Source organism: Amphiprion ocellaris, chromosome 7, assembly GCF_022539595.1.
Source record: "Amphiprion ocellaris isolate individual 3 ecotype Okinawa chromosome 7, ASM2253959v1, whole genome shotgun sequence".
In the NCBI taxonomy this organism is placed as follows: domain Eukaryota; kingdom Metazoa; phylum Chordata; class Actinopteri; family Pomacentridae; genus Amphiprion; species Amphiprion ocellaris.
In genome coordinates, this window is record NC_072772.1 from 2,662,121 (window position 1) to 2,795,683 (window position 133,563).

Consider the following 133,563-nt stretch of genomic DNA (forward strand, 5'->3'; position numbering starts at 1 on the left):
AAGTGTGCCTGTCTTGGTAAATTAACCGCTCACACATCTGGTGCTTTTCAGATCAGATCACAACCTTCACCATACACCAGGACAGTGTCAGCACCTTTTGAGACCATGATACTGTGCTGTAAAACTGTTGATTACTTCCACTGAGTCAGTAGTGAGTTTCTACCCCAAGTGAAGCAGTATCTCGTGGTTTTGGTTCTCTAGTAACTGTAAAATGGAGCGTGAGATTGGCAGGTGGATTGGCGCAGTGCCGGTAGTAATGTGAGCATTGTACAAGAACATGGTGAGGAAGCTTAGCCAGAAGGCAAACCTTTCAGTTTACAAGCCAGTATTTGTTCCAAGTCTCACCTACAGACACGAGATTTAGGTGCTGAAGTCATAACTGGGATCCTCCAAGAGAAGCTGGAAATGTTGCTGGAATACGGACGTCTAAACTACTGTGCTTACGGAGAAGTCATGGTGTTTATGTTTTGTGTGTGCAGACCAGTGTGGACACATAGCCACACATAGTTCCTATAACGCTACAAATAAGTATGCATTGGTCTGCTATGTAATCATGTTGCATTGCTTCTCATATTGAACAGAGAAAAACACAAAGGCCTCCTGTGATGTTTCTGAAAGGCTGGCTGTGTACCTTTTACAGCATATGGCAGCAAAGTATAGCAGCTTGTTACAGACTGGGCTGTAACTCTGTGTCAGTGATTATTCCTGGGGTGTGCCAAACACTATGGAATAGCCTGCAGCTCCAGTGTGTTGCCTTTGCCATCCAAAACACAGTGGGCGGATATAGTACAGAATTTGTGAAGAATTTTGAACTTCCCACTGAGTTTGGGCACCACTGACGGAAAGCATGCACTAATCAAAGCACCTCCAAAGTCCAGCAGTGCCTGCTTCAATTACAGCTCTTTAAATGAAGAAATGTAAAGGTGTGGAGAGTGGCAAACTTCCTCGCATAGCCTCTCCATTCATTTCATTTTCCTGGTACATGCACAGTCCTCGCATTCACAAATTTTGGGGCTGTTGTGTGCACAGACCTTTGTGGATGATGGAATTTATGTCAGATGGACCTTTGCGAACACAAAAAGCATGGATTGGCTTTTAGTTTGCTGCCACCGCGACCCGACCTCTCATAAGTGGCGGAAAATGGACGGATGGATGTGCGATAGGTGCTTTCAGACAATAAGCAGAAGCCATTGCATCAATGTTTTGTGTTTGGGTTTGGTGGCAGCAGGGCACAATGTGACTCTTGGCTACCTCCAGTAATGCTTCAATCCCACTGGTGTATGCTCATCACACTGCCAAAAAACAGAGGGTTGTAGCTTAAAAGAAACGAAACAGACAATGGTTTACATATTCCATCGGGTTTCACCAGCTACTATTGTTGCTTATTTTTAGTTGTTGCGTCTGTTTTACCCATGAACAATCTAGAAACTGGTCTTAGCACATAACATGCTTTGCAGTGTCAGTGTAACCTAAATATTCTCTTACCTGTTTCCTTATTCCCACTCTCACATATTTGCCCTGAGAAAGGTACCCAGTAAAATGATCCCAACAGGCTATAATCTAGTGTCACTGGAAACCACAGGCCACAAAGTGTTGAAAAAATGCGAGGGAGCCGGGGGTTAACTGTTTTTTCTCAAGTGGAAAAACTAGTTTTCTCGCTATTGATTTCACTGCAAATGTCCCGATTGGTACTGCTCTGAATTTACAAATACTGCTGTGTGCAACAAGTCCTGGCGAGAATATAGGAAATACGACTCGTAAATGTCGGAAAGGAGAGAAGACGAAGGACGGTGAAAACGGCAAATGCAAATTATACCTTTGGATCTGAAAATACCTCCTACAAAGCACTGCAGATCACAGACTAATGATATATGAGAGCAGTACTTTTGCTTTAAAGACTGTTGGTTCATGTTCACCTGAGTGGGCTGTTTTCTATCGAGGTTGTCAGTCTTTCTGTGCCCTGCAGCCTTGGACAACACTGGTGGCTTTTAATTGGTCTCTGTCACTGAATCAAAATGCAAAGCCTGCTCTCAGCCCTTTAATTCTCCACTGGTTTGCAGGAGTAAAATATTTAAGAGGTTCCACTTTTTAAAATTTTTTATGAAGTCATAAGATTTAAATGAGCGAGGACACAGTGAATGTGTCGCGTCGAACATTTATTTATTAGACTAACTGTTTTCTGAATGCTCCGTTTTCAGAAATGCTTCCTTATAAACCAACATGGATGCCAGTGAATCATCTCAACAAAGTGAGATATAAAAAATATGAGAATAAATATTAAGTACTGGAGTTTTGCTGAAGGCTGAGGGTTAGTCTGAGGATGATTTCTTAAAGGATGTGTTGTTTGCAGTCGGTGCATCTCATAGTGAATGTGGAACCAGTGGACGGTGATTCATTACTCAGGAAATTTGATGGACTTGCTCACAAGCACATCATTGTTGCTCTGATGCCTCTGGAAATAGAGGTCTTCTCTTTGAATTGGAGAGAGCACCGGCTGTAAGGATTCGGGGAACGCAAGGGAGCCAACCTTTAACCCCTGGTAAGAGGAATGGGGTCAGTGTCGGCAAGGATGCCTTGTTTGGAGGAAGGAAAAGTGCCCGAAGGCCATGCGGGGGCCTCAGTAGTTAAAGCGACTCAGGAACCAGAGATACCACCCTGGAGATCAGTTACGAGACGTAAAACAACATGACATTGGTGGAAATTTCGGTTTCAGCTTGTCTTATTTTTATAGTACTCACTATGATTTTAAAAGAGGTTATAATAACGTTTTATTCTCTAACAAACTTGTAGCAAGTCAAGACAGAGTTAAAACAGAATAGAGTGCAGTAGAACAAGAAACAAGAGTCACAGGCTTATCAGACAGACTGCAAACAAAACAAGGTTTCACGCAATTATCGGACACAAAAATCCATGGAAGAGAAAATGAAGGTGAAGACTCCCAGAGTGTCCTTTACACCTGCCTGTTACATTAACAAGTTATTTTTATTGGTTCAAAGGTGGTTTCAAAAGAAGGTTTACAGAATCTGGAAGATATTAAGATTTACAAAAGTGTCTGAGTTGTCATTTTTGTACATTATAAACATACTGATATTGTATTTCTGCAAATAGGGCCAGAAAATGGGCTGAAAAATCCTCAGTCTATGAATATGGAAACATTTCTGTTCAAAAATCAATACATAATGTTTCATTCTGTGCTGAAGAGTCAGTTATGCACACTCAAGGTTTCACATTTCCACATCACACTTGTGTATTTTGCCTGCTGGACTAGAACTGACTTCAGAACCAGATGGGATGTCACAGAGTCCTGTTTGTACACATCTTAAACTCAGACTGAAGCTGAGCCTCTGAGAAAGGTTCCCCTCTTCAGTGGATAAATGTGAACACAGCCTTCAAGTTTCAAACACATCATGATGCACAGTTGAAGGTCAGTCATTCAACTGTAGCAATAAGCAAAACACATTTTTGAAAGGAATGCAGGGGGACTTTTAAGTTCACCTTTTTTCACATCCAGACTACTGGGTCTCAAAAATAAAATCATATGCCACTTGATTACATTCACATACCACACAATGAACAGAAGCAGTGAAGGAATGGTTAGGATGGCAAACCAATATGTTTTATTCATTCCAAAACTTCCATAAAGCAAGTCCTTTGAGCTGCCTAATCAGAACCATAAAATCATACTTCAGCTGCTGCAAGTGGGCATTGTTGGGGAAACAAAGGAAGTGGAACCTGATGGGAACATTCATTGAAATGTTACCTCATTATGTTGATTTCAAGAGTTAATGTGGGCATGATTGGTTTGCAAATTGCAAACTGGTGGAATGTAAATGCAATTTCTTGGAGACAGAATTGTGTTTAAAGGGGAACTTCAGTGATTTAATCTGGCTCTTCCTTAAAGTTAGAGTTAATTTGCTGCAGCAGAGACCAAGACAACCAAACCTTTCCTGCCTGTTTCGGATTCCAAAAACACTGGTTCTTACTCTCCCAATAATGAAGCTCTGTATTATAAGACTTGTTCTTAAATTCCCTACCAAGTCACAGAAGACTTCATATAATTCTAAGAGTAAAAGGGAGTGATTTGGAGTTTAAAATAGAAATTAAATTCTCCTCCATCATTGGAAGATACTGAAATTTGAAAATTTCCATCTCATGACTTAGCAGTTTAGAAGCAGAATCCATTCCTATTTCACACCAGAAAGACAAAACAAATATCCTAGGAAGCTCTATGAGGCTTTCAGACACAACGGCACCACTGCACTCTAAAATGACCAGTAAAAACAATGAGCTATAGAAATGTAGCATCCAGCCAGGAAAGGAAGGCAAAATGGCCAAAAAGCTGAACACAAGTTTGTGTATCAAGTTAATTGCTAAAGCAGTCAGGTAGTTTGCTGTTTAGGCAAAACCTACAAATGTGGTCTGTTCCCCATCAGTAGATCTGCAGACATGCTAAAATTTCTTATTCAAGGCTTAGAGGTAAAGGAGTATAGTTTCCATGCAGGAAATTTTATTGACATAGCAATGTAGTCATTCTAGGTTTTGCATAACTCGACCCAAACAGTGCCGAACAGAGCGGAGACCAAAGTTCATGCTGCTTTATGTCTCAAAGCACAATTACCATAAGCCAGTCACTGCACAGATCTTTAAATTGATAAAATACCCCTTTTAAAGTTAAAATAAAATTCAAGAAGGTGCAATGAAATGTTTCCAACATCAGAAAAACTGAAAAAATGTCATAAATATAGTTAGTTTCTTTCATGCGTTAAAGGGTTCAAGTTCTTATGTTGTCCTTTACTGAAAGACATGACTTGAAATCTTTCAACTGAGACAACTCTGTGCAAGAAAACAAACATCCTAACTATCTGAAGATTTAACAGTAATACATTTTTAATCCACTCATGTCAGACTTTGGGTGAAAAGTTCAAGGAAGAAACACTGTGAGGATTTTTAAAAAACCTCTATCAGGACATATATACATATCTAACACCGCACACTAGTCCCACTGGATTTCCTGAGTGAAAGAACAAATACAGATCAAGGACTCCTGTCAGTATTCTGGTTAATATCTCACATTAGGAATTTCAGGGAGTAGAGGTGCTCACAGGTGTCTCCAGGAATGTGAACAGGTCTGTATGCTGTCCACGCATTAGAGACAGATTAATGTTTTGCTGTCCTTGTGACAGTTGCCAAGGCTGCTGGAAGATGAATGAAATGTGACTTGTTTCAGTAGGAAAGGAACACAAAGAAGAGAGATTTAAAGGGGTTGTCTAATTAGAGATAGAGATAGGCAGTCTTCTCATTATCAATCCATACAGACGCCAGACTTGAAACAGGGTTGACGTGGGTGAGTAATTGCATTACCCCTCACCTCTATCTCCCCTATGCACTGCAACAATGTGCAATGGGAGAGTCGATTCCCCATCTGAGAGGGGAAGAAAGACAAACACCTCCAATGTGACAAAAGGAAGATACACATACTTTCTATGTTATTGTCCATTTATTGTAACATACAGCTTAGATTACTGCTGACAATTTTCCAAAGCAGTGTTCTTGATATTTGAACGTGTTTTGTATTCTTTTTCAGACAATGTTTTCATGTATTACCAAATGGGCACCGGTAGTCTCAGACGGAGAGTTGATGACAGAGAGCTGATGGGGAAAAAAATTGCAATGATGAGCTGTGGGAAAGTCAGTCTGCTGGGAAATCAAATCATAATATGGCTAGATGATGTGAATTTGTTTTCTGAATTATGTTGCAACACAGAGCTACAGTAAACACTTCTTTTTTATATTGATTAATCTTGTGAAGGTGACATCCTTGAATTGTCTGCTTTGCTCAGTCCAAAAAGTAAGAAATATTCAACTCATACTCACAAAACCATAAATATTTAGCTAAAGTGGTGGTTTGAGCTACATGCTATTGCTAAAATGCTCTTACTAGCAGGGTGCTTAACAGGTGCACTATTTGCCATGTTCAGTTTAGAACATTTGCACTAAACATGGCTAAAGCTGAGACAGATTTTTTTGCAGCTATTTGGCTGTAAACCAAGTAAAAACACAATTCATTCAGGCTATTATGATTAATCCTGAAGTTGGATGTGAACATCTGCACATCACCAAAACCAGTCGGGTTCACTGTGGATGTACAAAATTTCAAGGCAATCCATCTAGTCATTGTCAGGATGTTTTTGTCTAGACCCAACTTGTGCCATATGGCTAAAAAAAAACCCATCAAATCCTCAGAGAATGTTTAGTCATAGCGCTTTAAAAAATGACCTCAGCAATTAATCAATTATCAGAATACTGGCTGATTGATTCTCATTCAATCTCCTAATCCATTAATGCCAGCTGCAGTTTAGCAACTAACATGTCAAATTTCAGATATCGGAGTGTCCTTGAATGCACCAATGGCCAGTTTTCAAAACAGCCTTTAGTACCACATGATGTAAATGTATCACTGGCAAAATCAAAGGCAGCAAAGTTGTTTACCGTGATGGATTACCTGTCTGGGGTAAGTTTCAAACCTCTGCAAGCTAATTTTAATGGTGCAATAAAATGAATGGAAAACAAGGGCCAGCTAGACGATGGGAAATCAATCTACAATCATATGGTTTGCTCTGGAAAACAGCCAGCGATGCAAAGTATATGCGTTTTGTAGCTAATGGTTTGGAAGATGTAGAAGTGCCATTATGATGATATGGCATCTGCGATGACATGGTGTGAGCAGAAGAAAGTCTTTCAGCCCCACTAACGCTAGCCCTGATGTGAAAGAGTTTGCAGTGTGCATGCTCGGAGGCGTGGCAGGTTCACAGGAGGTGTAAGCAGCCCATTAACCATGAGAGCAGCCCAGCCTTGCTCGAGGCCAGCTAATCTTGTTTTAGTTTGCAAATGCATTTGCTTGCTCCTAATTGCAGCAGCAAGCAGTCTCTGAGTGGATCAAAATACACATTTGACTGATTGTTTGGGCTGCTCGTGACCTCTCATGAATGTTGGGGTTAATCTGATTAAATTACTGGGCAATACATTGAATTACGAAGATTTGGTTATCACAGAAAATACCACTGATGTAAGCAAGCAGGGAACAGTTTAACATTTAACAGTTCCATCGCAAAGAAATGCAGAGGCTTTGATGGATATCTTGGAATATTAGAGCGCAATCCTTTTTGGCTGAAGACTTTTAAAAATAGGACTGTCGAGTCTTTTCTGGGTCTGAACGCTTTGCATATGATGATTGTGATATTTACATGGTTGACTCAGACACTGCAGAAACTTTCTCTGCAGTGCATGATAAGCTGCACCTCCTGATTCAGCCTGACAGCAGCCAGACAAGCCAGTAATGGTTCACAGAGACACTTAGGGCTCCCTGAATGTTTTCCATTTTAGTGATATGAGGCTTGTTTTTAAGGCAAGAGCAAATCTCTGATTGAAATGTTAGATGCTTCAACGGCATGGACGTCACAGCCAATATATGGAAAAAAAGTCACTTAAAGCTGCACTAATCAGTGTTTTTATATTAACCACGGATCAGGAAATGATGTTTAATGTGATAAAAAACATCACCTCAGTCTACAATTCCTGTCAGCTCTGTTTGTGTCTATTAACCAACGACCAAAGCAGGTTTTTGCTTTGTTTCAGTGGAAAAGCTTTTTAAAAAAAAAAAAAAAAAAAAAACTACTGAAAATTACCTACCCATGCAGATATTGAAAATTGCCAACTAGTTGTTGATCATAGTGGAGCATTTAGAAGCAGTAAAAAGAGAGTAATCATTCACTTACATTAGTCAAGTGGCCAGAAACACAACTCCAAATAAATACTAATGTTGCTATCTGGTGCAGCTTGATAGGCCAAACAGCTTTACAAAGTGAAATGCTGGCAAAATATTTTAACGTGCTTTAAACACAAAAATGGAAAGCTACTCTGGATATTGGATGCTACATTTTTTCCACTTTGAGGTGAACTTTTTGGCTGTGGAAAAAAAAGGACATTTGTCCTCCATAGCACTGAAATGGCTAACATTCCGTTTAGAGGAAGAACACTGAGCATTTCAAGTAAAGTCAAGGCTAAGAGGTCAGTTTTAGCCGGTGACAGGGCATTGATAAAAAGTGCTCGCTTTGATATTCTGACTTCATGCTACTAATGCAAGTTTCTCCACTCGACAGCTGCTCCTTAAATATAATGTTGCGTAATTTTAAATTTTAAACCGCTGAGTAAATTAATAGCCCAGAAATTACAAGCATGCATCACAGCCTTGGAAAGTATTTTCTAATAAACCTTCTGAATTATCAGGCTCAGCTGCCACTTGCTTTACTTTTTAAAAAGGTTATTTAGTGGCAGTCAGCCCGAGTAATAAGAAGTCATGAAATTCACAGAAGTCTCAGCAGAGCAGGTTGGGGCTGAATGGAACAGCTAGCTAATCTCCATATGAAATGCATACAACAAAGGGGAAAATTAGCTGGAAAGAGTAATTGTTTAGAATGAAGTAAGGAGAAAGTAAGCACGAGACGGTGAAGGCAGCAGAGCAGGGACACGTCAGCTTTAATATAATGAACTGCTCTGTAAATGTCCCACGAGTTCAAGGAAGTTGTTTTTTTGCCCAAAGTAATATTAAAAAAAATCTACAGCCGGTGCTTTGCTGAATTAATTCCATGTTGATTTTCTAAATAGCATCAGATTGAGGAGTTGCAGAAAAATACTGACTCTAAGCCGGAGCCTGGAGTATTTCAATCAAAAAGCTGATTCATGTCTATAAAAGGCTTTAATATTTAATTCCTTGTCGTGGGAATTATTTTATCTGAACATTTTTATCACATGAGAATAAATAAATCAGATAGAAATTCTTACAGAGAATAACTTAAACAATACAGTCTCAATAAAAGTGCACTGGAAAGTCAACACAAGTGGAACAAGTGTGTTACCTAAGGCACATCGCAGTTGCTCAAAACATGAACAACAGAGCAAAATATGTAAACACAAAACAAAGGGAAGGTGCACAAGGTCAGACTTTAGATACGGGGTGACTTTGGAATCCGTGACATGGCCTCAGGCTGGTTTCGGAGTAATTTGCATTCTTTCAAACAGTCCCGGAACAAAACAATGGCAAACAGCACTGGCCTGCTCCACTCGGAGCTGCAGCAGCAACAGCAGCTCTGCAAACCCAGCAGTGGCCCTCTGCTGCTGAAGCTGCATTGTCATGGACACGGTATGAGGCTGGTTGGAAACAGAGCTGATTGTTATGGTAACATCTGTTTGTTTGGAGATGAGGCGTAAATGTAGGTGTGGCTAATTGCACTGTGTTTCTCGTAGGTCACCACCAGTGCGCATAAACCCAATGGCTTGTTATCCAGAGCCCAAGGGTGCTGAGGAGATAATGTCAGCTTGGCGTGGGCCAACAAACAGGCCACACTGCTCATGCCCCAAACTGGTATGAAAGCTTCAGGGCAAAAAAGATGCTCCAATCCCCCCACATTCCAGAGTCAGGGGGCTTTACTCGTCCTTCCAGCCGACTGTGTTTAAATAGTCTTAATCAGATCTATGTGTCGGACTGTTGAGGGCAGGGCCGGATCTGCATTGTTGCCTTAAACAATGAGCGGCTTTATGGCTGCAGTGAGAGGTGACACCTGTAAGGTGCTTTTTTCACACCCTGCAAACAAGGTATTAGGAAGTCAGTTAGTGAGCAAACTTTATTTAAGTGGCACTTTCAAAACAGGACCTGCAGAATGTTTTCTAGACAAAAAAATGGCTGTGAAAAAGACAATATGTAAAAGCTTGGATGCACTCAAACCAAAAGATTCCTTTTTTCAAAAGTATCATCTCGGTATAAAGCTAAAGTGATTACAGCAAAATGCAGTTCTATCTGGAAGCGATTTACCTCAATATTATCTCTCATTAGGTTTAATTTGTTGCCATTCTTTCAGTTTAAAATCTTCTGGTTATTGCAAAAATGTCTAATTCAGCAAGCTATCAGCAAAATGAGGTTCGTTATTTGGTTTCTGTCTCTGGCATTTCAAACAGACTGATTGGATCATTGCAGGATATGAAAGATGCTTCATCTCTAATTGTTTTCGCAAGATAGTCGCTTAAGACATCATGCAAACATTAAGCAATCAGAAAGGTTTGAGAAGAAATCAAGCAGCGTCTGACAGCTGATTTTTTAAAAAAATGTGCTTAAGAAGCCAACTGCAAGTTGAAGCCAAGAAACGATGAAGCTGCTTTGCCACTGAGCGACTCAATACGATCAATAAATTCAGCAAATGAATCCAAGAGTATCGTCAGTGGATGCTGTGTGTCTGTGTTTGTGAGTGTCTGTCACCAATTGGGACCTGAACAAGGACTGTGAGCAGTAGTGCATTCAGCAATCTGACACCCCCTCAGAATAAAAAAACAACAAACCCTATTTTCTGTTGGAGACGAGCAGAAATTCATAGAAGGTTCCCGATCTACAGATGTTTTTTTCCCTTTACTGCAAACTAGCTTCACTGGAGACAACAGCATCTTATTTTGGTTACTCATATTTATTTCACGCTAAGCTGGAAAATATTGAAAGAGGGCTCCATCACCAGAGGTTTCTGATTCAGGGCAGATAATAAAACTAATGAAATATGCTAACAAGAAAAGGTGTTAAGATAGCAGTACTGAGTTTGAAATTAATCTGTCAAGAAATATTACCTTTGATCAATGCTGCGCCCCATAACAGGTGTAGTTTATCTGAATAGAGCAACACTAAAGTTAACAATTTTGGTCTCAAAACCAACACACGTGTTAACGACTTTTATGCTGCAGGTATTTTGGTACATTAATATTTCTCCCACATTCAAAGCTGCAATTTTCAATATTTTGATATTAACTGTGCCTCAAATGACTTTGAATACTGTGACAAATTGCTTGTAGCAAACAACTCACTGATAATTATCTCCCAAAAGCTACAGTTCCCTTCTGCTCTTAAGTGTCTTTCAGCTTTTTGTGATTTGATGATGCATGACTTTGCTGTTTTGTTCCAGTCATGTAGCTCTCATAAACTTGTTTTCAGCAAGAAGTTGTTTTTATTTACAAAAACTGTTCTATTAAACCCACAGAACATTACTTACCCAGCATTTAACAGCAGATAGACAAAGTTAGTGATAAGCGAGTGAATGAAATGGAGCATTTAACAGTTAAAAAGCCAGATTCTTCACTTAGAAGGTGGAGGAGCCCCAAAATGGAGCTAAAAGCAGAAGAAAATATCACAAACAATGACTCCAAATGCAATAATTACTGCATATTTCCTTATATAAATGTGTGTGAAAGTTGTGTCCCTTCTATAAAGCAATTAATTTAGTTAGCTGTACATGAAGCTTGTTTAGATTATATTTAAATGTGTTTTTGGATATCGGGTACAGAATCGGTTGGATCTCACATCATCATTTCAGCTAATATTAAACACATCTATAAATGCCAAGATAACCGAGCACCTCAGGCGTTCGGTGACATGTGGAAACCTCCTGAGATCTCCTCCACACTTACTGACATCTAAGGGTAATTTTAAGCCGTCATTATGTAAAATGTTTTTTCTCTATTCGTGGGATCTGTATGTAAAACTCCTTGTCTTCTCATGAATGCTGCAACTTTAATTTATCATGATCAGATCTGTAGTTACAGGTGATATCTGTCTTTGAAATATTTGTGTGAAGTTCTACTAGGAGTTTGCTCAGGCTACAGATGCTGGGGTTTTTATCAGAGCTGCATCAACAAACGAAGCTATTTCGGTTACGTTTCAATGAAGAACCTGTCAAACCCTACAACCCTTGTTTAGTGACATGGTTTTTTTTTTTCAAACAGCGGAATGCATTATTGTAATGTATGTAAAGCTCAGACAAAACAACATACAGGCCTCAGTGGATAAATGCAGGACTTCTTCTCCATTGTACAAATTTCTATGAAATCCCAGCATTCTCTTGGACCACAAATGGCACCAGCTGATTCTGTTGTTGCGAATGAACAAAAGAAATGTTCATCTTTTTATATTTGATTACGTTGCTGCTCTTTGATATTCTCGACATGCCCTTTTCACTCCAATATATCAGGAGATTGTATCTCACTTTGTCTGGTATCTACCCCTTCTGCTTTAAAGATTAACTGGCGAACAGAATGTCAACCTGCTTCCACCACTGTTAAAAAAAAGGAAAAAAAAGAATAAAAAGTCAGCAGCACATGATAGCATGCAGACAAATTATTTCAATAAGTGTGCCTTTGAAATCCCTACATGATGATGAGTGGGAACTTGTTTTAATTCTAATAACAGAATTGCCATAACATGACTTATCTTTTGTTTCAGAGTTAATTTCATGGAACATTTGGGTGTTGCGCGTCATTATGAGAAAGTGACGGAAGATGTTCACCCAAAAATATTTGCTGCCATATTAAGGAGGGATAACAAGACTGTGCCATTTGTGTTTATTCTGGGTTGTTGTTCAAAGCGTCAGCCTGCAGCGAGCAGCATTTAAGAAGTGCCGGTTCCAGCGGCAACCAACCACCATTAACTGACAAACCAACAAATAGTTTCAGGCTTAGGTGAGAAATAAACAATACTGACAGCTGACAGATGCCTGAGTTGTAGCAGAAAGGTCTACATCTTCATGAATAATTTCTCTGCCTTTCATGTTGCCAATGAATTACATTTATGCATTCACAGCCAAGTAATTTGGGAAAACAGACACAACCAGCAGCCAGGCCTGCCAGACTGGGTCGAATATATCACACAGCAAACAGCTGCATCCACTGCAGAATGCAGGCAGAGACAGACTGTGAACATTTCACCTGTAATACATCTGAACTCTATTTTTTCCCCTCAGCCCTCGCTATGTAATTGACTCTCCCTCACATGATTCATCCACAGTCAGGTGGATTGCTTTCCCTACGTTTTTATCAGAACTTCTCTAACAAACTTGATTCAGTGTTCTCCGTTAATACTTGGTGTGCTCATAATAATAACATGACAAATATAGACATGTTTTCCTCTGAATAATCTCTTTTGATTAAGACTTTATCAACTTTGAAGTCGTGATATGAATATTCGCCTTCATCTAAATGTTTAGCTGAAGCAAACAGAAAAGTCTGTGTAATTTCCTCTCTAGATAACCTGCTGTATGATCTTTCAATATTTTTTCCTGCAGAAAATCCTGACAGATTTTATTAAAAACACTGAGGAATCAACTGTTCTGCTAATACTTATAAAAACTGCATTGGTTTCTCTGTAGCATCTTTCCATCAGGCTGCAGGCCGGCGGGAATCGCTCTCTTTCACCGACCACAATGGCTTCACAAGGAATTTGTCTCGGTGAATTTGCGCCGACATGCAAGACAGTTCCACAATACAGGATTAACCGACTAAAGGCAGAGATAAAAACCTCACACATGATGACGGGACATACAGTATGATAGTCAGCTATAGAAAATGCAATTATACGTTCAAAACTGCATGCTGCGAGAGGTTAACGGCTAAATGTGTACCAACGATGTCGAACAAAATAAGACGTTTTTTGACTGTTGCATTATTGGCCACAATCATGCAGATTCTCTTGTGCTTTTAACCATTCAAATCTTTCATCTTGGGTGCGTTAAAAGTACATTTCAGCAAATAAGAAAGCATTCAGAACCTCTTTTTGGGTAATTACTGGAAGAAGAAAAAAACAGCTTTTCCTATAATGGTGTTTTTATGCAGAAGGTAGAACTGTGTATTTCAGCCTTGACTCCCTGCAACTATAAATAGATTTGACAATGCAATCTTAAAGAATATGCAAAACCATAAAAGACAAGGAAAGAATGCATTATCAAGCAGCAGCAGTCATAACATCGGTGTATTTACATGCCTTGGACTTGTTAGGTCATCCAGAAGCAAAAGCTCAGTGAATTAAAGATGCCATTAATATTTTATACTAGCAATGAACCAAATGAGTCCGTGTAGAGTAAAAGAGGTTGCTTATAGTCACAGAGAGTTATCCCCTGACTCTGCACTTCTCTCTCAGTGTTCCAGCTACTCCATTCTCTCTGAAAGCAGGCAGCATTTAATGCAGCATTTGGCAGCTGGGAGGTTGGGCTCAAAGGAGAGTCAGTACTGGACTCCAAGCAAATGCTAATGTTGAACCGTAACTGCTGCAAGTGTAAATATGCAACAGGTGCTAACAAGTTTAACCACATCAAGTTACCAGGTGATAATCATGCTTTTTCAGGGCTGTGTTTGCAGGCTGGTTGCACTGATTTTTCCACGTTTAACAATAATACATGCTTTTTCCTACCAGTTTGTTACACTCAAGGTCAGGAGAGAGGAAAATGTAACGTGTCTTTATCAACTGTCACTCCCTGTGAAGCTGTGCACAGCTGTTAGATACATGCAAAACACTGCAACTATGCTGAAAAAAACAGCCCACCAGTGAGCACAACTGGATGGCAACATTAGATACATGATTTGTCCCCGTCATTTGTTTCACTTGAGCTGCTACCAAGAAGCAGTTTGCATCGATCAGCTTTAATATAAAGCATAGGTGGCATGAGGAGCTCAAACAAAGAGATCCATTCTCCTTTTCTTTCGTGTAAATGTGAAGATTAGTTGGGGGAAAAGTTAGGCTCTACTGAGAACAATGAAATCGATAAAACACAGACTCCTCACAGAAAGAGAGGTAACTCTGCATCGACTACAGGCTGCTCACACACTCAATCAGATTAACTAATGAAGCAATTATCGATCCGGAGTCGGGATGCTGGCTGGCGCAGGACTAGCCATTAAGTGGATCTTCTCCTCCCTTGGCCATACTGAAAATGTCAGGGTCACTGTGTTCGCTTCTTGACACAGTTTACTGAAGCCCAATCTGTAGGAGACTAATCACTCGTCTGCCTCCCACGAGTGGTTCTGGAGGGAACATCACCTCCACGGAAAGGAGGAGAAATTTGATTTTCACATAACTTGGAGAGGAGCCAAATTAACCTGTGCCATGTTTGCTACTTTCAGCTGGGAAAGAAGAAAAAAAAACCCAATGGAATGCAAAAGGAAGCTGTTTCTGCAGGGCTGCAAATGAGTAGCATCCTGTTCAGTCTATAAACCCAACTGCACCGCCAGTTCTGCTTACTGCCACTGTTGCAATCATTCTGACAAAGCTGAATTTAATTATTTTTATACATGAAACACACCTATGATAATTAGTGTAGATCTACAACATGAGCCAGAGGGGGAAAGAGAGAGAGAGAGAGAGAGAGAGAGAGAGAGAGAGAGAGAGAGAGAGAGAGAGAGAGAGAGAGAGAGAGAGAGGAGGGGCAAAAAAATAGACTCGCTATCTGCAGCATCCCTGAATGTCAGAAATGTGTACTTTCATTGCCCGAGTCCATGGCAACACAGGGTTGTTTGTTTCCATGCTCGTAGCAGGAGCAGTGTCACAAGATGTCTCACAAGATGTCAAAATAGGAACACTCATTCTTTCATCAAATAAAAGACAGCAGGAGCTGGTACAGTTCCTCCGCTAAGACATGATATATTGTAATTCATTATTCTGTGTGTAATCTCTTTCTCCAGTCATGGGGACTGACTGGAAATGCTCTCCTGTGAATTCAAAATCAACCTGAGCTTCAGCTGCATTTATTCCAGTGAAAAGAAAAAAGCATGACATGAAGTTTTAGCACAGTCTTCTCACACTTTTTTCCTTCGCTCTCTACAATATTTAGTCCTTGAGCAGCCTCACCTGAAATCCCTATTATGACTGTGATGTTATTGTTTGGTAATTGAACACAGCACTCCAGGCTTGGTCATCAGTCAGTCTCATTCACTTTCACCCACACAGAAGAAAAAAAAAAAGCAAATAGTTCTCCTTTTTTTCTCTCGGCGCACTGAGGCGGGAAAAATATTGCTTTGCGGTTAACTTCTAATCAAATTGCATTAGGTTTTCACAGCCTGTGCCCTCACTCCATTTGCACAAACCATCACAGACCTACATGAATTTCACACCCAGGGTGAGGAATACTTACTTCTTCACCCCAATAGATTTCTCCCCCTTTTTCCCAACACACACTGGAGCACACGCTCAGACGCACACACACATTTTGTGATCAGACAAGCATGATCACGCAGTTACAGCACAGTGGTAAATCATTTTACTGGCAGCAAGTGTGGTTTTAATGACATTTTACATGCTCTGATGTTATTTTTACCTACTTCTGAAATGGACTTGCTGAAAACTGTCACCGTTACACCGGTTTTAGAGCGCCGTGCTTGTACAGAGAAAAGCCACCAACTATAGTCACGACCTATTTGTCATCACACAGAAAGCCTGACTTGAAACCACAACATGCAAGTAAATATAGACATGTGCAGACAATACACGGAGTTAAAAATGACTGCAAGTGAAGTAAACGCTCTCTCAATGCCAAAGCACTCACATTAATTCTAATTATTAGATACCCATTGTATGGATATTAATTATGGTGGTTTTGCTCTTGAATGTGCCCTGTGAAATAATTGAAAAGTAAGTAATGAGCAAAGATTTTAATAATTAATTGTGCCTTAATTATTTATGTGAACATTTCTTTATTATAATTAACCTTGGACGTACATCCTATATCCTGCTTTACCGTGAACCTTATGTTCTCTGCCTGCAAGGCACAAAAGAAATGTGATACTCTGTGGCAATTTCTGCATGAAACAAGTCTAAGGCAGAGGCTGATTGAAAATATACCTCAGCGTGTGAGTGTGCACATGCATCTGTATGTGAGAGTGCATGCTGGATGTGGCAAAAGGCAGAAAGTAACAAGTACTCAAGCGCAGTTCTAAAATACAATTTTTGAGGTTCTGGCACTTTCCAGCTTGGAAGACATCCACTTTTGGTACATTTCACATGGATAATTTACTTCACTGCATTTATATAATGGCTGTACTTTCGGGTTACTTTGGAAATTGTGATTCCTCACAGTGATGAGTTTGTTAAATGTCACCATCGCAGTCAAAAACACATAAACATACTAAAAAAAATCACCTTTTCAGGACGTTTTAATAAATCATCATGAATTTCATTAATTTAACACATTGACAAACAGACCATGTTTTATACTCGAAAGCTGAAACTAATAGTTGTTGAAAACAAATTTGCAGCATTTTTGATGATAAAATAGTCATTTACCACCTTCTCAGATCCCTTTTGAATCACCGTAAACTGAATATCTTTATGTTTAGAGCTGCTGGATGGACAAAACTAATAGATGGATACTTATGTCAGTTTTCATATGTGTAAGATACCCTGAAAACAATTGATTTACCGTGAAAACCACCAGATTCTTTCAGCACATACGACTGCCACACTCTAAAAAGTTATGTTTTTAATAACACAGTTTGCATGCATCTTTTTGAGAAATTGTGTTCAACCAACATACTATGTAGAGTTGGTAAATTAGTAAATAATTATTGGTAAGTTAGACTGTATATCTTTCAGCTATCACAGCAAAGTCCAGCTGCTTTATACTGAAGCCTCTATGATGACTGAAAATCTACACAGACATTTGCAACAATGGATTTAATTACGCCATATGAATTATGTCCCTTGGATTACTTTTTAAAGTGTGCTGTTGAATAATATATACTTTTATGTGGTTTGAATGCAGGTCATTCAACCAAACCCATCCAATTAAAAGGTTTGTCTGAATCAGTAAATTAGAATTCAGATCTTACAGCCATCCGAGGTCATAGGATGATTACCATGACCTTGATGACTGTCAGTCTCCACAAACACCTTGCAACCATGTATTTATGAAAGTGACATAAGTAGGTTCTTTGGATTATTTTTGTGTGCTATCAAATACCACACACATTAATACTGGTTAAATGCACCCATCAAAGTAAGGTTTGCAACTTAAAAGTTTAATCTAAACCAGTAAATTAGAGTTCAGATCCATAATCCAGCTTCTTGGAAATTATTACTGTGACCTGGATGACTGAGAATCTACACAGACATCTTGCAACCATGCATTTGTGAAAGTGATATGAACAGGTCCCTTGGATTGAACAGTGTGTTACTCAGTAACAACCCCAACCAACCAACCAACCAACCAATCCATCGACATGAGGTTTACAACTTCAAAGATTTGCCTAAATCAGAAAATTTGAATTTAGATCCTACAACCATCCAAGAAGCTTCAGTAAAAAGCAAACAGACTTCTCTAGAGAAGTCCAGTTGACTGAAAATCTACACAGACATCTTGCAACCTATTAAGTGCTGCGAATGAGTGTCTTGGATTACATTTTAGAGCGTTCTACTAACGTTTGTGCCGGTTAAATATAGGTGACCAACCCATCAAAGAAAGGTTTGTCTTTATCAGTAAATTAGTATGTAGATCTTGCAACCACCCTAGAAGCTTTTGTAAAAAGCAACTGGACTACTGAAGCTCCTTGGATTTTATTACCGTGACCTGGACGATTGAGAACCTACACAGACATCTCGCAACCATGCATTTAATTAAATGTTGTGAATAGCTCTCTGGGATTACTTTTTAATGTGTGTTACTAATTAAGATGTACTGTTATGGCGTTTAAATGCAGGCAAAGGGGGGCTCTGTGTATTTCTTCCACAAGTGTGACGTGCTGCTGCTGGAGTGAAGACTTCCCTTTTGTATCTGTGTGTGTGCAGATGGAAGATGAGGGTGAAGAAAGAGTGGAGGGGGGAGAAAAAAGGGGGGAGTTGGAGATGAGATGAAGAAAGGGGGGAGGAGGAGGAGGAGGAGGAGGAGGAGGAGGAGGAGGAGGAGGAGGAGGAGGAGGGGGGGGTCTTCAGGAAAGAGGTGGAGGAGGTGGAAGGAGGAATGGGAGGGAGGAGGGAGGGTGAGGCTGGTGCTGGAGGGGAGGTGGGGGAGTGAGGGGGCGGAGCTGCAGACAGGATCCTCCGCCCCTCTCTTCTCGCCTCTGAGCCTCTTCTCTTTTTTTTTCTTTTTTTTTTTCTTGCAATTACCTGTTCCACCAGAACTGATGCGAGCGCGACTTGGCGAGCACATGCCACGTTGGGAGAAGAGCCAGAAAAACTGAAGTACAACTGAATCCACAGCCGCGGGAAAGCAGCAGCCAGATTCGCGGGAACAATTTAATTTAATCCACCTTCACACACACACACAAGAAAACCCAACTCATCCAAGTGGGGTTTTTTTTTGCTTATTTTTTCTTTCCCCCCCAACAAATAATAAACCACTGCCGACAGAGGATCTGCGAGACGGCCAAGGATGCACTTGTTGTCCGCCAGCTGCGTGTGCGCCCTCCTCACCATCACCATCACCACCACCGCGCTGCTCCGCCAAGGTAAGCTTTTGTTTCCTTCACCGGGCAGCGGTGTTGGCGGAAAGCCGCAGGTAGGAAGCAGGAAACTCCCAGCTGTCACACGCAGGTGCCTCCAAAACTTCAGTCCGCGTTATCGACCACAATCCCCGGGAGAGGTGGCGCACTGCTGTCGGTGTTTTCAAGTTTTGGAGTCGGAGATGCTCCTCTTGTGTGGCTGAGTTAGATATGATTTCCACTTGAAATTGCCTTTTGTTTCTTGCTTAAAAGCCACCTACAATCCCATGATCACCTCCTTCCGTCTCATTTGTGTTAAATGATAAGAAAACTTCCCCCTAACTCCACTTTGTTCTAGACGTAGGTCCAAATCCAGATTTATATCATTCAAAACTGACTTTTTCTGTGTGGAAACTGCTTATTATGCCACACTGAGATAATCATCACCCCTCAGTATTCACATGTGGTCATCCCATGATGTAGTCCATGACTCATATTTTTTTGCTGTGTCTGTGTGTGTTCTTTCTTTTCCTTAAGGCAGCCTGTTGTGTTGAATGATGCTGCTCTCACATCCTGTACGATTTCTTGTAATTATGGGCTGCCTGTTAGGTGGAGGAAAGCTCTCCTGACAGGCTCCTTCTAGTAATTACACTAGGATGTGGACAGTTTGTAATAGCTCGCACAAGTGAATGCACCCAAGTTTCAGGAAAAAAGAAATTATTTTGGGTGCATGATGTGATTGGAGCAACCATGCATTAAGTGGTGATTTGAAATTATGGCTTTAGAAATAGATGATTTGTTTCCCACTGTGGTGGCTCTCAGACATGCTTTCCCCCCCAAACAAGCTCTTATTTTTGTGCATTTTTTTTGAAGGGGGGATGTTTTTGTGTTTGTTTTTTTTTCCTCTGCTCTGTGAGGCCAACAGGTAGCATGTGTTCCCATCACTCAGCCGGGCCATAAGCAAAGCCATAAGCTCAGAGTGCCTCCTCAGGGTTTGGAGGGGGGAGGAAAAGGGGGGAGGCGGAGGAGAAGTTGATCTCACTGTGCTCTCTTTCACCTCGTCACACTGCGGTGGCGCCTGTTGTTGTAAATTAACACCATGCAGCACCTATCAGTCAAGCTCAGGTGGTTTCTTTGAGAGGAAACGAATGGCCCCTTTCAGGGTGTTTTTTTGCACTGCTGTGCCGCTGCAGTGCCGTGTGCTTGAGACTGGAGAAGGAAGACTGCTCTGAGTTAGTAATGAGGTTTGACTTTACGGTCGTCCAGCCGCTGCTGTGTGTTCAGCAGACACATTGCCCTCAAGTGATGGTCAAAGCATGTGTGTTTGCTTACACTACTGATGGCTGGAAGAAGTGGTGCAAAAGGTGAACCAAACCTGAGGAGGTTTCTTTTTGCCTGTTTGCTTGGAAATCTGCCCTGAAGCTGGTTGTGTGGAGTTTCTGGATTTGCAGTAAGAGCCAGAAACTGGGTTTATTATATTTGAGTGAAAAGAAACAGATCCACGTGCTCGAGGCGAGGATATAACAAGATAACACAGTCTGGAATTAGTCTTGGAACAAATTGCCTAGAAAGATGTTTTTTTTTGTTCACTCCCCCCCGTCTCCACCCTTCCCCCACCCTCCTCACCCTCCTTCCTGAATAGACAGACAAGCGCTGGGTGCCACAGCTGGTATTACTTGTCAGGCGAGTGGGGCTCTCCCTTCTGCTAATGGACTAATCTGTTGTGGGGGGGTCACCCAACTTCACCTGAGATAGATCTGCTCTCGGTCCCTTCATCTTCACTACCTAACAGGGTTGTGTCAGGACTTGTCTTGTGCGTGTTGTGATGTTAATGCACAGGAAAAGGAAGCAAAAAAAGTCGCTTTAATTGTATGTTTGGGCTACATGTGAGATTTTGTTCAACTGTTCATTTGTGTGCTTGTGCACGTCTCGTCTTGTTTATAAGCGGTTTCCTCTTGATGTCTGCAGACTGCTTGTGGTTGTTTCTTCTTTCAAAAAGAGATTTCTTTGTGACTTGCCAAGTATCGTATCCCTTCATGCAAAATTCAGATGCATTCATGAGAAGTATGGCAACTCAACCGAATCATGGCTTTGAATAGAAATCCCGTGTCTGTACTTCGTTTTCGAAGCTATCACTTTAAAACTTCATCTCCTCAAGTGGATGAATTGTTTGTGGATCAAAATTTTTTTGCAAATGAGTCGCTGGATGTGATGAGAATACAATCAGCTTCTGAAATCAGGACTGAGTAAATATATATAACAAAACTGGATTGATTGGGCAACAAAACGTGTAATCCGAGGAAACATCTCAAACTAACAAAGGGAACAAACCTCCTATTAATCAATAGTTCCTCACATTTACTGTAATAGAAAAGCTTGAACTGCTCCCATATGTGATATCTGTAAAAGTTATTATCCTGCAGGATGCTCAACCCAAATTGGCGGCTCATAATGCCTCTCAAAAGACTTTGTAGGACTCTGAGTTCAGTGTGTGCAGCGAAAGTGTGAAGTGGAATCTTTTTCCTGCGTCGCACAGTCAGTACACTTGTGTTCTGGATGATAAAAGGCCGTAATATTAAGTGTAAAATGAGACAGATGCTATTAGTCAGGCAAGGAAGTAAGTGAGATATAGGAAGGAGACAGATGTTCACTAAGGAGAATTGTTTGTTTATGTGCGTCGAGTGCTCCATTGGTCTCGATCAGAATAAGGAATAAGTGGAAATCTGAGCAGCTCCTCAAACAAGAGAGGCTCCGTTGAAGACAGGCAAGGTCGTACTGTAAATTAAAGCAGCGTCGGGGTGGAGGGCCCAGTGTCACTTCCCATCAGGGGGTGCAGAATTCCTCCCAGTGCCCCTGGCAGTGGCGCTTTATAGCCGAGCATCAAGCCTGAACAACTACTGACATGGTTGCTTCAGTTTCGGCAGTACAAACGACTAATAATAAAACCGGGAAGCTTTTGGGGGTGACATCAAACTAAAAATAACGCAGGGTTATGATGGGATTGAAACATGATCGTTACATAGCCTTTGATGCGGCGCTTTAAGAGCAAAGAGCAGGTTTTTCTGCAAAATCTAGATTAAAGTTGATGCTAACCTGCTCTACTTCTAAAAGAGGAGGTGGGGGGGCATGGGGGGGCTTTGGATATTACAGTTTCTAAGAAATCAGGCCGGTGCATCAGTGTTTCCCCTGAGAAATGATGCTCATAACATGTGCATCTTTTACCATGTGGTGCCTGGAGTCTGCTCAAGTGCACCTAAAATTATACGTAGACTAATTTATGGATAGTGCAAGTAAAAGCAGAGTTATCTGTAATATACTTCAATGCATTGCTGATTTCGTGTGGTCTTTGTCTGCCCCACAACCCCCCCACACCCCCTTCTGTTCCCCTCCACCCACAGCAGGACACTGAACAGGTGGAGGAGTGTTGGTTTTTTGGTTCGTGCAGGGGGCGCGTGTCTCTTTATGATTCCTCTTTGTGTGTGTACAGTTGCTGAAAGAACAGCTTGCTGCCGTCACTCACGTTAAGCCAAATGACAACTTCTAGCCTCATTATTTGCTAGCCGTTTATGAGAACAGCTCTAAAAACTGTTTTTTTTTTTTTTATAATGTATTGAGACGAGCCTGAAGTAATATGAGCTCCCACATGAACATGCTGAGTTTCCTACACATCAGAACAGAGCAATTCCCTTTTCTGCTGGTCTCAACAAGCTGGGAGATGTATGAGTGGCTTTGCCTTGAGAAAATGAAAGGACCTGGGTGGCAAAAGTAATCACTCTCAGGCAATGACTCAATGAGAAAAAGGTCCTTTGTTCGCCTGTGACAGTTTTACACACAGGATTATCAGTAAAACAGCACCAAGTGAATCTTAATTACACTTTGGTGATTGGCTCGCCCCACTTTTACAGCCGGAGTGGGAGATATATTTAATTGTTATAATCTCAGCTAAACTTGCCACTTCAGCTGTCCATTTTCTTACTTTAATTTGCCGGTCAGGTTGAGGGAAAAATTGTTTGAATGTAGCACTTTTTATTGAGTTTTTGTATATGCTGCTTTACGATTCACACAAGGTGAGATCGTTTTCAAGCCGAGAGAGAGAGAGCTTTCATAATGTTCCACCAGACAGACTAACATCTCAGTTTCTGTCTTTGCCGTTTCTTCATTTTCCTCATTGCACACAGGTTTGTCACTCTGCCATGCAAAATAATGGTTTATTTGTGATCCGAGGGGGAGGGACCAGAGTTCCATTGTTTCTGCTGTAAAGAAAGACTTAACAACAGGAGTGAGATGACTGTGCTATGCAGTAGTGCTTCTTTCTTTATGCAAGAATACCCCCATTGAAATGCATGAAGCTATCCTTGGTTTTGGTGAAAGCAGAACGGCACTCTGAAATTGGGCAGCCCTTGTTTCAGGGACACACACACACAAAAAAGTGAGGTTGTCTCTGTCTTTTGTCATTGACGCATCCCCCAGCTTTCTCTGGATGCCTGTGGACTCCTGCCGACTGTATTGTGAGGCTGGCTCTTTTTAAACAAATGAGTGTATGATAGCGACTTCTTGCTCCCACTCCTCTCTTTGTCATTAATATGGAACAGCACACACCCCTGCTGCCAGTCCCTGCACTTCACATGTGCAACCTGACTGAAGGAAGGGGGGGAAGCATCTCTCCTCCATATGAAAAGCCTGTGGCCACACCCATCTTTAACAGGGCCAGGATCTTTGTTCAAATTCTCCATTAGAGTCATTGCTCTGGTTTAATGAATTCTCTGAGTGGCCTCCATTAACTGTGATGGTAATGATTCGACCTGTGAGAATATCTAAAGAGCGCCACAAAGAGGCCCACATGTATTTGGGAAGCTACAGGGGTGGGTGCTCATGTGGCTTTTGTTTTATGTGAATTACATTTAATTAACTGCTTTTTCTCATTAAATGTTTCTTATATATTAAACAAAGACAAAGCAGCAGCAGCAGCAGCACAGTGTCACCACATGGGAGCACCAGCAGCAGGAGGCTCAAACTGACCCACAAAAGGGGGTCATCTGTGATTCTCTTGATATTTATGCCCGCACTCCCATAAAGTCGGCATTTCTGCCCATTTACGAAGGCCACTCGGCAAGGCAGGAGGTTGCTATTGTACCAAACCTTCATTTTGACTCTGTCTGAGGTTCAGGCAGGTTGACACAGCTTTTGTCCAACAGTTGAAACATTCCTGTCAAGCCTCGGGCCAGCTAATAAAATGACATGCAGTTTTGTCTTCCCATTCGTTTCTGAATCACCCTCTGTTGTGTCAGAGGCTCTTTTGCAATACAGAGAAGTCGCTCTATTCATTCCCGACACTGTTTAGCAATTTTTCATTCATGAAACATTGCACCACTCCACGTTATGTCCCACCCTTGGGACTCAACAGAACAGTTTTCTGTCTGCGTTTGACCTCTGTATTCACATTCTTGCCATTTTAAAAGCTGTTTCTTTGTGTTGTGCTGATGTCCACCATCCTTCCCTCGAAGACTGCAGCAGCAGCCTGCAGCGCCTGGAGCTGTCTTTGATTATATGCTGCTACGGTTGAACTTGTAGGAGACAGGAGTTCTCATTCAGGGAGATTCTCTTTCACAGGGGATGGCAGGAGTGAATCTCCGATTGAAATTAAAAGCCCATCAGTCTGGCAGCGTCTGAGTAACAAGATGAAAGATTAAATGGTTGGCCCATCTCTCAGGGTCATCAATGTATCAGTGCACTCCTGACTACCATTAGCTTTTATTATGGTCTAAAACATGCTTTCAGAAACAAAAACAAGTACCTTAGATGCTGTTTTTGTAGTTCATCCTTCTGTGTCATTCTAAAAATGGCAGTAATCTTACTATAAAATTTTCAGATTTCAAGCTTCTCAACCAGGAATATTTCCACAGTTGACATTCACATATCTGTTAATATGTAATGTAGTAAATTTATGATCACAACAAGCAACAAACACAACAAGCTACAGCTGTAATACCTGAAAAGTGCATTTTGTTAGTTACTTTTAATATTTACCTAAAATTAATGAATGGTTCATATAGCTAGAAGTAATTTATACAGTTGAAACAATCAGCCAGAAGTAAAAGACAACCTACAAGCAACAGATAAACGTTTGAAGGAGCATAAAGTAAACTACAAAAAATAGCAGAAAAATATGTATTTCTATATATATGTATATTGGATAAACGGTTGAAGCGCCCTGCTACATAAATCATAACCCCACATTCCCTTCTTAAAGTGAGACCTTTTTACATTTCTGTCTGTGGCCAGTTAAGACTTTCATTCTAGCCTCGGGGCATGTACTTCCTAATGTGCAACTGCTTGGAAAAACCATGATTAAGTGAAAAGAAATGTAATCCTCACAACAGATTACAGTATGTTTCTCAAAGAAGCGCCTTGTTGTGAGCGAAACACATCAGTAGTATCAGAGTGCTGTTCCCCTCACATTCAACTTTTATTCAAAGAAGTCAAGTGGCAGCTTTTTTTTTTTTTTGTCCAAGGCAATTACCCCACAAGTGATGCTTTTGGCTGTTGCACGACTTGTGGATGTGTTAGATGTTTCCTGATAAAACACTCGGCCGTGTTGTTAAGTATTCAGCTGTTCCACTGGCAGGCCTTACGAGGAAGGTGAAGAGATGCTTGTCTGGTAATTGGATGCAATACTTAATTTTATAATGGGGCGTCTTAAGAGGTCAAGTGGCCTTGTGTTCCTGGAGAGAATTTCTAAGCATTAACACATCCCGCTGGTGTAATTTAAACACACATGCTGACTTATCCTCTTGATGAAAAGAGAAAAAAAACACAGTATGAGCGTGTTATTCGACTGCAGGGTGGTCACAAAGGAAAACAGCAGGAAGGTTTAATAGTAAACTCACAAGCAGCGCGTTACCGCAGGCCCTTGTCACATAAAACTTGCATTACTGCTGTGCCAGGCTCATGTATAGAATGAGGATGCTGGTAAATGAACTCTGAAGTGTTTAATTTTGAGTAATGATGAAGCTATAGGCCATTATGCTGCCATTCATTCCCCCCCTTAGTACATGTAGCAGATGCAGAAGAGATGACACATCATTTCCTCATATAATGATAGTGATTTCATTTGGGGTCAGACAGCAGAAAACCTGACAGTAAAAAATGATGAATTCTTCAGCAAGTGCAAGTTTCAGGACATTATGAGCACAGCAGCCTGGATTTTCTACTCTTTTGCAAGGAAATCTCAGGATTACCTGTTTTATTGTGGCGGGGCTTGCCGGGACGCGCTCGTCTGTAACAGATACTCCAATCCAAGACACCATCACAGGCACAGTTTGTTCAGACTGTAATGGTTCCTAGTGGGTTTCTAATAATTGGACAATTTGGTTACCTTCCTGCTCAGGGCCGCATTACTCCAGATATCATGCTTGAATGAATGCACTTCTTATTGTAATGCCTTGTGTTGAATTCATTTTCATATCTCAGGTCATTACAGCTGCTAATATGCAGGGTTTGTATTTTAACGAGTAAAGACAGTGAAGGCGGGTACTTTATATGTTGTTTTTTTTGTTTATTGTGATGCTTTACTTGGATAAACCATCTTAGCATGCTAGCATGCGTACTTCAAACTAGTCATTAATTTAAGTATTGGACAAACTGACCTGATGATTACATTGTATGGAAAGAGAAAATGTTAATTTTTACTTGATGTGTGCTCATTTTTCACTGCAATGTAAACTCCTGCTTCTCTATGGAAACAGCCCACACATGGCTAGAAGTAGGGAAAACTCAAAAATGTATTTTCTTCAACATAGCAGTGGTATAATGCCATGAAACAGAAAAAAATGTTTAACTTCTGTATTTATTTTAGAAAATTTTTAAAAAACTGTCAATTAAAAAAAAAAAAAAATGGACGCATCGTTCCAAGTACCCTCAGGTATTACCAATCCTGGAAAAAAGAAATGTTGGCTGTATATAGTCTAGATATTTCACAACTTACATCTTTAATGCTTTTCTCCTGTCTGCTCTGTGTAAACACATCCTGCAGTTTAGTCCAGGTTAGCTGACAATTTTGGATTTTTTGTTGGATGACTGTTGGTTACAACTGAATCACTAAAGACTTTCTAGCTGCATGGAGGACTACAAAATTATTATGTTTTTTTTTTTAACAGAATCTGTTTAGAGCAAACTGTTTAAACGGTGAATTTCTGAATGAGACGTGTAGAATGAAACGACTTTGATAAAATATCTCAATTTTAAGCTTAGATTTCAAATGAAATAGTCCAAGGCCTGCCAGAAACTACAAAATCTAATGATTCTTTCTCCGTTTACAGGTTTTGGCTCTGTTAAATGTTATTTCGGTGATTTTTCCAAAGCCTTTCAAACCCCTCTGGCAGGTTTTAGGATTCAGACAGTTAGGCTTACGGTTACTTTTTTGACTAATTGGTAAGATAATGGTCAAGATGAAATCAGAATTTCCCATTTCCTGCTGCACCAGGAGCCAAAGATACTGGATTTAAGGCAGTAAAAAGCATCACATCTGTGCATTAGAGGACCATTACATGTTCAAACCACTCAACATCTGATGACACATGCTGGTCAAGTACTGGTCAAGTTACAACGGCAGATTAGCAAATTCTATGGCGTTTTTGTTCCGGAGCCCAAATGTCTGCATAAAATTTCACGGCTTTTTATCGAGTTGCTCAGTAACTGACTGGGCCAGAATGGTGGACCAACTGGCAAACCAACATTGGATTCCTCACAGCTCCTAGCAGGACTAAAAATACTTTCACATCATAAATTTGCAAATACAGGCAGCACTGGGATCTTAATTATCAGAGGTGTTTTTGTTCTGTTGCAATTTACCGTCTTTTCTGGACTTTCAGGGGAGCTTTCGCCCTGGAGCCGCTGCTTTTGTCTGACCCTGCAGAAGAAGCAGCTCATTGCTTCAGAGGACTTTGTGAACAGCGAGTTGACTCAGTTTGCTTGAAGGGGGAAAGTCTGTGCAGAACATTTCCACGGAGACTTTTACTCCTGAGCTCTTTAGGCCACATTGCAGATATTTTGAACATCTTTCAGCTGTAGAAGAGGTGTTGGCATATTGTTATTTTTTTTGCTTATTGACAGGTTTTGTTGTGAAGTTGGGTGTTTCACTGCTGCCAGTACATCTCACTATCAGACAGATCTGCAGGGCTTTTTTTTTCTGCTGGAGATGCACTACACAGGACAAGAAACAGGAAGGGGGGAAGCTGTGCAACTACAGTGTGCATGGTTAAAAGCACTTACCTTGATGTATAGCTTCTCCTCATGTCATGATGGAAGAAGAAAATGCAATAGCCACCACTAACGAGATTATTATGCCCTAAAGGCTCCGTGTACCCAAGCTGACTGTGACATATGCTGAATTACATAAACTCGGAGTGGTTATCTCAGAAACAAAAGACGCAAACAAAAGAGCAAGATTGGGTTTGTTGTGACAGTTTTATCTGGTATGTGTCTTTGAGAAAAAGGAGGATAGCACTATTAGTGACCTTGCTTTGAGAGAAGATAAATCGTCTTTTGGATGTAAGTGAATTTATTGCACATAAGCAAACAATTCCCCCATTTATTGAACACACAGAAATCAGCTTGGCTCCACTGGAGTTCAAACCCCTCGGGCCAAATCATGTTAGCAGTTATCATGCCATGTAAATCTGAAAGTCCCGAAGTCATAGGAAGACCCAGTGGTCTCCTGCCTTTCACAGCACTCCATCAAAGCAGATGTTGGTTCATGGGTATTAAATGTGAAACCACACAGATTTGATGTGCAAGCAGGTACATAATCCTTTGTATGTATTATCTGCATTCCATGTATTCCTCCTGCCGCTCCCTGCTCTGTTTAGCCAGCAGAGGCTTTAGGACCCCCCTAGAGCCAAAATTTGAAGCAGGACACAATCTGAAACCGTCATGCCTTCTTAATACCAACCAGGCCTGTTTGGCTTATTGGAATGAGGAGCATTGCCCGCTCAGTTTCACAGTGAAGGGTTACAAGGTCAGCTCTGTCATTACGAGTGTGCCACGGCGTACGCGAGTCTTTGCCCAACTAATGCAAAAGTATCAGCCCTGCCGCAGCAATTACCGGAGATGAAAGCTACGCGAGCCATCTGCCGAGCAAATGAAAAAATCTACCTGTGTTAATATTTCCCGTTGTTTACAGCATAACAACACGCGTATTATTGACATGAAAGTAGGCGCCGTGCATTACATTCAGACAATCCTAAAAGTCTTGCACATATTTCCATTAATCATCCATTTTGTGTTGTGGAAATATTAGGCCACGGCTCATGCAGCATCTAATGAAGCACTTTAAGATCGATAATTGGATGCGTTCTTGTTTACCCACGTACTAAAGTGATGGGCCCTGCATCACCCTCTTTTTTTTTTCTGTTCTCCGCTACTCTCTCCAGCCTGGACTGTGAGGAGTTTTTGTTGCCAGGATCCATTTACCTTCAGCCGGGGCGTGTTGTGGCAGCAGGTTTGATTGGTATCCTCAGGCACCATCTGAAACTGTAATATGGGCACACAGATAGTATAATAGTAAACACAACTACTCCCCCAGGACCAGTGAGCTACAAATGTTCAAAGGGTTTCCTAGCGTAGGAGGCGTGGGGGGCAGGGACTGGGTGGGGCCGCCTTTTTTTACAGGAGAGCGAGCACTTGTGGTGCAGACAGACAGGCGGGCCCTCGAACAAAAGACGACTGCAGTTGTGTAAATACAGAAATCTGCTGCTGCCAGCTGGACTAATATTTCAGAATAAAGGAAAATGATTCACTCATTTTGCCACCAGTAAGAGGATGCTATTGCTCTTGACCTGCATGTCGGTTTTTTCATGTAATATTTTGAGCACGAGAGCTGCAACTAATAGTTATTTTCAGTGTGTGCCGTGATTTCACTCAGAAAATAGTAGAATTATGACCATCACATGTTTCCAGAGCTTCTTGGTTTATGCAGCCAGTAGCTCAAAGCCCCAAAGATGAATAAAAAAAGAGAAATGTCACGTGTCAAAGACTGTTTGACATTTCTCACTTGATAAATGACTTAATTGACTGATAAGAAATTAATCACACGCGGCTTTGATAGCTGATATTTAGCTTCAGTCATTTTTCAAGCAAATGTCAACCAGCCTCAGTTTGTCAAATAAGGATTCACTGCTTTTTTCTCTCTTTGTGTTATAAAACTGATATCGTGACGATTGCTGTTTTCGTTCCTTTTGACATTTCTTTGGCCAAATGATTGTTCCCATTAAATAAAAACCATCAAAAAAAATAAATCATTTGACTTATGAAAATAATCACGAGTTCCAGACTTATTTTTTCACAGCATTTGTAATGAGGTTCGGCTGCGGCTGCAACATGTGATCATTACAAAATGTCATGTAACTACAAAATAATCAGTCAGATTTCCTGTTATTCTCATTTGAGTAATGTTTTTACTGTATAAACTGTCAGAAAACAGTGAAAAGCTGAAGGTGACATCTATAGACTGCTTGTTTCTCTTTTAAGAAGCCCAAAGACAATCAGTTGCAGTTAGATAATGTGGAGAAAGGTGGAAAATCTTGCAGTTTAGATGTTGGCGGCAGCAATTTTTTTTGACGTTTTTGATAAAAGACACAACAAATCAGAATAGTTGAATCTGTATTAATCAATGACCTGTCTGTATGTCATTACTTATTTTTGCTGTATGGCTTTGATGCTATTCCAGGCTATTAATACATGTGATTATATATGTTCCATCTCTAATCCAGAGAGCAGACATCCTAAAAGTCAGTCGTCCTCCAGCTGGCTCAGTTGCTCGAGGCGAGTCAGGCTGGCAGGTTTATGGCCTGTATGCATAAAAAAAAGCCTGATACCTCCTGTCTGATGTGATACCTCTTGAAGAGACCTGGTGAGACGACGAGCACTTTGATGTCAAGGAGGTTGTTTTGAATGTGTGAGGAATATTTTAAAGCTGCCTGTTAACATGTCTGACTGGACAGGGGTGAACCCCTCTGATTTAAGAACCTGAGTTCTCATTTCTCAGATTTACGGATATCAGTTCAAACTCTTGGGTAATTCAAAGGGCACTATATTCATTAATGCAAAACGTTCCCCCACTGCTGCCTTCATCTGGAGTATCACACCATCTGCTGCACCTCTTTAACCCTTCTATTGGTTTTATCAGACTGTAAACGTTTATTTTATCATCAGTGCAAGTACATTTTAAGTCTTAATTGGGCTGATTTTACTTCCTGTGATTGCTGGAGGAAAAAAGGTCTGTAATTTTAATTACTTTGGCTAAAAATAGAGTTTTCAAACAGCGAGTCCTACCCTCCGAGAAATGGCGTGCATTTATCTGCGACTCATCTCCAACGCAGAAGAAACACAAGGGAGCCATAGGAAGCATGTGATCAGATACCTGCTACCAAAGCTCTGCTGAACTCAGATGCATGCAGCCGAAGTGCTGTGAGTTTAGCTAAATCCAGAAAAATATACAGTAGGAACAGGAATCTGAGCTGCAGATGGTGTTTTCAGGACATGTGTTGCCTCTCATGTTCTTTTCTGCCACACACCCACGGTGTAAATGTTGGATTCAGTGTGTAACGTGCTTCATCATGTGTGGTTTTACCTTGTAAAAACCAGCAAAGTGTGCTTCATTAGTGAATCAACTGGCAGGGACCAACCACAGATAAAAAAATCATTGGATTTAGCTCAACTTTACACCCAAAAAAAGAGTCTCAGAAGTGTTGCTGCAAGATTAACTAACTTGAATTGAAAGCCTCTGTGATTAGGAGCGGAGGCATTCGAATGCGAGCTCATCATGAGGACAAATTCATTAAAGCTTGTAAGATGCTCCAGTTTATTAAAGTTTGAAGGCTCCTTGCCATATGAAAACGTTATCACATTTAAATTACTCCGAAATAATTAAGAATGAATGACTGTTTCCTAATCGTGTCTGAATTGAGAGTTAATCGGCCTCAGCCTTGCCATCCTCTACACAAAAGCAACATTTCAAATAAACTCAGTAGCAAATATTTTAAGCATCATTTGGTGCTTTTAGACATAAAAGTGGAAAAATTTAGTCAGAATACTGAATTGCACTTGAGAGCAGAGTTAATATTTATTTTGATACTTTAGATCTATTTGAATGAAAACAAAGCATAGAATTAATTCTTGCAAGGTTGGAGGTCATTTGTTTTTCATCATTTCAAAAAAGTTTTAAACTTCACATTGACCCATGATCATCCACAGATGGCCAGGAGAAATGTAACTTTCATGGTTGTGTCTGATCATTTCTGCATGTCACAACCCTAATTAAAACAAGCTTTATCTGTGTGGTAGATGGATTCAGGTTGGGAGCACCCTCGTTTTCCATTTTAATATTAAGAAATGATTTGATAATCCCTTTTGCCCCATGAACTAGCGATTTGCTAGCAGGCTGAGTCTATTTTTAGGAGATGACTTTAAAGGTAGAAGAGATCGGGGGGCTGGAGAGTTGCATGTTGGAGGGCTTTAATATCCTCACATTGATGGAGTTTTTAAAAATCGTACCTGAGAAACATCTTGACAGAGTCAACACTTCTAGATCCATTAGCTTCTGATCGTGTCTGGCGCTGATGGGAGACCTAAAAAGCCTGTTTTGCTCAGTCATAACCGTGACACTTGGGTGAACTAATGTGAGCTCTTTCGGAAACAGAAGAATGAAGTCACTACCAAACTGTTAGGCACCAAGTTGCATTAGTGAAGGGTTAATGGATAAGTAGGAAGCGGTGGATCTGTGCTTTGTTAATGGCCTAATGTTGCCTTTTAATGGTACGGCGTTAATGGGAGTTCGCTGGTGGATGTTTGGAGTCAGTGAGCTCTCGTATGATCTGCCCCAAGTCTGCCCACAGGCATCTCACAACCACTTCTCCCCTCAGGTCCCGCGGCCTGGGCCCCTCAAATACATAATTCACGACATAATGGATGTGATTTCTGAGTGCACTTACCACCCGATCACTCCAGCCGGCTGTGATCTTAAGAGCCGTCCCCTGCACCCGTGCAGCTCATCTGCTGACGCAATTTATGACATTTTTAAAGAGGTTTTTACGGACGCTCGTGTGGTCGAGTGTGTGGAGGAGAACATTTCAAAGACTAACGATCATGCCACGAGATCAATTTCTAGGAAACCTTATGGCATGTCATTTAGTGTGATTATCACCCTTCTTGTAATGTGCTTTTATCTTCCCCCATCTCCCACGCCCAGAGCAAAAACGTAACAAAGTGACTCCGATACTGCCAATAATGTGAGTCATGCATCAAAGTGTAGGTACTTATACATAGATATTCTGTATGAAAAGGTGTGTATTTGTTTTCCATCTTAATATTATAGTCATAGGGGTGACAAATTAAGCAGTGTTGGGCCACCACATGCTGCCAGAACAGCTTCAAAGCACCTTGGCATTGATTCTGTAACTCTACTGGAGGGAAGAACACAAATCTTTTGAAAGATATTCCCTCATTTGGTGTTGACACGTCTCTCCAAATTCTCCCAGAGATGTTCAGCTGGGTTTGAGCCACGGATGTTACTGACTTAATTGTTAATTGATTAATCGCCATGAATAATTTAACTGATTAAAAATGTATGTCAGAAAACGTATTCTGCATTAGCTGTAGTACCTGACTACACCACCAGGCTGTCATTGGTACTCCGTCAAGCAGGTGGAGCCTGAGTTATGGAACGATCGGCATTGGTTTGTCTGTCTGTTTTTCTGTCTGTTTGTTAGCAGCGGATTTAGATGAACCTTTCAGGTGAAGGTCAGAAATGACACAAGGACCAAGTGATTAGATTTTGGCAGCGATGCAGCTTATAGTCTGGATCCACATATTGGTTAAAGATTTCTGCATCATTGCCAGATAGCAGCACTGCGTCACTGTAACCATGACAACAAGTGAACACTACGTCACATGATTGTGATCCTCCTAGAAATTGATTGTTGAGGACTTATTGGGAAATGATACTAGGAACAAATGATTAAATTGTGGAGGTGTTTCTGAGTGTTTCTGAGTCCCATCAATTCCTGTCGCCCGCTACATATTTAGGTCATGCGATTCAGTATCCATACATAACGTACACATGCAGAACACACGCCTGTGCTCAGCGCAAGGTCATTTTTTTTTTGGTGAGTACATCTGTATTAAATGGCCACTTTTTATAGTGCCGCGATTTCTGCCATGACTTTTTTCAAGATTTCATTCGTCGGAAATGATGCAACGACTGAGCAGCCTTGGCGGAGTACTGCGCTGTCTGAGTGCTTTTCTTATTTAACATTATATTCATTAAAGGAAGCCTTCACTCAGACTATTCACAGGTCTATGTACGCAAACAGAGAGCATTATGGGAATTTGTCTAGTAAAGTAGCACCATGCTGGTTATTGCCTCCCGGCTGAAGCTCCTGTTTTATAGGTGAACTAAAGTGCACTGCAGCTGGTGACATCGGCCATAGTGGATGATTTTGATGTCCACTGAGTTCATTTCTTGCCAGTAATTAATCAACTATTGATTGATAAGGCTGCCAATTGTTGGTTAAGAATGTACACCCCTAGTTGAGATCCGTTATGGTGAAAGCCACAGCAGATGATTCACATCATTTTTATGTCCATCTAACCGTTCAGCGACCCCTCATGTCCTATGAATGGGGCCATTGTCTTCCTGGAAGAGACCACTCCCATCAGGATGTTCCATCTTGGGATATAGGTGATCACTCAGAACTACTTTGCATTGATCTGCAGTGACCCTTTCCTCTAAATGGGACAAGTGGACCCAAACCGTGGCAGCAAAATGCCCCCAACGGTGTAACCGAGCCACCTGATCCCTTCCCTGTAGGGGTCGAGGGTTCAGGTTTTCTCCTTAATTTGTCCCCCATCTGTATTCTATTAAGCCTTATGGAAACATTTATGCTTCTTTTAACTATAATAAAAACTTTTTTTCCCCTTTTTTTTAACCCAGATTTTAGTTTTGTGATAATTTATAGCTGAGCGGTTTAAGCCAAATCAAAGCGGATTTGTTTGCTTTGATCGCACTGTCAGCATCTTTAAAGTGAGAGAGCGTCCTTTAAAGTAACTTGAACATAATTTATTAAAATACTTGACAATGGCTTTCCTTTTAAATTCTCATATTAAACTCATTCATTAATCAAAGGGAAAAAATGAAAGAGATTCTCGGGTCTGTTGCAGAATAGTTGTGAAAGCTCTAAATGTTTGTGTCTTATGATCCGGCATCAAAGCTTGAATGATAGTTTGTTAATAATGAGTCACACAATCAGATTTTTTATATGCATACATATATTACACTTATACATGGACTCATATTCTGCATAACTGTGATGTGCAGGATTTGTCTTCTGGAAATTAATGACACAAGGTTTTGGCAATCTACCTGGCAGTTTGAGGTCTATTTACTTGTTTGGGTCTATGTTTTTCTCATTACCTGGGATAATGGGTCAAACCCAGACAATGTGACAACATGTTGAGCTATTTCCACTGAGTGAAATTTAATGGAAAACTTTGCTGTCTAAAACATCGACGGGAAATATCCAATTTTTTTCTCTTTCCGTCCGTCAGACTCACATACTTTGTTCATTACTTAAACAGAGGGAAACCGAGTGAAAACGATTGTCCTTAATGGACCACAATGCAATGCAGTCACAAGATGTCCTGTGTTTTGAGCTGTAGAGCAGGACACGCGTCTTCCTTTGGGCTTATTATTTCAGTGCGCACGCTGTTTTTTTCTCCCCGCCTACGTGAATAACCCGCAGCTGGTGCAAAGTGTTTGCACCTGTTCTCTGGGGATTGTCAACAGGTATTCTGGGAATTGTAGGAAATCAAAGAAGCCTCAGCAAACAAGATGTGATATGAGTCACGTACTGTTCCCCAGAAAGTCACTCTTAAATTAACACCCACAAAGCAATTTTAAGAAACAGAAAAACGGATCTGAATTTGGTTTGGTTTGATAACATAAAAATTTCAAGATTAAATGATTAAAATTTCTTTTGCACAGCAGTCAAAAGTGCCTCTTAAACCACACAGATCTATGCTATGAAAGATTTTTCCCTAACAACATAATGTTTTCTTAAGGGACCTAGGCGTTAAATACACAAGCAGCTGCAAAACCACCTGAAAAACAAAATAAATCTCTTCCTCCTTCTCGAGCCCTCCTTGCTTTCTTTGTCTCATCTCAATCCCCGATGAGAGGCAGAAGCAGCAACCTGATCCCTCAGCAGCAGGTCTCCACAGGTTCTGAGGCCTCTGTGGGACAAATCTGAACCCCGAGAAAATGGAGCCAGCATTTCCAGACACAAGGCAACAATAGGTGCTCGACAGGTGATACTGCAGGCGTTGCATTAGCCCTGTTCCCGCCCGCCGTAGTCTGGAGGTGTCTGCTGACCACACATGACACAGCACATGAACATTGTTTTTCTTGCTTGAGGGGGAACGAGAGCAATCTATGTGTTGCTCTGGAAAAATATATGCTTTTTTTTCAGTGGAAGCTGCATTTTCTGTCTGCTGAGAGAGCAAGCAAGTCTGACTATTCATTGCTCAGAAAGTGTAAAGATGCATGAAGAGCCCCGATGAGAGTTTGGAGCTTTTCTCCTCTGTGCCTTTGTAGTCTCATGTTTTGTAAACCCTCTTACATACACATTAGAGCTCCTGAATAACATGCAGAATTATCACGAATTCTGTGATTGGATGTTTTGTTTGCCAAGCATGAATGCTTTTGTTGGTTTTGGAGCACAGTGGTCCAAAAATGTGTCCATGCTGCCGGGGTGAAGGAGGGGAGCCATTATGCTTAATAGACTCAGACGAATAATGCTGTGTGTTGTACACTCTACATAATTCTCCATTTGCTGTCCATCCTCCTCCTTAGCAGAACACAGGCTTGTTCTGCCCCGAGGTGACAGACATGGCTCTGCTCTCAGTGTAGGCTAGGAAATTCTGAGGGTTTTTTTGTTGATTTTTTTTGTTGTACTCCAGTTTATGAGATCCTGTTTTTAACAAAAAGTCAGTTGCAGAGCTGAAGCAGTCAGTTGATTAGCTGATTAGCTGGTGAAAAGAAAATTTGTGAGTGTGTGCTATTGTAAACTGAACATATTGGTGTTCTGGTCTGTTAGTTAGACAAAACAAGACATCGGCTTATACTGCAGAAAATCCTCAATTTAACCAGAACCAGCAAATACTAAATATAGTTGATTGGTCAGTTAGTTTAGTGATGTGTTTGGTTCCTGAAAAGTAAAAAAATATAGGTGAAAAATGCCATTTACAATTTCTAATAGCCCACTACAATTCCTTTATTTTGCATTTTTTGCTCAAAACTTTTAAAATATTCAACTAACTGGTGAATATAATAACAAAAACAACCAATATTCACAATTAAGGAGTCTGAAATCAGTATGATTACCAGGTTATTTTTCATGTTAATTTCTCTAACAACTGATCGATTAATCAATTTTCTGAAGATAAGTATTTTACAAAAGGTGTTAACTGAAGAGGTTTTTAGTAAACTCAGTGTTTGAAGTGGATAAATTCTTTAAAGGTTTTTGAGCACAACCCTTAAAAATGATGCGTTGTCTAAACGCTGCACAGAGAGGATGCTGTTGTTTCTGATAAGTGTGAAAATAAATTGGCCTACTCTTCTTGAGACTAATTTCCCATTCCAGTATTTTTTTCATCACATGGCCATGCATCAATTCAGTGTTATATTAATGTCAAACAATATCACACTCTCTTTTCCATCATAAAACTAATAAATGTGTTGGACTTTGGACAGCGTTTCTTATGGAACTTGTAGATAAGAATCCGTAGAGAGTGGATCACTTATTAAAAACAAAAAAGACTAGACAGGCCTAGTTCAGCTCAACTGCAGATAGAGCCTTTGGGGAACATTGTCAGAAAATGAAACCTTTGTCCCAAGATTTTGTGTCCATAAATGAAGCTTCTCTTCAGATTGGCTCTCTGTGAAAGACCTTCTGAAGGTCAAAGAGACACTGCTGGGCCACATCTTGAGGGTGCTGTGTAGCTTCCTGAAACAGATGGTGCCGCATAAATGAGGAAAATGACTCTTAACGGTGAATCTCAAACCCTGGGATGTTCATTTCACATAATGTGGCTTCTGTCGACCGCAAAGTGCTTGCAAAAACTCCTAAGTGCTGCTTATTTTTGCAAAATAGTAATTGCTATTTTGATAAGAAACTGCAGGCATTTATCAATTAGAAACACCAACTATTCTTTCGTGGCAGCTTCTCAAGTGTGATGATTTGCTAGTACTGTATGTCTTTGGATATTGAACTGTTGTTGGTATTAAAAAACAAAATTACCCTGTATTTTTGGCATTAATAGACGAAACAGTTAATTGATGAATCAGTGAGGTAATCAGCAGATTTATGAAGAATTAAATAACTGGATAAACAGCTGATCTGTATGTAGGATTGACAAGGGTATGTGGAAACTAAATTCAACAGACTTTACTGATTGAAAAGCTGGTAAAGCAGCAGTCTCTAGTGTTGTTAGTGGTGCGAACTTTGCAGGAATGACTCTATATTCGGCCCAATCAACTTTCTGTCAAGAAGTAGTAGCTACTGGATGTACTCTGTGGACACAGGAAGTAGGGTTTGTTATGTTGGCCTTCACGATGATGGTGCTGTTGAAGAGAGTAAAGACGGCTACTCAACAACCACATCAAGACAGCGGAAAATTTGATTACATTTTTCATATAGCTCCAATTCGCAGCATCTCGAGGCACTTCACATAGCAAGGTGAAGACCTTACGGTGTTGTATTATAGAGAGAAACCCAACAAATGCAAGGATTCGCTTTAAGCAAGGAGAAAAAAACCTCCATCAGAAGAAGGCTCAGGGAGGGTGGCCATCTCCTTCGACAGACTGAGGTTGGCGTAAAGGGAAGAGACAAAAGGACAGCAGATCGAAAGCAGACAAAGAACACAGAAGTGATGCTCGTTGTCCTCCAAGTTTAACCAATCAGCTTCAAAGCCTCACAGAGCAGTTGTTCAGTGCTGCTCAGAAGTACCCACCACTGAGTAGGTGCTTTTTTCAGTGGTTGGAACACCCACACAGGTTCAGGCCACCCTAAAACAGCCCACAAGTTCATGCAGGGAAAAGCGATTTCATGTCATCCTGGTGGTGGCTGCAGTATACAGTGTTTGGGCGTCATGAAAATGGCAATCCATCCAGCAGTTATTGAATTTCTTGAGCTTGGACCACTGTGGTGAACCAATAGACTTATGGATGAACTCACAACGTCGCTAGCATATCTGAAAAGTTTATATCCGTCCTACAAAAGTTGTGTTTGGTTCCCCATCACATGTTTAAAAATCGGAGAGCCACTCAGCTATGGACATGAGTGTTTTGTGCCTACCAGCTGTTGACAGACCGATATAAAAAATAAAAAAAGCACACAAGCTGATGCCCTTAGTTTTATGCTATAAAGACTCTGACAGGCAATTACAGTGGGAAGGAAAAAGCAAAATTACAGAGCACACAATGTTAACGTTGAGAATGGCTTCCATAGTTCAGTGTGCAATGAAAAAAGATACTGTGAGAGGGATGTTGTGCAAGCTGTGCTGTCAGTTATCCATCAGTGACATGATTACACCCCAAGACAGACGGAGATTGTGAGCATGTAGCTGTGTATTATTTATTTTTTAAAATTTTTTTAAATCTCTCCTCAGTTAGCTGGTCTGGAACACTTCCTCAGCATGAACTGATACTGTGGCAGCATTCAAATATAGTCATGTGCTTGTCATTGTCAGTAAAATATGAGCTGCGGATGTGCACAGAGTGGAAGAGTTGACAATAAAAAGCATCCTATAGAGTTTAAGGATGCAAGTGGGGGAATCTTGGTGGTGGGTAGAGCAATTTTCCAAAACACATGTATGACACGTGTATGACAGCAGTCTGGCAATTTTTCTTGACAACAAGTAATAAAAAGTTGGATGTAATAAATGACTGCTCCTTTGCTCATCTGAGGTGCTCCATGTGGCTAATCACTATTCAGTTCAATTATTATTAAAAAAAGAAAGAGTCAAAGGAGGTCCGGTTTTCTTTGATTTCTTGGTCCTTAGGCAAGCTCTGTTCACTACAAGAATCTAGCCCTTACCTCAAGAATTATTGATCTAGTTGAAGTGGTTCTGTCTGCCCCCTCACCACTGAACTGCTTCTGAAGTGAGGCTATTTGCCATCAAGTCTTTGTGGACATGCGCCATGGGATCTCCATTCACCGCACAATCCTCATTTTCAGCACTTAATAAGTTTGGGCCTTTTCTTCTGGATGTTGCAGCTGGAAGACACACGCACACACACACACACACACACACACACACACACACACGCACACACACACACACTTGCACAAATGGAGGGCGTAAGGTAGCAAAACAGGGATATAGAGACTAGTGTGTGGAGGTAGCTGATTTCCCTGGTGAGCTTATATCTGAGCTGTCGTCACCTGTCTCTTCTCGGGGATAGAGGCGCCTTAATCAGGAACATGAAAGTATCTCCTGTGGTGCTGCCTCCTGTCTCTGTCACTCGCCTGTCTATTACTTGATTTACCATTGCTGGAGTATTAGCTAATTTTCTTTTTGGGTCCTGCATGAGAACTCGGCTTTTATAAGTGAAGAGCAATTCACATCAGACCTGACGAGCCAAGTTATTTCGGCTTTAGAGGGGCTAAAGTGCTTATAAATGATTTGTAAAAATACAGTGAAATTTAACCCAAATCTTTTATTTGGCATCCTGGAGACCCAGAAGGCAGTCTAAGACATATTCCGCATTGTTTTATCAGCTTTAGATGATGACATTTTTCCCAAATCTGCTGCAGAAATCACTGTATTACGTGTTTTGAAGATGTCAGCTGCAAAATGTGGTTAAATACAACAGATTTTCATTCCACTGTGTAAGCTGTGATGTTGACAGTACTTTCTACATCGTCCAAATCCCAAATAAGTCTATTTGTATTTCTGTTGGAGTTTTTAACACCATCTGCTGTTAGTTATTACCAGGACAACATACTGCACATGCATTACTTAGGGGAAAACAGAAGAAATGTCTTTTGGTTCTTGTGTGTGTATTTTTTTTGTTGCACATATGATATGAAATATTTATATATTTGGTGTAGTAGTGGGTTTTTTTGGACATTGCATTCTCCATACAATCCATTTGGTGCTAAAGGGCAGAGCTACCACCTGATGGCAAAATTAGAGATGCACATTGTTACTGTTTTTGAACATTCACCAATAAAAAAGTAAGGAAAATCTAAAGAAAACACTGTTATCACCGTCTGTTGCCCTTTCTTCTTCATATAGACAACAGTTAGAAGTGATGAGTTTTGGTATGCATGGTGTGCACTCTTGTGTGTTTGTCAATGCGAAGTCACTCCGTTCACCTACTTTTGTTGCGGGGGATTACCTTATCTCAGTAAGCAGCAGCAGCTTTGTCTTCTGTAACTCAACATGTGCGATTAGCTCTCATTGTGCAACAGTGTAATCTGCACAGATAATGCCGTTCCCTTAATGCGTACTCTTTTAAAGTTTGCAGAGACACAGCTGTATTTGAATATTCAAACATGTCTATTTGAATTTGAAATGTAAGGAGAATATTATACAGGAGGGGAGATAACCTTTCCAACAGCAGTGTAACCTCAATATAACTAAGTCTTTTTTTTTTTTTGGCAATTGACTGATTCAGCAGAGCAGGTTGTGCAGCATGGTCTCCTGGGAAGTTTTCAGCACAACATTTGCAGACTTGGTAGCCAAGCAGAGAAGCATTTGGATGTTTCCTCGGCCATTACAGTATTCTGGCACCAGAACGGCCAGGTGTAGCACATAATCAAGATACTGACAGATTATTTTTGGCACCCTAAACATCTCCCCAAAATGAAATGTAGCAGGGTGTCATCAAATCTGACACATATGCAAAACTGTGCCCCGATGTCTTGCACAGGGAGCTCATTAATGGCCTCCCCTTAATGTATTCACAATGTCTCCATTTTGCTCTTTTTTTCCACCCAGCGTGTGCAATCTTTTCTGCCTGGATCAGAAAACCTGCACACTTCATTAGATTTACATCAGAAAGACAACACATCGGAGTGTGGGATAGCTACATCAGCATGCTGTGTTCGCACCAGCCATCTACATTACCAGTTCAGGTGGATCGGACTGATGTACAGCCAATTGCTAAAATCTAGATGTGAGCAAGCCTCTGTGAAATGCAGGCACACGTTTACAGTCCAGCAAACTGCCCATTTTGTGCATATATTCTTGGAATATGCATTGCAGCTCAGTAGAACCTGATCGAATGCTTAAGAAATTAAGTATTTAATTCTCCTCATGAATACAGGAAAAAATGTACAAATCCTCAAAGTTGGGTGACATTTCATGAAACAAAATGGCTTATTAAGACTGATCAAAGCATGACTTGATTCTAAAATAAGCTTTTAGCCCATTATACTTCACTTGATAGTGTGAGAGGAACACATTTTAGGTGTGGCAAATCATAGACAATGAGGGGAATCAATGCAGGAAGTAGCTGTAATTGTACTTTCGTTGACAAGTGACAGAGCTTATCCCTGTGTTTGGCGAAGAATTCCTGGTAAAACTGTCAGCGGCTGAAATGTGACGAGGTTTGTTTTGTCCCGTGCTGTCACGATTAAATGTCGCCGAGCCTTATTTAAATGCAGGGATTGTATCTATGTGGGTGAAGTGCTGTGGTAGTGCTATGTGTCTCTCGGATAGGTTTTATTGGCTGCTGTGCTCTGCTTTGATGCTCGCATAAGCTGCTCCTGCTCCATGGATGCAGCTGTAAGCATTGATTATAGTCCCCCACCAGAGATAAACTCTGCCTCACACCTTTTTTGGTGCCTTTTTCTTCCCTTCTCTTTATATTTTGTCTCTAGGTCTCTGTATTGATAATTCCTGATGTTTATCCATCCATTGAGCCTGCTCATTGCACACAGGTGTCACAGTCAATTAGGAATCCTGTGACAAGAAGTGATTTAGCTCAGTCTGCTAACACCTGAGGTTATTTTCACTTTGTGTGTTTGAACGAATAAAGCAATTAAAACATCAGAAATGTATTAAAATAGAAATAAATGACACTCTGTTGCCAGAAATAGACATTTTAGTAAAGTTTAAGGCGTCATGTGCATGAAGCGGCTCGAGTTTTTATTCAAAAAGGTCGTTGTTGGGAAGTGCACCTGTTTGCTTCTCTGTCCTGAAGGCCAATACAGCTTTCATGTCTCTCACATAAATAGCTACAACCAAGAAATCCTGGCTCAAACACAACTTGTGGCACTTAAATTTTATAAAGAACAACCAAACAAGGTGCAACATGTTTATTGGTGAGCCTCAGAGGTCACCTTTCTGGACAGATCCAGACCGGCTGTTGGCCTTTGCTTCATATTTAACCGACACACATGAGCAGCATCAATCTTTTCGTGTCATTTAACCCTCTGCAAGAAAACAAAGTTTATTTCCCAACTATTCTCCTAAAGTGACACTAGTGGCCACAGGGCAAAAAAGAAGTCATACCAGCAGCAGAAATGGCAGGAAACTACTTTAAAAGCAGCAGAGCGATGAAGCAGACATGCCCTGTTTAAAATCATATTATTAAACTGTCTGCTTTTTTTCATCTTCTTGCTGTCATGGCTTTAGAGATGAGCTCTACAAACACCGGTTAGTTGGGCTTCAGACTCGAATGTTGTTTCAGAGCTGACAGCTCATAACGATGAGTGACAAGTGTCAGAGTATGAACTTGTTCAGCTGAGTGTCAGGAGGGCGGCAACAACAGCAGACTTTGTTGACTTGAGGCAAACCGTTTGATTTTGTTGTGTCTTTAGTTAAGTAATACATCACGCCGGTACATAACTATTTTATGGACTTGTTTAATAGTTCCGGATGTGAGAATGAGACTCGGGTTTTAAAGTGTGGGAAACAAAGCAGGCAGACAAACATGGGTGCACCTCTGAACTCGCCCGCTCAGCCTGACATTACATTCAACTGTGTAAACACGCCTCAGGCTCTCATTTGTTACTCTGTCCTGATGCAGACAATGGTTACCATAGTAAAAGTATTTACTTTCATTCAAACAAGATTCAAATGAGCATCACGCACAAAGCAAATGAATTCACTCCATCGCTGCACAACTCTGAGGAAGCCTCCGAGTCTGATGAGTTGAGAGGGAAAGTGAGAGTAAAACTTTTGTCTCAGTGCAGAGGTGACATCAGAGTGTGCAGCTGCTTTTCTTTCTTTGTGCATGAATACAATCAGATCATTTAAGGGCTGAATGCACACAGGATATTTGAGCATCTCCACTGTTTTTGCACTATTCCTGTAAATATCACTGATTTACTAGACAGGGCACTGCTTTGCTTTTTCTCCCTGAACTGCTGTGGAGCCGTTTTGGATTTTCAGATTTATCCCTCCACACACCCACTCGTGCGTTTACCTTAGCCTGAACACTGACTGAGAGGCCTGAAATGTAAATCTGAATGCAAAAAAAAAAAACAAAAAACAAAACTGAGCAACACCTCATTTTCAGTCAGGCCATGGCAGCCTCCTCTTCCCTGCAGCCCTCTGGCTGTAACCCCTCATTGAGACACTTCTGCTGGCACCCTCTTCCCATCCCCCTCTGAAGCACTTTGTCTCCATGGTAATGTTTTGAATGAAATTTAGGGCAGGAAAGGTTTTTTTTTTTTGTTTGTTTTTTTTTTTTTTTACCCAAGGAGCTGTAAAATTAGCAGAACTCTATAGAAACTGCCCTCCTTGTGTGTTTAAGCGAAAGCTAAGTGGTATTGATGAATGTCAGTCAAATACGTACAGAGAAAGTGGGCACTTTGAAGCATTCACAATCGTAACGGATTCCCATTTTCACTACAAAAAAATCCTGCTGTGCTGGAGCTGACAAGATTAGCCCTTCTGAAAAAGTAACCAGAATATGCTTTTTCTCTTGCATCTTGTACAGTTGCCGGTTTGGAGACTGTGAGCGGCCTGTATGGGGAAACGCTGGAGATCCCGTGCCACAATGGAGCCACAAAGGAAGAAGACATTCTCATCACTAAATGGAAATATGTAAGTCACGGTGGAGGTCAGCGGTTTCAAAATGGTGAAATCCGTCTGACACCCACTTATCATGTCTGGACCAGGCCCAGTCTGAGTGCATGTCGCGCATTAGACCATGCATCTGTCCCTCCATATGACGCCGCATGAGGCTGGAGGGTGTGGAGCAAAATGCTGTGTACTCTTTATTTGAACTGGAAGCCAAGTGCCATATTGCGGCAGACATGTAACAAGCTTGCTCTGCTCTGCAGGACAAAGGAGAGGGAATTCCAGGAGACCTGCTGGTCAAGCAGAAAAACAAGAACGCTGTAATCATGGCCACTGATGAATACAAAGACCGTGTAAGCATGGCGGCTAACTCCAGCCTGCTGCTGTCTGCCGCCAAGTTGACTGACCAGCGGACGTTCACCTGCATGGTGGTGGCTCGCGAAGACATCATGGAGTACCCCATTAATGTGATGATCTACAGTGAGTACAAGCTGGCATAAGCCTAAATTAACATTCCAGTTATTAAGTGTGTTAGTGAAGCGCTGCTATGCCTGGCATCAGCAACACTTCCAATAAAACCCTCTTCACTAACACGTTTTTTTCCACAGAGTCGCCGGAAGGCCTGGAGATTTCTGACCAAGCAGAGGCGCTGGAGATTGGCAAACTTACCAAGGTGCAGTTTTTTTAATGATAACATTGCTTATCCCTACATTATATTAGGCAGCAAATCGTCAAGGGAAATCCCTCACTTGAGCGAAGGTATCTTGAGGCCTAACAGAGACCATGCATGTTACTACAGTAATGAGTTCTTTGAAGTGATACTCATGAATTAGTAAAGAGAAGAAATCCCCCCCACCCACTGCAATTAAAATACCCAAAGGGTCTGAGGGGCTTTAGAAATGCTTTGGGCATTTCATGGTCTGCTGCGTAGAAAACTCTTAAGCCCTCAAATGATGGAGAGGAGCTGAAAATGCTAATTCGCTCATGTGTTTGGTCATTTAAAAGACCGACTAAAGGCTGATTTTATTTCTCTCTCAATATTTTGTCTTTGGATGCTGGTTTTCTTTTCTATGTTTCTCAAGTTTTTATTTTATTTATTCCACAGCTCGGAACATGTGTCGCAAAAGATGCCAGCCCAGCTGCAAACATCACATGGCTGAAGAACAATAAACCTCTGGTGGCCGATGGCGAAGGTGCGCGTCCCTCATCCTGTTGCACGTCTTTTAAAGTCTAACATAACATGACATTTGTAAATATTACATACACAGATGTTTGTTTTCTGTCTCACTGTGACAGCTGCTATAAATTATTCTGCTGTGATCAATTGTGCTACACTCACCAGGCGGTATGTGTGCACTGCTTTGGTCATTACACAGCTTTTTCCTTGTCCGACTTCTCACAGAATGTTTGTTTGTTTTATGTCCAGGGATTTCTATTCGAACCTCGGTGCTGCTCGACCCTGTTACCGGCCTCTCAACCACGGCCTCCACACTGGAGTATTCTGCCAAGAAAGAAGACACAGATGCACAGTTCACCTGCAGCACTCAGCCCACCGTGGGCTCAGAGCTCGTGTCCTCTCCGGTGACCTTAACTGTCACTTGTGAGTCACGCTTTTCTTCTGTTTCTAGATGAGCTGTTGTACGAGTAGGCTACTCATCAAAAACTATAAAAAGTTAATACGCTGGCTTAACTTGCCCTTATGAAAAAGTTATTTTTTAGCCCCAGTTGAATGTTTTTTTTTTTTTTTTTACTAGTTAGCACGGTATCTTACAAAAAAAACCCACCTCATACCCTTTGATGATATTCAATGTGAAGTTAGGCCATGTGCTGAGGAGCAGATGGTTGGTTTTTGTTATAGATTAGGATCCAGCTGAGGATCCAGGATTGACTGTATATAAAAGATGGATGTAGCCCTCAGGCCTGAACAGCCAGCAGGGGGCAACTCCTCAGGTTGCAAAAACAAAACAGATTGGATGGAATATCTATGAGAAAATGATCTGACTTCTCACTGGATCTGCTAATTTTTAAAACATTTTCCAAAGAAGTTTATGGTTCTCAATTGCTAGTTTTAAGACTTTTTTAATGCAGCATGGTGTTTATTTTTTAAATTATGGTCCCATTTCAAGGAAAATGTATAATAAATTAGGGTATGTTTAAGGGCACGGCCATAACAATAGTCCACAAACCGATGAGTGACATCATAATCACTACATCCGTCTCTTTTATACAGTTTATTGGGTCCAAGCATTTTCCAAATCTCCCCAAAGCAGTTTCATAAAAGATTGAAATGTGTGTTTTTCTTGCTGAGAGTTTAAGATTGAAACAACTCTCACTCTTGTGTGCTAAATGCAACATCTGCAACCAGCAGATGGGAGCCTTAAAGACTGCAAACAGGTGGAAACCGTAAATCAAGCCCTCTTTTAAAAACTGCCTTGTTTCATATGCTTTGTACAAATTTTTAAAAATGACTGAGCTTTAGAGGTGCTCGTAGGTAGATTTGTTACCCTCATTACACCTGCTTCCACTCTTTCTGCTAAACCAAGCTACTGGCTGCTGCCTGTAACTTCCTACACATATGAGAGGCTTTACAAAATGTTCAACTATATCTTTCAGTATATGCTTTTTCTCTTTTGGCTCATGTACCTCTTGACTATCACAACTTTCTCTTTTGCAGAGGATCCAAATTCCAGTGGAGACTAGACACTTTTGATGAGTTCTGCCCTCAAACAAAGGGAAAATAGATATTTATGCAGCTTTCAAGGAAGCACATATTGTCTGAATTTGTGCAATTTGTTGAAAATATGAAAAGTTATAAAAGCACTTTGCAGCAGGGCTTTTTTTTTTTAACACTCTGAAAGACACTGTGGTCACACTGTTTAATACCAGCTAGATCTGTTTAAGATTCTTCTTATTGATGTCTGTGCTTTTTCACCCAAGCGCATGACAAGCTGCTTTTTCTCATTTAAAAAAAGAGTATCGACACAGAAACTGTGATGCTGTTTTCATTTCTAAGCTTTAGTTTTATTAGCTTTATTAACATTGTTATGTTTCTGCTGATTTTATTATATTTCTGGTGAGTAAACAGCTGCCAAATCTCATTTAATATGACAGGATAGGAATTTAAAAACACAGTGAAGGGAACGCTGGTCTGACTGTTTAATTGAAGGCGAGCTTTTTCACATCACATAACACAGCAGCAGCTCCTGACCCATAAGAAGACCAAAAAACACTCTTTGCAGCTTCAGCCAGTCGAGACAGACAGCTGTCTGCCCTTTTTTTCTTTTTGAGGCTGCATCAACGCTTTTTTTTTCTGTAATTCTTTCGCTTCCAGCCAAGACAGACAACATTAATGACACCTTTTGATGGATAAAGTTAAAAAATACAGGTTGGATTCTGTACCGCTGCAGTGAGGTTTATCCCGAATGCAGCATTAAATATTGAAGTTACCTGCTCAATGTGGCTGAAAGTAGAACTTATTGGAGTTGGAACACTTTCTTACAAGAAATTCTTGAAAGAGCTTGCCTCAGATCGAGCAGAAACATTGCATTTTGAAAGGATCGTTTGGTCGAGTGCCTCAGATTATGACTGCAATTCAGCCATCTTCTCAGCGTCATTTTGAACTTGGTCGTAACCAACACTGAGGCGCAAAGTTAGAGATTTCTGTGGCGTCACTCTGCAGTCGGCCAGTGGGGGAAACACGCTCCACTTGTTACGCCCTCCACCCTCGCATATGGCACCTCTCTGACTTTCTGTCTAATATTTTTCTGCCCAGACTCCACAGAGAACATTGTCCTTCAGGTCATTGCTCAGGACCCTCTTGAAGAAGGAGACAACGTGACTCTGAAGTGTGTTGCAGATGGAAATCCAGCTCCCACCAACTTTAACTTTCACCTTCAGGTGCTCCTAAATATCACTAAAATTCCTTTCTTTCATGGTTATTATGAGAGCTTAGAAAACTATTTAATTCAGGTGTTTTTTTTCTCTTCGGCGAAGCATCATGAATGAACTTACCTGACATTTTTGTTGATTTTATGTCTTTGAAGGGAGAAATGGTGAAAGTGGAAGACTCAAACACCTACACCATCAGAAATGTGTCTCGTGAAACCAGCGGTGAATACAAATGCTCTTTAATTGACGATCCCTCAATGGAAGCCTCCAAGGACATAACAGTCAACTGTAAGAAAAAGCAAAATTGCTTTTCTTGAAAAAATAACAATTCAAAAATTCATTGCAATGCATGCAATTTTGCCTGCATCATTGCAGATAGAAGTTCTCTTATGTGCTAGCAATTCTATTTGTTACAATGAGAGCGAAAAGTGTTTGTTAATAATAAGAAAAGTCCCAATATCTGCCTTTTGCCAGACTGCCTTCTTGTGATTTGTGGAGGAAAAGTGTTGTGTCAACTGCACTGCGTCTAATAAGCTGCATCTGCAGGGCTGTGAGCCAAGTGCAGGGCTGTATGGTTAACAACAGAAATGTTTCGACCCTTATCAGGCCTCTGAACCATCTTCTCGCCTTCCTCTTCTCTTTTTAGACCTAGACATCAATTTAAGCCCCTCTGGGAACATCGTTGAGCATGTTGGCGAGGCCCTGGATCTAACTCTCAAGATTGATTCTTCCGGAGAATCAAAGGTCTTCTGGACAAAGGTAGAAAAGGCAATCTGTTACACAACAAAGCTCAAATTGCCAAGTAAAAGTTTGTGCCTGTTATTGACAGCAGTGATATTCTCCTCCATTTAATTTAGGATAACATTATGCTGGACAAGGAGCCGGAGTTTGCTGCGCTCACTTACTCGGACTCCGGTAGCTACGAGTGCGAGGTGACGATGGGGCTCCTCAGCCGAAAAGCTTCTTTTGACCTGATTGTGGAAGGTGAGAGTATAAACTTAACTAAAGTTGAGAGAAGACGGAGATTAAGAGCCAAAAATGAAAAGCAAAAGTTTGAAACCTACCTGTAAAGTTCACAAATTATTAATTATATTGTGTTTGTTTAATTCATGCAATAAATCAAAGCGTAAAAAAACAACCTGTTGTGGTTTTAACCGGCGGTTGAAATCAAAAGAGACTCCTGATAGTTATTCACAGCCACGACTTGTTTTTACGCTTCATTTGCTCTATAGATTAAACATACATGACATAGTCTGTTAATTGGGGAGCTTTGGAGGTGCTGCTAGGGTTTTTTTCCCCTTCAAACTGAGCCAGGCTCCGTTTCCCCTTGTATCCAAGTTTTAGCTGCTGGCTGTGGCTTCATATTTAACACACAGAGTGGCATAATTCGGACGCCTCTGAAGATTTACTGTACGTCCTGCTTCAGGTGCTCCGGTTATCAAGCAGCTTTCCAAGCAGCTCAGTGAAGACGCCCAACATAAAGTCCTAATTTGCGAGGCTGAAGGGTCCCCGAAGCCGGCTGTTTCCTGGAGCATCAACGGCACCTTGGTATGCACGTTCACATGCTTAACGCTCAGCCTTCATCAGGATCACATGAGATTCCTTCACATATAATTGTTACCCTTTCTGAAAGTCATATTCATCAATTTTCTATAACTGCACATACATTTATTCATCCTGATTAAAGATTTAATTTTTCTTCCATCTGTGCCAGCACAGACACACAAAAATGTCCTCTCATTCTGCCAGGCTTAGAAGCAAACATGCTTTATTAATAGCAGCATATACACTACACTTGGACCGTAATTGTAAATGTATAATTAGTATATGTATTATTCAGCTTATTGTCGCATCATAACAAGCAAGACAACAATTTTTTTGTAGATAGAAAGTTGTTGTGAGTAATTTACAGTCACAAATCTGTCTTTATGGTTGAGGATATAACACATCTTCGAGATTTCACAAGATTTAGTCGGATTTCCAGTGCAGTTAAGGGCACTTTCTTAATAGATACATGCAATTACCAACACATTCTGTTGTGATGCTGGATGTAAAATGTTAATATATTAGCTGCTTCTCAAAGTAGATTTATTTTTGGCAGGTAGTTGAGACTTAAGTTTGTTCATGGATAGATGGATAGATAGATGGACAGTGGGGAAATTTTCCATGTCACAGCAGCAGATGGAAAAAAACAAGTACAAAGAAATAAGATATAGTCACTTTCTCCTTAGCGAAGAAATATAAATGTTTACAGAAAATTTTATGTGAAATTGCACATGGTGTCCTTATTTATTCATTTTTTACAGTGAGCGTGTAAAACAAATATAGTGTAGGCATATGAAATTGCAATTACAGGGTTGTTTCTGGTTGAAACTAACCATTTTCTCTCTTCTCTGGGTACGTATGTTCGCTCTGTCATGTGACAAAAAAATCAGAAGCTTTTAAGCTGCGCTTGCCTGAACTGCAGGCAGTGTTACACAGATTAGATTGGAGACAAGTATGGAAACAAATAAAAAATGTAATTTGTAAAGAAATATCAATAGTTTATAGAGTCAAATAGTTGTGCATATTGATTCCACCTTTTTCAAGTTTTTCCAAATTTTAAAAAATCTAAGAAATTCCACTTTAGCTTACCCTTTTTTATGATCTAAGGCATTTTAACTGTGTCTTTCTGCACAGAGGACAATGTGAGCTTTCTCTGCTTCTTGCCATGGTTTTGCTACACGAGGTTCAGCGAGTTAATGAAAAACTCAAAGTCAATTTGAGCAATTTACCAGAAAATGAAGCTGAATTCATTGTTGCTTCATCACCTGTTGATCTCTTCTGTGTAAGAGGCGGTTTGAATCCAGCAAACAATAAATCAACTATATAGACGTGTAGTTCATAAATGTAAATGCATGAAAAGAGCTATTGTGTGAACATAAACACCACTTGATGTAATCACCTCAGCAATTATAATTTTACAGCCATGATGTGTATCTTTTCTGCAACAATGGTAAACAATGTCAGTGCTGCCTTAAAAGGCTGTGCTGTTGTTGATGTCTGCCCTTTGCTTTAATAAGCCACTGTGAAAACCTGTGAAATGTGCCAGCGTGTGGAACTGCTCAACCTCGTGTTTAATTTCAGCGAGTGAACAACAGAATTTATCATCATTGTCATGGCGGACAGCTGCAACCCATCAAGTAATGACAAGCCGATCTCTCAGTGGCGGATGATGGAGGAAGAGTTTCCCTCATGTGCTTGTTAACTTGCGTGTTTTCCCACACTGGTGAAGTAACAGTTTATTAAAAAGGCAAGATGTGCATCAGCTTTAACAAGTCACCCCTACATCCCATTTATTCATGAGGTCGTCCTCATTATCATCTTGAGACGCACTTGCGACCAAAAATAAGTTTTCAAGTTACCATTAAGAACGCTATGAGTGTCTTGTTTCCCAACCTTTATTCTCTCGTTGGTGAAATCAATGCTGGTTGTCATAGTGATGCATTCTCGTAATACTGTTCGTATGCAAGATGACAACAAGTTTGACCTCCGGTAATAACGGCAGTGACATCTATGGATCCCAGCATCTACATGTTGTCCACAAAATGGCCAGTTTGTATTGCAGATGGCTTTCAGCAGTTGAAAGGAAAACCAATTCTGACTTCATTTAGAGCCCCAACCAGTATGTAGTTTGTGATTATTTTTGAGATGAACCACTGCTGGGCTCGCATGGCTGTTAAAACGTGATGGCGTTGTTTTCCCCGCAACAAACCCATGAATAACATCAGCAGTAGATGTGAAGGTGGGATTAAACGGAGGCAGTCTTAGTCCTGAGACAGTCTCTGCTTTGCTTTTTGTACCGCAAAGTAACTCCCTGTCACGTGCACGCTGTTAGTAGCCCCCCTCTGCCTGTCACTTTTTTGAACTTATCTAGTCCGACCATTTCCAGGCGGTTGTGCTGCTCAGTGTTTCGAAACAGTAAATTTCTTCATTTTCTCTGAGGCTCAAACACAGTATTTTCTGCCATACTGTCATGAAGACAAAAATTGTCTGTTTTCTCTAAATGGAACTTTTTTCTCTTTTTTTCCCCCACCTTTTGTTTCGCTGCTGTACCTGTGTGCACACTGATAGCAAGAGCCACCCAGTGAAGCAGTGTGTGACTCACATGTGAACCCGGGGGTGGGTGCAGGATAGTCCTTTCAGTCAGTTTTAAACCACAAGAATCACCTTAAAACCTCAACCTGTGTGTCTTAATTAATCAATTCCAAAGGTGCGCACAACTCTTTCACTCAAGAACAATGTGTTGCGGAGATAACACACATTTCTACAAATCCAACATATTTTTTTCCCTCCTCCTCTTATATCCCATTTTTTTAGCCCTATTCACTAGTAGAATAATGTCAGGCTTGAATACAGGCTCGGTAATGGGTATTTACAAAATTGCCACATCCTCTTGTATATGTAGAGGATGCAAAAAGGGTGTTGGCAGTTTGTCTTTGTGTCTGGGGTTTTCCTCTGAGACTCAGGAGTCTACATCCCAGAGGCACACATGCTGTTTCTTTGTCATGGAAAAGGCTGAGTCACTCATCAGTCCAACATCGCCCCCTAGTGGTGCGAATAGACCCTCCTAAAATCAGCCTTTCTGACGTGTCAACACTAACACTTGTTTTTTTATTTTACTCCCCTTATCGTTCAGCTTGATGAGAGTCCCTTCATCAATGGAAAAATCACACACAAGATCAAGGTCGTGCCCTCCGCAAATCTAACCGTCTCTTGTACAGTGTCCAATGAGTTTGGCATTGATACCAGAGCCATAAATGTGTCATCTTGTAAGTACAAAGTGACAGTAAAGTCGTCTTCGCTGTCTCTACTTCATAATTTTTCTTACTCTGATTACTCACTCTTTCTGTCTGCATGTTTACTTAACATAATTTTTAGATGCTTCAATGGTAATTTCGCAGAAAGAGCCATTGAATTTAGGATTTTTTTTTTTAGGGTTAGGGTTAATCCCTTTACAACCTATCAATTCTTTTGGGTCATTCCAACTCAGTTCACCAAAGGCCCCATGCCTGACCATCTTCAGATTGACTGCTTTCTTATTTAAGTGGTGAATATTGATTTAGTTAACCTTGTGTAAAACCTGGGGACAATGGTACCAGTAGTTTTTAAGTTAAATGCATCAATCTGCGGATGAATGTTTGAAGGGCCATAACTTGAGAAATAATGCAGCTAGAGTCCTGAAACATTGCAGGCTCATTGATATATATACATATGATAGAATGATACAAACTAACTATATGATGGTGTAAATTTGGTCAAAAAATTCCTATGTTTCTGTCTACCAACTATAAAGCCTTTATTTTTCCACACTAAGAACCAGATTTTTTTTCTCTTTGTGATTGGCACCAACAGGAGCTTTAAAATGCTGAGTGTAATGCCAGTGAAAGAAATCTTTTCGAGGAAAAAATGATTGAATTTTTTTGAATGGCCAATATTAGTACAATCACTGAGCAGTGACCAACATTTTTACACATTTTACTTAAAAAATCAGACATATATGAGATGGTCGGGTGTGAACTTTATTTAAAATTTGGTGAAGTGAATTGGAAAGACCCTTTTGATTTATTTAGCATATTTATCTTACTTTAAAGCAACAGTCATAAAGGATAAAACTATAATATAGCCGCTAAAGCTCTTTTCAAGGTATTTAGAGGTTATTGTTCTACTATGCTGGTGATACCGTAGCTGTCAAACTGTAACTGATGCATGCGATTAGCACTTTGTCCATGCTGTTGTCTACAAGTGCTTTTATCATTCCTTTGCGCTCTCCTGCTTACTCATTCCTGTGAGTTTGGGACAAGCATTTTCACACCTCTTTCCCCTCCTTCTCGCTCTGTGTTTATATGTTGGGATGCTGGATTTAATCTGTTCCATCTTTGAACTACTTGCATGCACATGTAGAGTAGAAGTAGCAAAGTAGTCTTTTTTATTTTGGACTTTTTGGTTGGACTTTAATTTTATTTTATATCTGATTTCAGTAAATGGGGAGGTGAGAATGGATAAACAAGGTAAGTTGTAGTGGTCTTCTTGCTTGTAAGAAACGGTGGGAGGGGGCTGAGTAAAAGCTTCAAGGCAATCAAATGTTCCTCGCTAGAAAGACGTCTGAAATATTTACCTGTTACAACGCTTTTGGACTGTACAGCTGGAAAGTCAGTGTTTAAACAGAGTATTTCTTGAAATACGATGCAGCTATGAAGGAGTGAGAGGAATGGAGCTGCCAGCATCCTGACAAGATGTCAACATTGCTCATAATCTCATTGGCTGATGAAATTTAAGTGGCGATTATCTGTCATTGGCATTTAATCATGTACAGTGCGGATGTGTCCATTCATTAATGCTTTTACAAGCATGTGATTGCTTTTTTTTAATGCCTTCTTTCCATGCATTTAAGCTGGAGTTTATCTCAGAAATGTTTGTCTCAGGTTTCTGATATTTCTGTTTAATATTTTTTGCAGATCAATTGGATGACAGTGACCAAACCAAGTTGGTGGTTGGAGTTGTAGTCGGGCTCCTCATCGCCACTTTGGTTATAGGTCTGGCCTACTGGGTTTACATGAAGAAGTCAAAGTAAGGAGTCATTCTGAATATTTCTGCACATACTGTCATATAACAATGCTCCTCATCCTCATAAAATTCATCATAAATTCACTTTTGCCAGTAACCTTTTGAGATCATATTGCCATTTTATGTCAGTGATTTTCTCACACAGACCAACTTCACATCCATCTATGACTGCTTTCATTTCATACATTATGCCCATTTTTAACTTTTAAATCACCAGACCAGTTTGAAAGGCATGTAGACTGTAAAATATCAAAAATGCCAAAATTGTACAATTTATTAGAGCTACAAACTGTAAAAACACAAAATATTACTGGATTTTCATCTACCCAACAGTGCTCGAACTAGTCATCTGTTGCATGCTGTTCTATTGGGAAACCTAACTAAATCTAAGCTTAAAATTGTGATTTTTAAACAAAATTACACTATTTCATTGTTTTGTTTACATTTTTGTCAAAAAAAATGTCCACTTCCATTTGGGTAAAAACCAAAACATGCTGTGCGTCTCTGCCCAGCTTGTTCTTATTAAGTCATAGCTGTCTCAACTGTGACCAACAGTCACAGGACAAAAATTCAAGGACTTTTCAGCTGAACTGCACATTTTGTTTACAGGCTAGTAATAGTAAATAAAATATCTATAGTATGTAGAGACACCATTTTCCCCAGTATTGGTGCCATGTTTTGCATAAATGTTGTTTATGTTAATTTCATTTTTTTTGTAGAGATAGCTAATCAAAGAAATTCAGCTATATTTTTCTGTGGTTTATGATTTATGCACAGAACAAATTTTTAGTTCTGCTCAGTTCTGGCCACAGTTGTACTGTTTCCATAGAGGTGCAGGATTTATATTGTAGTGAAAAATGAGCCCCCAGTGACCAAAAAGCACACAGAAACTGCTTGGAGTCAGTGTGTTAAAAGTCATGCAATATGGTAGTTTTGACTTGTTAAACCTTCTGTCCTATTTCCACTCTCCGTTAACAGCCGCACAGCTTTTATTTAGATTCTCTACAGCCCTATTTAAAATGTGTATTTGTATGTATTTGCAGTATTAAGGCAGCAAAAAGCAATTAAGCAGACTACAGAAAAAAAGACAGTTCCTCCCTTGAAATGTGATGTATACTTTATCCTCTGATCTAAACTCCATCACTTATTTTATGAATCCAGATACGGATATGTTTGTGAAATAAACAGATACATAGCTTTGCATTACTCTCTGTGTATACATAGTCACTGCCAAGTCCCCTTCAAGTCCGCACTGAGTACACAGCAGACAATGTTTGCTTCAATTTGCCCAGAGACCAGCACTCCTGTTCTGGAATAACACCACCTGGCACCACGTTTTCTCTGTGTAAATTTATGCTAATTTGATTAAACACAACTTTGTGTACGATTATGAAGTATGGACCATATGAGCACAATAAAACCAAAGCAATTAACTAAAAACTACATTTTCATATGAAGCGACAAGTTAAGGTAATAAATGCAGCTGTAGCTAATAATCTACTTATGATGCATATTTATAATATTCACTTCAAATTTATGGAATAGTTTGACATTTGGGGGAAAATGTCCTTATTGTTGTCGTTGCTGACAAACAAAGAAACAACTTGCTAGTGAGAGATCCACAAGTTATAGTTGCACGTGAAGTCTTGGTGTACAGATACATGTTGATGGTAAAACTCCATGAAGTCACTGCTCACAGCCAAGAAATGATCAGGAACCCTGTAAAACCAGAGGCTGCACTTCACCTTGTTACCAGCCATGGGACTGCAGAGGAAAATGATCCTAACTCTGGTATAATGCATCACATGGTAACATTTATGTGTATTATTGTACATGGTGCCTTACAGATAAAATAATATGGGAAATCACAAACCCTTAGTAAACCAGAGGCAGCAGTTTGTGAATTGTTGCGCATTAGACACGCTTTCTGGCAAAATTTTGCTCCCTTTGGACAGAGCCAGACACTATACTGTATAAATATATATATATACTGTATATTATACTAATCTATGGTCCACACGAGCAACTCCAGGTTTGTTTCTAAGCTAAGTTAACTGCTAAGCTGTTAGCTTTAGCTTCATATTTGACAAATATGTGACTTGTATTGATCTCTTTTTTTAACTTTTTGGCTATTCTTTTAAATGAATGAATAGAAAGAAAATATCTCCTTCAGTAAACCTTTTAGGGCTGCTTTGGTCTTGGGCGTTGGGGTAGCTGTCTGTTTAATTTGCTAGTCAGTCATTCTTGCATTTACTAAATTACCCTCCAAACCCGAAGCAGTTTTGGGGCGTTTATTTGCTCCTGTCGGATTTTTCCTCACTGTAGGATCATTTTTCACTACAATAAAAAGTCCTGCACCTCTAGGGAAACAGCACAACCATAGCTAGAAGAAGAGAGAACTCAACAGTGCCTTACATGCAGTGTGACGCCGTGATAACACCATAAATTATTCAAAAGAAAAATTGATTGTTTAATTAAATTTTTTATTTATTTTGCAAAAATTGGAAAAACATGGGATCAACATGTACACCATTCTTCCAAGTGCCCACAGGTGTTAGCAACATTGGAAAAAATGGTGACTCTATATACTATACTATTTTAATGTTTTCATACTTGTCTCCTCTCTGCTCTGTACATACACTGCCTGCAGTTCAGCCCAGTTCATACCAAAAATATGGGTTAGGTTTAGAATTTTCTTCATGTGACTCTTAGAATCATGAATAACTTCACAATTGCAGCAAGGATTGGATAACTTTTTTTTGAAATGAGATTTGGGAAATAAAGTAATTTTGATAAAATATGAAGATTTAGCTTTGGCAAAGCATCCTGATGGAACGGCACTTCAGAGGTGAGTAGTTGGGGACTGTTTTTACAGTTTCTGGCTTTAGTAAATGATGTGATGGGGATTTATTTTGAAAACAACACACCTTTGAAACCCAGAGGTGGGTTTTGAGGTTTGGAGTTTTAAGAGAATCTACTCCTTACTCATCATCACTTGCTAGTATAAGTACATAGTTGTAGTACAGGGAGATATAAAGCTTGCATTTAGTGCAAGTTTAGAGTGTATGTAGTTCTCCAGGAGTGCTCAACATGTAATCATACTGCACAGTTTTTAATCAACCAAACGACTGAAGCAAGGATTATTAGAACATTATGTAACAGCATTTTAATCTGAACAGGCAGGGAAGCTGGAAGACCGGCGAAAAGGAAAACGGATCCTCTGAGGAAGAGAAAAAACTGGAGGAGAAAGTGGAGGAGAACAGCCAAAAAGCTGAGGTGTAAAGAAACTGCAACCATTCTTGAAATGGGGAAGTGAAAGGTAGAGATCAAAACATTTTCCTTCATGTACTGATACGAAGATGAACAAAGTCAAACAGTTTCAAGTAACACTGTTCATTTCATCTGTTCTTTTCACAGTGAGAACAGAACTTTTGCACATTTCTCTTCACCTCTGTCTTTGGGGAAAAAAGTGTACATTGGGATGAAGACAGTTTGGATTTGGTTTCAGGGAGAATTTTACTAAAATGCATATCCAAACATCCACCCCGAGCCCATCAACCCCTCACCCGCCATTCCTAAAAAAAAAAAGAAAAAAGAATGGATACTGTATGCGATATACATAACTTGTCTGCACTACTGATACCTGTGTAAACTTGTCTACTATTAGGATTCATGTTTGTTAGAATGGAAATTGGGAAACTGAGAAAATGCAAATCTTTGGTTTTGTTAGTCGATGCAAGTAAAATTACTACTAGACCAGTTGCCTTCGCTGTAAGGATGTGTAGGCCTGCATTAGTCTGTGTTTGACTCTTTGTCCCTTGAACTGGGACAAGAGGATGATTATTGCTTCTTAGAATCATGCCATGACAGTCAAACAACCTCTGCCTTCAACATCAAAATCTGTTTATTGGTGCATATAATTCAGTTTGTTCATTCAAAAAAGTTGAAAATGAAAGGAAATCCCTGAAAGGGCTAAGGGTATTTTGTTATACTCAGCATTAGTTATAGCTGGTAATATGATTTTCATGTGGAATTGCAAGAAGTAGGTGAGTTCTTTGGTGTTACATGATTTTTTTTGTTGTTTTTGTTCTTCGATTGTAACAAGGAGAGAAAATGACAGCTCATTTTTCCTTTTTTATCTTTCAAATGTACTGCACATTTGACATAACCACTGTACAACACAAGCAGGTAGATTATTGGGAGAATGTACAGCACAATACAACTCATTTCTCTGGCTTTAATTTGACTGCACACATTCTGCATTGAAAGCCATTTTTATTATTTTTACGCTTCTCCCAAGGAAATGTCCTTGAGCCTCTAGTAACGAAAGGATATTTTTAGTTTTTATCTGTCAGGACTGTAAAGTTTGTGCTCCATCAGTGTTGGAAGTATGATTGTTTATTATGTAGCTAAAAGGCATAATTTTGTAATTGAGGACACAGAGTGAACAGGATGTTTGTGTCAAAGTAGCCTTTATATGATATGTTTGCCTTCTTTTGAAAATCTACCTGTAACTGCTTCAGTTTGTGATGTGCACTAGGGTTCATGTTTCATGTCAAAATTTGTGTAGAATACGATGAATACGTGCAGCTGTACATGTCACGATCTTGGTCCTTTCAGAGCATTTACTAAATTTGAAAAATGTATCAAGACCAGGATGTAGTTGTGAAGTATGTGATTTTAATTTTCTTTTTTGCTATTTATACTGTGCAAGATTAAATATCCTGGTAGGCAAATTCAATAACTGTCACATAATTCATATCTTGGATTTAAGCCGCTGATAAATTGCTTGCAGATTTTCCCGAAAATGTAATTAAGTTCTGAGTCATCAGTAGTTTGCTCAGCGTCTGGTTGAATAATATATTCGGCATGTAATAATCTCAGACCTCCAAGCTGCTGTTTGTTGCCTACCTTGTGTAAAACCATCAAATTGGAAGAATGACCAAAGAAAGTGAACATTGCCATGCAAGTATTGTAAATATCTGATGTTTGTTTTTGTACTTTTGTTTAAAATAAAGTGTACATTTGGAAAAGTTATGCCCACTGAATATTAATTATGTTGTTAGTTTTTCTTCTCTTCTTCTGAAATAAAGAACAACACAGTTCAGATCTTAATTTTCTTTTTAACCAGAGAAGTTCTGAGATGATGGTGTAGACTGACTGTATGATGAGTCGAGATGTGTAATTTCACAAAAATGAAATATTTGTTTACACAATCTTGAAATTTCAATTATTTCTGCCTCAGAGGTATTGCAAATATACATATCTTTAATCATAAGGGCACAAAACTCATCAGAAGTCTGGACTTGATCCAAAACTTTATTTGTTAAGAAGTAATCTGACATTTAAAAAAAAAAAAAAAAAAAAAGACATTATTGCTGCACCATGTTTTAGTCTACAATATCAGGATTCATCTCCTTGCAGAAACTGACTTTGACATTTCATTGAGGTGCTATGTCAGGATGGATATAGATGAAGCTGTACTGTGCCATGAAAAATGTTCAACTCCCTCCTGAGTTCTCCTACTTTTTTGGTTTGTGTCATACTAAACTGTGTCAGATCTTTAATAAAACAAAAGGAACGTGAGTGAGCGCAAAATGCAGTTGTAATTATTGAATAAAAATCCACAACTTGGATATGGAGAAGTAGCTGTATCCCTGAACTGAAGAGCCGGTTGAGCCACTTCAGGCAGCAGCAACTCAATAACCTAAGAACTATGGCAATTCTTAACAGTGAGAGTGGACATGTATCGAGGAGAGCCGTAAATCAATTTTTCATGGTCAACCTTTCAGATATTCACAGTACCATTCTTTCAAGGACAAATTACATCACTTTTGCCATTTATTTGTATTGGGTTTTTATTATCCAGAATGACTGTTTCAATTGTTGCTAGTCTAGTCTACTAGTTTTCATTCTGGATATCTAAAATAAAAAACACCACTAAAATTTGAAGCTTGGATACCTGAAAGGGGAGAAATTGTATTTCTGATATCCATGATGTTACGTCTGGATATAAAAGTATGACAAAAGTGGTTTGTCCAAGAAAGATTGAGCCTGATGATCTGAAATGTTCTTTTTGACTGAATTTGGTGAATTACAGATATCTGCAATAAATATCCACCAATTATATCTTAAAACAGCTTGCCACAGAGCAGTCTCTGACATTGCTGTGATTTTTGTGTCTTTTTTGTAGATCTTCTTACTAGCAGTCACATGGAGAATGAACTGCTCATAACAGGATCCTGGTTTCTCAACAGGGTTCAGCTCCAGACTTTGCAATCCAGATGTGGACTTACTTGTATGCTTCAACTCACAGACTGATGATCTGATGTTCTCCTTCAGGATCTTCTGTCAGAAAACAGACTTCACGGTTTCCTCAGTTATGGCAAGTCATCCCGAAGCTGCACAGCATCCTCAAAATATTGCACCTCCATGCTCAACTGTGGGTATAATGATGCTTTTCGTGGAATTCTGTGTTTGTTTCACTTTGCTGCACCGTGATGTTCAACTTTCAAATTATTAGTTCATTGACAATTCTCCCAAATCAGTCTTAATGTTCTGGGTTAGAAGTAGCTTTTGCCTCATCACTCTCCAACAAATATAATTTTTGCACAGAGTCATGAATCTGAACTGTCACTGAAGTGAGAGAGGCCTTTGTCGCTTCCTGCATGTGTCGTCCCTGTGCTCTGGGGGGAATTGTAGATTTTGGAAGGTTGACCACATCTGGGAAGGTACACTATTATTCAGAGTCTTCTCCACTTGAAGATAATGTCTCTCACTGTGGATCTGTGGACTGCAGAGCCTTAGAAGCAGGTTTGAAAAGTATCCCAGACTGTATTTCAATCACACTCTTGAGGAATTTTGTTAGATTTAGACTCAAAGTACTACTTCATGCTTCCGAAAATGGTCTATTTAAGTGCTAATTTGCTTGAACACTAGCTGGTAGTTATTGGGGATGGATATGTCGAGTCCGGCTACAACCAGTTATCCATGCAGCTAAGTAGTTTTTGAATTTATTAACTGCCAAGAATTATACTTTGAAACTTGTATCATGTGTTTAATCAAGTTCTGTTGTTTTATGTAAATTTTTTGACGATATGATACAGTTCAGTATGAGATGCACACAAAAATAGAAGCAATCCAGAGGAGGTTGAATATGTTGTGATCACTGTGATTATATCAAATCTAAAACTCATTTAAAGTTATTCAACATTAACAAATGATGGAAAGTAACTACGTTTACTCAAAAATTGTATATAAGGATGCATTTTTTGTACTTTCCACATATCAGAGAGAAATATTTCACTTTTTGCTCCACTACGTTTATTTAACAGCTATAGTTCTTAGCTACATATACAGAAGTGAGAACATCCATGAAAGATACTGCTTGAGTGTCAAATGATTCAACATTATATTACCTCTCAACTGTTGCATCATTTTACAGTTGTAGACACAGCTGTTTAACAGTAGAATATTTACTCTTCCATAATATAAACACTAGCACTTTAGATTTACCATTAGTGCAGCAAAAGCTAGTACTGAGATTTCCTATGCTTCATATGTCCAACTTTATTTTTGATGACAGACTCAATTCTCCTCAGCATGGAAGATATCGAATTTGTGGAGAGATTCTTCAGAGACTATTTATTTCAACTGCTCTTTGCTGAAGGGGTTGTGTTGCTCTACCTTTCTCTTTGAAATACCCCAAAGGTATTCTGTTGGATTTGAGTCAGGCCATACTTTGCCAGGTCTTAGTTTTCATTTTTTTCTTCTTGAGAAACTTTTGTGAGAGTTTTGGCAGTGTGCTTTGGATCGTTATTATGCTGCAACAATCTTCTTCAGACTGTGCGTTATCCTGTCAGCCAGTATTTTGGTGATGCCATCTATCAATGTCATCTCCCCAACAGCTTTTGCACTCATGTGATCCCATATCATCATGCTCCCACCTCCATGCTTCACTGTCAGGAATATGCATTCAGTGTGGTAGTCCTGGTCAAGTTCATGTTAAACATGCTGGACACAACCTGAACTGAACAACTTTAGATTGTTCTAATTTGATCAAAGAATGTGCTCTCAATATTTTTCAAGCCTTTTCCCATGCATTTTAGGAGTTTAGTCTGCAGGTTAGGATTTTTTTCCCCCATCCATAGAAGTTATACACTGTTCTTCACACTGGCTGAACTGCTACAGAAGCTCCACTTTCTAGAGATTACGACTGTTCCAAGTCTGAAGCACTTTCATGAGCAGACTTTGAAAGTGGCGCACTGTGCATGATGCCATTTAGGAGGATGACCACTGTGGCTCTGATTAGTGACACTATGGCTTCTTCTATACCTCCTGATTACTGCTGCAACTGAGTTTTAACTGAATTTAAGGTTGACAGATCTTTCACTGATGTGGCTGTTTACTTTTCCATCTGTGTGAGGTCACACAATTAGCTTTTGAAAGTTATCTAGTCATTCTTTTTGTGTCTACATCATGCAGAGCAATGATGCAGATGTGCAGATACACACATCTTAGAGGTCTAAAGCTAAGAAAGCCGTGGTGTTCGTGAGTTCTTTTACAGCCATGTTTGAAAAATCACAGTTGTACTCAGTTTTGTGATCACGTGTTTTAAATTGTGTCAGTAATCACAGGTGTACTCACTTTTGTTACATTAAGTTTCTACTTTGGTGTCTGTGTTTTCAGTATAGTCCTTTAAAAGTATGTGCATCTGATTGCTCATAAAACAAAAGACTCTACTTGTCAAATTAGAAATAATGCAATTATTGAGAGGAGATACAATTTGAAGTAATTTATCTTTTAAGTGATTTTGCACAATGGTGTCCACCATTCTGCTGTATGTTGTAGCTCTAGCTTGGATTCCTTATACAATATATGATGAATGGATGAAACATGATTTTATAGAGTAAACTAACAAACAACATATAGTAGTATTTCAAGGTGACCATACTTTAAACTAGTGCAGTATTGCTGTTTACATGTTGAATCTCTAAAAATGTTGTGATAAAATTATGTATAACTCTATATATGTAAATACAACACTGGTGATTCAGCATAATCAGCTTTTAATGCTTTATTTTGTTGATGATATTGAATGACTTTACTCAGGCACCTTATCTGAATTCCATGTTTTTACACTGTTATGGCGAATATGCTTCTTCCATCATTTACAGTAATTTACAATCCTATTAAATAGCGAAATAATATCTTTGAAGTGTATTTTGACACAGTGCTGATGTCTGTGTGGACTTTAACATTATGTTATAGTGTACAGCATCGGGCGAACACCATTAATAAATGGAAAAAGCAGGAATGTTTGATTTGATTGAGCCATGAAACCCCACAAGGACAGAACTGATGTCATTTAGGTGAAGACACCTGGAACATGGAATTGCAAGGACAATTTTTACTTCATCTGGGGAAAAAAATACTGTTTCTTGGAGTCCAAAAGCACATTATTTGTTTGATTAATCATATGAAATGCTGGGTCATTTACAGGTATCGCAAGTTCATTCAGTGACCCTCTGACCTTTAGGCAGCAATAGATATGATATGGTTTACTGTAAGAAATTTAAGCATGGAATACTTCATCAGAGCTGCATAATACTGACCGAAATGAACTTCTGCTGCCATCCTGTGGCCAAAGAGTATACTGTAATATATGAAGTTGGAAACAACGAAAACCTTATTATTAGATTAGTTTTTTTCTCTCATTCTGGGCACAAAGACTGTACTGTCATGGCAAATAAAGCTACACCTGACAAACTGCTTAGTAAAATTTTATTTCTTAATGTTTTTTGAGGATGTGATACATTTCAGTGCTTAGTTGTCCTTAATAATACATTTTAAAGCAGTATTATTCTTTAAAGTATTTCTGTTTTCAGTTAATTTGCTGTCAAAAGACAACAAATATGCAGTTAAGGATATTTTTACCTACTAAGTTTGCAAATTTAATACTGTCACCACTGCGGAGTGTTGTTGTGATCATTTATTGTAAATATGAGGAGACACCAGCTTATAGGAAAAAAATGCAGGAAAATACCATGATAGACTCTTAAACTGATTCCTGGGACATTAGCACATTTACAGTAAGAGTGAGAAATTAAAAAAGAACTAATAAATAAGCTGAAATGATAAATTTATGTGATTATTTAAGTCATGTGTACCATCTGGAAACTTAGTATTTCAGGAAGGTTCGTGATCATTGTTCTTTCCTGCTGTGCCTCATTTGTGTAAGTGACGTCTAAAACAAAAGTCAACTGATTTTGCAATTTTGGTGCATTTGTTGTGGTTACTGAAAACTACCGGTATTTTAGTCACATTTGTTTGAAGTAGATTGCAACTTAAGAATCTGCCCAACAGACAAATAAACAAAACAGGAACGAGCCAAATAGACCTCAGATGGAATTAGAGGAATTTGTAACAATGAACTGAAACAGTTTATCATGTTAATGGTTGCAGTATTTGTTTTCCAACTATTGCCAGCTGGCTTTCTTTGTGTGCATTTGGGTGAAATGTAGCTACTTTTAAACCGAACTAACAAACATCATCTTTCAAAAACAAGTTTTAGAGTTAACATTTTCAATTGAATTAACTAAATTAATTTCCTGAAGGAATATTAGCACAAAATGAAGACTTAGTAAAAACCTCTATGACTGCCAAAGTGGTTCAGCTTCATTTATCCGTTAAAATCAGTTTAAATAACTACAATGAAACCCAGCAGTCAGTAGACAAGTACAGAACTTACTGACATAAGGAAGTGATGCAATGATTTTGATGAAATTGGTTCCTGAAACCTTTTTCAAATGTTTACATTGTAGTAGTGTCAGAAAAGAGAAATTCGACCCCCTTCAGTCCAACTATAGGTCAAATGTGGGTTCTTTGTGCTTCTTTCATTGAGTAAAACTGTATTTTCTTTTACAAAAAGTATGTGCTCAGTTTTTATGGATTTTTAGTATAGGTGAGCAATTTCTGTGTGTGCACATATACACAGGGCAAAATGTTTAAATTTAACCAAGAAGATTTCCTCAAGTACTTTGCTTAAGTACAAATTTGACTTCACTTAAGTTTATAACACTTTAAACTCATACTCCACTAGATATCAGAGGGAAATAATGTACTTATACTTCTACTTTTCTGCATTTATCAGAAAGTTTTAGTGATTAGTTCTTTTATGTAGCAGGGGCACTAGGACCCAGGTGCAATTTTGGCCAGTCAAGGTGAGAACTTCTGACCTGGTAAAAAGAACAGGCAGCACAGGTGAGTTCATTTTTTTCTGGCTTTTGTGATGACTCCTGTTGGTAAACCAAAGACACTCTGTGTTTTAATAAGCACTGTTTTAATTGTCAGGGCAACGTATGGGGTGAAGACTCATCCTGAGGTTATGGATTTGTAAGTGGAATTTGTCTGGACTGTTTATAAGATGTAGATCTTCTAATAATTTGTTTTGTTCTTTTCTATAAAGGGTCAAAGATCCAGAAAGAGTGGCAACAACAGGAAAGTACGATTAGCTTCATGACATTTGACTCTGTTTTTCACCTGTGACGGCAAGCTGTGATGACAAGAACTTGATTTGTTGCATGTTAAATTCACAGCCAAAGTTATGGTTGATGTTTACTTATATCATTTCTTTTTTATTGTTTTGTTTTAAGAACTTGTCAGGTTAGTCGACAACAGTGATTTTAGTGTATCTGATTTTGGTTATTCACCGTTAACACACTCATATTAGAGGTGTGTTGATTAGTGTGCTACATTGCAGTTGGGTTTAAAATAGTTCAAAATGAGCTCCAATTCAGCCAATCATAACAATAAAATCCTGCCTTTTACATGAATGCATGAATTCAATTCAAATGAGTCATGTAATATTTAATATAACATGAGACATTTATTTTGCCCTGACTACTTTACTTCTAATACTTTAAGTACATTTTTGTGATAATGTTTACATATTTTTACTTAAGAAACGCTTTCAGTGCAAGACTGTGTAACAAGTTTAACAGTGTCTATACTTCCTTTGCTGTTTACACATCACATGTATAAGCAATAATGTAGGTTTTTATATTAAACTTTAGACTACATTATCAAACAAAACTAATAACTGTTCTTAACTAAGGTCTGGTTTACCTCACAGCCTGTTTTTACTAAATGATACCTCACCACTTTGTTGTTTTCCACCTACTTTTAATTAATCTTTGTTTTCTACAGTTTTTCCTGTGGTGTTTGACCAATAGGTTTGCTTTAGTTTGTCTGTGGTCATTTATTCATATTGCAAAGTGATGTTTATGTTTCTTTATATCTATCAGGGTGTCTGAGTTGTGGTTTAATGATGCATGTGATGGACTACAGGTTACACTTTATGATGAATCATTCACTCATAGCACTCACTTGAATATATTCTGCACTGGACATTCTATTGCTATAAAGTAGGCTTGGCAAGTAAAACCTACATGGCCAAGCGGTAGTTATAATTCTCTTAAGGGTCGGTCTGTGTTATTTCAGATAATGGTGTTTCTCCACCATCTCAGATTTTGTTCTGAGTTTATGCATTTGTGAATCAAAATCAAGTTCTGCAAAGTTAGACTGAATTTTAAGAGTTTCTGCTTTTCTCCGAATTTTTGTAAATATCTTCAGCCATTTAAAGGGTTCAAAATTTCCAGAAACATAACTCCCACAGCCATGAAGTTTAGTGACGACATTGTTTCTAGAAGATCAAAATTATAAAAAGACTCCAACACAGGCCCAATTTTTATTTAGTGGCCCTTGAAAATAGTGACAAAAATAGCAAGCATTTCAAATGAAGGCAGCACTGGGCACCCATAAATTTTCTCTAACTGTCTTTATGTGGATGTATCAATGTTTCCTACTAAAATACTGTCTTTGACTGACATTTCACTAACTTTTGAGGCCTCTAACATTAGTAGAATTTGTTGAGTCAAGTGTTGTAAGCCAAGGGACCATTTGGGCGATTCTGGCATGTCAAAACTGTGGTATGGACTTATTCACAGGACCACAAAAACTGGTGTATAAACATGCTTATATATATTGTCATTAAATGTGCAAAGTTACAGGTTGTTTTCATGTCATCTCCATGTTAAAATTTGATGCATTAAGCTTATTTTGCTGAATGTTCCCATATTAAAAATGAACAGAGAAGCTGATTAATCACACATCACAATAAATCTCATGTTTCTTTAAAAAACACACACACACACACACATCATGGTAAATGCTATAACAAGAGAAGTGAAACAGGTGTCGATGCTGTGCTAAAAGCAGCAAAAGAAAACGATGTAAAAGAATCATCATTCTTCAGTGGATTTATAAATCATTCATTTGCAGAACAGAAATCTTTAAAACATTTCAATGTCTCTGTTGGTCTTAATGTTGTGTTTGTGTTGTTTTCCTGTCCTCATTGTAGTCGATGCTGGTGAAAGAACCTGCACTAGTGGAACCCAACAGATATCAGATGGAGTTCATACGTTTTCTCTCACACCATTGTTGAATCCAGCCACCACTTACCTTCGTATACAATATCTGCGTCTTGTGAAAACAAGGTGAATCATGACATCTTAAGTTCTAATTTATCTATTTGTTTATGTCCATGTATCTCTGTTGCTGTGGAACTATTTCATATTAGTAGAGGTACTTTCATGTAGCGCAGCATGATTGTAGAACAGTTTCCTAAAGGTTAAAGATCAGCCTCAGAAGAGATATTTACAGCTCTAAAAGGTTTTTTGTTCTTGGGAAGGAAGATATCTTATATAGGATGTAAACTGATTACAGGGTTAAATTTGTATCTATACTGACTGTCTGTTCACTATAAAAGCTGTTGCATTTGTACTTCCTTGGAGGAGACAAGAGTAAGGTCTGTATTTTCATTCTCCATATTGTAAATGATAATAAATCTGCCAATGACCCAGCAAAGTGTTTTGTTTTTTCTGAGTTTAATGATTAAGTGAAAATTTCCATGACAGTCTATCAACAAAATTTCTTTAAAAACATGAAACTCTCAAAATTAGGCCAAATTATTTCACACAACTTCGGTTTGGGTCCCAAATAACAAACAAGTTAACTATGAACAAAGTTTGAGGTGGTGCAGCAACATATTCTCCTATCCTGAATTCTGTCTGATTTGACACAGATTGACCCATAAAGCTTCAAAATGCAGATCTTTCTGTTAATGATATCTGCCTCGAAAAGTTGAGGAACTGAAGAAGAAATCATTTTGGGATAATGTATTCATTTCAGCTAATGTCTCAGCTCAGGACTGTGTATGATTAACTTGATAACTACTGTTGAGAGGTAAAGTGAATGCCATCACTGCACTACATGTTTATACACCTTAGCCAAGAAGTACTCGTGGTGAAATGTAGAAAAACTTGCTATATGTTGAGATAGAATTTGTGAAATTCTTTGGAAATTTTACTTTTAAACCATAATTGAACAGAAATCTTTCACCTGAAAGCCATAAAAACCAGGCTTGTCGGGATGTGCTGTCTGTTGTCTGGTCCAACAGTAGTGGCAAACAGAAGGGATGAATGATTAATATAAAAATGACAAGAAAGCAAAATTAAACGACAGGAATGTCCAAAGACAGGATGACATCGGGAGTAATAATTTTATTTTTTTTTTTTAATGAAGCAGAAATGAGGGACACTATGGAAAAGATACTAAGGTACATGGTTTTCAGTAATGATAAGTTACAATCCGCTGTCTTCACACATTTTACACAGTTTCACATAGGTTATTATAGGCTGATCACATTAGCTACCTTTATAATAACTTAAACGATTTATGAATTGAACACTGAATAAAATTAACATAGTTTTACAAACCTGTTTACATACACTTAATATTTCTTAGATATTCCTTGTGATTTTAATTAGATTGACTTATTCTTCTTTAAAATAAGACTTGCCAGTATTTAGAATTGTGGTTTTGTCCAACACTACAGTACACAGATCAATGTTTTAATAGTTGAGAGTCTCATCACAGCCTCTGCATATCGTGTCATGGTTATACCAGAGGTTCAATGACATCCATGTCTGTTGTGCTCAATGAGAATGGAAATTCTGGGCTGGACAGTCATAGTTTAGGTATGACAGCAGTCAGCACTGGTGACTCAGAAACAGTTTAAGGTTTGAGTCCGCTGATGGACTGAAGCCTTTCTCTGTGCTGCTTCATGTTCCACAGTATTTGACTTGTGACAGATGGGTGACCTATTCCATGGGTACCTAAAAGCTCTGGGAAAGACTTTAGCCCACCACAACCACAACACAATGAATAATTTGTTTAGACAATAGATTCGCTTTTGTATGAATGAATGAACACATAATTTACCTGAATTGATTTTTTGGTAAATCCAATGAGTTGTGAGTAAAGAAGAGAAATACAAATGGGAACACAAAAATAAGTTCTCTAGGAAAACCCCCAAGCCAATAGGCAAGAAGCTGTGGTGTCATATTTTACTCAGAACTAAACTTTTCACGTTCAAGTGGGGCATATCACCACTTCTTGCTCTCAAAAATGAAATTCAAGAGCTGCCATTTCTCTTTTTGACACACGAGACTAATGTCTACATCCAGCAGGTTGGATTTTTGTAAATATCTATATCAATAACCATGACTAAATAGTCAGATCCATATTTTATTGTAATTTTGCCTCTGTACACCTCCACAATAAATTTGAAAGTTCAGCTTTATTCAAGGGGTTTAGCAAAATCAGTGCAAGTAATTACAGAAAATGCTTATGGACTCGACTGCAAATCTTAAAAGTTTGATTGAATCAGCTTCCCCAAATAACCTATGAGGGACAATAGTTGTCAGTGTGTTTCCCAAGAATTTAGGAAGTCCCCTGAAGTGGGTGGAGTGAAATGTATTTGTTCTGCTTTGTAAATGGATTACAGGACTCATTTGGCACAAAGCAGGAAATACAATCCAATACAGATACTCACTTAGTATCAGTACTGGATTGTGTATCACTAATAAAATGGCACCACTGTAATGATGTTCAAAAATGATTTCTTTTACATTAATGACACAGACAAGCACTAAGTTACTGATGCACACTACAACATTCTGAAAACTCACAAGTATGCTGCATGCACTCAGAGCTGAATCTACCAAAGGACAAGACGATACAGTAAATACTCTTCCTGGTTTTCCACTATGTATTTCCAGTAGATCACTTACATCAATACATAATCAAAGTGTCAACGTTCATGCAAAACACCATCCATTTTTTTCAAAAGTCATGCAGTTGAATGAATGGAAAACTCAGAATCTCTTCATGTGGTTTTCATACAACCAGCAGATGTCATAAGTTGACAATTTCACGAGATTACAACCGCCTGAACCTCTTGAGACCTTTTGGAATAATATCCACTGCTGTTTGCACAGCAACTGTGGAGATTTAAAAAGGGTTAGAAAAAGAAAAAAGTTGACATTAAAATGCTTAAGATATATGGCTATAAATGTGCCTTTGAGCTGTACATCAGAACAGGTGCTGTGGTCGGTCTGGTTTTCATTCTTTGCTTCACTGTGATCATTCCTGACACATTTTCATGGTACGCAATGGGACACAAAATCCGCACTCGTCTCTCTGGACAAAAATATCTCCCTGAGTTTATCTGAGGCTTATGTGTGGCTTCAGTCATCCAAGTTAGACAAGTACAGAGGAAACCTTCCAAAATTAGTGTTTTAGTACACAATTCTCTAGTTTTCTTGCTATTTTTCTGCTGCAACTCAATGTGGAAAAACTGCTGAGGCCCTATATTACTTTTTGATAAACATTATGGGGCATTTTTTCACGGAACAAGAACTGTTTTGGCCCCATCTAAAGACTAAAAAGAGATGTTCCATGAACAGTAACAGGAGGAAGTATTACAGCAAGCAAAGCCATTTTCAGTGTTTAGATACTGCAAGTATCCGACTATGGTTTCAGATGCACTTAAAAACCATGGATAGATACTTCAAAGTAAATATCAAACTGGATGCATTTGTTTATTTTGATTTAAACCTTTTTTTCCACATGTAGTCACATTTCCACTGGTTTCTCCTCAGCTGTCCTCATATGATGCATCCTGGCAAAAAAATTTACTGAAAATAAATACATTTGATCATTTACCAGGAGTATTTGGTTGTGCCATTTGTTTCGGTTTTGTTTGGTCAAGTTTTTAGAAATCTGTGGGAGATATCTGGACATGAAGGTAAGTCAGTGTGTGTTGCTCACAGTGCTATATACATGTATTAAAAATAAAAACAGACAACCATGTGTGTTTTTTAGCATCTGCATATGTCCCGAATACTTTGATTGATTCACAGACAACACAATCACTGTTTATAGGGACTATTTCTGAGGTAGATGTCTCAAAAGGGAACATTTACACACATTTATATTGCTTTATAGAGTTACATGAGATTTTTTGTTATCATGTGTCACTTTTAAGATAGTATTGGACCTCAAAGTGTTTGTTTTCTGGTTTAAACCAGAAAAATGTGACATTTTTCTGGTTTAAACCTGCATAACATATATAATTTACATACTCAGTTACACTGCAGAAGTATGTTACATGAAAGTGTTTAATGTGAAATTTGACTGTGGTAACGGAGGCTCCATCAAATATTAGTTTGCTTATTTGTTTTGCTTTTAATCTAGATCCAGTATTTCTTATTTCACATATTAAAAGTTGCTTAATCACACTCATTTGTTTACATTTAAATCACTATGTCTACTGTATGTTTATGATTCTGTCACCACTCTTTGGGTCTCCTGTTCATAAATACACCTTGTTTAGGCAGGATTTAAAATGTTCTCAGAACTTCTGTCAGTTATATGCTCATAAGTTAGACAAGTGTTATCTGCTCACAAGACCTGGCATGAGTGACATGTACAACTGTGTGTAAATGTTTAAGAACGAAGCTTCCCAAGCACTTATTTCCTTTAAACTGCTCAATGGCACGATGCAAAAAAACAAAAAACAAAAAACATGTAAATGGCTGTATTATTATCACGGTACTGCCATGTCAGGATGCATGTTTGGCTAAATACTAAAATAAATTTTTAAAAATCCGATTTAGAGTAGTGGTGTTAAGCTTGTAATCGGTGTGATTCAGGCCTTTTTTCTGCACACTGTTACATTAGTGAGAAGGTGGTATAACCTTTGCTCATATATAACCTAATGCTGTTGCACTGGATGCCCTGCCTTCAGTGCAATTAAATACATCCTTTACAGGTGTATACATTGGAATGTCAAAATGAAAGTATAGATGGTTTCGGTTTCCATTCCTAATCTGAAAGTAATATTGCTAACAAAGGGAGTGTAATAACGGAAACTGTGCAAAATTATATTGTTTGGCACAGTTTAATCATCAATTCAGTGCAAGGACGCATATTCAGTTTAAGAACTCAACCACATATTTAATTAACTGATGAAAACAATTGCAAAAAATACTGTAAGATATCTGCATATTTAGTTATTTTGTGACCGTGAATCTTTAGTAACATAAAAACTCACATAATGCACATTTTAGATACCCTTTCCAGTATTTTATCCTAAAAAAATATGTTTAAATATATGTACTTGTAGAAAAATAAATAAATAACGGTTCTGGCACGATCAGAAATTATTTGCATTGTTAGGATTATCATTACATCTATATTATTTAAGAATGGTAACGGGTGTGCTGGAGGAGCTCACACATGACTGAGGGAGAAGTCTGGTATCCACAGAGCTGCAACCATAAATGCAACGGCCGTTTCACATTGTAAAAATAAACACAGTCGACGATTTACATCTGTGTCGGCTGCTAGCAACAGGCCAAACGCGGTTAAAAAGACAGACAGGGACACCACTGAAGTTATGTGTGTCCTGTAACTCTGGCCAGTTAGATTTTATTCGTCATTGGTACATCCGGGTACTTTATTTTTTGATTGACAGTTGCCATGGCAACAAGCTAGAGCATCGCCATTTTGTCAGGAGGGTTTTTTTTCCCAGCTCAGTCTTTTCAAATGTTCTCCCTTCCCGCCGGAATAATGCTGTCAGTGGATATATGTTTGACGTTTTTGGATATCGAAATGCGTCTAGTGGATCCGATTAAGAAGATCAAGAGGCCGACGTTTTAACATAGTTGAAATAATTAGGCGGCGCCGCACTAACTCAGTTGTCCGTGTCTCTGGTCCACCGGGCCGGTTCACTGCGCAGGTTTGGACCGCGCGCCATTTTGTGAAAATTGACACAAAATTCCTTACCAAAATTATCAGAGGACACGGTTTCTGTTTCATGATTGAAATACTCTGGACTTAACTGCGCTGTCGTATTTATCGAAGCGGCCGACGCGAAATTTGCAAAGACAACGTTAAATCAGAATTTGGCATAACATTTATTTAGCGGTAGCTAGAATTGTTAGCTTGAGGCTAGCCAAAGAAGCTACAGCTAGCCAGGGCAGGTAGCTAATGTTAGCTGCGTTCATTTTGTCAACTAGCTAGCCAGTTCGCTAAGGTTAGCTAGTAAGTTATGCGTGCTAGTTAATGTTAGCATGTTGCTTGTCATCAGCTGATAGTAACGTTGGTCAAAGTTGCTTCGATCACCGATGTTGTTCATCAAAGCTTGGGACATGAAGAGCGTATTAAATCTGACTGGCGAATTATTTTAGAGTTTGCCGGTCAGAGGACGGGGATCGGATTTAACGTTAACATTACTCGCTAACCGTGCAGGGAGGGGAGAATCTCAAGCTGGATAAGTTTCCTCATCATACAGGTTATTGGACTTTAAATGAAGATCGTGCCATCAGAGGTGAGCAATTGTAAAATGTTATATTTGATATTCGTTAGCTCAACGTTTCACGTTAACGCTTTCGCAGATGTATATTCTATGTAACGTGAATGGTTAACAATGATGGACGCGACAGTGAAGTTGAGAATGGTAGCTTATGGTATGGCGGCTAGCTAACATTTTGTGGCGGTGCCGACTCCGGTGAAGCCACCGTTAACATTTGCTTTCAGTCAGTAGGTCAACTGAGGAATTATAATGATGGACAAGAACAGCATTACGGCTGGTTGTGAACTAACTTAGAGGGTGTAACGGATTGTGTGGGTTTGGACAGAGAGTCATGCTGGCACGGTGTTAACGTTACAGCTAACGTTAACCCTGCAATATTAGACAGTGTCATTGTACGGTTGAAGCAAATGTTCCCTCGTTAGCTAACCATCCTGATTTGATTTACTGTCTATGCGGTGTCTAACTGCATTAATATGAAGAGTGTAGTTTGGGTTTCACAGATATACGGTACAGAAGCTAACCAGGGCTAACGCCTCGTAGCTAATTCGGCTAACCTGGCTAATGGTTAACGTTGACTTGTTGACGAACCAGCTGAATGGGCCCCACAACCCGCTGGCTGCACACAGCGTCACTAGCTAACGTTAACGTTGGATTGGTGAGAGATATGCTTGCTTGTCCCGCAGTTTTCAGGGTAACGTTAACGACGACAACGTTAGCTAGTTAGACTGCTAACGGTAACGTGAGCCTGAATACGTTTGACATTTATACGAGGAATTGGAGGCATACACGAACGATATGTAGCAAGAGGGGACGCAAATTAACACTGAATATGCTTCCTAAATTCCAACCATGACGAGATCTACCCCATCATCTGTAAGTACAGAGCTGCTCGGGAGCCGTCTTTATACACGAACGTTAGGCTTTTAATTGTTTTGGATGGGCTACATTTGATTCAGCTTTGCAATGGACCTAATCAGTTGGGCGTGAGAAGATGACACATAGGCTTGTTACAGAGGTCTTTAGCCATCACTTATGATATGATACGGCTACTAATAGCAAGCTAGCTGTCGTTATATTTACACCTAAATAGGCCCGTTGATGCTGTAATGACTAGAGCCAGGAAAGGAACTGTTCATATGTCAGTACTGAAAATTAAGAATAATCAGACGTTTATGAAAGACTACAGAGCTACAAGTGCGCCTGTAAAATGGCTTTATGAGCACATATAGCTTAATTTTTTACCAGTAGGGTTTGTGATTTCTAAAATGTCAAATTCACCCCAGTCTAATACCAGCTATTGTGTTTGTAAAATGGGCTCAAACCAAACTTTTTCAGTTCTTTGTCAATTTGCATAATATTGTACAGCAATTATAGTTAAACCAGTTGGTTTTATCAATTGCTTATTTCTAAAATAATATTTTTTGTTTGAAAACCCTCTATTTAGTATAATTTAAATAGCATATTTACAATAGACACAATGAGAGGAGATCAAGTGCTCTTATAAGTCCACAACAATATTATTCCTGATTTTTTTTTAAGTGTTCTGTAGGTTGCGCCTCTCTGAGTGAACTATTTATCTTTTAACAGTTTCACAAGATCTTCATATGCTCAGTACTTTAAAGATATCATTCTCTGGGTATTACCTGTTTCTGATTGTTGATCCACAAGCAGCTTACCTATTTAAAATTTGAGTTTTATTTTTTAATTCCCACAAAATTCATAGATTCACCCCAAGCGCACTTTACAAAGTTTTGGGGTGTCCTCTCTTCTTTAGTGGCCCTCTATACCTTCTTCTTAACAGAAGTTCACCCACTATGAAATTAAATCCCACCAAAGATGCACAATGATAATAATCTGTTTTTATTCTTTGTAGTGGATTGTGGTTTGCTGCTGGACTCTCCTCCCAGGATGATATGAAATTTTACAGGAGAAGATGCATCCAGGTTAGCTGCTATATATTAAGCCCTTAACCCTTTGGTGGGGAAGTAGTTCACCTAAGATCCTCTCTTTCAGTTATGTTGCTGTTTTGAATTTGGCGTGCAGACTCACAAATCTAAGGACATACTAAGTGGGGAAAAGTCAAACGATGCTGAATCATTATTAAGACTGGTCAGTACAGTATTTAACATGTACACTCAGTGCAGTTTAACTTTATTCTTGATGACAGAGCTCAATGTGACTAAAATTAGTTTGTTTTCGGGTTTCAACTGTCAAACACACATAGTAGTTAGATTGACAATTGAGAATTATTATTTAAGTGCTTTAAATATAATATTTCTATTTTGAAAAAACTACAGTGAAAATTCTGACTTGAATGAATTTTAATAAAATAGATTTCTTAATAAAGAATATATATATATATATATATATATATATATATATATATATGTGTGTAATTTCTTAGTTTTCATTTGAAATACAGTGGTTGTCTGTGCTCTATCATCTTACAGTTCCTCTTATTTCTGTCAGTGGATGTGTATTTTTTGCTTTTCCAAAGCTGGGTCAGCTTTCTAACGCTCTCAGATGGAGTGCAGGTTTTGGGCTGTGCAGCTATTTTGCTGTCAGGCTCTTGTGTTGAAAGCAACGTCTAAGTGTGCCAAAGTTCAATTTTATTTCTTGTTTATTTCTTGTTTTCTCATTGGAAAATGGGAGCAGCTCTGCCCTGGCAACAAAAGTAGGCTATTTGCATACTGCGTTGTGATTGGTCTGTGCATTGATGGGCTTGCCAAATCACGCTGTATCTCTGTGGTGATAGGCTATGCTAATTAGGTGCTGTTGCTGGGATTCTGAATAGTGGTTACTGTGTAGCACTGGTGAATTGTGTTGTCTGGTGAGAGATGCTGATAGCTGAACATGCTATTTAATAATTTTTTGATTCCTTCTGGCTTAAAATGAAGGATGATTCACTGTACAGTGTGGAGATGCTTTATTTTCACCCCTTTTCACTGTTAAACCTGCTGTTTTGCTCCTTTTTCTTCACAAAGGTTGATATATTACTGTTGTATTTTATTTTGTGGTTATCCTTTGATGCATTTTTTGACTTTACATGTTTAACAAAAGACACTATGTATTAACCTGACATGTCTCTTAACAATGTATTAATCCTTGTTATTCTCAACATGTAATGATCATTTTTTTGTGTGTTTTTTTAAGGAGAGAGTCTGATTATTTCAACATACATCTTAATAGTACTAATGCATAATTTGCATTTTGCAAATATTTTGCTTTCCTAAAGGTACATTTATACATTTTGTGTTAAGGGTATTGTTAATGGTTAAATTTAGCAGCAAATACTGCATGTTTATATTACATCTGTACAGTAGGTAGCAATTATCTTTACCTGTTTTATTTTTGGGCCAAGAATCTCTTGTGTGAAGAGGAAATACAGTTGTTTCACATCAGGATTATTACGCCTTTCCTCCTTTTTGTCTAATATTACATATAATGTTGAATTAAGTTAATATGCAAATCATAGCAGGTTTAATTTCTTCCAGGAGGAGAGACTTCAGCATGCAAACCTTCGTCCGTCCGGCTTGCGCCCTCTTTTTCTTTACACACTGCTGGTCTTCAGATGGCTGCTCCAATGCCCCATACGCACCAGCAGTACAGTGACCGCCACCAGCCAAGCACTGACCAATCTGTTACGGTCTTACCGTACAGCGACCAGACACCACAGCTCACTGCCAATCAGGTACACTACCCCACTCCACCTCTTTGATTTCTTGTAGTCTTAATATGTAGTGTTATGAGAACTGTAATACATAATGTGATATGAAAGTCTACTTCCCTTTTTTGCTGCTGTCACCAGGCAGAGTAGCTGCTTGTCAAATGTTTTTTTTTTCAGTCTAGCTGTTTCATATTGTGGAAAATTATTTGTAATAAATTTAAGGATAGCCTAATAATATCAAGCTGTTATTTACAGAGGTGCTGTGCATATTTTTTGTCAATGAAATGTTGTAATTTTTCTTTTTGATACTTCAGAGGCACATGCCCCAGTGCTTTCGTGACCCAACTTCAGCTCCCCTGAGGAAGCTCTCCATTGACCTTATCAAAACATACAAACACATCAATGAGGTTAGTTTGGTTCTTCGTTAAATGCATTTACAGTTGTAACAATTCATGAGTCAACTGTTTGACAAAATGTATTGACTTCTCTTTTGGTAATCGTCATTGCTTTTTTTTTTTTAAGTAAAGATGTCTACTATTTTTTTGTTTCTAGCTTTTCAAATATAAACATTTGATGTACTTCTTTGTCACATATAACAGTGACCTAAATATCCCAAGGTATTTTACTGTTGGTCAGGCAAAATATAATATTTGAGGATATCTACTTGGTTTGTGGTAAATCATATTGACCGTTTTTCGATGTTTGCTGTCCTTTTGTAAATATAACAATTAATTAATTCATCAAAAATAAAAACAGAATGTCAGGTGAATAGCTTGATCCCTTTATGCATTTGTCACACTTTAAAGATCTATGAAACTTGGAGTAAAATGCAAAATGTTAAGTGTGATCATGTGTATTGTTTTGTTCATTTACAGGTGTATTATGCAAAAAAGAAGCGACGGCACCAACAGGGTCAGGGTGAAGACTCCAGCCACAAAAAGGAGAGGAAAGTCTTTAATGATGGCTATGACGATGATAACTATGACTACATCGTCAAGAATGGGGAGAAGTGGATGGACCGCTATGAGATTGATTCCTTGATAGGAAAAGGATCATTTGGACAGGTGCTTTATGATAAATTGGACATACACGTACACTTGTTTTGAGAACATGTGATGCAGAAAATACTCTTGAATTTCTTAAAACAAATTATAGTTTAATTTTGCCCTGTATAAATAACCTCAAGATATTTAGTACCATCTACTGAAGGTTTTTAATATGTGGTTAATATTTGAAGTGTTGATGTTTAATATTGAATAGACAGAATTTCGATTCAACTTTGGAGAACATTAACATTTGCCCTTGTTGGCATTTTCAGGTTGTGAAAGCATATGACCGAGCAGAGCAGGAATGGGTTGCCATTAAGATCATCAAGAACAAGAAAGCTTTCCTCAATCAAGCCCAGATTGAAGTGCGCCTCCTAGAGCTCATGAACAAACATGATACCGAGATGAAATACTACATTGGTAATCCACTCTTAACATTTGCATTTGATCTCACAGCATATATCAAACAAATTTAAAGACTTTTCTTTATTTGACTAACATGGCCACACTTTGATTTTCTGCAGTTCACCTAAAGCGTCACTTCATGTTTCGGAACCACCTCTGCCTCGTGTTTGAGATGCTGTCATATAACCTATACGACCTGCTCCGAAATACCAACTTCCGTGGCGTCTCGCTCAATCTCACCCGGAAGTTTGCCCAGCAGCTATGCACGGCGCTACTCTTCCTGGCCACGCCTGAGCTCAGCATCATCCACTGTGACCTGAAGCCTGAGAACATCCTCCTCTGTAACCCCAAGAGGAGTGCCATCAAAATAGTGGACTTTGGCAGCTCATGCCAACTAGGACAAAGGGTATCTAGCTGCAGTTTTTATCAGCAATAAAATTAGAGTATGCAAAAAATGTCCCTGAGAAGTGTACCATATATGGTCCTCTATACATTGGTATAGTGATGAGCTTGCTCAGTGTTTAGAGGCAAACAGTGAGTCTCACTATCTGTCCCTTTTTTGTAGATATACCAATATATCCAGAGTCGCTTCTACCGTTCCCCAGAGGTACTGCTGGGAATGCCCTATGACCTGGCCATCGACATGTGGTCCTTGGGTTGCATCTTGGTAGAGATGCACACTGGAGAACCTCTCTTCAGCGGAGCCAATGAGGTATAACAATCTAAAACATTACTTACATTTGTTCTGTGCTGGCCTTTGTTATATAACCGAGAATGACAAATGGCACTGACTTTTGCCTGATCTCTATTTTACAAATAATGTCATGTAGACCTCGAAGGTTGAGAAATGGAGTTCACAAGCCTAAAACATTGCACACCACTGTGTTGTCAAGCTGTTGTCTTAGATGAAGTGAATTCTTGCCAACTTTAAGACTTAAATGCTTTCAGAGTTAAGTCATCTCAGGACAATCTTTGATGACATTTAATTTCATTTATTATGGGTATAAAAATGCATTCAGTGTGCTAATAATTGGCAAAAATATGCACAGTAAATGTTAGTTCTGCCTGATACAGCTCTCTGCCAGCAGGGCTAATTAACTTGATCTATAATATTTTCTCCAGGTGGACCAGATGAACAAAATAGTTGAGGTTCTTGGTATCCCACCTAATCACATAATGGACCTAGCCCCAAAAGCCAGGAAGTTCTTTGAGAAGCTTTCGGATGGTACATGGAGTGTTAAGAAGACCAAAGATGGCAAAAGGGTGAGTTCTGCTCTTTGATGCAGTCAGACTCTGACAACAATTTGTGATGGTGATTATTGAGAAAAAATAGGATAGATTGTGTGATACAGAAGTGACGTGAGTAAATCTTTTAATCTTGGTGCACTCTGCTTTAAACAGTATAAGCCTCCAGCTTCACGGAAGCTCCACTCCATCCTGGGTGTGGAGACAGGGGGTCCAGGTGGCCGGCGGGCGGGAGAGTCTGGCCATGCTGTTGCTGACTACTTGAAGTTCAAGGACCTGATCCTCCGGATGTTGGACTATGACCCTAAAAGCCGCATCCAACCCTACTATGCCCTGCAGCACAGCTTCTTCAAGAAGACTGCGGATGAGGGGACCAATACAAGCAGTAGTGTGTCTACAAGCCCCGCATTAGAGCAGTCCCAGTCTTCAGGAACCACCTCCAGCACCTCCTCTAGTTCAGGTAAGTACCACCTCAAAAATCTGGATCGCTGTTCCACTGTTTTTCATTTCAAGTTGTGGCACATGTTGATATATTAGTTTTATTTTAACTTAACAATAGAGATGTCTCCTGTAACTGTACTGGCATTATTGATTTGATAAGCTGTAGTCTTGCCGCAGTTATGAACTCTTATCACAAGTTATTAACTAGAGGGAATGATAATGAAATTATTCTACTGATGTTTTAGAACTTTGAGACAATAACCATGAGATAATCCTGTTATAACCTTTCATATTTTTGATGTGAAGTTGTTGAGGCTGACACGTTTGTTTAACACTTAGGAGGATCATCTGGGACAAGTACCAGTGGCAGAGCAAGATCAGACCCTACCCATCACCACTTGCACAGTGGAGGACACTTTGGCACGGCCATGCCTGCCATTGATGGTGACACCCTCTGCCCACAGGTCAGCATATTGCACAGAAAGATTTGAAATATCTGATACTGAGTACAGTTTTTCTAGTGGTCATAAAATAAAAAAAGTTATGTTTTGTTTATTCCAAAACATTGTCATGCTTCCTAAATTGTAAACATTAAGCTTGATTTCGTTAAATGTATTACAAGGGATGCTTCCATTGCTTCTTGATGGATAGCAGATCATCTGTTATTAATGTTCTTGTAGATTATAACATTTAGGCAATGCTAATTTAGGTCACTAAAAATGATGTGGCCATATTCCACAACTGACTCTTGCTGTTTGCTTGAAATTGACAGGCAAGACAGCCTTACCCACCCCCGCTGGTGTGGGGAGGTGGCGTTGGACCAGAGTCAGTCACTGGAGAGACCCACCCAGTCCAGGAGACCACCTTCCATGTTCCCCCTCAGCACCCTAAGGCCCTGCATCCCCACTCACATACTCATCACCACCACGGGCAGATGATGGCTACACGCCCACGCCCACGCCACTACACCTCCCCGACACACAGCTCCTCGACACAGGACTCCATGGAGGTGGTTCATGGCCATCTGTCCATGACCTCCCTGTCTTCCTCTGCCTCCTCTTCCTCTACATCGTCCTCTTCCACTGGGAACCATGGCAACCAGGCCTACCAGCTCCGCCATTTGCCCGCTGGAGCCCTTGACTTTGGTCAGAATGGTGGGCTGAGCATGGGGCTAGGTGCCTTCTCGAACCCACGGCAGGAGACTGGCATGGCAGCGCACCCTGCTTTCTCCATGGGCACGAACACAGGGCCAGCCCACTACCTAGCGGAAGGCCACCTGGGCATGAGGCAGGGCATGGACCGGGAGGAGTCTCCAATGACTGGAGTGTGTGTGCAGCAGAGTTCTATGGCCAGCTCGTGACTGCACTGACATTTGGCTGTGTGTTCCCCCTGTGCGTCATTTTTAAGGTGGTGTTTTTTACTACAAGGTGTGTTGAGAACAAAAGCTGCTCACGTCAGAAGGGAGATATCACTGAACCGCTACTACAGAGAAAAACCTTTGTTAAAAAGTATATATGTAATTTTCATCAGTTTTTCTTTTGCAATCATTAGGCACAAAGTAATACTGCGGAATAACCATAGTGAGATTGAGACATCCATCTTACCATTTCACCAGTTTCATGTAACCACCAAGTAATCACCATATGGTATTATGTGGCAAAATCTTCTAAGGAGCATTTCAGAGCGAAGTTTGAAGCTGTTTTGCAGGTAGCTGTTGGTGATGAAATGCTTGGCGTCCTCTTTCGGTTCAATCCGTGGACCGCCTGACATTACTGTTCCACTGGTTCTTAATTATTTTTGCCCTTTTTAAGTGAAATTTCACATAAAAGCTGCTTGTAAATCCTGTAGCTTGACAATGAGGGAAAGTGTTTGCGGTGATATTTCTTGTTGTTGGTCGGTATTGTGTAACTCTGTTAAAGGGGAGCACATAGCAGTGGAGTCCCTATGCGTGTGCTGGCCGGGTGGAGAAGAGACCCCGCAGGTGGATACTGACACCAACCGGGTCAAAGGAGAGGGAAGCACCACCCCTCAGGCCTAGAGGCCCCGTAGTCCTGCAAGCTGCAACCGGGCCCGGCACAGGCGAGAGCAGCGATGGGCATGGGAGACGAAAGGATCCAGCCCAGCGAAAGGAAGACAGTCAGTGGCTGGTTCTAGATAACCCTTTGGCCTTATGACTCATGGACTTGGAATGGGATGGAGCTGGACATTATCATTTGAATTAAGATGGCTTTTCTCTATTTTTCTCTCTAGACAGCCCTTAATTCTTTAAGGAAATTAAAACAACTTAGAAAAGGTAAATACGAATGGTAATTTGAGGCCTTTCTCGACAAAGATTTCGTCTTCAGCAGGGCCCCACATAACAGGGTCTTATTGTACACAACAACCTCCTAAACATTACTTCCTTGAAATTCACTGGTTAAGGATTTTGCAGTGGAAAGAACTATCTATTCCAGAGTTTACCCTTTTATGTTTTGTTATTTTTTCCCTTTTGCATGTAGTTCCTCATCAGAACCACCTGCACAAGTCTCTCCATCCAAAACATGGAAACTGAAGAAAAAAATGAGTTAAGTGACTGCCTTTTTTCTCCTCAAATTATGCTGTGAATTTTACAAGAATTTATTTTCCCTTTGGATATGTTTTTATACCAAAGCAGTTGTTTTATAGCATATAGGTGTCTGTAACCAATAATGTAGCAGTTCACCACTTTGACGCAAAGTTTATCAAGATCTTATTTTAACGTCAACACAAACAGCTGCAATATATTACTTTAGCAAAACTGGAGACCGTTGTCGAGACCGTTGGCTATTGTGTATTCTGGCCAGATTTGTTTGCAACGTTTTACCAAAACTGTTTCCATATTAATTGGTAGATTATTTTGGGAGTCTTTTAAAACTTTGGTATGTTAGAGAATTTGGTAGTTACTCTGCAGGCTCCGGAGTAGCAAGATAGAAGCTGATGGTTTAAAAAAAAAAAAAAAGGAGACTAATGCGTTCTATTTCTGTGTCGTCGTTTTTCTTTTGCCCCCATCATACTATTTCAAAGGGTGTTGCTGCCTTTCATACATCATTTGGTCAACTTGGCTAGTTTCTGCCGTGAAGCAAGACTTTATGTCATTGTCTTGGCAGGGTAAGGATAATTGTGGCAAATCAGTTTGTGTTGAATGGTATTGTTCTGATTTGGTAGGGCAGATCCCCATGATTGTTGTCCTATTCAAAGGGAAAGGGTGTCTGTCAGCCCACAATCACATGCTTTGCCTAGGCAGACATGCATGTCCTCAAAACATTACAGTCAATTAACAGATTTTTTTTATATCAGGGATTTTGAAGTGCTTTCTTTCTTCTGTTGCTCATTTTACCAGCTTTGAAATTAGAAAAGAAAAAGAAAACCCTGCCCACAACCACCTCTCAAATTAAGGGCAGGCCACAGGTCATGCTGTTGTCATTTTAAAGGAGAAACCATCATAAGAAATCATGCTTGGTATTTCCACAAACACAAATGTAAAGCTACCTATATTGAGATTGGGGTTTTATCTGGATGTCAAGGTTAATTGCAAATTTGCAATCATTTTTCATACCCCGCAGAATTTGAGACATTTAGAAATTGCTAGTGGTTTTATTACTGGCACTCATACTGGTACTAAACATTCCAAAAATAAAGACTGAAAAAGAAAAAAAAATTGACTGCAGTGACTCGTAAGTGTGCGCCTATTTCAGATCATGCTGATTGACCTCTTATTTAGAGCAGTTGTCATGAAATGCAGCCCCTTTTTAATAGTTGAAATAGAATTTATGTATATATTTATATTTTTTTAATAAAGGAAGTATAGAACTCACTACCTTGCTCCTGCTGGTATGTTGATTATGTTTGTCAATTTGGTGACCATTCAGTGGGCAGGAACTCCTGTTTTCTTAGTGGCAAAACCTTGCCTTTTGGCAAAGGTACTTGACTACATCAGGACAACACTATGAGGTAGGGTTTGAATCAAACAGGGAAAGCTAGATCTTCAAACCTTAATAATTTTCACAGGGTATATTGTAAGTGCATGTACATCACAAACCTTACTTTTTGGTTATATGAGAAGCACATGGTTGAAAAAAGGTTCCATCTTTCATAAGCCTGTTCAGTTTGTGGTTTACACACAAACACGTATACTTGTCGACATATCTGAACACCCAACAGAAGTTGAAATCCTCTTATTTAATTTGGATTTATCCTTTTCATTTTTGAGTTCACATTTTTTCACTTTTTTTGTACATGCAACATGCACTATAGAATTGAACAGCATGGGGGAAAGGATAAGTCCATGTATCCACAGATTGTAAGATCTAGTCAAGACTTTGCTGTGTTTATGACAATGCCCTTTGTATTATATTAAGACAGTCTTATGTATGATATATAAAAAGAAGTTAATTGAATTGCTCTGCGTGTCTTTATTGCTCCAACTACATCTACATTAGCTAAAGTGTTACATAATCATACGTTATCCATAAAAAACGCTTAAAAAAATAAATAAAAAAATACGTAGTGTACGTGAAATAGAGACAACTGTACAGTACAAGGCTTTTATAAAAAAAGACAAAGCGCACTCACACGCCCCGGCTCGTTGGTCTAGGGGTATGATTCTCGCTTCGGGTGCGAGAGGTCCCGGGTTCAAATCCCGGACGAGCCCTGTTCCTTTTACTCAAGAAGCAAGGACGAACTGTTTGGAAAATATGTAATGAGATGATAAAATTCCTCATGGTATGACGGGAAACACGTGGTCTTTTTATTTTTATAACTGGGCATGGTGTCTCCGGGAAGCTTTCGGGGCCGTTCATTAACCGTGTGTCGACCGTTTGAGCTCCACTGTAGTCGGACTCGGCTTTTTCCTTTGCAGTGTGAGCTTTTGATGACGCCGTGACGAACCAAAATGATGGGCTCGTCCGGGATTTGAACCCGGGACCTCTCGCACCCTAAGCGAGAATCATACCCCTAGACCAACGAGCCACATACAGCGTGGCTGGACTCTTCCATTTTTACTCATCAAGTCATGATGCTGCCATTCTCCCGTTTTATGTCATCTTTAATCATTTTATTCATCTAGCAACATTCCTTGCATTAACACATACATTTCTGCTCCCTTAGAAAGCTAATTAGCTAACACTGGCGGCGAGTAATGATCAGGGGGAACACGCAGCTATCAATGAATAGATCTATTTTCTAGCTAGCTGTCTTATTTCATGACATACAGCCAGCTGGTGGTCCAAATATGAGCGGGGCGACACACGACACCTAACGGACGTCATCTGTCTTAGTAAATACCGTCATAATTTAACTCGTTGCCCTACCCTTGCAGCTAGCTAGCCCCTGTGTCGTCGTGGATAGACCGGTAGGCGGCAGCAGTGCGTCCTGAAGAGCTGCTGTCACTGCATTTAAAGATGAGGAAGAAGAGTCGGTTTGCTGCCTCTTAATTGGTCAGTTGCGGTGGTTCAACTGACCAACGGTTATCGCTGACATTTTTGTTGCTTCCAATCAGGTGCCTCATGGGCGGGACATCATCCAGCAAAACGGTCAACCCTAAATTCAACGGTTGTGAATGTAGTGTTTTAGCAGTCTGAAATGTTTGGTAATCGTTCACGGAAACGTTGATAAGGCACTCTTTGCGGCTATGTAAGTCGTTTGTTAGTTTTACAAGTCACCAACACCCCCTGGACTTCCTTTACAAAAACAACTGAGAATAGCAGATGCTAACAGTCAGCTACGTTAGCTAAGCTAACTGCCTAGCCTGAAGCATGCCGAATTTTTGCGCGGCCCCAAACTGTACACGGAAGAGCACCCAGTCAGATTTGGCATTTTTTCGGTTTCCACGGGACCCTGAGAGGTAAGGCTTCATGTTTCACGTTAACCACCTCAACAAACTTGAGTTTGAATGTAGCTGCAGTGAATCTTGTGCGATTTCTTAGCCAGAGTTGTGCTAAAATGACTGACAAATGATAACACTCCAAATGTTATTACTACTACCTCCTGTAAGGCATAGTGCTGGCTTTTCCTGTCATATCAGGATTGTTCTAAATTATCCATGCTTATCTCAGTTGTTGTGTTTATGCTGTATGTCCTAGCTTACTTATAAATTCTGTTTTAGAGTGAGTTTAGCACTAACTCACTCGGTAGGTAAACCAGATACTCTAGTAGGCTGCAATATGGAACCTACATCCTGATACTGACAACCTGGATGTAATGTTCTATTAGCAGAAGACAGTATGAGGGGGAAAAAACTGGCATTGCAATATTTAGTTTTGCTGCAATATATGTTGTGATATGAAAAATGCACCAATTTACGACTGGCATAAGTGTTTCCTCAAACAATTAAATTTTTGCAAAAGCTGATAAAGGGAAACTTGAACCTTTCTCATATGGTGTATCATTGGGAAAGGCATCCAAAGTAGATTTTTTGTTGTGGATAGCATTCTGATTTGGCTTTGTCCTCATTATACTAAGTGGTGCAGACATAGTTGGTCAAAGAAATTAGTCGTGTTTCTTCATGTAGTGGCAACAATTGCAAGATTCTGCTAATAAAGTACCTGTTTTTGATCAGCATCATCATTTCTATTAACATTGTTTATTTATGTACAACTGCAGTTGCATTTCTTTTTGCAATGAAATCTTCCACTTAAGAATTTCGCTCCTGCTTCACCCTCATTTTGCTGTGCATATGTGAGGCTTGCATGGCAACAAACTATGTGTCTTGTAAATAAAGACAAGAAAACATAATACATATATCTCAGAACTCTTAAACTGGAGTAAATTATGTTTAATGAGACTTCTTCTGTAGATAGAAAGTAGTAGATTAATAGCAATGCACTGATGATAGGAAACACTACACTCACTTTTACAGTTGGAAATGCAACATAAAACAAACGCTCTTGCTTCACTCATGCATGTTGTCTTTTTTTTATCTATATATGTAAGTATGCCCCTCATGTATCTCAAATGTCAAATGGAGTTGGCAAATTTTTATTTTTTCTCCTTAGATGCAGAATCTGGGTGGAGAACTGCCGCAGAGCAGATCTGGAGGCGAAAACATCAGACCAGTTGAATAAGCACTATAGGTTATGTGCCAAACACTTTGACCCTGCCATGGTGTGCAAAACAGTGAGTATTACATGATTCTTGCTGGGGTTTTTTCTGGCAGCATATTTCCGCGTATTTTTTCAGAAATGTGCAATTCCTAAATTGCTTATGTGATTTATTGCTTTTCAGAGCCCCTACCGGACTGTATTGAAGGACACAGCCATTCCAACCGTATTTGATCTGACAAGCCATTTAAAAAATCCTCATACCAGACATCGCAAGCGGATTAAAGAACTTGTAAGAAACTGTTTATTAGCCCTTTCATCTCTTTTCAGGGTTGTTTTCACGCAAATAAATTTGATCGACTTGTTTTACTTTTGTGAATTAAATTCTATTTTTAATTTCAGACTGAAGAGGATATAAGGAAGATGAAAGAAAGAAGATGTAAGTAGTTAGAAAACTAGGTTGTGGTCATAAATACTTGAATGTCAGTTCTTTTCAGTGTCCATTTGCTGACATGGATCATTGCTCCTTTTTTGCCTCTCTGTCTTCCTCCTCAGTGGCGTCTTCAACTGATCAGCTTTCTTTTGGAAAAGATGAGGGTGCTGATGATGGTACAGGCAACAATGATGATGAACCTCAACTGTCCACAGAAGAGAAGGAGTTTCGTGAATACCTGCGGTCTTTGTTTGAGGTTGTGGTCATGTTAGGAAAGCAAGGTGTCCCGTTAGTGGCTGATAAAATATCTGAAGGTGAGCTGAAGTCCAACAGCCTCCAGGCCCTCCTAGATTACCGCATGAATGCTGGAGATGAAGCCTTGACGAAGCGGTTTGAGGCAACAGCGGTAAACACAGAATACCTTTCTGCCACCCAGCAGAGTCAGCTCCTAGATGTTTGTGAGAACACAGTAAGGGAGGAGTTGTTAATGGAGGTGAGAGAGAGTCGATTCTTCTCCCTGGTGACAGGTGACCTTGTTGAATTTGCCAGCGAGAAACACCTGCCTTTGTTTTTCCGCTACGTGAATCAGCAAAATGTCCTTCGAGAGGAGTTTTTGGACTTTGTGCCATTTGATGGTGATGAGCCTGCACTGGTAGAAAGGCTCGAGGCCCAGCTGACCGACCGTTGGGGGCTTAGCATGGAGGACTGCCGTGGTCAGGCCCACAAGGCCACTGGGACTTCCACCATCAAGATGAAAGCTGTGGCAGTATTACTGATGGAGAAGTATCCTCTGGCACTGCACATGCCTTGCTCCCATATGGCACTGAACATCCACCTGGCCAACAGCCTCCCTTTCCCCAATGTCCAGGTTGTCATGGAGACCATGAGGAGGATCGGTGCTTTCTTTAGAACCCCATTAACTCAGGATGAGCTGGAGAAGGCGATCTCTATTCACTACCAGAAGAATGAAGAGAAAGGAACGACCCTAAAACAAGCTTGTGGCTCAGGCTGGACTGAGCAACACAATGTTTTTGACCTGCTGGTAGATATGTTGCCGCCACTGCTGCTGTGCCTGGACGTCATTCGGGACAATGATGATGGAAAGTTTGTTGGTTCTGTCACGTCAGATGCGTACTCAATAGCAGAAACTCTTGCTGACTTCGAGGTCGTTGTCACCATCATCATCTTAAAGAATGTTCTGACGTTTACCAGAGCTTTTGGGAGAAACCTCCAAGGGGAAACACTTGATGTGTTTTTTGCTGCCAACAGTCTAACAGCTGTCCTGCATTCACTCAACGAGGTCAACGACAACATCGACGTCTACCATGAGTTCTGGTATGAGGAGGCCGTGAGCGTGGCCACTGTGATGGACATTCCTGTGAAGATCCCGAGGCTGTTCCTTCGGAAACAGCGAGCAGCCGACGTGGGCGAAATCCAAGCAGAGCCGTATTTTAAAGAGTATGTGACGGTGGCTATAATCCGCGGCGTCATGCAGGAGGTGGAGGACATGTTCTGTGAGACCAACCTCAAAGCTCTCAAGTGTCTGTCGCTGGTTCCAGCTGTCATGGGCCAAATGAAGTTCAACACCACGGAGGAGAACTACGCAGACGTTTACCGCAACGACCTCCCCAACCCCGACACGCTTCCCGCAGAGCTTCACTGTTGGAGGATCAAGTGGAAGCACAGAGGCAAAGAGGTGCGTCTGCCCACTACCATCCACGAAACCTTGCAGCTCCCAGACGTCAAGTTCTTTCCCAACGTTAACTCCTTCCTCAAGGTGCTTTCGGCTTTGCCAGTGCTGAAGCTGGAGGACAACAAAAGTGACACGGCAAGCGAACGTCTGCAGGCTTATTTTGACAGCACGCCCGCTAAGCAGTGGAACAAAAGTCTGGCGATGCTGAACATTAACACTCATGTCAAGCATGATTTGGACGTCATGGTGGACAAATACTGCAGATTGTATGCAGAGGATGATCCTGAAGGTGAGGCCAAGCTGGATGAAGCGACTGAGGAAGATGTCACCAAATAAATAGACATCCTCCGAGCAGCTGTATGCTTTGATGTATGTACACACGGAGCAGCTAATTCTTGCACTGCAATTGAATTTGCAGATTTGGCAGCAAGAAAACTAATTCTCAGCACTTCATAAAAGAGTCAATTGCAAACTGCAAAGAACCGCAAGACAGTGTCTGGGGGATGATCTGTAAATAGTCCAGTGTCTTCTGTAACGATTCTTTGTTCAGGAAAGTGTTTTGTCAGCAGTTTTTTTTCTCCATTTATTTTTGTAAAATTAAGTGAACTGGTTTTCCTGCTGAAAATTACCTGCTGGCCTGTTTTCACTGTTGTGCTTTTCATTCGAACCACATGATGGAGGCAGATGTCTCTGTTGCAGAGGTTTTACTGACTATGAAGCAGGAAGAGCACAAGAGGGAGCAGTTACATCAAAATCAGTAGCATCTCTGAAATAATGCTCAACAGGAAGTGTTTTTTAAATAATTTAAAGACGTATCCTGCTATCGTGATAGATTTTAGATAGTATAAAGAGCAAGTGTGTTGAAGGTTCAACTTTTTGATGGATTAAAATAGCTTTTGATGAAGTGAATGACATTGAATGAGGAAAATAGCATTTGGATGTGTATTATAATAGCAGCAAATGTTTTGTACTGTTGTCAGATTTGACAAAAACGTTGCTTTAATAAAACACTTGGTATAGAACAGAAAAATAAGGCATAACTGTCAGCTTTTTTTTCCCGAATATGCTTGTTTTTCAGCTGCATGCTTACATTTTTGAATCCATCCACTTACAGCTTTCAAAATATGGATTGCATTCAAACATGCAAAGGGAAATCTCAAATAAATCTAAACGTTTGACTCATTTTGATGCATGATCAAGCTTTAATTTTCTTTGTTCTGAGTCTCAGCTGCATTCTCGGCCATTTCCTCTAAAATGGAACAATGGGCTTCTGTTACATCCACTGTACTTTTATAGTTTCTGACATGGCAGCATGGGGTTAAACTGTGTCTCCTCCTCCTGCTTCCTCCCTGCTGGCCAGACGGTGACGAGCTCAGGTGATAGTTCACCGTGCAAACTCCCAGTGCAGACCCCGGGCATCTCTGGAAGCATCACACAAATGTGGGTGGGGTCGCTTTGATGCGCAAACCAGACAGCAATGTGCGCTCCACGGCAAGCCCCGAAGTCTTGAACTTGAGGAAGAACAGATATCCTGCAGGAGGAGAGAGAAAGAGGGAGGCGTGGATGCAAAGATACTGAATTACATAACGGAGGAATAACCCTGACTGGACCAAAAAAAAAAAAAAAAAAATCACAGAGGGCTCGAGTTGTGAGTATTTATCCCACATTTTTTCCAGCCTCCTTGAATTAAACATCATGGCATGGCCTTGCATTACGCGCGCTTGCTGCATCAACCGCTTCTGGACGGAGCTGGATAAAGCGGACATCGCGGTGCCTTTGGTTTTCACCAAATACTCCGATGTGGCCGACGTGCAGCATCTGCCCCATCACCCGCAGCCGAGGCAGAAGAAGGCCGGTGCCATTGCCATAGAAACCCAGCCCCATCCCGGAGAGCAGGAGGCTGGGAAGGCACCGCCCGCGACGGGTGCCGCAGCGGGCAAAGATGGCTCTACTGCGTCCGTCATGCGCCAAGACTTCAAGGCGTGGAGAGTGCGCCCCGAGCCCAGCTGCAAGCCCCGGAACGAGTACCAGCCTTCCACGGGCCCCTTCAACAACGAAACTCAGTACAGGAAGGATTACAAGCCCTGGCCTATACCGAAGAAGCACGACCACCCATGGATACCCAAACCTAGCCCCACTTCCACCGCCGGGCCGGAGAGGAGCGCAGGGGGCGGAAAGCTGGAGCACGCCGCCGCCGAGGCTGAAAGCGGCGTGGAGAAGAGCGAGATTGAGGAGAAGATGCAGGAGAAGGAGACCAAGGAGGCGCCGAAGAGAAACGTGAAGAGGGAAAAGTCGGCAGAGAGGAAAACAGGTGAGAAGACGGAGGGACAGATGCCTGCAGATGTGAGCGCAGAGCAGAGGAAAGGCAGAGCGGCTGCAGACGCTGTCAACAGACAGATAAAGGAGGTGATGTCCACTTCCAGCAGCTACAGGTAAGCGTGAGAGAGTGAACCATTACTGTGCATACTACTAGAGGAAACACAAATGTGTCCTGAACTTACTCTAAGCTGTGACTTTATGATGGGAAACATGCAACATCTCTGAGAGCATTTCAGTTAACAACACTCCCACAGAAGCAGCCCCTGAACGCCATACTGGTTTGACTGGAGATAAAGCATCATTTTAAAAAATCACCAGAGGAGATTTGGAACTGCCGGATCTCTCCTTACAGTCTCAAGTGACATCCAAAAAGCCAACTGATATTGCCACAGATAAAGGTTGCATTATTGATTTCTTTTCCCTGCCTTATCCTTCCTGAGAGTACTCCCTAATCAATGCTGGAGCCCATGAATGAGTAAAGCCACTAAAAGGGTCTGAATGTAATCATGTGTGTCTTAACATGGTTTCTCTTGCGCAGGCTTCCTCCAAATCCAATTGACTACGCATGTGGAGGAAACATGCAAGATAAAAAAAAAAGACTTGTTTGATTCTGGTTCCACTTTGAGGTGGAACCAATGCCAATGATAAACACAATGATGCACGAATAAATAGGATTCAGAAATTAACAAATGCAAAATTAATATTTAGAAGCAATGGTGCAGAAGAGCAGCTTCAAAGACTTTATTTATTGAAATTCATCAACTTCTATTATCTCATATTCTGTATCAATAGAAACCTGGGCCTTTGAGTTAAGTAAATAATAAAAGAACACTTACCACTGAAGAAAAACAGTGGCAACCATAATTTCACCAATCAGAATACACAAATCTTTTAATATAAGAGATAGAGAAACTTGAAGTGAAGAGGACTCTTGCATGAGAGGTGAAACATCTTCAAGATCCAAAAAAGAGAACTTTAGTTGATTTTTACCAAATCTACAATGGCATACATTAATAATAACGATAATAATAATAAAATAAAAAAATGTGATCCTTATGTGAAAGTTGTTAAAAGCCTATAAGTCTTGATTATTTTTTTTTTAAATTTTTATCCATGTGAACTGTGGGGAAAAACATAATAACTGCATGCTGTCCTGCCAGCTCTAACAGAGCTTAGAAAGTACAATATAAGGACCACATTTTGGTATTAGTGCCAAAAATAGCAGTTGGCTAACATGGAGAAATGAATGAAAATGATCCTGTATTAAGAATCGCGTGCACAGCAACAAACTGGCAGCAAAGTTCTGCAGTCAACATGAACAGTGTGGAAGTCTCTCACTCGTAGTCCAGTTTAGTTCTACTGTATTTCTGCATGTAAATGGACTACAGTGTGTGAAACCTTTTCAGATATGTACTAATAGAGATGTATTTTTGTACTTTAAACATGGAAACTGGCCAATATGAGAATGAAAACTCAAAACTACTCAGACAGATCATTTATTGAACACACTAGTTGTAAATTTGCCATTATGCCCTGCAAATGGCACAAAACTGACACTATGGAAAACATGCAGGGTCAGTTATCAACAATTTAAAGTCCCTCTCTATCTGTTAATTAAACCCTTAAAAACTCAGAATTTACCTATTTAGAAGGGGTTTTTTTTGCATGAAAACAATACTCGAAGAATGTTCAGCTCTTTTAAGTCCTCTGCTGTTTGCTGCAGCTCGAGCACACCGGCTCACCCACAACTCTGCTCAAACACTGTAAATCTATGCTACACAATGGCAAATAGTGATACTAAAGTAATTCACCTGCACATTTTAGAACCAGAAACTGATTCTAAAGAAGAATAATGATGTGGAACCCCCCATGCTGCATGATGGCGGGATTGGTTCCTCAGGTTTGTGATGTATGAAACCCTGGAAGTCTGAATCCATGTTTTTGAGGCTGTCAGTGACACTGCAGTTTGAAATTGGGAATACTCCGCTGCTACTTGTTGCTTCTTCTTGCATATAAAAACATTCATATGGACAAATTAGCATGGTAATAAACTAGATTTACACTGGATTAAGCGGTTAGTTTTACCAAAAATTGAACAGCATGCAATTTGCAATTATTCCCTACAGTAATTTTCAGGAGAAATGACAATCTTTGCCTGCTCTCCTTTTCTCTACTGTGAGGATTCAATGATTTAGACTTTTTATCTTGGGATAATCAATAGTGAAAACGATCATAATTTGCAGCGTTACAACCGTCTTCGTCTGATTTCTTCCATTGATCGTAGGACTGAGTTCAAAGCGTATAAAGACGTGAAGCCAGTGAAGCCCATAAAAGCTCCGTCTCAGTACAAACCCCCGGCGGAGGAGACCAGTCTGGAAACCAGCTACAGCGCCACGTTCAAGGGGGAGCAGGTGAAGGCTCAGCCGGCTGACAACAAGATGGTGGAGCGCCGGAGGATACGCAGCCTGTACAGTGAGCCCAGCAAGGAGCCGGCCAAGGTGAGAGGAAGTCCACACCACACCCAGATCCAGTGGATGTAGTCTCCACTCTGGCTTATATACAGTAGTGCCTTCCTTATAGGCATATCCATTGATTCTGCATTTTTTAAACTTGTATAGTCTCGTATTTTCAGGGCACCAATGTGAATAAGAGCCAAACCCTCATTCATTTAAAACCAATCAATACCTAAAGCTTAATTAACCCTGCTGTTAGTATTTGTTTGCTTACTGAAAGCTCCTGCTGTATAAATTTTGTTTTATTATACACAATATCCAGATTACGTCCTGGTCTAATGGCAGGTGATTGGTGGTCTGATTTATTATACACACCAACTATTAAACAACTATATCCTAATATATAGCATTTTTAAATAATCAAATAACCATTTGTCATAGTTAAATGTCGATAAAATGTTTAACTAAAACATTATGTTATTCAATAACCTGTGCATACTAATACTGAAAATGTTTTACATGTAGTATTCCATCTTTGGACTATAGCAGTAAATGACTACATCCCATATTAACCTAGATCTTTATTTGGAGATTTTCTTAACATACACTGGTATTTGCGTGCATGTAATCAACATTTCAGACAACAACTGGTTTTAACTGGTTAATACTGTGTCTAGTAGTGTGTTCATATGGCCACTCCCTCTCTCGTTCTTGTAGGACTTCTCAGAGACTGAGAGCAGCTCTGTTCTAAATCTGCTGTAGTCAGGTGTGTTCTCTGTTTTTATCTAGAAGGCATGGAGGCTGACCTCAGATCAATCAGACGTGCATACTGTAGACACACATGCGCACACAGTATGCATCTCGGCCAGTCAGTCACATTTATCACCCAGCTGCCAGATGCAATCCTCCCACAGTTATTAGCCACATACTCTCACTGTTTTCCCACCTCTCAGTCGACACCAGCCACCATATTTGTGGAGATCAGTGGTTTCAACTATTGACCACAGGATTATATAAGAGGGTGGATGGATAAATAAACAGAAGACACAATGGAGCAGAGATGCTACCATGTAAATCAGCTAATAATCAAAGCTAAATAGAAGGATTTGTTGCATCAGTGGAGGTAAACAATAATAGAAACCTCTCCTCATTTGTTTAAGGCTCTATTTTGGTGACACTGTTTGGTGCAAATTACATTTGGCAAAATTACATTTTGCTCTTCCCTGTCTGCACCCAATAGTTAACCATAAATTAGACTACATACAAGTGAAAGAGAAGCACAGTAGAATGTGTGTCAATGGCAGTGGTAAGTAATACAGTGCTTTTTTGATTGAGCAACACTTTTTTTCGCAGATGCTGTTATTCTTTTTGCTTTAGTCAGATGTTTGTAGTAGCAGTTTGCAGCCCAGTGTGAGAGCCATTAAGCTCTAATAGCATTATTTAAGGTCCACAGCATTAAGAATGTGTAGTAAAAATGAGTAAATCTTGACAGTATAGTAAATGCCTGGACACAGTTGTTTTCAGGTGTTTTCGCCCATAACATGGTTATTATATTTCTCACACTGACTAACTGTCTGTGGCAAAAAAAATTCTAAAAAAGATTTGCCATTCCCTGCACCCAAACTACTTTGCACCAGCAGAATTTTTGTCTCAGAAATAGAGCCCTTCATTTCTACTGTCAGAAGCAGCTTTTCTGTCATCTCTTACAATGTATAAGCTTTATTTATTCAGCAAAAGTTGAGCATGTTTTGCAACTTTGTTGCTGGAAACCGACTCATTTATAGATATTGGGAGCTCTTCCATCAGTCTCTTATTGCTATGGCAACTCTTCCAGAGCAGAGAGGAGCTAAGTACTTTGCTTTGGGCTGCATTCATCTCTGCACCCACATTTTCTTAGCTGATATTAAGATTTGAAACAGACATCCCCTGAGTTGCAAGCCTGCTTGTCGAGCCTCTAGGTTTTTGCCACCACTATTAATGGTTGTTCCAAAATATTTCATTCTTTAAAGCATAAAACTAACATCATATACTAATATAAACGATGTACTTTGTATGCTATATGCTCTTTAAAGGTTGATTTTAGTGAAAAACTGCACGAACCACTGTTCTATTAAAGGAAAGGCACAAATACACCTTTTGTGCTGTTTTTCTGTCTTTGATCTTCATTGCACTAACCACATCATGCAAATATCACTGGTAGCATATGGTGTCATTTGCCTGGTATTATGTTAAGTAACAGGATAATAAGAAGGTATGTATTGCATGCTAAAATAGATCTTTGACTTGATTTATAATCTTTATTAGTTAAGTTTATTATTTTTTTTTTGATTGATTAAACATTTATGGGAGTAGTTTTACATTTTGTGAAATACACTTTGCAGTTTTCTTGTTAAGAGTAAATGAGTATATTGATACCATCCTCGTATCTGTTAAATACAGAGCTGTAGCCAGCAGTCAGGTATCTTAGCTTAGCACGAAGACTGGAAACTTTCAGTATTCTTGCTGTCATGCAAAGTCACTGATCCTGGCCAAGAAATTCACATAACCTCCTGTAAAACTGTTTTTTTAACCTTTTTGCAGAACCATGCGAGCAATCATCTTATACTAGCCTTATTTGTAGCTTTTGTGCTAAACTAAGCTAATCTAGTGGTGGCTGCAGCTTCATATTTAATATACACACAGGAGAATGGCGTTAATCTTTGATTCCTCTTAACAAGAAATCAAATAAGTGCATTTCCCACAATATCAGACGTTTATTCAGTTTTTTCACCTCTGATCTCTTTCAGGTGGATAAACCAGTGTCTCGCACCAAACCAAAAAAGACACCAACAACAACAACAGGGAAGATGGTGAAAAAAGCTAAAGAGAAGCAGATTTCTAGTTCCCAGTCTGCCAAGAAGAAGCCTTCTTCAGGTGTCTCAGAACCCAAACCAGAAGGAGTCGTCACAAAGAAGAGCAAAGAGATCAGCAACAGACTGGCAGAAGCGAAACAGTAAAAAGCAGCTCATCTCAGCACTTTGATGTGCACGATCAAAAGCTACGTGATGAATTACGCAAATCTCTTCCCTTTGGTTTTGTTTCCTTACCTGTTGTTTCTGCCGTCCTGTCATATATTGTTCACCTTTAAATGGGCACTGATTTTGAGCTTTGGAATAATGCAAATAATTTCACTGTAAACTATGCGTGTGAGTATGTGAAGGCGTGAAAGTGTGATTCCTTGTATTTTTGGTGCACAGAACCGCTTTATATTATTGAGCACATAATTTGCACATTGTTTATATGAGTTCTGTTTGGCATCAAACTTTAAAAGGAGCCATCGGTACACATGTCTTATGTGTATGAAAGGGCATTTTTACCTTTTTGTCTGAATGGATGATATTGAGATCAATATTAAAATGATTGTAAAAATGTCAAGGAGAGGATTTTTCTCTGAGACTGGATCACATGAAAGGTTTTGTGAAAGTACAAAATCTCTTTTACGGTTGCGTTTCCTAATTACAGTGCCTCCGCTGTATGGTCCTGGTTTTCATTTCATTGTTCTGGGTGATATCTGGTTTCATCGGTTTGGTTGCTAAGAAACAAAATTAACTGTAATATAATTGCTACAGCTTGCATGTAAGACCCCTGTTTTTTGGTTGAGGTAGCAGCACTTTTAGCAGACTATATGTCACAGTCACATTCTAGCTTGTAAATTGAGCCATTTAAAGATAAATGTATAGGGGGAAGACCTTTTCAAATGTAATGCATGTGTAGAAATAGATTCTGATCACACCAAAAGGTACATACAGTAAGTAAAATCATAGTCTAGTGGCTGTTAAAGCTGTAAAATAAACACACCAGCAATATGGTTTCACCCACAAACATATGGAGATCCTTTAATTTCAAAAGAACACTGCAGTTTTGATCATGACGCAGTATTATGTGGCACCGTACTCCACCCCTCTCCTGATCTGTGACGCTATAGTTGTGCTAAATAATAAAAGATGCATATAGGCCTAAAAAAGGATCATATTTACTCAACAATTCTCACTCTGAATGGGGCTGATCTCTCCAGGTGTTGAAGGACAAAGGAATGGGCCAGGACTTAAAGTTCAGCTCTTTACAATGCTGCTGTCTTGAAAAAAAAATATCACGTGTTCATCGTGAGCTTGACATGAAGTGTTTTGAACTAAAAATGTCATCACAGCCCAGCCTTTCCCCTCCTCTCTGGTTGTAAAACACCTCGTCTACCGTTAAACCCTCAGCGGCTAAAGTGGCCGCAGCGTGAGGGGGAAGTCGAGCCACCGTGAGTCTGCTTCCAGTTTTAGCTTCTCTGTGTGAGCGAATGAATGAGTGGGAGAGGTCTTTTTATTTCTGCGTGTCCGACCTCTTCAGCCTGCTGCCTGCTAACATCAAGTCTAACCCAACCACTAGAAGTGCTGCAACGCACTCCAACACCCTGGTGCTATTATCTCTCATCGTATATGCTGTCTGGTTTGGATTGCGTGTGGCGTCGAAACCAGTGAAATGATGATATGACGATGTCATAGCGCTGCAGATTTGTTGTGATATTGTGCTTGTATTATCAGCTTGCTCTGAATGAACTCTGATTAAAATGATGATACAGAATCTACAGCGTTCTTGCATCCTTTGTATTAGGAATTGGTGTTTCTTAAATGTAAATATGTGAACTGGCACCCAAAATCTCCCAAAAGATTCTGTAGAGCTGCAAAAGAAATGTTGTTGATTGAGAAGGAATTTTTAAAACATCACTTATTTTAATTTTATTTTGTTAAGTTGTTAAAAAAAAAAAAAGAAAAATGTATGCATGGCTAAAGACAAGAAACTTGTTCTCTCCTTGCAAGCATTTGAAAAACTATAGTGTAAATATACACTTGAATATAAAAAAATACTAAAGAATACAGTTTACAGGTGTCTTCTAACAACATGGGATTTGTTTCTAAGCAAATCTGAGGTAAATTACAGCCATCAAGAATACTAAATGGCTTATTTTAACCTTCATAATCACTTTCTTGAACTGGTTGTAGGAAAAATATCCTTTTTCTGGCCTACATGTCTGTTGTATCACCTCACAGTGTCCTGCAGACAATCATATCCTCAAAACCTCAGCTTATATTTCTAATATAACCTGCCATCTGTGCATTGTTCCCTCTCTTTTTCATTTCTGTTTAAACACCAAATGTAAAATGGTCTCCTCTGAAAACAGAAGATTCATCTTAATTGAAACTGAGGATAAAATGTACGATGGAAATGATAATTTATCAGTCTTTCGTGCTTTTACGTGCTGGTGGTCACTTTTCCTGTGAATCAGTCATCCCAACATAAATCTGCATGAATAATTCAGTTGTTATGGGCCCTTGTGTTTGCAGAGCAGCATGAAATATTGAATAAGATATCAGCAGTGGCACCGGAGCTGCCTCAGCTCTGCCCACTCACCAGAAGACTTGTCTGGCTGGTTATGGTTTCAGCTTATTTGGTGTTGAAAGGTCAAAATTGAGATTTCATACACTTCTTTCACTGTGTAGGAAATAAATTGCACAACTTGTGAGTCCATTTTTCTCATGTTGAAGCAACAATGCAAAGGAGAGACCACAGATTGTTTTTAAACCAGATCATTTTTGGACACAAATGCATCCAGCATTAAGATGAAATGTTCATTGCAACATAGACAGCTTTTGTGAACACTTAAATTGTGAATACCAGTGTAAAATACTGCGTGACTTCACATTAGGAAACATGCACGCTCATGAAAATATTGTATTTCTTAGGCAGGCAAGACGTTGGCCAGCTTGGTGCTGATTGTCAGCAAATCATGACCTCTAGTGGAGGGGATCAGGTGCACAAAATCTCACAGCAGCAAGTGAATCTGCACTAAAAGTCAAGCGGCTGCAGGATAAGCAAAGTAGCTCAGGTTTCCTTCTGCTGCTCAACCTCCAGTTTTTATTGGCGTCCAAGGTGTTCTCAGGCTGGATGGGGTATTTAATTCCGGCAGACATAAATTATCTCTCTTCCTGCTTGGTCCCAGACTGTTGATGTTATCTGAAGCCTTTTAACACAAGATGGCAATTGTGAAAGTACAACATGGTTTGGTTCTTTAGGTCATGATTAACAACTACAGCTAGCAAAAATGCATTGCAGAGAGGGTTATTTGGTGATCAAAGATGGTTGTTTAGATGATTTTTTACAAGCTTGAAAAGAAATATTCTAGATTAGATGGACAAATGTGGCAACAAAGGGTTTAATTATCAGTATAAACCACATCATCACTAATTCATTACATCCATCTATTATCTATACACAGTTTAATCCTCATTAGGGCAAAGGCAGGGGATATCCTGGACAGGTCGCCAGTCTATTGCAGGGCTACATATACAGACAAACAACTCATTACATCCAATGCATTCATAATCTTGACATGTTTACAAATCTCCTAAGGCATTGCTAAACTGAAATAAAATAAGATTATTAAGGTGGAAAGCTCAACAATGGGTTGGAGGCAGGGTGACAGGAGGAGCTTTTATCACCTCCTGTAAGAAGTTTAGAGTGGCAACTAAAGGTAAAATTAGGCACGGACAGCTGTGATTTAGGAGCACCAAGATAACAAAACAAAAACAACAAATAAAAGAAAAAGAGGCTCTCAGCTGTAGCACAAATGTCCGTTTTGAAATGTGTTTTTGGGATAATTGATCCATAGTGGTCTGTAACAATGAAAATAAATGTACTCAAACATATGATTTAATTACAAATTTGAGCTAATTGTACTTAAGTTTAATTTTTTTGAAAATTTCATGCAATTTTACATTTTACAATAATTTTTTTTGCTCCACTGTTTTCATTTGACAGCGAACAGTTTTACAAATTAAGCTTTCCACAGAAAGCATATGAAGAGCTTACACAATATGTTGCATTGCTACAGATTGAACTACTCAAAAACATAAAAAATTAGCACTGAACTGATCAACGAATGACTTCATTCATGTCACTTCAACTCAGCAAAGCACAATGACAATCCACGGACTGGAATTAAAACAGCCTCAGTGAATGATGACATTATGCTTAAATAGTTTTCAAGAAAATGTTCTCAACATTTCATGGTTTCGCCCTCTCATAAGTGACGATTCACTGTTTATGCATGTCTCTTATTGCAGTAAATGAATAATTTCAGTGTACGTTTTTGTCACACAGAACAAAATATTTTGTAAATATCTCGTTAGCTTTTGGTGCAAGTTATCCAAAATTCTGCTGACAAAAAAAAAATAGTCAACCCATCACCACACTGGCTTCCTGTATCTTATAGAATTGATTTTTTTCTGTACAAAGCTCTGAACAGCTTAGACTACATCATGAGTTCCCTACCGCCTTATATCCTGTCATGAGCCTTTAGATCCTCTATTTTTGGAGATACAGTTTCTTTTAGCAACTCTCTCAATCCAAAGATATCAGAGAGGCATGTTCTGTTAAAAGTTTTAAACAACACTTACAAACACATCTTCTTAACCTGGCCTTCTCTAACACCATCTACGACGATATATGAGTTGTCAATTTATTTAGTGTTATTTATACTTTTGTATTATATGTATTTTTATTGATTTCTTTTGTATTATATTTGATTTTTTAATGTCACAGCACCTTGAATTGCGTGTGTTCCATGCATGCCATGCAGGTGATATATTATTATTATTATTCCTAATTATTCATAATGGAAACAACACTTAGATGAAATTAAATGAGCAGTAAAATAATCTGCTTTTTTCACGTGTGTTAATCCAACATCCTTGTCATTTCAGAGTAAGCTGAGAATACCGTTAGTAAAGTAAACCTCCGCAATCAATAATACTGTGGACCTTACTATTTAATTTAGTCCAGCAAAACTGTACTTTATATAATTTTGTAATTTTGAATTTAACAACAGTATTTAAATTATTCAAACAAATTCACTTTATAAATAACAGTGGGGGATCTTAAACTTAATATTCAACTCGTTAATAAATTCACAACGCCAGCCTTACTCAATGGCAACTATTTTAAATGGGCTACTCTAATTTCTTTACTTAGTTATTTATTTTATTTATTTTCTTTTTCTTTTATGTGATATGGTGCTTTTGGTACATGTATTATTTTATTTATATTAATTGGTGCTAGTTGTATTGATTTATTTATATGGAAATTCTGTATCTTGCATTTTCTGTCTTGTACTTTGTTTAACTGGTCTTCCTGATTATCGTCTTGTTTTGATCTTTAAAACACTTTGTGATGTCTATTTTAAAAATATTCTATATCAATGAAGTTATTATTACTATTATTATTATTATTATTATTATTATTAATATTATTAATTTGATCATTTGTCATAGAAGCACTAGTAGTTGATGTAGTAGTAGTATTTTTTTATATTTAATAAATTTTAAAACCATTTTCCTACATAGTTATTTACACTTGTCATACTTAGAGTCAGACTGTTGAGTTTTAACACTTTTACGAAGCATTTTAGCTGTATTAACGCTTTTACTTAACCCCCCTGTTGTCCTCATTTACAGGCACCAAAAAATACTGTTTCCTCATCTGAAAAAAATCCCGAAATTCAGCAAAAAATTTCCCAAAAAATTTCCCAATTTCCCAAAAATGTTGAAAATGTGGACATCAGAAGTTTCACTGTGAAAATATATTTATTTTTTCCACATTTTCAAACTGTAACACGGGTCAATTTTGACCCACAGGACGATACGAGGGTTAAATAAATATTTCCTCTATCACCTCTGTACTTTATTGTATTCACTATAACTCAATATTTTTACTGTGCTGTTGCACTATTCTCTTAAACTGACCAATATTTAGGATTTTTCTGCTGAACTGAGTCTGGAGGACTCCGGGACAGCAGATGGCTCCGTGTTCTACTTGGTTGTTGCTGGCTTTAGATAACCGACGAAGAAGAACGAGTGGCGTTGACCAACAGGAAATAAACAAAAGCAAACGAGCTGAGAGGAGGGAAGAAGAAGAAACAGCTCAGAGTTGCTGCACCAAGTGGCATCAAATCTGTAAGAAACCTGCAATAAACCTCCTGTATCGCAAGAGTTAGAAACATTAATGTGTGTTTACAGTTTCCCCGGTAAGGCGCTGAAGTTCGCCATGTTTGGAAAAAGTCCGGCAAAGAGTGAAAACCGGTGACAGGTTGAGCGATTGCTACTGTTAGCCCAAACTAACTTTATCTGAACTCGGTTTGTTAATCCGGTCTTAATCTGCTGTTAGCTGGTTACTGTCTTTGCTAACTAGCAAGCAGTCAGATTAAAAAAAAAAAAAAAAAAAAGATAAATTAGAGCTGTTTTCTAGCTAACTTCAACCAATAAAGTAGTTAAGAAACACCTTCCAGCTAACTTTAGCTCATGACCGTTAAAATAATAACTGACCTGTGTTTTAGTTTCTAGCCCCTCTAGATAGCATCAAACTGCTTTTTAGCCAAGATACTGCAGCTCAAAACGTAGGTCTTTATCTTTGTTACAGTGTGTGTTTGTGTGTCTGTGTAGCTGGCCAGGACTGGGAGTGGTGCAGTCATGATGGCAACTAAGAGATTAGACAACTTTGAGGTGGAGTGTGAGTGGGATTCATGTGACTTCAAGGGCCGCACCATGGAGCAGCTGAGTGATCATATGTCACTTCATCTGAGGGACTACCTGGGAGATAAAGATACCCTGGAGGAGCTGGGTAAGTCAGGAGGAAACCTGTGTGCATGCTAGCCTTTGGTCCAATATGTGAGCAATAAGTTCCAACTAATGATTATTTTCGTTATCGAATAATCCGTTGATGATATTCTTGATTAACTGGCTAGTTATTTGGTCAATAAAATGTAAGAAAAATGACTATAGGTGTTATCCAAAGTCCAAGAAGATGTTCTCAAATGTATTGCTTTGCCCACACCCAAAGATATTGAGTTTACTGTCACAGAGGAGGAAAGAAACCAGAAAATATTTGACATTAAGAAGCTGGAACCAGAGCTTCACAGCAATTACTCGGTTAGTTGTGCAAGCCTAGTGAGCAACATAAGCAGTCAGCCTATGTCAGTAGTAGAACTGGGGAATTTAGATTGCATACCTTTATTGGCCAGTTAATTTGGTACACAAATTTGCAAAGACTTTTCATAGATGTTGTTTGCAGTGCTGTTGAATTATATCCCAATTTATTGAGAAGTGTTTCTGTTATTTAGCTTGGCTTCGCTAGTATAAATAGCATGCACAAAACAGTCAAAACACTTGCCAGTGTAATGCCGTAAAATTCAGCAGCACCACCTCGAAGATGACCATACATTTGACTTTAAACCTACTCTAATTAGACAAAGCAAACACTGTATCCTCAAAGGTAGGATTTATTGCAGAATTGTTGTGTATGGCTGCATTAGTGATAGGTAGTTGTACCAAACAATAGCAGGTGCACATGAAATTTCAAATTTCAAAATGTTGTAAAATATTCCCATGCACAAATTATTAGGAAGTAGAAAGTAACACATTTTGACCAAAGCGTAATCTCTTGTTGGCTATTATTTAAACTGGAATGAGGCATAAATAGACATAGTTAGCAGTTGGTCACCTCATCACTAACCCCTGTCAGTAACCTAATTTAAGCCTCACCCTAACCATATATGTTGGGAAATATTATAAATACTTCTGTATCATTTTGTAGCACATAGTTGAATTTTAAGGTCATCAAATTAAATGATAGAGTTTCCTATCACAGCCACGAGTTTCCGATAATGTTGTTTATATGCAGCCTCAAATTGCTCTACATTGTACCCACAGTACCGACACAAAATCTTTTTGTCTTTTCTTTTTATTTTTGCAGCTCTTCCTCACATTCACGTGACGCCAGCTGTAATTACTTCAATATTTGTGTTGCGTTCTGTGTTAGCTATTATTGGACTTTTGAGCATTTAAAAGATCAGACAGGCTGTCTAAGGACTTTATTGAACCTACTGAAATCGCTTACATTTGGTTTGTTAAAAATCATGTCTGTTCTAAAATATTTTTGGTTAATTAGCAAGCCATAAGCCATCCAGTATTAATGTCATCTGTGTACAATTTGTAATAACATTGCAGTAATTACTTCTTCTCTCTCTGTTTGTTTAGATGAGTATGCTTGCCTCTGGAATGGATGCTCATTTCTATCCATGGGTAACCCTACGGAGCTGGAGGTCCACGCCTACTTCCACAACTACCACGGTAAGCTCAAATTTGTTGGGTCACAGCTGCTCAAGTCCCGTCCTGACCTGCCGAGCTGCAACCAAGGCTTGCACAGCAACAACCTGGTCCCTGAAGGATCAGATGGATATGTTTGCCAGTGGGAGCAATGTGATGTAAGTGTTTTTACTTTCAGTTATTTACTGGTCATTAAGTGATAGATAGCACAACTGTTTGATAAGGAATTTATATTTTTTATCTTCCTACAGAGTACATTTAATAATCCTGAGTGGTTTTACCGACATGTGGACAATCACGTAGAAAGTGCGGAGCCACAGACTCTCTCACAGGAGCAGCAGGCGCTCTTCTGCCACTGGGCAGGTAGGACTGATTGAGCGGAGTTCAAAGAGACGTTCATGTTACTTTACCGGCTCTGGCTAAGTGTGATGTTTCATCTTTCTGTCTAAGGCTGTGATGCCTTCTTCAAGATCAGGTACCGTCTGAGAGAACACATGCGGAGCCACACTCAGGAGAGACTCGTAGCCTGTCCTACATGTGGCAGCATGTTCTCCAGCAACACAAAGTTGTTTGACCATCTCCACAGGCAGGCTGACCCAATAGGTGAGACTCACAAAACATTTCTAGGATGTTTATGTTGTAAATGCATTGCATTATTGCTGACATCTGTACATCGATTTTTTCAAACAGAATCGCTGGTATGTGAACATTGTGGCAAAGCCTTTTCCAGTGAGAGACTTTTGAGGGACCACATTCGTCAGCATGGTAATAACCACCTACAGTTTTAACACTGAATAGTTGTTATTTTGTCGTTTTTAGGGTTGGATTGATTAGATTTATTAAAGGAGATTTCTTAAATTTGTGACCACATGTGGTTAGTTAATATTTGAAGTTTTGTCTTGTCCAGGTGTAACATTAGAATTTAATCATGGTATAGTAGATATGAACCAGTTAAATTTTAAGATAGTTATTATTTCTGTTTATTCTGAAATATTAAAGAAGTTTTCAAAGTTCATTTGTGACCTTAAAAACAGCAATTTACAAAATATGAATTCAGCAACCATTCAGTAGCTGCCCGTCCCATCCAGTGACCTTCAGCAACAGATTAGTTCTCATTCGTTATCGAATAGTGGAAATGTAAATTGATGAATGTTTACTCGTATCTTTCTCTGCTTCTTGTCCATATTGAAAGAGAGCATGCTTTTTCACTATATAGTATCAACTGTATAAAATTTTATCCAGTTCAGATTATTTCTACCATGGTAGCTCTTAAAAAAGTCTCTGTTTGCTAAGGGACTGGAATTGATCACATATTGACAAGTTGTCAGTCAGCCGTTTGAAAGGTATTAAATGTAATTATTGCTTATTAAGTGTTTTTTACCTGCAGTGAATCAGGTCAAATGTCCCTTCTGTGACATGACCTGCACCACTTTGGCAGCTCTGAAAATCCACATCAGATTCCGCCACTGTGATGAGCGTCCCTACCCTTGTGACTTCTGTGACAAAAGGTAGGTCTGCAAAACAGCTGATCAGAGATCCCACTGACAACACCAAATCTGGTCAAATGGTTACATCCACCTTTAAACTGCATCCTTTTGTTAATCTGCTATTAAAAATAGCAGTATTAAGTTTTAACTCTTTCAATAAAACATTCCTTTTTTTAACTGCTGCATCATAAGGATATCACTCAATTAAATTACATTATTTTAAAAAATGGCATCAGTGGAACAAATTAAACTGATAAAATAGATGAAATGGACAACATATTGTTGCCTGTAACAGTAATATTCATTAGCAGCTGTCAGTTTTAGAGTCCTACCTCCTCTCTGGATCCTTTTTCATGTACATTTTCAGTTTAGTAGTCTGTGTGATATCAACTCCGTACAGAAACAGGTTTCAGCTTAATCTTTAAAGTATCAAAAGTATTTTCTTTATTGAAATCTTTACCTTCTCATTTACAAAACAATGATAATACAAATTAATTCTACAGTTTGTAGCAATTTTCATGTGTATTAAAGGGTCTCTTGTTTATTTTCAAACTGATGTAAAATGCACTTTTATTATGCTACAAAAAATGCAAACAAATGCAGCACAGACTAAAACATGATAAGCAGTCAGTTCATGCTGGTGTCAGAATGAATCAGTTGTTTATTAGTGTCTTTTTCTTCTTTTCCTTTAATAGATTTAAGAACCAGCGTGATCTTCAGAAGCACACAGAAGTTCACAACGAGGGCACTGTGTATCACTGTACAGTGGAGGGTTGTGATTATTCTTGTCACACATTCCCAACCATGAGCTACCACTTCAAGAGGGTCCATGAGGTTTGTTAGTTCAAAATAAACCATATGGCCTCTTTCAGTCACCATTACCAGTTACTGTAATGTTGCTGAGTTACAGTGGGGCTTTTTTCTTGACGTTACTTCATACTATTCACCAACAGGTTGGAGGGATGTCTAAATATAAATGCCATATCTGTGATAAAGTCTTTTCTTGGTGTTACACTCTCACACTGCACCTTCGTAAGAAGCATGAGCTGAAATGGCCTTCTGGACATTCACGCTTCAGGTAAGCCACCAGTGGTAATAGCCATTTTTCACTGAAGCATGCTTTTTTTAGATCCACTCTATTTTTCAGCCCTCATTGTGGATCAAATGTAATTTGAGTAACTTAAAGATAGGTAAAGATTAAATTGGACATTTTATCTGTGGTTGTTCCATGTATTTTCCTCCCAGATACAGGAAGGACGTAGACGGCTTTCTAAAAGTAAACATGGTGCGTTTTGAGACTGTTGAAGTGACAAAGGAGATCATGAAAAACATGACCACAAAGCCACAGAGCCTTCGTAAGAGAACCAGCAGCCGGAACAAGAGGGCTGCGGTCGCACCTGAGAGCAGCCGAAGCTCTCCGACGGGATCCTCATCACCCTCCTCCAGCTCTTCCTCCTCCTACTCCTCAGATTTCTCTGGAGGCGAAGACATGTCGTCTCAGCCCAGCCCCAGAGGCAGCGACTCTCCCGTCTACTGCGTGATGAGCACCATTCCTCACATTGAGGAGGAGCCTGGAGGACTATCGCAGGAGGACTGTGATGTTAGCGGGACTTCTGGAGCTGTTCAGGCTCTGACGGAGGTCGCGAGGGGCCTCGGCATGGATGTGGTGTGACTGACCACTCTGCACTGGGTCAAATCACAGATGTACATCGCTGGCTCTCATGTAGCTGTTAGGCAGTTAAATTGGTGTTTCTGTTTAGTTTTTTAGATATTTTTTTTCTGGAACCATCAGTGGAGACTTCTTCATGTTATGCTACATCGAGAAGGTCATCCTTGCAATGGTTTTGAAGACCACACTTTGATTATAGCAGCTCTAAACGTCTCGTGCTTATGAGATCGCCTGTGAAACGGATTCATATTTTGACAAGGTGCTATTAATGGAAAGAGTTAAACGCACTGCAGAGTTAGTTCAAGTTGAAATGTTGCTCTCCATGTACCGTATCCTGATTTCTGGGATGTTTCCAGCAGAGAATTTCTGAGGACGTTATTTTATTGCAGTCTTGAATGTTGCTTAATTTTATTATTACAAATTTTAAATACATCTTTTGGTATAAAAGTAAGATTTTCTTGTTCATTGCTTGGTTTCTTCAATTCAATTCAATTGTTGTGGTGTGGTTTGTGGCATGCTGAGAGTATTGCCAGTGTTGATTGATATGTCCACCACTTTGATCCTGACTCAAACATCTCAACTATAGCATGAATTACTCCGAATTTTTGTCCAGCCCTGTCATCAGGTCAAGATTTTCATTTGTCCACCACTTTATTTTAAGACAAAATTTGAACTAATGACCTCCCCATCAGCTTCAACTTTGCTAAGATGGCGAACATGCTTAAAATCAGCATGTTAATATGAACACGTTAGCATGCTAATGTTAACATTTAGCTCAAATTGGTGCTCGCCGCCCTAGCCATGTTACATAGCAATGATTACACTAATTAGTTATGATTTACCTCCATTAAAATTTACATTTGGGTAGCATTTGTCTCACTCCAAACATTAGCTTTTTTATGGCAAATTCTGAGCTTAATGTAAACAAAAAAAGAACAAACACAGTAATGTTAATGAGTTTAATGAAAGAACCAGTTTTACATGGGAATCATATTGTAAGAAAGTCACATATCCAGGACAACAAGCTTTATTCACAATTCTCTTTCCCTATCTAAAGCTATTGTGCATCTTTTGTTAGTAATACTTGACTGTAATCAAAAGCTCTCCACTTTCTCTGGGTTTTCACATTTGGGACAGCATGGAGCGCTACTGAAACGATGCACACTGAACTCAACTATTATTGAGTGATTGTTGTTGTGATAATATCTGCTCTCCTTTTTTATCAGATAGTCCCTTGAGATTTACAGTTCCGGGTAGGACGTTTCCAGAATGCCAGGATGAGGGCGGTGACGTCTGCAGTGGTAGTGAAACATCTCTTGATGCGAGTGTTTCCCTTCCTCTCAGGTAAACGATCTCCTGCTGCCTCAGAGCCGGAGGGAAATACAGAGGGGGTGCATAGAAACCATAAAGAGCATTTTGTTGCCTCTGAGCTGCAGCAGGTATCCTGATTACTTTGCAGGAATTCAGTGAGTAGTCTTTGAGCACATTTTGTCTATCACGAAGATCCATTCTCCTGTGAATGTCTAACATTTGGTCCCATGAAGTAGCTTTGTAGGGATCCAGTTCAGTGACTGGAAAAGAGATGCTGCATCTACTGCTGTTAGGATGCAAGACAGATAAATCACTTAAGTTCATATGCTGCCTTTGTACAATGTGTGAAGCTGGATGTGTGTGAGTCGTAATAAGTGGAGATTGATCAGAGTGCAGATTCTTAGAACCACTAAACTGGTTATCCAGGATTTCCTGCTTCGCCCTCTTTACTTTAATGAAGCTTTCACACTCAAGCTGCCTTTTCCTGTAAACTGAGCTGCTGTGTCTGCCAACAAGATCTGGAGTCACCTTTGGGTCCTGTGATTTCTCTGTAAGACATAAATCCTTCATTGTGTCGGTTTGACAGCTCCTGTGTTTCTCCTTCTCATCAGGTTTCTCCCTCCAGTGCAGGTTTGGAGGCTGGTCCGGCTGCTCCCTCTTTGTTGCACGACTGTGGCAAGACGCTGGTGAAGGTGTGCGAACGTCAGAAGGGTAACTTCTGTTGTGGTTTATTCTGCCAGTTTCACTCCTTTCACACGTGTTTCCAAATGCATTGTGTCCACATGAGAAGTCTAAAAAGTGAAAAGCAGATCAGCTTTAGAATATGACACATTTACTGTCCTGGTGCTGGAGGTATTTCTTCCATTGAACTCACCCAAATACGGATGCATGCAGGAGGGCTGCTGTGATTCCTTGTGTTGCACTGAGTCGGGTAAACTGGTGACAGGATTCTCTTGATGTAGACTGTTGGGTTTTTGCAGCATTTGCTGTTAAATTAGGCATCAACACAACTTAGTTTTGCATCCAAATTGGAAAAAATAACAGCAACAGCACAATGAAAGAGCCAAATGCTTACTTTTCATACACTGCTGCATGTAAGTTTTAATCAACACATTCTTAAGATATTGGTGAAACTTAGAAATATAGTTTCTAAAAAAATAGGCATGATATTTTGAAATATGGGTTACTTTTAAAGACAGCAGACCAAAACTTGAAACCCCAATGAAATTGATGTTAATTTCAGACAATTTACAAACTGAAATTGAAAATAAAGATTAGATACTGCCTCAATATGCCGAATTATGTGTTGCATTTAGTTATTACCTTGAGTTGTTTGTGGTAGTGAATTTTCCATGCGATACAGACATGCAGTGCACCCCATCTCCCTCGGGACTGGAAAACAAAGTGGGATTCTGGTTATTCACTATATTTAGCTTTATCCAAACAAATTTATCAATCATAGGTGAGCTTTTACTTTGAAATAGAAACAGAATCCACAATATCCTTGATGTAGACGGTTGGGTCTTTGCTGCATTTGCTGTTAAATGAGGCAGTTTGCATAACACAGTTTAGTTTTGCAACCAGATTTTAAAAAATATATATAGCTCAACAGTACAAAAAGAGAGCCAAATTGTATTTATTATATTATTATCTTCATTACTAGGTTGACATGTTGGTTGTCATTCATGCATGTGGACTCACTGGTGGTTTGACAGACTTCTGTGTTGGTGTTTTAAAGGCACTGACTGGAGCAAAAGAGGTCCTCGATGTCATTTGTGTTGGAAGCTGCATGTTGAACTGTAGCAAAAGATTAAAGCTGGTTTAGTGGCAGTTTGGCAGAAGTAGGTGTAAATATGATCACTATTATGTAAATGTTAACAATATAGTATAGACACATCTTACATTTCTGTCCTGAGTTCCCATCACAGTTGGAGCTGGTAGGATGGTTGAGGAAGTGTGCAGGATTGGAGTGAAGACATGCGGGTGGGCGTGTGGATGCATTTGTTGATGTTGATGAACCACGCTGTGTGGCACAGATGTGGACTGCAGGGATACAAAAATGCATCTTTTCAGTTCTTGAGCTGGCAGGATGGTTTACTCTAGACTGTAGAGCGAGGGATTTAAAAGTTAAACACTGGAGCCCCATTTGGATAAAATCAAGATCGGAATTAGTTGAAGTAAAATATTAGTATTACAGGTCCCATATGGTGAAAATCCATTTTCATTGTGTTTTGTGGTGGTTAAAAACTTGGAGGTGTAAAATAAAGCTGTTAAGATATAAAGGCATTTACTTCTGATTCTCCTTGAGCCCTTCAACAACTAGTTAGCCTCCTAGCTTTACAAGACAGTAAGAATTTTACTGAGCTGCTATGTACCAACTGAGGACCCAACAGTCGTCTAGCTCAAATTTGTATAATCCTGCCCCTTCACTTCCAGGTGAGCCATTCACAATGAGCAGCTGCCTCGCAGACCACCAGGTTTATCACCGTTTTGGAGCCGCTTCTGCTAAATGTAGACGGTTTCAGCCATGGGTAAAACCCACCAAATGTTCTGCTGTTGGCTGCAAGAGTGAACACACGAGCATTCATGCACTGCCACGGCTGAAGTTATTAGGGGCTTTTCCATCTACGATTTCGAGGCACACTTGTAGATACTGCCATTCTTGGAATGTAAATTCCATGACAACCATAGCTAACATCCTGTTTTGTTTTTTTTTTTTGCACCTGCCTGCACATGCCAGTTTATCATCTCACAATTTCTTTGCCTCACATTCTCCTCTACAACCCCTACAACTTTCCCTTACGGTTTGAAACCATCTGCTCTAAAATACATACAAATAAATGTTCAAAGACACGTTGCAACAAACAGTTAATCCAGTGATAACATCTTAGAAGAACTGAGGGTGTAATTAGTCATACTAGACTGCTTTGTACCTGCCATAAATGAGCCAGGTTCAAAGCCCACTTGAATGTGAGGCATTGTGTAGCCCGGTTCAACAGAAACAGATCAGATCACTTGCAGGTTCTGATGCTTTCTTTTTGAAGATTAGGAATCACAAACAGAATCAACTGTTCAACCATTTTGCACATCACATGTAAATGACAGTATCTTGTTAGATTGCATTACAGACGGAAATCCAATTGAAGTATTTGGTGTGCCAATCCATTCAATTAATTTAGAGTCCATCCGTTCCAAGGACACATGATTAGTAAGGCTGTTAGTAATTGGGAAGTGATATGCTCTGTACCTGTGCTGAGTATAAAACTAGAGCCAGGAAAGGATGAAAGATTTCTTTCTTGTGGTTTATTATGGATTCACCATGTTGCAGATGTAAGCCAAGTTTATAGGACAACCGATTCAATCTAATAGAGAGATAAAACAGGAAAATCTATCCTCAAAATAAAGACAGCTTTAAACATCTTGACTGCAAAAATGTTCTTACTGAAATATTTGATACTCAGAATCATCAGAAACACACAGAGATGACAGAAAATGCACTTTTGTGATTTAACTTGCTCCTTATAGTCACTTAGCAAGAGCAAAAGTTGTCCTCAGCTTCTCAAATGTGAATATTTGCTGCATTTCTTTGTTCAACATCAACATAAAATGAATAGATTTGAGCTTTAGACTGTTGGTTGGACAGAACAAGAAAATATCTAAAGATGTTATCTTGGATTTTTGTCTATTTTCTGACAGTATAGATGTAATCTGCAAATGAATCAATGATAAATATTGTTATTATTATTATGTGTTAGTGACAGCTATAGTAAATATTTTCTTTTTTTTTTGCAAATGAGGTGCTTCTAACTTCCTTGATGTTTTTTGGCTCTCAACAAAAACCTCACCGTCCACCTCCAGAACATGCCTTCCATGCTGCCTTTCAGTGTAATAGAATCCAATTTAAATTTTGCTCAGTCACCACCTTTAACGTGATGGTTTTGGACACTGAGAGTGTTTAACATGATAAACTCCTTGTATTGAAGGTGTAGGTTTAGTTGGGAGACGTACATGTGTTTTTCTTTCCGAGTTCCTCCTCTGACTTGCTGTTTGTGCCTCTCTTGGCTGGTGCAATCCAACAGCCTGATCCCCTCCTTTCTCATAAAGACAAGCTTAGCTGGTGGTTACACATCCTATTTTCTCTAAATTTCTTCCATGTCAGCTTGCCGCAGAAAGCTCTTAATCTCATAGAGGAGCTGTTTGTTAAGAGCACAAACACAGTGAATGAGGCATGAGAAACAGGTTGCTGTGTCGTCTGAGGGCATGAGTTGTGTGCTAGCATGATGATACCCCTTTTTTCATTCTCAGAAATTCTCTGATATCAAAGTTAATGTATTTGAATTAATATTTAACACTTGGAATTATTAAAACACATACACAGTGAGTTTTACATTCCAGTACCAACTAAATAGTTTACTGTATTTAACTGAGTGGAAGATGAATCAAAAACAATTCCAACGAATTCTAAAGTACTTACTCAAATATTGATATTTTCCATTTTTTCTTAGTCATATATCATCATAAGCTGAGTATCTCAGCTGCCACAAAGGGCTCTGGGAATTGTTTCAGTTTGAAGACACTATATAGACCTAAATATTATTCAAAAAGTCACTTGTAGATGAACTGATACTGAACATGAGTGTTACTTTCAGTCTTTAGTAATTGCTGAAGAATTGATGAATAATTTCATTAGTAACAGAATGCCAGCGAGAAAAAGATTTTGATTTCATTTTTTTGTTTGTTTTTTTGTTTTTGCACTTTTTAAAGTTACAGACACTAAAAAACAGCCTCCTGTACATGTATAATGCCACAGTTGAGATCCAGTCTCCAATTTAATTTTCAACTTTCCCCCCTCCTGGTCAAAATCATGTTCTATTAATCGGAGTCTTACCTCTGTAGTGGAGCAAAGTGAGCATGAAATCCCTCAAACTCCTGATATTTCCAGTGAAGAACCCCAAAGTCCTCCGAACTGTTTGTCAGCCAACAAAATAAGCACAAATACTTGTGATGTTCTCTTTAAATTTCCGCCACATTAACTGTTCTGCTCCATTGGGCTCAGCCTTCAGGAGAGTGAATCTTGTTTGTCGTCCGTCTGCAGCGGAGACCACCTGTTGCTGTGAGTCGGTGAAAGCGATCTGCCGCCCCTGGTCAATTAGTCAGTGTTACTTACCAACACCAGGAAAGACCATTAACTACTCCTAATGGCTTCAGCTAATCCCATCAGCCCTCTAAACCTTTCTGATTCAGTTTAGACAAAGACAGCTTATGTGGCAACAGAAAGAGACGCTGGGGAGACGTTTAAAACCTGACATACAAATGAATCATTCATACCACCAGTCCCTATGTATACATGGATACATACAGTATATAATGCAATGTGTGGCATTTCCAGCAATGGAGACAATGTATGTGTCCAAACATTTCATCACTGCAGTAACTACTTTGGTTCTGGCTTCAGGTTACATATTGCTTTTTGTCAGTAGTATTCTATACAATATGCTAATATAGTTATAGACTCTTTTTCTATTTTTGCTGTTGTTGAATAGATAGTGTGGAGAAGGGGAACAGGAGAATGATATGCAGTGAGGCAAATATTTGCCCCCTAACTATAAAATACTTAGTTCTCTCGAATGTAGGCAATTTAAGAAGTTGCATGTATTGATAACTGCAACTGCAGCTTTTTACAACTAATTAATTATTATGTAAGGGAGAGAAACATGCTGTGATTTATTACGTTATTAATAGATCACATGTATGTTTAAATACAATTTTTTAATGGTAAATAGCAAGTATTCGTAACACTGAACATGTGAGGGATCAATTTTCAAGTATTGATCAAACTGACTCCAGTAGCAGTACTCAGAAATAATGATATTTTCTGGATCAGTACAGCTGGGCCTGCTGCAGACTATTTTCCTTTTTAATAATTTTAATTATTTATGTACCTATTTTATTTATCTAGTAACTTTTTTGTTAGGTTAACATAAACTAACTTAAAAAAGTAAAATTGAAATGACATGTCACATCAGGTCATTTTAAGTATCTCAGAGGTTACAGAAAAAAAAATCCCTTTATTTATGTTATTGGTACTGTATATTTATTGCTTTTGAGAGGAATTCCATTAAGTAATACTAATACATCATTTTTCACACAATGTTACATGTATTTGATATATACTGCATTATTTTTATTGTCTATTATTAAGACTCTTGAAACAACAGCAGCATTGCTGTGTCTCACTTCAATACTGCATGCAAACTATAAATTACATAGTATACTGTTTTTAGCAGTTAGTCTGCAACAAAATGATGCAGTAGGCTGTTTTTTAAGTATGAATGCACATAATCGTCTCAAAACCAGCTCAGATTTTATATGTCAATGATAATAAAGTTGAATTACACACTTACTATGTCCTCACACCTTTAATGTAAACAATACAGCTCTATAATCACTGAATTTAATGCCACACTTTGTCTTTGCTTCGTAGGAATTAAGAAATTGAAATAAAAATAAAAGTTAAATCACTCAGCATTTTATTACTTTGACTAACTCCAGAAAGAAACCATCTCAAGGCAAGTTGAATACATATTCATTGGTTAATTATAGTATTTCATTTAGAAACTTTAAAAGGCGTTTTATGATACTGAAGGCTGGATTCAGTTTTCTTGTGTGCACTGTGAAGTATGTTAATGATAAATAAGCATTTATGCTAAAATATGACTTATACTTTGTGGAAAATAAGATCTTAGTGAGGATAATACAACGCTTTTGACTACATGCTCAAAATGAACCACTTCCAAAGTGTTTCAGCCAGAAAGCAGCATTTAGATTCACTCTGAAGGTCAACATGGAGGCACATATGGCACCAAACATCATGAACTTAAGAGAATCTGTCCACTGGCTCCACACACACAAACTCTAAATATAGCCTCGGTATTTGGGTCTCCACAAGAAATGTTTCTAAATACTGAACCAGGTTCTCTGAATTCTGCGATCTGCCTCGAACTCGTTGTCCTGAAGGAGCCCAGACGAATTGGGCTACTCTTCAGTTGGATCCCATTAGGCAGAACATAAGACGGTGATTGGATGAGGCTTTGGAATGACATGTTCTCCTTGATTAGCTAATTCCAATCTCAGTAACCATCTAAATCCTGTTAGAGTGGGCAGGGTTAAAGCTGCTCCTCTGTCGAGGAACACTGTTCACACACAGAACGATCCTTTGCCCCGATGACCTACAATTCACTCATGGGCTAAAACTCATTGGACGACCTAAAGCAGCTTGTAAATACCTGGAAATAAAAGCTGAAATGTTAATCTCTTGTCTTATATTCACAATTTGATGTCAAACCCAAATGTTTCCAATCTATAGCAAAAAAAAAAAGGAATCGACCTCACTGTTCCAGTATTTTTGGAGGGGAGTGTATGACAGAGGATGATAAACAAGAAAATATATCAGATATACTTTGTGCATCTGCAGGTGTTGATTTTTTTTATGGTCTCAATTCTTTAATAGTTGAACTTAACGTGAAATATCTGTTATGCTGCTACAGCTAAAATGCTGTACTTTCCAAAAAAATTTAAATATCAATATGAGTTTTGGGCCTCAAAAACCCTCAATCAGTTTGTCTGTAGAGGTGCTAAAAATCACGTGAGTAAATGACACAGTGGCTTCATGCTGATCCTGTTACACAAATGCGAAGCAAGCAGTTTGAATTGTTGATGTGTTTCTGCAGGGGTGGATGCAACAGCAGCTTCAGAATATTCGCCAAAGCAGTTGTGGATGTGGATAACAACAGTATACAACAATCTGTAAGTATGTTGGGATCATTAGTATCTTTTCCTGTAGTTGACATTGTCTCTGTCTGCTTATTGTTCATCAGTTGCATGCTGTAATTTGAGTATTATTTTTAATTTTAATAATATAATGTCTGCCACATGTTTGTTCAAGACTACAATTTTTAGATGTAAAAAGTCAGTTTATGAGTCACAGGAAGCACTGCCCTGTGAGGGACTTTCTTCAGACATAATAAACATCATTTGAGTAACTGCAGTTCGATTCTATGGAGGATTAGAAATGACTTAAATATAAATAAATGTGGAAATATAGTCCATGTATATTTTGGCAATTGGATTTTCCGTTCTGAAACGGGTATTGAAAACAAAAAACGAGTGGTTATTTGATCTTCGTTTTAAAATACAAAAATTAAAATTGAAATACAAGGCGTTTTTCCTTTTCATGATCAAAAAGGGATATACGAAATTTTAAAAATGCTTTGATTTTCATTTTATATTTAGAAACATCAGAGTATAATGTCGTCTAAAAAATGCCATAGAATAATATTTCATTGCACAAGTAAAAGTATAGTAATTTTTAAAACTGTTCAAATTCTTACGCTGCTAAAAAACAACAACAAAAACAAACAAAAAAGTCAGTAATATGTCAATTAAAAAAACCTATAGTATAGCGTGTCGCTTTAAAAACATCATAGTATAGCCTTTATTCCACAGCTGTCAGTAGGTGAGGAGCAACACAAAAACTGTCCAAACGCTCGTTTCCAGAGGGTTAGACGAGTATTTATTTGAAAGAGGAAGTTTACAACAACACAACATGTGAGGGGGTTAAAAACAAATGGGTGTTAGTAAAATAAAAATAAATAAACAGAACTAAAAGTGAACTTCACGTTGACATTGATGGGCATTCCAACCAGGAGCAATGTAAAAGATAATCAATATGAAAAAAAACTCTTCCTGTTCACCTCTTAAAACCCAAAAACACACTGCAGTAGCACCCTAAACTAAAACTACCAATGGGTTTCCTGTTTTCCTTTCTGAACAATTCAAAGGTCCCTCTCTATCTCCCCACACATCCACCAACCACTGGAACACATCTCCAAAGTTCTGCAGGGCCAGCTCAGCTTCCCCTCAGAAGAAGTGCTGCCACCTGCCAGATGAAGGAGCCTTTTGAGAGGCAGCTGGCATCGTGATTGGACTGTACTTTGGTCTGTTCCAATCCAGCTTCAGCTCCAGAGACGGCAGGCGGGACGAGTCAACGGAGGCCGGATGGACGAAGACATGCAGCTGAGTACAATCCAGAAAACAACAGAGGAGGAGTGCAGGGCCCAGAGCCAGAACAACCAGAGTAGCATAAAAACTCCTTTAACTTAACATGTCAACAAAACAAAAACGTATGAACAAAGTTTTCTGTTAGAGTTTGTGTTCTTCTAAGTTTAACTCCAAGATTTTAAATACTTTCATTTACTGCAAATGAATATCTACTCCAAATGTCTCACTAATAATCATTATCAGCCTTAAAAACCCACAAAACACCCCTTTATACTCGACCACACTTAGTACAGTCCGGTTCCCCCTTCTATAAATCTGCTTGGAATCTTCCACTTCCTGTTTGTCAAAGTGGCCTTCTACCTGGACAGGTTTTGTTGGAGCTCATGCAACAAACATTTTAGGTAACTGCACTTTAATATGGATGGATGACACTGAATTAGAGTCTGTTTTAATGAGACTGAGTTAAGATGTGTAGCTCTGTCATTAAATAGGAAATTATTTCTCAGAATTCACAGAGAAAAGTCTGAAATGTTTGCTAGGTTAGCGTCCCACATGTTCTTTGGCTCAGCTAAAGCTAACTCTCTCCAACTTCTGGATCTCTTGAGTTGCTTGTTGTTAAAATATCTTGCTAGAGGTGCTGAAGCTCAGAAAGTCTGAGATGTTTCTTCAGAATAAGCTCATTCTCAAGTCTGATCTGAACTGTCCTCTTTAGTTTGAACTTTCCCTAAACTTAGGAGTTAATGACAGAGCAGCACATTCAGACTCAGGCCTTGTCCACACGTAGCCGGGTATCTCACAAAACGAAGATATTTTTCTACGATTTGGCCTATCATCCACACGAAAACGCAGATTTACGTCATCAGAAACGATTCTTTTTAAAAACTCCGACCAAAGTGAAGATTTGCGAATTCTCCATTTTATGCGTCAGTAACCGGGGTTTTGCGTTTCGAAACGTCACCGCCTGCGACAAGATATGTTCTTACGTCACATATGCGACCTGTGTTTACATTCGGTAACAGTATGGATGCTCTCACAAGGTTTTGGGCGCTGTTTCTTGTACAGGCGCTTTTTACTTGCTTGTTTTTACAAGCCCAGATACTGCTCCACATTCAACAACACAGGCGAAGGACGACGTTAAGGACGGTTATTCTCCACCACCCTAACCCTGGAAGTGACGTTAGAGACGGAAGCTTACTCCGATTGGATAGGATTTGGGGAAGTACTGCCACCTAAAGGTCCAGCATGCTTATGAATGTGCTTAAAAATGCACTTATGCGGTTAGGTGTGGATGAATTTTTTTTCTATAAACGACGTGGTGTGTACGTAAGAGTTTTTCTAGACGGAGGGGACAGGATATTCGGTTTTACAAAAACCCTGCTACGTGTGGACAAGGCCTCAGTCTCATTTATGTAGAGCTTAAACTTCAGTGTCATTCATTGATGTTAAAGTACAGTTTTTCAAATGTTTGTTGCACATGCTCCCGACCAAACCAGTCCAGGTGGAAGACGATGTGAAGAGAAAGCTCCAGAGGATGAATATCACACATTTACTTTGGAAATTAATGTCCTTTAATTAGACATTGTCATGCAAAAGTTGGATTTCCCTTTAATGATGTTCAAATCTTTGTTGAGTGTTTTGTTGATGTTGGTTTCTAAATGTTTTCTGACACTCGGCCCCAAAGATTAAAACCTTTTATGGCTCACAAGCTGCAACAATTCACACATTATCAACTATCTTTCTGACTAAACTAAGATAAAAAGTGAAAAACTGCCTGATTCCTGCATCATGAATGTAAATCTTTTTGGTTTTCATGACAGTAAACTGAATATATTTGGGTTTGACATTTTATAAACCAAAAGAAGAAATGAATTACTGGAGAAAACAATCAACAGATTAATGGACAAAGAAAATGTGTTTTCCAACATATATGGCTGAATTACTCCAACATTACAAGATACATACAATTTTAATTCAATTTTATTTATATAACGCCAATTACAGGTCAAATTGTCTCAAGACACTTTATTTTTATATTTTTTTGTCATATTTAAAATATGACAAATTAAGAAATTTAAACCCCTTGACTAATTCAATTTATTATTTGGTTTTTAAGAGACTAATGGACAATTAAAATAACTTTCTCCACTAAAACTAATAAACATGAGGCCAAATAGAAGGAACAGTTTTAAATACTGCAGTCCCACGATGACAAGAATAAAGTTTGTCAACAAAAAGTAAATCTGCTCGTGGATTCCATTAAAGTCCTAGTAAATGGTAATAAATACCAACATATTACCAATTGAAATAAAATCAATAACTAATATTAAAACCTTCACAAAAAAAGTTAAGGCGTGGCTTAAAGCAAACCAGAGTTGTACTCATTTTTAAAGTGTTGTAGCTTAAGTAGTTAATTTGGATTGATTTGTAAGATTTTACTTTTTCTTTTCCTTCTTGCTTTTGTTTTGCTTTTGTGAGGATTTTTAACTTTAACTTTTTGTATATTGTACTTTTAAAGGATTGTGATCTTGTATGTTTTGGTTGTTTTAAAAGCCTAACTAGGGACAGGAGTTGAGAATTAGCTGAAGCTTAAACTCTACATGCAACACATCGGATTCATGAACTGTATTGAAGCTATGTTAATTGCATTGTCCCTATTAAATAAAAACGATTAAATATTAAATTAAGGTGTGATCCTAAAGGTTTGTGGTGCTAAAAATGTCAAAGTAAAGATATCAAGTTGAGCATCTGGATGGAGGTTGATAAAAGTTGACCTTCCTTCATTTCTCTGGAGCGACTCCATGGATTTTATGGATGGTGGTTAAAGACCTGCTCTTCTAGTGGTCTTCCTTCTAGTCGCTGTAAAAGTCAGTCCATCCTGGCTGAACTTGTTCTGCCTCTGACCTGGTGGAAACTCCAGAAACTCGGGAAAACTAGTGGAGACTCGAAGAACTCGTGGAGACTCGAAGAACTCGTCGGGCGGGGGAAGGTGTGGTGGGGGGAGGTGGGGGAGTAGAGGGGGGAGGCCGCCACCCACCTCCCCGCCTACTCTCCGCCCTGACTCCACCCAGACTCCGCCTTGGCTCCGCCTTGGCTCCGCCTGTGTGGTCACTTGGAAACTACGATGACAAAGGGACGACGAAATTATGTTTTTTTATCTGATCTGTAGCTCAGTGAGTTAAGGATTTGCCTATGGAGCGGCAGGTCGCTGGTTCAAGACCAGACCCTTCTTAAGTTTTCTCAAAATTCTGACAAAGACAAAGAAAGAAAAAGGCCGGTGGTGGGTCTTGAACCTGCGACCTTCCAGTCCGCAGTCTCTCTTCTTATCCCCCTGAGCTACTCGCTCAGATACTAATTCTTCCGGTTTTTGCGCATTTATCATCTATTTTTTGCCGTTTTCGATTTTTTTTTTTAACTTGAGTCTCGACTCGACCGTTTTCTCAGGAGGTTGGACTTCAGCCTTTGTGCTGGAGGGTGGAACCCTCAGTTCCAAGACTTTCCAAAGCCTCCACACCTCCCAAGTCCTCAGGACCTGAGCTTTCACACAGTCTGAGGGCTGAAATTTTCTAAGTCCCACAGTAGTTCTCTGTTAGATTGAACTTTCAGACAGTCCAAGGACTGATATCTTCTAAGTTCCTGAGTAGTTCTCTGTTAGTTTGAACTTTTCGACAGTCTGAGGACTGAAATCTTGAAAGTTCTTGAGTAGCTCTATGTTAGTTTGAACCTTTAGACACTCTGAGGACTGAACTCTTGAAAGTTCTTGAGTAGTTCTCTGTTAGTTTGAACCTTTCGACAGTCTGAGGACTGGAATCCTAAAAGTTCTTGAGCAGTTCTCTGTTAGTTTGAACCTTTAGACAGTCTGAGGACTGAAGTTTTAAAAGTTTCTCAGTACTTCTCTGTTACTTTGAACCTTCAGACAGTCTGAGGACTGAAGTTTTAAAAGTTTCTCTGTTTCTCAGTACTTCTCTGTTAGTTTGAACTTTCTGGTTAACAGAAGCCTTAAAACTTGTGACCATGAGTCTTGATTTCACATTTAGATCATACATCTGAGTTCTTCTCAGACCTTCACCTGTGGGTTTTTTAGAAATCCTCAACAAACTTTGATTCTCTTGACTGAACATTAAAGTTTGTGGAGATCAGAAGGTAACATTAGTTTGATCCATGCCTTCAACCTCTAGTAGACTTTATCTGGAAAGCAGTTTTCTAAATGAGTTCTTAGTAAATCTATCCACAATCAAACCAAGAACATAGAAAGAGGAAATGTTTGAAGAAACAACTTGATGTTTTCATTTCAGACTAGAAAACACTTTAAGGCCTTTATCTGTTTTTGCCCTTTTGATCATTTTATTGTTTCTTCTGTTTAATTTGATCTTCTAAAGTTTAACTGGTGTCTTTTCAAAGGGTTTATCTTTAGTTTGATTCTTCTTAAATGTTTAGTTTTGCTCTTTTCTTACCTTTTATTCTGTTCTAATGTCTGATCTGATTTTGAAATGTTTTGTCGTTTTAATGTTTAATTGTTGTTTTTTCAAATGTTTTATCGGCTTGTTTGAAAAATTTCCTTTTCTTTCCCAATGTTTAATTTTTCGATTAAATCTTTTTTAAGGTTTTTCTTTTTAAATGTTTTACCACCTTTTGATGTTTAATTTTCTTTTTAAATGCTTCATTGTATTTTCTGTTTAATTCCTATTTAGTTTTATTGTCTTTAAGATTTAATTTTCTAATTAAGCATTTAATTTTTTAATTAAATGTTTTGACTTTTAAAGGTTTAATAATCTAATTAAATGTTTTGTATTTTTCTAAATGTGTAATATTCTTGTTTAATTGTATTTTTTAAATGTTTAATTTTCTAAAATATTTCATCTTTAATGTTTAATATTTTTGTTAAAAAATTTTGTTTAATTTCATAATTACATGCTTTGTATCTTCCATTTAATTATCTAATTAAATATTTTGTTGCATATAATTTAATTGTATTTAATGTTTAATTTTCTTTTTAAAAGTTTTATTGTATTAAAAATTTTTTCATTTGATTTAATTGCTTTTTTACTGTAGTTTATTTCTTTAATCTTTTTTTCTGTCAAGATTTTAACCCCAACCTTAAAAATGAAACAAATCCTTAAATCACAATCAAAATACTTCTGTTGTCACAATCATGAGTTAGTCAATTATTCAGTTTATCAATTCAGCTTTATTTGTTTAGCACCTTTCACACAGATGACAAAACTAAACAAGCAAAGAGAAAAAACTATGCAAAAATTATGATTAAAACTCAAAAACAAACAAAAAAAAGATTTAACATGGTAATAAAATATGTTGTGTTCAGGGGATGGAGGGAGTTTATTTAAGTCTTGGGCTCACATGGTAAATCATTTAAAATATAAACTTGATATTCAGTCTAAGGAAACTGCAGAGCGACAGAAGCAACAATATCTCCTGTTTTCTCCTTTAATGAGTCGATTCTTGTGCTTTCAGACCAAAGAACTACAGACTCTTCACAACCTGCTCAAACTCTTGGTACAGGACCTCACCACACAGGTCAAGAAAGTTTCTGTCTCATTTCTACTCTGAAGCTCACCTTGTCCTGCTCAAACTTCTGACAAATGTTTCTGCTGCTCTAAAGTCTGGTCTCCAGAACTTCCTAAAAACTCTCAAAGTCTCTTCTGCTGCAGGTTGCTTTGTAGAACTGTTCCAGAAAACCTCACTAAACCACATGGAGGGGCCTCAAGATAGTCGTCCAAATGAAACCATACAAAAACCAAACTAGCACAACCCAAATGCTTAAGTCTCCTGCAGCCTACCAGAGAACCTCTGAGAACAGAGAATCAGGACAGGAACTCTTACCTTCTGGACAACCAAGAATACAGAATGTGTCTGACCAAAAACCTCTGAAGACTCACTACAGCCAAGATAAAGACACAACTCAGCTGTACCAAATCCACTAATCACTGCACACATTAGCACCATGTGCTAACTGTGGCTAAAGAACCACCTTTACCAAGACAACTATCCAGTACAAAGCCCTAAAACACACCAAGAAACACATTAAAGACGATTTTACTGCTGGAAGCTGCAAGCTAACGCCTAAAGAACAAACTAAAGCAATGGAGCCAAACTCGGTTCAGTGGTGAAGGGAAGCAGATGAAATGTTTGGCTGCAGCCACATGAAGCAGGAAGACACTGAGCAGCACAGGTGTTCCTGATAACACTGAGCTGCTCAGGTGTTCCTGATAACACCAAGCAGCCACCTGGACAGCCAATAGGAACACAGCTTCCTGGAAGTCCAGAGGGCTGGCTTAGTCAAGGAAATTTAGTTTAAAGTTGAAGCAGAAAGTTAACAAAGAAAGTTGAAAACCACCTTCTGATACCTGAAATCTCTGAGTTTTCACACAAAGAACATCTGAACATGTTAAACTGGTTCCATAGTAGAACCGTCATCGTAAAAACGTCATAGTATGGTGTGTCGCTCCAAAAACATTATGACCCAGCTGTCTAGGGTCGCCAAGGAGCAACACAAAAACAGGACAAACGCTGGTTTCCAGGGGGTTAGGAGGATATTTATTTGAAAGAGGAATTTTACAACAACATAACATGTGAGCAGAAAAATCACAAAGTCTGTCTTTAGTTCAGCTGAAAATATTAGTTTTTGTCTTTTTTATTGACCAAACTTTTCAGGAAGTAGATGAATAATAATTAAAGCTCTCATGTAGAAGTCCAACTTATTTTGGATCCTTGTGGAGAGTTTAATCTTAGAGTTTGTAAAGCTGTTGAGTTTTTAGAGTCACATGAATTGTTTTGACATTTAATAACCGAGTCCTGAAATAAAATTACAGTTGTGGATTTCTGTCATTTAGTCTGGACTAAACAAATAACAGCAGCATAAATCTCAAACGTCATTATGAGGAGTCTGGATTGAGGTTTCTCACTTGATAATGATCAAGACATGAAATTTAGGTTGGTTTAAAGGTATATTCCATCTTAAATCTTTGAATGTTGACTTAGAAGGTTGGTTTCAGGAAGTATTCCACCTAGAAGGTCCTCAAACATCCACCTTAAAGGAACATTCCATCAAAAATCCTTGGACATGCACCTAAAATGTTGGTTTAACTGAGTATTCCATCCAAAATCCTCAAAGAGACCTGAGGGGCTGGTTAAAAGGAATATTCCATCTAAAACCTCAAATACAGACCCGAAAGGGTGGTTTAGAAAAAAATCCTTCAATGTAGACCAAAAAATCTTGGTATAAAGGAATATTCCACCTTAAATGTAGACCTAAAGGATGGTTTGGAGTAATATTCTGCTCTAAAATCTTCCAATGTAGACCTAAAAATGTCCTGGTATAGCATGTCATCCAAAAAACGTCATAGTATAGCATGTCACTCTAAAAACGTCATAGTATAGCATGTCGTCCAAAAAACGTCATAGTATAGCATGTCGCTCTAAAAACATCATAGTATAGCGTGTCACTCTAAAAACATCATAGTATAGCATGTCGCTCTAAAAACATCATAGTATAGCATGTCGTCCAAAAAACGTCAGAGTAATGTAAAGGAGGCTGTGAAAAACACTATGGTAAGGTTTTCTTTGGAAAAAAAAAAAAAGATGAATTTTGGCGCAAAAAAAACGCCTTACTATACTATGTCAAAAAAAATGCCATTTTTCAAACATGTTGTAAAAACGTGCCATATGATGAAATAATGTAAAGGAGGCCATGAAAAACACTCCAGAAAGGTTTTCTTTGAAAAAAAAATCATCATGAATTTTGGCGCAAAAAAAACGCCTTACTATACTATGTCGAAAAAAAATGCCATTTTTCAAACATGTTGTAAAAACATGCCATATGATGAAATAATGTAAAGGAGGGCGTGAAAAACACTCCAGAAAGGTTTTCTTTGAAAAAAAAATCATCATGAATTTTGGCGCAAAAAAACGCCTTACTATACTATGTCGAAAAAAAATGCCATTTTTTAAACATGTTGTAAAAACGTGCCATATGATGAAATAATGTAAAGGAGGCCATGAAAAACATTCCAGAAAGGTTTTCTTTGAAAAAAAAATCATCATGAATTTTGGCGCAAAAAAAACGCCTTATGTCGAAAAAAAATGCCATTTTTCAAACATGTTGTAAAAACGTGCCATATGATGAAATAATGTACAGGAGGCCATGAAAAACACTCCAGAAAGGTTTTCTTTGAAAAAAAAATCATCATGAATTTTGCCGCAAAAAAAACGCCTTACTATACTATGTCGAAAAAAATGCGATTTTTCAAACATGTTGTAAAAACGTGCCATATGATGAAATAATGTACAGGAGGGCGTGAAAAACACTCCAGAAAGGTTTTCTTTGAAAAAAAATCATCATGAATTTTGGCGCAAAAAAAACGCCTTACTATACTATGTCGAAAAAAAATGCCATTTTTATAACATGTTGTAAAAACATGCCATATGATGAAATAATGTAAAGGAGGGCGTGAAAAACACTCCAGACAGGTTTTCTTTGAAAAAAAAAATCATCATGAATTTTGGCGCAACAAAATGCCTTACTATACTATGTCGAAAAAAAAAAATGCCATTTTTCAAACATGTTGTAAAAACGTGCCATATGATGAAATAATGTAAAGGAGGCCGTGAAAAACACTCCAGAAAGGTTTTCTTTGAAAAAAAAATCATCATGAATTTTGGCGCAAAAAAAAACGCCTTACTATACTATGTCGAAAAAAAATGCCATTTTTCAAACATGTTGTAAAAACGTGCCATATGATGAAATAATGTAAAGGAGGCCGCGAAAAACACTCCAGAAAGGTTTTCTTTGAAAAAAAAATCATCATGAATTTTGGCGCAAAAAAAACGCCTTACTATACTATGTCGAAAAAAAATGCCATTTTTCAAACATGTAAAAACGTGCCATATGATGAAATAATGTAAAGGAGGGCGTGAAAAACACTCCAGAAAGGTTTTCTTTGAAAAAAAAATCATCATGAATTTTGGCGCAAAAAAAACGCCTTACTATACTATGTCGAAAAAAAATGCCATTTTTCAAACATGTTGTAAAAACGTGCCATATGATGAAATAATGTAAAGCAGAGCGTGAAAAACACTCCAGAAAGGTTTTCTTTGAAAAAAAAATCATCATGAATTTTGGCGCAAAAAAAACGCCTTACTATACTATGTCGAAAAAAAATGCCATTTTTCAAACATGTTGTAAAAACGTGCCATATGATGAAATAATGTAAAGGAGGCCGCGAAAAACACTCCAGAAAGGTTTTCTTTGAAAAAAAATCATCATGAATTTTGGCGCAAAAAAAACGCCTTACTATACTATGTCGAAAAAAAATGCCATTTTTCAAACATGTTGTAAAAACGTGCCATATGATGAAATAATGTAAAGGAGGCCGCGAAAAACACTCCAGAAAGGTTTTCTTTGAAAAAAAAATCATCATGAATTTTGGCGCAAAAAAAACGCCTTACTATACTATGTCGAAAAAAAATGCCATTTTTCAAACACGTTGTAAAAACGTGCCATATGATGAAATAATGTACAGGAGGCCGTGAAAAACACTCCAGAAAGGTTTTCTTTGAATAAAAATCATCATGAATTTTGGCGCAAAAAAACGCCTTATGTCGGAAAAAAATGCCATTTTTCAAACATGTTGTAAAAACGTGCCATATGATGAAATAATGTACAGGAGGCCATGAAAAACACTCCAGAAAGGTTTTCTTTGAAAAAAAAATCATCATGAATTTTGGCGCAAAAAAAACGCCTTACTATACTATGTCGAAAAAAAATGCGATTTTTCAAACATGTTGTAAAAACGTGCCATATGATGAAATAATGTAAAGCAGAGCGTGAAAAACACTCCAGAAAGGTTTTCTTTGAAAAAAAAATCATCATGAATTTTGGCGCAAAAAAAACGCCTTACTATACTATGTCGAAAAAAAATGCGATTTTTCAAACATGTTGTAAAAACGTGCCATATGATGAAATAATGTACAGGAGGGCGTGAAAAACACTCCAGAAAGGTTTTCTTTGAAAAAAAAATCATCATGAATTTTGGCGCAAAAAAAACGCCTTACTATACTATGTCGAAAAAAAATGCCATTTTTCAAACATGTTGTAAAAACGTGCCATATGATGAAATAATGTAAAGGAGGCCGTGAAAAACACTCCAGAAAGGTTTTCTTTGAAAAAAAAACATCATGAATTTTGGCGCAAAAAAAACACCTTACTATACTATGTCGAAAAAAAATGCCATTTTTATAACATGTTGTAAAAACATGCCATATGATGAAATAATGTAAAGGAGGGCGTCAAAAACACTCCAGAAAGGTTTTCTTTGAAAAAAAAATCATCATGAATTTTGGCGCAAAAAAAACGCCTTACTATACTATGTCGAAAAAAAATGCCATTTTTCAAACATGTTGTAAAAACGTGCCATATGATGAAATAATGTAAAGCAGAGCGTGAAAAACACTCCAGAAAGGTTTTCTTTGAAAAAAAAATCATCATGAATTTTGGCGCAAAAAAAACGCCTTACTATACTATGTCGAAAAAAAATGCCATTTTTCAAACATGTTGTAAAAACGTGCCATATGATGAAATAATGTACAGGAGGGCGTGAAAAACACTCCAGAAAGGTTTTCTTTGAAAAAAAAATCATCATGAATTTTGGCGCAAAAAAAAACGCCTTACTATACTATGTCGAAAAAAAAAGCCATTTTTCAAACATGTTGTAAAAACGTGCCATATGATGAAATAATGTAAAGGAGGCCATGAAAAACACTCCAGAAAGGTTTTCTTTGAAAAAAAAATCATCATGAATTTTGGCGCAAAAAAAACGCCTTACTATACTATGTCGAAAAAAAATGCCATTTTTCAAACATGTAAAAACGTGCCATATGATGAAATAATGTAAAGGAGGGCGTGAAAAACACTCCAGAAAAGTTTTCTTTGAAAAAAAAATCATCATGAATTTTGGCGCAAAAAAACGCCTTATGTCGGAAAAAAATGCCATTTTTCAAACATGTTGTAAAAACGTGCCATATGATGAAATAATGTAAAGCAGAGCGTGAAAAACACTCCAGAAAGGTTTTCTTTGAAAAAAAAAATCATCATGAATTTTGGCGCAAAAAAAACGCCTTACTATACTATGTCGAAAAAAAATGCCATTTTTCAAACATGTTGTAAAAACGTGCCATATGATGAAATAATGTACAGGAGGCCATGAAAAACACTCCAGAAAGGTTTTCTTTGAAAAAAAAATCATCATGAATTTTGGCGCAAAAAAAACGCCTTACTATCCTATGTCGAAAAAAATGCGATTTTTCAAACATGTTGTAAAAACGTGCCATATGATGAAATAATGTACAGGAGGGCGTGAAAAACACTCCAGAAAGGTTTTCTTTGAAAAAAAATCATCATGAATTTTGGCGCAAAAAAAACGCCTTACTATACTATGTCGAAAAAAAATGCCATTTTTATAACATGTTGTAAAAACATGCCATATGATGAAATAATGTAAAGGAGGGCGTGAAAAACACTCCAGACAGGTTTTCTTTGAAAAAAAAAATCATCATGAATTTTGGCGCAAAAAAATGCCTTACTATACTATGTCGAAAAAAAAAAAGCCATTTTTCAAACATGTTGTAAAAACGTGCCATATGATGAAATAATGTAAAGGAGGGCGTGAAAAACACTCCAGAAAGGTTTTCTTTGAAAAAAAAATCGTCATGAATTTTGGCGCAAAAAAAACGCCTTACTATACTATGTCGAAAAAAAATGCCATTTTTCAAACATGTTGTAAAAACGTGCCATATGATGAAATAATGTAAAGGAGGCCATGAAAAACATTCCAGAAAGGTTTTCTTTGAAAAAAAAATCATCATGAATTTTGGCGCAAAAAAACGCCTTATGTCGGAAAAAAATGCCATTTTTCAAACATGTTGTAAAAACGTGCCATATGATGAAATAATGTACAGGAGGCCATGAAAAACACTCCAGAAAGGTTTTCTTTGAAAAAAAAATCATCATGAATTTTGGCGCAAAAAAAACCGCCTTACTATACTATGTCGAAAAAAAAATGCGATTTTTCAAACATGTTGTAAAAACGTGCCATATGATGAAATAATGTAAAGGAGGGCGTGAAAAACACTCCAGAAAGGTTTTCTTTGAAAAAAAATCATCATGAATTTTGGCGCAAAAAAAACGCCTTACTATACTATGTCGAAAAAAAATGCCATTTTTATAACATGTTGTAAAAACATGCCATATGATGAAATAATGTAAAGGAGGCCATGAAAAACACTCCAGAAAGGTTTTCTTTGAAAAAAAAATCATCATGAATTTTGGCGCAAAAAAAACGCCTTACTATACTATGTCGAAAAAAAAATGCCATTTTTCAAACATGTTGTAAAAACGTGCCATATGATGAAATAATGTAAAGCAGAGCGTGAAAAACACTCCAGAAAGGTTTT

The 133,563-nt window shown here is 38.9% G+C and overlaps 6 protein-coding genes and 2 non-coding genes across 14 annotated transcripts; 6 read left to right on the plus strand and 2 right to left on the minus strand.

Moving 5' to 3' along the window:
- The first annotated feature begins 18,938 nt into the window (after positions 1-18,938).
- On the plus strand, positions 18,939-60,888 carry LOC111565113 (CD166 antigen homolog). Of its 2 annotated transcripts, XM_023265111.3 has the most exons (16): positions 18,940-19,293; positions 45,275-45,381; positions 45,621-45,837; positions 45,966-46,030; positions 46,463-46,550; positions 46,784-46,957; positions 49,130-49,254; positions 49,401-49,533; positions 49,892-50,004; positions 50,103-50,229; positions 50,672-50,793; positions 53,924-54,056; positions 55,266-55,295; positions 55,743-55,854; positions 59,031-59,170; positions 59,269-60,888. In XM_023265111.3, the coding sequence occupies exons 1-15, from the start codon at positions 19,218-19,220 to the stop codon at positions 59,131-59,133; spliced, it is 1,725 nt and encodes a 574-aa protein (XP_023120879.2). In that variant the 5' UTR covers positions 18,940-19,217; the 3' UTR covers positions 59,134-59,170; positions 59,269-60,888. The 2 variants fall into 2 exon arrangements, with proteins under 2 accessions (XP_023120880.2, XP_023120879.2); XM_023265112.3 differs by lacking the exon at positions 55,266-55,295 and having other exon boundaries at positions 18,939-19,293.
- Positions 60,889-74,807: 13,919 nt separating this feature from the next.
- Positions 74,808-86,850, plus strand: dyrk1ab (dual-specificity tyrosine-(Y)-phosphorylation regulated kinase 1A, b). Of its 4 annotated transcripts, none has more exons than XM_023265096.3 (12): positions 74,808-75,646; positions 77,505-77,574; positions 79,126-79,322; positions 79,613-79,705; positions 80,174-80,362; positions 80,617-80,764; positions 80,869-81,155; positions 81,315-81,461; positions 81,872-82,012; positions 82,151-82,454; positions 82,775-82,899; positions 83,208-86,850. In XM_023265096.3, the coding sequence occupies exons 2-12, from the start codon at positions 77,565-77,567 to the stop codon at positions 83,793-83,795; spliced, it is 2,229 nt and encodes a 742-aa protein (XP_023120864.1). In that variant the 5' UTR covers positions 74,808-75,646; positions 77,505-77,564; the 3' UTR covers positions 83,796-86,850. The 4 variants fall into 4 exon arrangements, with proteins under 4 accessions (XP_023120864.1, XP_023120866.1, XP_023120865.1 ...); XM_023265097.3 differs by lacking the exon at positions 74,808-75,646 and adding an exon at positions 76,002-76,504; XM_023265098.3 differs by lacking the exon at positions 77,505-77,574.
- A 182-nt stretch (positions 86,851-87,032) lies between these two features.
- trnap-cgg (transfer RNA proline (anticodon CGG)) lies at positions 87,033-87,104 on the plus strand. The gene has a single exon. It is a non-coding gene; the product is annotated as a tRNA-Pro (tRNA).
- Positions 87,105-87,349: 245 nt separating this feature from the next.
- Positions 87,350-87,421, minus strand: trnap-agg (transfer RNA proline (anticodon AGG)). Its single transcript has one exon. It is a non-coding gene; the product is annotated as a tRNA-Pro (tRNA).
- A 524-nt stretch (positions 87,422-87,945) lies between these two features.
- Positions 87,946-93,307, plus strand: thap12b (THAP domain containing 12b). The gene is made up of 5 exons (XM_023265095.3): positions 87,946-88,295; positions 89,446-89,566; positions 89,675-89,782; positions 89,893-89,929; positions 90,046-93,307. Exons 1-5 carry the CDS (start codon positions 88,207-88,209, stop codon positions 91,950-91,952), a joined length of 2,262 nt encoding a protein of 753 aa, XP_023120863.1. The 5' UTR covers positions 87,946-88,206; the 3' UTR covers positions 91,953-93,307.
- Positions 93,301-100,996, plus strand: map6b (microtubule-associated protein 6b). 2 transcript variants are annotated; one of them, XM_035945896.2, is made up of 4 exons: positions 93,301-94,048; positions 96,220-96,433; positions 97,106-97,154; positions 99,175-99,304. In XM_035945896.2, the coding sequence occupies exons 1-3, from the start codon at positions 93,312-93,314 to the stop codon at positions 97,148-97,150; spliced, it is 996 nt and encodes a 331-aa protein (XP_035801789.1). In that variant the 5' UTR covers positions 93,301-93,311; the 3' UTR covers positions 97,151-97,154; positions 99,175-99,304. The 2 variants fall into 2 exon arrangements, with proteins under 2 accessions (XP_035801789.1, XP_023120898.1); XM_023265130.3 differs by lacking the exon at positions 97,106-97,154 and having other exon boundaries at positions 99,175-100,996.
- A 4,303-nt stretch (positions 100,997-105,299) lies between these two features.
- zgc:112083 lies at positions 105,300-111,178 on the plus strand. The gene is made up of 10 exons (XM_023265131.3): positions 105,300-105,423; positions 105,910-106,087; positions 107,503-107,729; positions 107,823-107,934; positions 108,022-108,174; positions 108,262-108,336; positions 108,959-109,079; positions 109,754-109,892; positions 110,012-110,136; positions 110,304-111,178. Exons 2-10 carry the CDS (start codon positions 105,937-105,939, stop codon positions 110,728-110,730), a joined length of 1,530 nt encoding a protein of 509 aa, XP_023120899.1. The 5' UTR covers positions 105,300-105,423; positions 105,910-105,936; the 3' UTR covers positions 110,731-111,178.
- Positions 111,179-111,672: 494 nt separating this feature from the next.
- Positions 111,673-117,185, minus strand: LOC129349370 (uncharacterized). Of its 2 annotated transcripts, XM_055012495.1 has the most exons (7): positions 116,927-117,185; positions 113,941-114,081; positions 113,740-113,835; positions 113,513-113,575; positions 113,362-113,430; positions 112,913-113,024; positions 111,673-112,829 (listed from the first exon to the last, which is right to left on the minus strand). In XM_055012495.1, the coding sequence occupies exons 2-7, from the start codon at positions 114,037-114,039 to the stop codon at positions 111,898-111,900; spliced, it is 1,371 nt and encodes a 456-aa protein (XP_054868470.1). In that variant the 5' UTR covers positions 114,040-114,081; positions 116,927-117,185; the 3' UTR covers positions 111,673-111,897. The 2 variants fall into 2 exon arrangements, with proteins under 2 accessions (XP_054868470.1, XP_054868471.1); XM_055012496.1 differs by lacking the exon at positions 113,513-113,575 and having other exon boundaries at positions 116,927-117,184.
- Between the last annotated feature and the right edge of the window lie 16,378 nt (positions 117,186-133,563).

Bases quoted from the DNA above. Each gene is read 5' to 3' on its own strand.
- zgc:112083 (XM_023265131.3), top strand. From the start codon at position 105,937: ATGATGGCAACTAAGAGATTAGACAACTTTGAGGTGGAGTGTGAGTGG. The intron at 107,935-108,021 runs GTAGGACTGATT...TTTCTGTCTAAG, and splicing joins GCTCTTCTGCCACTGGGCAG to GCTGTGATGCCTTCTTCAAG. The intron at 108,175-108,261 runs GTGAGACTCACA...TTTTTCAAACAG, and splicing joins CAGGCAGGCTGACCCAATAG to AATCGCTGGTATGTGAACAT.
- LOC111565113 (XM_023265111.3), top strand. From the start codon at position 19,218: ATGCACTTGTTGTCCGCCAGCTGCGTGTGCGCCCTCCTCACCATCACC. The intron at 50,230-50,671 runs GTGAGAGTATAA...GTCCTGCTTCAG, and splicing joins TTTTGACCTGATTGTGGAAG to GTGCTCCGGTTATCAAGCAG. The intron at 50,794-53,923 runs GTATGCACGTTC...CTTATCGTTCAG, and splicing joins GGAGCATCAACGGCACCTTG to CTTGATGAGAGTCCCTTCAT.
- LOC129349370 (XM_055012495.1), bottom strand. From the start codon at position 114,039: ATGCATCCACACGCCCACCCGCATGTCTTCACTCCAATCCTGCACACT. The intron at 113,576-113,739 runs GTGAGTCCACAT...CTCATTTAACAG, and splicing joins AGAAGTCTGTCAAACCACCA to CAAATGCAGCAAAGACCCAA. The intron at 113,025-113,361 runs GTAATAACTAAA...CTAATTTAACAG, and splicing joins ACTACCACAAACAACTCAAG to CAAATGCTGCAAAAACCCAA.
- thap12b (XM_023265095.3), top strand. From the start codon at position 88,207: ATGCCGAATTTTTGCGCGGCCCCAAACTGTACACGGAAGAGCACCCAG. The intron at 89,567-89,674 runs GTGAGTATTACA...ATTGCTTTTCAG, and splicing joins CTGCCATGGTGTGCAAAACA to AGCCCCTACCGGACTGTATT. The intron at 89,930-90,045 runs GTAAGTAGTTAG...CTTCCTCCTCAG, and splicing joins GAAGATGAAAGAAAGAAGAT to TGGCGTCTTCAACTGATCAG.
- map6b (XM_023265130.3), top strand. From the start codon at position 93,312: ATGGCATGGCCTTGCATTACGCGCGCTTGCTGCATCAACCGCTTCTGG. The intron at 94,049-96,219 runs GTAAGCGTGAGA...CATTGATCGTAG, and splicing joins TCCACTTCCAGCAGCTACAG to GACTGAGTTCAAAGCGTATA. The intron at 96,434-99,174 runs GTGAGAGGAAGT...GATCTCTTTCAG, and splicing joins CCAGCAAGGAGCCGGCCAAG to GTGGATAAACCAGTGTCTCG.
- dyrk1ab (XM_023265096.3), top strand. The intron at 80,765-80,868 runs GTAATCCACTCT...GATTTTCTGCAG, and splicing joins CGAGATGAAATACTACATTG to TTCACCTAAAGCGTCACTTC. The intron at 82,013-82,150 runs GTGAGTTCTGCT...TGCTTTAAACAG, and splicing joins AGACCAAAGATGGCAAAAGG to TATAAGCCTCCAGCTTCACG.